Source organism: Daktulosphaira vitifoliae, unplaced genomic scaffold, assembly GCF_025091365.1.
Source record: "Daktulosphaira vitifoliae isolate Bord-2020 unplaced genomic scaffold, ASM2509136v1 Scaffold_1, whole genome shotgun sequence".
In the NCBI taxonomy this organism is placed as follows: domain Eukaryota; kingdom Metazoa; phylum Arthropoda; class Insecta; order Hemiptera; family Phylloxeridae; genus Daktulosphaira; species Daktulosphaira vitifoliae.
Window position 1 is genome coordinate 11437918 of NW_026099572.1, and position 106812 is coordinate 11544729.

At 26.8% G+C, this 106812-nt stretch overlaps 8 protein-coding genes across 12 annotated transcripts; 4 read left to right on the forward strand and 4 right to left on the reverse strand.

The window, feature by feature from the left end:
• Nucleotides 1-10155: 10155 nt before the first annotated feature.
• Nucleotides 10156-13577, reverse strand: LOC126893992 (multiple inositol polyphosphate phosphatase 1-like). 2 transcript variants are annotated; one of them, XM_050664605.1, is made up of 7 exons: nt 13298-13577; nt 12644-12816; nt 11852-11980; nt 11646-11784; nt 11492-11592; nt 10805-10914; nt 10156-10736 (listed from the first exon to the last, which is right to left on the reverse strand). In XM_050664605.1, the coding sequence occupies exons 1-7, from the start codon at nt 13449-13451 to the stop codon at nt 10301-10303; spliced, it is 1242 nt and encodes a 413-aa protein (XP_050520562.1). In that variant the 5' UTR covers nt 13452-13577; the 3' UTR covers nt 10156-10300. The 2 variants fall into 2 exon arrangements, with proteins under 2 accessions (XP_050520562.1, XP_050520561.1); XM_050664604.1 differs by having other exon boundaries at nt 10166-10736; nt 12644-12933; nt 13298-13575.
• Nucleotides 13578-17509: 3932 nt separating this feature from the next.
• Nucleotides 17510-21116, reverse strand: LOC126893991 (multiple inositol polyphosphate phosphatase 1-like). Its single transcript, XM_050664603.1, has 7 exons — nt 20914-21116; nt 19243-19520; nt 19039-19167; nt 18817-18970; nt 18659-18759; nt 18343-18452; nt 17510-18257 (listed from the first exon to the last, which is right to left on the reverse strand). Exons 1-7 carry the CDS (start codon nt 21071-21073, stop codon nt 17810-17812), a joined length of 1380 nt encoding a protein of 459 aa, XP_050520560.1. The 5' UTR covers nt 21074-21116; the 3' UTR covers nt 17510-17809.
• A 6446-nt stretch (nt 21117-27562) lies between these two features.
• Nucleotides 27563-58482, forward strand: LOC126893987 (serine-rich adhesin for platelets). The gene is made up of 9 exons (XM_050664595.1): nt 27563-27835; nt 36967-37508; nt 38119-38535; nt 39905-40005; nt 55400-57066; nt 57130-57258; nt 57321-57435; nt 57515-57655; nt 58046-58482. Exons 2-9 carry the CDS (start codon nt 36991-36993, stop codon nt 58201-58203), a joined length of 3246 nt encoding a protein of 1081 aa, XP_050520552.1. The 5' UTR covers nt 27563-27835; nt 36967-36990; the 3' UTR covers nt 58204-58482.
• Nucleotides 58483-58497: 15 nt separating this feature from the next.
• On the reverse strand, nt 58498-60678 carry LOC126893989 (elongation factor Tu-like). Of its 3 annotated transcripts, none has more exons than XM_050664600.1 (5): nt 60472-60678; nt 60070-60146; nt 59559-59887; nt 58828-59477; nt 58498-58777 (listed from the first exon to the last, which is right to left on the reverse strand). In XM_050664600.1, the coding sequence occupies exons 1-5, from the start codon at nt 60540-60542 to the stop codon at nt 58519-58521; spliced, it is 1386 nt and encodes a 461-aa protein (XP_050520557.1). In that variant the 5' UTR covers nt 60543-60678; the 3' UTR covers nt 58498-58518. The 3 variants fall into 3 exon arrangements, with proteins under 3 accessions (XP_050520557.1, XP_050520558.1, XP_050520559.1); XM_050664601.1 differs by having other exon boundaries at nt 60070-60211; nt 60472-60676; XM_050664602.1 differs by having other exon boundaries at nt 58498-58759; nt 60472-60673.
• Nucleotides 60679-65467: 4789 nt separating this feature from the next.
• LOC126893996 (uncharacterized) lies at nt 65468-70919 on the reverse strand. 2 transcript variants are annotated; one of them, XM_050664615.1, is made up of 8 exons: nt 70605-70919; nt 70366-70541; nt 67926-68062; nt 67370-67585; nt 67138-67305; nt 66956-67078; nt 66164-66269; nt 65471-65829 (listed from the first exon to the last, which is right to left on the reverse strand). In XM_050664615.1, exons 1-8 carry the CDS (start codon nt 70730-70732, stop codon nt 65795-65797), a joined length of 1089 nt encoding a protein of 362 aa, XP_050520572.1. In that variant the 5' UTR covers nt 70733-70919; the 3' UTR covers nt 65471-65794. The 2 variants fall into 2 exon arrangements, with proteins under 2 accessions (XP_050520571.1, XP_050520572.1); XM_050664614.1 differs by lacking the exons at nt 70366-70541; nt 70605-70919 and adding an exon at nt 68176-69128 and having other exon boundaries at nt 65468-65829.
• Nucleotides 70920-75977: 5058 nt separating this feature from the next.
• LOC126894001 (ejaculatory bulb-specific protein 3-like) lies at nt 75978-77274 on the forward strand. The gene is made up of 2 exons (XM_050664620.1): nt 75978-76341; nt 76815-77274. The coding sequence occupies exons 1-2, from the start codon at nt 76101-76103 to the stop codon at nt 77024-77026; spliced, it is 453 nt and encodes a 150-aa protein (XP_050520577.1). The 5' UTR covers nt 75978-76100; the 3' UTR covers nt 77027-77274.
• A 14004-nt stretch (nt 77275-91278) lies between these two features.
• On the forward strand, nt 91279-94652 carry LOC126893999 (trimeric intracellular cation channel type 1B.1). The gene is made up of 6 exons (XM_050664617.1): nt 91279-91658; nt 91722-91878; nt 92926-93021; nt 93125-93301; nt 93359-93479; nt 93798-94652. Exons 1-6 carry the CDS (start codon nt 91538-91540, stop codon nt 93948-93950), a joined length of 825 nt encoding a protein of 274 aa, XP_050520574.1. The 5' UTR covers nt 91279-91537; the 3' UTR covers nt 93951-94652.
• A 3083-nt stretch (nt 94653-97735) lies between these two features.
• LOC126893995 (uncharacterized) lies at nt 97736-106001 on the forward strand. The gene is made up of 6 exons (XM_050664613.1): nt 97736-97914; nt 99549-99917; nt 102356-102597; nt 103402-103501; nt 103571-103675; nt 105758-106001. Exons 1-6 carry the CDS (start codon nt 97765-97767, stop codon nt 105965-105967), a joined length of 1176 nt encoding a protein of 391 aa, XP_050520570.1. The 5' UTR covers nt 97736-97764; the 3' UTR covers nt 105968-106001.
• The last annotated feature ends 811 nt before the right edge of the window (nt 106002-106812 follow it).

Below are 106812 nucleotides of genomic sequence, written 5' to 3' on the forward strand. Positions count from 1 at the left end.
AAAAAAAAAAAAAAAAAAAATACTTAATAAAAGTTTAAACAATTTTGAAAATATTATTCAGTTAGCAAGTATAATTTATTCACTCCAGATATTTTTTGTCATAACATCTCTTGTTTAAATATAAATAGAAAAATACTTCAAAATTATTGTAGAAAAAAATAATATAACGTCATTACAATCAAATATTAAAAATAACATTTTCGTTTGATGATATATAATTGTGTAATTTATTATCACGTCTGTACTATTTTTTTTTATAGTTTTGTTTTGATTTTGCATAATTAACTTAAAGCTGGCATAAAAATCAATAAAAGTTAAAAGCTCAAAAATAAATTTATATGTTGTGGTATTTTCTAAATACCTTTATTAAGGCGTGCCACATAAAAATTGTGTTTGTTAATTCTATCAACACTTAAAGTAGGAAAAGAATCCGTTAAAATAAAAATAAAAATCAACCATAATTAGACAATAAAGTTCAAGATAAATAAACTGATTTATAACTGATTGTAATTAATCTGATGAGATACTTAAAATAAATAAATATCCTAATATTATTGATATATGAGAATCTCTAAGAAACCTAATACAAGCATAAGCGTAAATCATAGGAGGGCTTAATCACCTCAAATATTGCCGTTGCACTCCTCTATTTCTTTTTTTATTATATGACATTTATATAAAAATAATTTAGGGGAGGTAAAAATCAATTTATTCTCTGCAAATTTTTTTATAAATTTAAGTCTACTATTACAAGACTAATTAATTTTAACAGGAAAAAGATGAAAGCTTATATAACTATATTTAACTCAAAGAGCCCTTATAAATTATTACAAAAAAAAACTTTCGAATTAATAATTTTAAAATAATTATATGAAAATAGCAATAATTAATAGCAAATATAAATTTGTATAATTATGATTCAATAGTTAATTATTAATATTTCATTATATATTTAACGTATGGTAAAGTTAAACATGTCAACATTTTATTATGTAAAAATCTTTCAAAAAAAAAAAATTTTTATTCTCTAATATAATTATTATATTAGATAATAAATTAACCAGTTTAAAAATTAACTTAGTTTACAGGTTTATGTTGTTATAACCCTGACAGCGGTACAACCCATGAGAATGTTAACCAAGTTTTCTTTTGCTATAAATATTATAAAAATTAGAAATTTGTATTGAAATGAGGACATCAAAATTTATCAAAAAGCAGCTTTTAAATTGAAAGGGCACCGTTAAATTCACTTTGAAATTCCTTATGGTTAAGTTGTACCACTGGACCCTTTAGACTACCTAAATGAATATTTTTACTGAAAGAGATTCTGTTAAATTTTACAAATATGTTATTTTAGCAAATGATGTCATAAATGTGTTGTCGAAAAAAAATTTTTAAGCCATAATACTAAGATACCAATGATTCATGTTTTAACAAACTATACAGGTTGTTTTATACAGATTGCATGGATTACGACAGTTGTTGTACAATTACTCATTGAGTTATAAGCATTTTAATACTATGAGTGAGTATGGAACGCTAACGTAATGTACATAAATCTTTACAGGCAATACTAGCCCACACTACATACCGATTCAATGTATTAAAATGCAATTAATTCATTGAGTACTTTGTCCTAAAATTATCATTAAATTTTTTTGTAATATTAGAGCTAAAAAGAACCATTTTTAATTTTGAAGAAACAAAAATAAATACAATTTTCAGCGTGCTTAGATAAAATAACAATATCAGTCATAATCAATATAAAATAACATTATCAACATTTTCATTTAGGAGTCTATTTATATTTTTCAGGAGTGTAGCCCTTTCTGTACCACACTGAGACCGAAATAAATCACTAAATATTTTTAGAATTTCATGCAATACACATCAAAATGTGTATTATCATAACACATAAAAATAGGACCAACAAAAAATATCTAGTTAATAACATTTTTTTTTTGTCCTTAACATTATATTTTTGTTTTTATCTAATAATACTAAAAACGAATCACGTTTTTCTATTGTTCAAGATTTACAAAGTTGTGTGTTATTTTAATTTGACAATTTAATTAGATGTTTAAATAAAATTTTTTATTATAACTATGTTCAATTCAATAAATTATAAATAAATAAACTTTAAGTCAAATAAGTTAGTGAAGTAAATGCAATTAATATAACTAACACTATTTTTAGGTTTCTAAGGGTAGCTGTCAGGCAGTTTTATTGTCACTTAAAAAATAAATTAATGATATACGGTTTTTTTTTAATGATTCTACATTTTTAGAAATAAAAATCTTGTTAAAGCATGCAAATAATTTTTGATTGATTATTATTTATTTATTATAAAAATAAAATTATTTTTCAGACTAAAAAAATTATAACAGTATTTCTATGCTCTCGTTACACACAAAAATTGAAAAAATTAAATTTTTTCAACTTAAATTGTGAAAAATTTACTATTTTAAAATTAAAAAGAATACTGCGTCCTTTACACATATGTCAAATTAAATCTTATGTTACATACTATAAATTAAAAAAACAACATTTATCCTGTCGACTTGTCTTCTCCGTGCAAATGGCTACCGTATTTAAAAACATGCTATTTTTGTATTCACATTTTTTTTTGTTTATTTTTAAATATCTTACAAGAGTTAGCCATAGCAATAAGTCCACCAATTTTTATAAAAGTTACATAAATCTAACTTACAATAAATATAAATTTAAACTTATTTTGATTACTTTTCTACCTCAAAGTTAAGAAAAATAATGAGTGATCAGAAACTTATGTAATTACTATTAACAGTAAATTTATAAGGAAAACTCAAAATTTCGATAAAAACGTTTTATTGTAATAAATCATATAAATAGAAATCTTAATAAGCATTGCTATGCTATTCTTGGTGTTTAAATATATTTAATGAGGTGCAACAAAAGAAAATTTTCATATTAATAGAAGGTTGTCAGAACTTACAAGAATAATAAAAGCATGATCTGAATATTCTTTAATTTTCCTTATATTGTGCTGTTTGGATAATTATTCATATTGATATACTGCACATAATGCATTATGCTTGTTACGTATTTTTTAAATTAAAATATATTTATTGATTATTCATACATAACACACTAATCAAACATAAATATTTGTTATATTAATTAGAGCGATTTCGTTATTACTTAGTTAATTAGCAAAACTGTAGTAGCAGATTTGAAATAGGCGCAAAAATGGGTTTAGAAAAGTATATTTTAATCTCTTATGAAAAATCCTTGTAGACCTTTATTCATAAGTAAGAAATAATTTTTTTTTGAAAAGCATCAAGCCTTTCAACTTTTATACATGTTTGCCATTAAAGTAATATCTACTTAATAATTTTTTATGATTTCTCCATAACAATTACAATACTAAATTATTAAATATCAATTTCATACTCTATTTAATTACTATGATAAAAATTTATTTATAAATATACTTTTAAATCTAAGAACTAACTCAGGATATAAATAAGGAAATTTGCTTTTTGAATAATCCACCAATTTTTTTTAATTTAACACGATCTACAGATTTGCTACGAAGCGCTTCTTATGATAGTGATTTTAATCACTGTCAGATATCATCTATACTTGTCCCATTTAAGCTACATCCTTACTGTGCCTCGACTCCACTGATCTATCGGTTTTTTAGTTAATACATTATAAACCAATGGGTTGTGGGCCTAAAATTGAACTATTTTTTTTGTAAAATTTCGCATAAAATAGCTATTTTATAAAGTGATTATACAAAAAATTTCTTCTATTAACTTAAAATCAAACAATTTTTAGCATTTAAAAATAATAAAAATGATTTGTGTATAAAAACTCAATTTTTGTTTTGCTACATATATTATTACGTATCGTGTTTTTTTTTCTAAGAGATAATTCAAATGAAAACATGTTTTATTATTTTATTTTTATATTATTCATCATTGTCAAATAATATATTTTACTGAATAATAATTTGATTTTACTACTAAATTAATAAATGAATAATATATGTTGAACGATAATTCTATTCTTTAGCATGAAATTATTCGTCCGTGAAATAGTTTTAAGTAATCACAGTAATTTAAATATCATGTATGAATCGAACAAATATAAAAATTACAATTTGATATATCAATATATAAAATTGTATGTTTTACGTTCGAATAATATAAGATAGTACAAATTTTATTTACAAAGAAAAAACCATCTCTAGCTATATAAAAATTTTTACTTTATATTCATTTGTTAATTGTTATTTTATGTATACTTTATAGACGTAATAAGAAAAATTGTTCATTAGATATATTTAATACTACTTAATAGATGCTCATATACTGAAGAATTTTGAATTAATTGCTTAACATAATAATTTTGTCATAAATAAGATCCGAACATAAATGATTTTAAAAATCGTCTAAAATTGCCCTACAAAAATGCATGAAAAAAGTTTAAAAACAATCTTTAATTTTTCTAAGAGCATATTATGCTCATGATGCTTATATATTTAAAATACAGTGTTTTAAACACAATTTTTCGATAAGCACAATTGAAACAATATTTTTGTAAAGAAATTAAATTCCCTTTTCCTAGCTACTTCTACTACTTTACTTTTCATTCCTCGTCCATTCTTATTCTTACACCATTCTTTGTACTATACTTCCTTGGGTATATTATTTTATATCCTTCGCCTTTTTTCCTTGATTTCTCTGATTTCCACTTAGTTTCCTGTACACAACAAAAGTTAACTTTTCTTCTCTTCAATACTTCTATTAATTCTCTACTTCTACCAGTTAATGTTCCAACATTCCAAGTACCTATTCTTACTTGTATCTATATTTTTTCCTCCCTCATACACAAGTCCAACCCAACCTCATAAGTTGCCTTTTAAGACTGTCAGAGGGACCGTGGAAGTATTCTTAGTCACTATCTACAGGGAAAATATAAAAACAAAGGTAATTTTTATAAATTTCAAAATTTTTTTTTTTTAGATTATGCCTAAGGATATTTTTAAACATAACATAACATAAGTCAATTATACTTTTATATTTACGTAATTTCAATAAAAAAAAATTGATAATGATTATCAAACAAAATAAAAATGATGGTTACTCTTTTTAATATTTTTGTTCAAATTGTATTTTTATCTTATAGTAATATATGTGTTTTTTTTTTTTATAAAATTTAGTTTGTATATCGTTGTAATAAAATATTGTAAATGATTGAACAAAGGAAGTATAAATTTTTTTTAAAACGTTGTTATTTTATTTTATGAATTTTATGTATTTAAATTTATTTTAAAACGCAAATAAATTTTCTATGTAGAATATATCAGAATTTAACAATCAGCAAATATGTTTTATTTTTCAATTTTCTTTAAGGGAAAAACACATTAATTTAAAAAAAAACAATGCGTATTTTGTCAATTACTATAAATATGTAAATGAACTACGTAAAAAACTATAAAAATATATCAATAAGGAAATAATAAAACCAATTTAAAATATTTTTAATGTACATCTGGTGATTTTTATTTTTATAATTTGGCTATTGTAAGAATATTAAATTTATATTGAGATTACCATTGAGATATACAATTTGTGAATATAGTGAAAATTATTTTAGGAGATACGATGACTATATTCTATATATATTTTATAGATTTTAAAATACGAGTTAAAGTATACAGAATATAAGTAGAAATTAATTGTTCGTGTAAAGCAGCTGGATAAGGAACCATTGTTGTTAATTTGGATACTCTTTTATTTGTATTTTTTTTCTCATTTCTACAAAAAAAGCTATAACAAATTTAGTGTATTTTATGTTTTCCAGACTCATTAAAATTGAAAATAAAACTGTCTTGTGATCTATGGTATAAACATTTTACGGGAAATGTCTTGTTATTATTTATTTTTTAACTAATTTATATTTATTAAAGGACAGAACACTTCTCTCACATATTGGAGGAGCAAAACTTTGGTTTTAATTTTATTATTTTAGGTTCTGTCATTATCACCATAGTACCAGCTATATTTATTTTTACTACACTCTATTAAAATGAATTATTCATAATATCAGTAAAATTGTGTGATTTATTATTTTGAAGAGAAAAATACTGTTGTATATTAAGAATATGTGTGTTATGGATGTAAAATAATTCAAAAATTAAACTGAACATTATATTATTAAATATAGAATCATTTTTCTCAATAAATAGTTTATTATTACCGTGAATGTGATTAAGCAAATATTTTTGATGATACTACAAATGTAGAATAATAACACATTCAAAGTATTATAAATTTTAATTTGAAAAATTTTTAAGGAACACATTTCATGGAAACATTTAAAAATTAAAAACTATTATTAGTTAAGATAGTTTTAAATTAAAAAATATGAAGGTGTTACCTCTTTTAACCTTACCAAGATCAAATAATAAAAACCCAGCACAAGGGTGTCGCGGCACAGTGGTGACGTGGCATAGTTGGATCAAGTAATTAAAATCACTATCAAAAAAAAAAAAAAAAACGCTTCGATGCAAATCTTTAGATAGTATTTAATTTTAAAAGAAATTAAACTTATTAAAATTTTTTTACTTTTTTAATGTTGAAAAAGTAATTTTTAAATCTGAGTTAGCTTAAATTTTGTTATACTGCGAAAGCAACGAACAGGTCCCGAATTGGTAACACTTGTGTCTTTTACGCTTACGGTACGAGGTTCAAATTCGTCTGCGGCAATTAATATTTTGCATTTTTTTTTGAGTTAGAATAAAATTTTCAAATCATTTGATATTTATCTCATTTAGATTCAATAACTTCAATAAATATAAATGATCCTATCACTATAGTCTCCCCTCGTGAGAAGAAATTTATATTCATGTTACTATTATTTTATTATGTGGTTCTTTTTGTGGCTACGATTTATTTTGCCAACACTCACTAGACCTACTTTTTTCAACGATACGACAAATGATTACAATTCGTATTTACTCTAAGTTATTACTCTTAAAAATCGAAAAAATATTCCTTATTCAAATAAAAAGTAGCTTAACCAGATTTTTCCATACAAACAGTTAAAATCTATAATTTCTAATATTCTTAAAGTATTTACTGTCGAATTAGATTTGATATGATAAAAATATTCAACTACAAAAGTAAATAATTTTACTTTGTAATTTATTTTATAAATTTTATAATGTAGTATTTTTTAACTCTATTTGTGTGTGCTACTGCTAGTCTATAATATTCCAAATTTTTTTGTAACATGTTGCTATATAAATAATAAATTTAAAAAAAAAATGTTTTTAGTTTCACCTAAATTTAACGATGGATTTTTACAATTATAATCAAATTTTATAACACGCTCAATTGAGTCAATCTTTTTAACAACTTTTTTTTTATTGGTTTTTTTAGATATATAATCATTAAAATTAATTAAATTCTGAATATTTCCATTCTAAAATCTTTCTAAACACCAAAAGTTAATTAGAAATGATTACTATGATTTTTATTTAAGTGATCTATTACGATAAAAATGTAAAAAAATCGAACTTTTCTGATAAATGTACTGTAAATAATAATTATAAAATTTCCTGATTGTATATTAATCTTAACAATTTCATTTTTTTCTATTTAGTAATGTCAATTTCAAACTTGCAAGTTGAGCTAAAAGTTATAGTAATAAATTAATTTTTTTATTAAAACTTTTACTATTNTTATAGTAATAAATTATTTTTTTTATTAAAACTTTTTCTATTAAGGACAAAAAAAAGTAGGTTCAAAATGATTACTTTTAACATATTAAAAATCAAAATCAATAATAATTTGAAAACAATTAATTTTAAAAATAATATAATATATAATTAAAAGAATTACTAATCTGGGTGTAATTAAGGAAATAGAAGTTGATGTTGCTTTTGTAATTATCCATCAATTTTTTAGAATTAAACACCATCTACAGATTTGCATCGAAGCGTTACTTATGATAGTGATTTTAATCACTGTCAGATTAAATTTATAGTGGACCCAACTATGCAACGTTTCCACTATGCCACGACCCCACTAAGCTGGGGTTTTTTTATATTATTATATAATAAAATAATATTGTTGACAAAATACTTGCATGCTTTGATTTTCAAAGAAAATGTTTAAAAAATAGCGAAATATTAATTATATTATAAGAGTTGTTAGTTATATCTGTTGCATTCTACATATGTATAGGAATATTTTTGTTTAAATTTTGAGGACAATAATATTAAAAGTAAACTTTAAGAAATTAGTAAATTTAGCAAAAAAAAAATCTCGGAAAATTTTTAATTTTAGTTACTTCCAATTGAATAGAGTAAAAAGTACTATAGTAAGATTGTATTCTAAAGAGGTTGGTAATAAAATTGTAAGCCCGTTTGATCTTAACAAAAAAAATTTAACATAATGGAAGATAACGGGTTTAAAGTGTAAACATATCAAACAGGATATTATTGATCTTCTTCTTCTTTTCTAAATGCTAAGCCTTGTCATATCTTAGCTAAATCCTGAGAAATTAAGTGAAGTGGTTTCCCGTTTCCTTCTGCACTGGGAACGTGGTGCTTTTTGGCCACCGTAGAAGCGCACGCATGGTCACCCATCTGTCCATCTTTGGCGGTAGGCGCAGCTTAACACTAAAGTTTTGTCAACAACTAGTGTGACAACCGCCCCTTACCACGCCCCAGATATACAATACGATGATAAAAACGAAAATTTTAAGAATTGTAATAAATTTATTTATTTCTAAAGTTCAAATATTTTTTTCTTTTTAAACTAGAGAGCTGTTTTAGTAGTGATAAATAATAATACATTTATGTTTAAATTTGTAAAGAACTTCTAATTTGTTAAAAACACATATAATTTATTGTAGTAATAATAAACAAATTAATTAATTTTGTTTTATTTTTTTTTTAATCGTTTTCCATTCTTGTTTGAACAAATGTTTAAAATATTTATAAGGTACCATAATACTACGTTTTTAGTATTCAATATTGTTTTTTTAACAATTTTCTATAATTTTAACAAAAATTAAAAAAATATGTACATCTGATAATTAATGAATAAAGTATTCATCATCGAAATATGTTTCACTATTAAGGTTTAAATAAGTATTTTTATCTTAAAATAACATTATTGAAATTTTACAGTAATAATATTTTTTGTAGTTTGAATAGATATAGTATTAATTTTTTTTAATGTAAATCAATTTAAAATTATTTATGATGTTATATTACTTTGTAACAACCATCGTTTTCAAGTTACAATGTAGTATTAATAATGTAAAATGTCTAATTAAATCATAAATATATATGTTATTCGTTTAGGTTCAATTAATACTTTAAAGAAGTATTAAAGCTTAAGCATTTTTTTAGTATAAAATAATATTTGTTATACTAATATATCCTTTAGTCGTTTTTAATAACTATTGATCAATCTGGATAGTCTTTGAATTAAGACGTGCAGTTAGAGCTAAAAAAATAAAAATAAAATAAACACACCATGGTTAAATTAATATCTTCTTAGCATTGTATCGAAACTAAAACTAAGATGTTCAAAACACTGACCAAACAATAAATTTCATTTTTATTACCAATTCTCAAGGTGAATAAACTCAATAATAAAGTAGTAGCAATTAATGTTTTAAATTTACCGAAACTTTAAAGAAATTTCCATTTAATTCTGAAAGTTATGTTAATTTTTTTAAGGTCTTGAATAACCATTTACACCATTTTTATATATTAAACCAGTAGAAGATATTAATTGTTATTTATCAAAGATTTAACTTATAAATTGTACAATTTTAATAACTATTATAGAGCGTTCTTGACAAACATATAATAAAACCTTCTGATGTTATTCAATTATCTTTAAATTACAAAGCCAGATTATTTTCATATTTTTGTGATATTAAATGCTATGAAAAATAACAAAAAGTCTTAGTAAAACTTTTCTTCAGATTTTAATTTTTCAGAAAATTTGTTAATGTTCTGGAGGTGATTTTAAGAAATCAAAAATGGAAAACTCTATTTAGGAAATTACAAATGATAACATTTATATAATTTTAACATTATATAACACTCATTTTATTAAAAATATTCGATAAAATATAAAATAATATTAAAAGAAATTGTTAAAAGAAAATTATTTGTAAAACTTTTTAAAACATGTTTTATATTCATTAAAGAATAGAATAATCAGTAAAAAACTTGAGTTGCTTAATTATTGACAAACAGTTTTGGTTTGTTAATGATTGAAAATTATTTCATAAATGTTATATAAACACATAGTAGAAGTAAATAAAATTCTATATAACTGAAATTTGCAGAATTCGATTGAGAATCTTCAAATGTACATTTTTTGTCAGAAGTAATCGGAACTAAGTGTTGTTCAAGATCTTTCCATAGGCAGTCATAACATCCATGGTCACCTCCAATTTTGACAGGTTTTTCATTTTCATAAAAAGATACTTTGTAATTACCATCATCACATTTATAAAGGGCAACTATCATATTTGAAGCAAAGGAATCTATGGAAGAAGTTCTGAACTTTCTATTTTTCATTTTATCGAAATTATCAGCAGTTATTGGTTCAGTGTCCTTAAACAATCCTAACCGAGAAATTAAGCTTAATAAATTTGAGGAATGTCCAAAATAAAACACTCCTCTTGGCCCTTCTGATCTTTCAACTTTTTTCCTTCACAAAAATATATATATATATTAATTTATTTTGAATATTATAATCTTATTATTTAAAAATCGTACTTAAAGTTCTCAATCATATCCTTAACTAGTGGACAACCGAATCTTTCATTATATGAATTACCATAACTGTTAAAGTAATAACGATGTAAGTCATCAAGATATTCAAGAACCTAAAATAAAATAACTTAAACCATTTGTATTATACTATAATTTATATAAGATGTTCCACAAAAAATGACCAGTCATTTAATCCGGGTAAAATTATTATACATGTATAAAAATGTTAAAAACAAAATATTTTCAATTTTAATAAACTGAATAAACTTTTTTTAAGCATAGAAACATAAAAAAAAATTAATAATTGTTCTTTGTATGAGAACAAAAAAAAGATAACATTAAATTCTTCATTCAAATTAAAAGAAAAAAAATTTAGAATTATTTTAATAATAATGAATACCGAATTACCCACAAAAAGTGTATCTAATTTAAATAAATTTTATTTTTTCTTAGGAATGGTTTAATTTAAATTTATACTTATGACTTCTTCCCAAATTTCGTGAAAATGCGAAATTAAGATTATTTTATCTGTTATTTACTAAATAAAATTTCAGGAGTAGTAATTTTTAAATTTCTACACGAGGTAAAATCATTTTTCTCTATACAAATTATAAAAGTTTCAAAATTATTTTTTTGTGAAATAGGTATCAGTTTTTTAATATAGCCATAATATGTGTTTTAAAATACCACCTCTAGATCCTTCTCAGAAAAAAATGCACACCAAGCTGGAAGAGATGCGAGATGCCACGTTTTTTCATATTGGCATGCGTCATGCATAACCAATACTTTTTCTATATAATAAAAAAAAATTATTTAGGAAATTGGAAAAAAAAAATCAAGTCACCAATATCTAGATCACTATATTTCATTTTTTGAGCTACACTTTGAACAACTGACTGTACGTGCGAGCTCTTTTTAAATTTTTGTACTTGATCTTCCCACCTTACCGTATCATTAGGTTTACTTGATATTCCTATTGAAAACTTATAAGACGAAGAGTCCAATCAAAATATATTATTTAATTAACAGTAATTTATTAATATAACTCACGTCTAATCTAGGATCATTATTTTCATAAGTTGGTATTTCATCAATATCCTTGACAACTATATCATCAAATAAAGCATTTAGAAAATATTTGGCGGTATAAACACAACGTGCTTTCTTAGTTGATAGTATCTAATAAAATCATTATTATCAATTAATAAAAAATATTTACACTATTTAATATATTAAAGATTTAAATATTTTAATAAATATAAAATATTTAATAAAATAAAAAAATTAATGTTTTAAAAAAACCTAAAGTATAACTAAAAATAAATTAATGATTAATAAAGTTTCGGTAAAAAAAATATTATCAAATAATAAACCTAGGTTACTGAATTCAGAATGATCGGTTTATCATAAGTAACTCCATTACTTTCAAAATGAATATAATATTGACAAAACTTGTCAGCAAATAATTACTTTTTAAAAACATCCCTTATAATTTAAAGGAGTATAAACTATACTTTTTAAGTAGCATCATATATTTTTAAATGGCTTATAAAATAGATTTATTGTTTGATCCATGGAAGTTTTTATATTAAATACTGTATTTGAATCGTTAGACAACAAAATATTTCGACATTTATCTTATGAATAAGCTAACACAAGTAAAATAATAAACCTGAATTATTTATAAAAATATAAAATCAGTTTTTTGAGGTAAATAGGCTACTTTATTTATATGTATTTAGTTATAATAAACTCGATGTATTATTTCAGAAATAAATGTAATATAATAAATAATATTATAATTAAAATAATTGTAAATTAAAAAAAAAACAATTATAATACTTGAAAATTACTGGAGTCATATGATGTATTAAATAACTCGATAAACGTTTTTCTAACTCTTTTACCAAGTGATTTTAAGTCATCTTTTCCTTGACTGTTTAATTCTTTTGCTTCAAATTCATCCAATGTTGGTTGCCATTTATTAAGAGCATCTTTATCTTCTTGACACATGTCTGTTGAATTTATATAACTTTTATACTGAGTTAGAGAGTTCATTTTTAGTATAACAGGTAATACAGGATGTCGAGTACCATGTCTTGAGAAAACCCATAACTGAATTGGTTTGCATCCTAAATCATACAAATCCCAAATAATTTTGAATGCCTACATCATAAATATTACAGCAGGTGGTAAAACTTGATAAATTTAATAGAAATGAATCTTTTGTGATTTATTTATTTAACCATTTTATTTCTTTACGAATGAACTGTAATATAAATATATATTTTGTGTTGTTTTGGATAATTTCACTTAGCTGAAGTTAACGCGAACAAAATTTCAGTTTTTAGACAGTTAGAAAAAGTTTTCAATTTGTTAAGCCTTGATTTTATTATAAAAGGATTAAACCAAATAGAATATATTAATACATGTTACTAATCAATTATTATAAATGAATATTGTAGATAAAAATTTATTAGACTAAAATAACATTACCTTCTGGTATCTCGATCATTGAGTCATTTGGATATGGACTCATTGAGCCAAATATTGGCTTTGGTGGATTTTTCATGGTTTGATAACATGGTTGTTGACCTTTTACATAAATCAAAAATTGTAGTAAGACTTTTGTTAAATAAATTATCCTCATCTTAGAATTTAAGATAATAATAATTTTTAGCAAAATTTTATTTTATTTCACTCTATTTAAATGTTAAATTCATAATAATTACTTAAATGAAGTATAACAATATATTGAATATAATACTTTGTGAAACTATATACTTCCAAATAGGTAAGAATTAATTTTAAAATAAACACTTTTGATAGAGTGCTCTTCAAATATACTTATTTAGCAAAAAAGTTTTCAGATAAATTTTTATCTGAACAGGACGTGCCTAGATAAAATTCTACAATTTATCTTTGCAAATAAATAGGACAGAATAAAAATACAAAATATCTAAATAAGATCAAAAAAATATGTAAATATCGCCAATTGGTGAATTTTAACTGATTGTTATAGTAGCACTTCAATTTAAGATACCACAATGGATTATTTTTTCAACTTAAGTAATACTTTATATAAAATTTATGCTGTAAGGTAAATCAAAAATAGTTTTATTCTTTCAAAAAAATTTTTGTCTTTAGTTTAATTATCTTTAAAATTTTGAAGACACGATAAAAAAAACACCTATTAATAAAAATTTATAAAAAAATTAATTAAAAATGTTTATTTTTTTCATTAAAAAAAGGACAAAAAAAAATTATATTTTTTCCTATTTTTAATTATAAATACCTAATAATTTATTGGAAAAAATTGGAATTGACAATGAAATTTAGTTGTCTATGTTTACTCGATCTATACTAGAAAAAATAAATTTTTTTTTTAGAAACAAAAGAATAAAAACAATTTTCTTTCTTAACTTCTATTAAAAAATGTAATGCTCTTAGTATATATTTCATTCTTATTGTATACATAATATTAAACTTTCAACATATTTTAGATCCTTTAAAACCATAAAATTTTTGTATTTCTGAAAACTTAAATTTTTTAAGTGAATTTTTTGCATATATGAAAGCTTCAAACTCATGCTGAATTGATAGCTGATACTTTTTTATTCTAACTAGCCCATAAATTAGTAATAATTGAATTAAACATATATTAATTATGTTGGATCTTTTGATTTTAACTAATTCTAAAAGTTTTAAAAAAGAATATTTTGAATATAGTTTTAAATGACTATCCACTAAGAATTTATTAGTAGTTTGATGGTGCTAGGGTGTAATTATAGTCAACTCCAGTAATTTCTAAGAAAAAATCAATAAATTGTTTTTAGTTTTAATGCGAAGCTGAGAAGGTATTAATTTTACTATGATGCTAAAATTAATAATTTTACTAAAATTACTTATTTTCGACATTTTTAAAATTTTTTTTACTTAAAGCTGCCAGAACGTTTTTAAACGAATCAATATAAATTTTTTTATAGATACCTTAGGTGGTTACCTATCATTTGCTATATTTCTGTCAACATTCGACTCTTTACCAGCCCATAGGAAGGGTTTCAAAATCGAAACTTTTTCACAAAAAATTAACTTTTATATTTAGTTTTTGAAAATGATCCGGAAAGACTGACATTTTTATACATACCTTGAATTAAAGCTTATGTAATATATTTTATTTTGAAAAAAATGGACCTCTGCACTTGTCTTGATGGTGAATACGGACATCAAAGTAAAAGAAAAACGTACGATTTCGTGAAAAAATTCTCAATTTCATATTTTATATTTTTAAATTTATATTGCTTTAACTTTTGAAAAAATGTGTGGATCATTATTATTATTTTTTTATAAATAATTTTTATATGCCCCTTTCATCTGACACACTTATTTTTTAAATCAGATCATACCCCTTTATACAAGGGGGATCAATATTTAAAACATGCGTGTTAAAACTAGGACATTTTAAATTTAATTTTTGAAAGTGTTCCGGAAATACTGACACTTTTATATATATATCTTAAATTAAAACTTATGTTATATATTTTAATTTAGAAAAATAAAATTTGACCTCTGGAGTTGCCTTCATGGTGAAAACGATTACCGTATTCAAAAATATACTATTTTTGTGTTAAAATTCTATTGGGCGATAGTGGCCCACAAGAGGTGCTGCCGCACTGTGACGTGATGTTTATACGTTAAATTATTGTATTGTATGTGAAAATTCGTTTTCATAGAAGTGTTTTAATTGAGTATTAATTAAACATTACTGAAATTTCATTGATTTTGTTTGAAAATACAAATTTTTTTTACTTAAAATTGCCATAACGTTTTTAAAAATAACCAAATCAATATAATTTTAATCTGTGGCTTGGTGCAAGAAGGGCCAATGTCACGTTTTGTCGAAATTGAGATTATCAGGTCAATCTCATTTTTTAATTTTTGTTCTTCTGTTGATAAAACGGTCAATGTATTCGAATAAATGTGACCAACTTAGCGTAAAGATTGGCCATTTTGATTTTAACGAGGAGTTAGTGTTGTTATTTTGAAAATAAGGCTTATCAATACAATATATCAAATGAACATTTGTGACATTGGCCCTTCTTGCACCAAGCCACAGATATGCCTTTTTCATTCGACGTACTTTATCTTAATCAGGATATTAATAAGGAACTAGCAGATCATGTAGCTTTTGGAATAATTCACCAATTTTTTAAAATTAAACACTATCTAAAAATTTGCTTCGAAGCGTTTTTTTTTATAGTGATTTTAATTACTGTCAGATATCATTATATTTGATCCAACTATGCCACGTCACCACTGTGCCGTGACCGCCCTGTGCTAGGCTTTTTTTAAACATTAATTTTATGATACATTTTTTAAAAATTAATCTTTTGTTTTACTTGTAGCACAGTTGATATAAACCAACTAACATGCAATAAATATGTCTTAGGAATATTCTGGAGCGGCTAGTTGAACTTATCTTCTTCGTTCTTTTCTTGCTTGTGATAGATGTTACAACCTTTTTAGAAATACAAAAGGTTCTTCTCTTTTTTGCAATTGAGATGTCTTTTGTAGCCTGAGAAGAAGCAGTAAGGATCAAAATGCTTTTAGGCTCTTCACATTTAGCTACTTTTAGTTTTTTTTTAACTTTATTAAGGTATACGTATAGTATACAACAACAGTATAATGCACTTATTTTATTTTAACACTTGAGAATTAATAATTTATTTTATTACACTAATTATAAAACAAATGTCAAATTAATCATCCTGCAAAAAGAATATGCTAATAATTTGGAACAGTACTATTATTCTGTTGAAAATAAATTAGCTATTTTAAAATGTGGGATTTAATTTTTTATAAATTAAATCTAAAATTTATATATATATTTAAAATAAATCAATAAATTAAAGATTTAAATTTTTTTAAAACAGTTGTAAAATTTTACATGATTTTATTCTTATCACACTAAACTATATGATGATAGTAAAAAGAAAAAATAATCTGGAACTGTTAAATTCTAGCTCTCAATACAGGGGATACTTAAACGGCACACTGATCCTGGGATTGATACGTCACTAATAATGAAAAATAAATATTTATTTAAATCAAAAGTTTACAAAAGCATAATGAACTTTAATTTCACATTAAATGAATAAATTGATTATATTTTAATTGGATAAGATAAATCGATGAAAAATTTTATGTTTGATAGGTTATGATGTAATGATAGAATATTCTAGAAAATATTTTCTTAATAATGGGAATATTGTTAATAATATTCTTCTGTAGATTATTATGAAATAATATAATATTTTGAAATAAATAAAACTAAGTCATTTTTTAGAATATTTGATCAAACTTAAAAATTATTTGGAGTAATGAAAATTTATAATCTTCTACTAAAGTTTTAGTCGCATGATAACAAAATATACAAAATTATCTAAAAAACATTAAAAAAATTGAATCTATAGCTTCTTAATGATTTTTTATTTCAATTGCTTCTCAATGTTTCCTTTTTGCTCAAAAACTAAAAAAGTAACTTACCCAAATAATGATTTAATGTTTATTTAGTTGAAAAACTCCTAGTCAATAAAATTTAATCTATAATATTGTTGAATCAATTTATCTGAAGCTAAATAGAGCAAATTTAAACATTTTTTACTTGTTAATCAATTCAGGACCAATTTACAATAATATAAAAGACAATAAAAACAATATTTAATATTATATTACTTAATAAATGCGGTAATGACTTAGTGCATTTTTTTAAATTGCCTACTTATTTAAAATATCAATAAATTTTCAACTCATTGAAAACTAAATTTACATTATTTAATTAAAAAAATATTTTGAAGTATTTAAATTCTAAATTATTAGCAGGTGTACAACTTTATTTTTGTTTCGTTTTCAAAGAATTTGTTTTCATGATGACGTCAACCATGTGTGATGTTTGTCAATTATATGATAAAATCGATCATTCAAAAAAAAAAAATTGGTTTTTGTTTTTCAATCATTAAATCTATTCATAACAGTTACGTAGATGCATAGAAAAAGTAAATAAAGTGATTTATAACAGATATTAGAAGAACTGGATTGTTCATTTTCAAATAAACATTTTTTGTCAGAAATAATCGAGTTAAATTGATTTTCGATTTTTTTCCAAGGGCAATCATAACATCCTTCCTCGTCTCCAAATTTCACGGGTTTTTCATTTATGTAAAATGATACTTTGTAATCTCCATCTTCGCATTTGTATAAGGCAACCATTAAATTTGAAGCAAATGTATCTATAAAAGAAGCTCTGAACTTTCTGTTTTTCATTTTATCGAAATTGTCAGCAGTTATTGGTTCAGTGTCGTTAAATAATCCTAACCGAGTAATTAAGCTTAATAAATTTGAGGAATGTCCAAAATAAAACACTCCTTTTGGCCCTTCTGATCTTTCAATTTTTTTCCTTCATAAATTAATAAAAAAATGTATTCACAATATGTTAATTAAACAATTCAAATAAAAATGTCTGTACATGTAAAACAACATACTTAAAACTCGTAATCATATCCTTTACTAATGGACAGCCGAGCCATTCATTGTCTTGATTTCCATAAGCATTATTATAGTAGCGCTTTAAATCATCCAAATATTCAAGAGTCTAAACCCAACAAAATTATTTTAATCATCTTTTTTTGTACCTCTATTATTATAGAATTTTATTTTATTTGTTTGATTATAGGTTTTTTTTTTAACAAGTGATTGCTATTAGTACTCTTATTTATATTTTGTTTAAATTTTAACCAAAATCTTTCTCCAAAACTTAAAATGTATCAATATCATTTATATTATTTAAAAAAATTTTACTTGAAGATCATTTTGTGAAAATACTGCACACCAAGCTGGACGAGTTTCAAGATGCCACGTTTTCTCATATTTACATGAATCAAGCATAGTCAATATGTCATCTATATCAATGGAAATAATTACATCTATGATTAAAAAATAAGTAATTTAAATTTCACCGATAACTAAATATTCATTTTCTTTATCATCATTTTTTATTTTTTGAATTACATTTCGTATCACTTCTCTTATATTGAAACTGTTTTTAAATTGATTCACTTGAGATGACCAATCAGTGTAATTATCGTGTTTAAGAGATCTCCCTATTGTCAACTAAATCGATATAGAATCAAGTAAATTATAAAGTTCTAAGATATATAAATAAAATAATTTCCACTCACGTCTAATCTTGTATCATTTGGTTTACGGATAGGTATATCATCAAAATCCTTAATAACTGTGGTATTAAACAGACCATTTATAAAATGTTTGGCACTATACAAACAGCGTGATTTAGGGGAAGAAAGTACCTGATGAAACAATGTACAATTTTATGAATCAATATTTTTAAAATGAAGTACATTTTTAACATGTCTAACTCGTACTTGATAGTCATAAGATTTATTAAATAACTCGATAAATGTTTTTCTGATTCTCTTTCCAAATCTATACATATCTAGGATTCCCTGATCATTAAGCTCATGTGCGTCTTCTTCAGTCAAATTTGTGGGTTTCCAATTGTTAATTGCAATTTTGTCTTCTTCACACATGTTTGTCTTTGAAATATTGTACTTCAAAAGAGACGATATTTTTGATATGATAGATGCACTAGGATGTCTAGTACCATGTCTAGAGAGTAACCACAATTGAGCAGTCTGACATTCTAAATCATAAATATTTTTTAAAATAAATTTTATGAAATTACCATGTATACTTAATTTTCTAAAAAATATTATTAGCCAGCTAAAAATGAACAGACAAATTTGCTATATACTTATTAATGAATTAAATTTTATGTAGCTAAAATAAAATATATAAATATATATATATATTTTGTTTTTATTAATTATCTCAAAAAAATTTAATACTTTTTAAATGCATTAACCTAATATGTTAATATTACTTTTATTTGACTCTCTAAATTGTATTTTTTTATTATTAAAATCGTTTTATTAATAATTAAAATAATATTAATAACAAATAATTGAAGAAAAAGAATATTTTTTTTTCAAACTTGGTATAACTATGAATAAAAAACCCAGCACAGGGTGGTCGTGGCACAGTGGTGACGTGGCATAGTTGGATCAAGTATAATAATATCTGACAGTGATTAAAATCACTATAAAAAAAAAAAACACTTCGATGCAAATCTTTAGATAGTGTTTAATTTCAAAAAATTGGTGAATTATTCCAAAAGCTACATGATCTGCTAGTTCCTTATTAATATCCTGATTAAGATAAAGTACGTCAAATAAAAAGGGGATATATATATTATTTCTCATAAAAAAATTGTTTTGATCCATACACTTTTCAATAAGTTATACCATTATAAATTTAAAAATGTAAAAAATAAAATCAAGAATTTTCACCCAAAAATAGTATTCGGTGTCCATTTTCACCGTGAATAAAGTCCAAAATTTTATTTTTAATATTAAAGTATATTACATTAGCTTTAATTTAAGTTATATATAAAAGTGTCAGTATTCGGAACACTTTCAAAAGTTAAGTTAAGTGAAAATTTTTTTGTTAAAAGTTGTTATTTTGAATCCCACTCTGTGGGCAGGTAAAGGGTCAAATTTATAAAAATAATATACCAAGTGATATGTAATGTATCTATATTAAAAAAAATTATATTGATTTGTTCATTTTTGAAAAAGTTATGGCAGTTTTTAGTAAAAAAAATTTCGAAAATTTCGAAAATTAGTAATTTTTAAATTTGTAATTTTTTGGGGATTTCTCCCGTTTACGGGGAACGAGGGATTTTTTTTTTCAATTTTTGAGAGTAATGTCTTCGACTAGATACGATTTGTGAACTTTTGACATATTATTGAAAGAAATCGATTCTGTGAGAGATGAGAAAAAGTGGTAACAGACACAGAAAAAAAAATAAGTAAAAAAACAAAAAAAAAACGTCATAGTAACATCTTTTCAGCTTTGCATCGAAGCTAAAAAGCGTTTACGTATGTTTTTTAACAAATCATATTATTCATATAAAATTATTTGTCTTGTCATCTTAATAGATGATAGAATATTTTTGTAGTAAAAAATTACATTACTTTCCGGTATTTGTATGCTTTCTATTGAATCTAGTGGATAAGGACTTATTGAACCAAATAAAGTCTGGGGTGGATATTTGGTTGTTTGATAACACAATATGTCGGGTTCTCCTTTTGTTAAAGTCACTAAAAGCAGTACCGTTCTAATCGAAAACATCATCTTAATCGTTCACGACTTAAACTATAGTGAAAAATAGTATAAATTAACTGAAATAGCTCGTATTTATTTAAAAAAGTTAAATTCACGATAATATACGAGATAAGAATTTGATATTTCGTCACATTATTGTGTAATTTTAATGGATAAAATAAAATATTTAGAATAAACACTTTTGATTGAGTGCTTTACAAATGTGTTCATTGTGCAGTCATTTTTGTCTATTGCTATATCAACAAATTTACTTCTTTAATTTACAAATATTTATTCAATTAATCATTTTTCTAATATCGAATAAGTTTTTACTTAATTTATAATTTTTTGTTAAAAAAGTATTAATTTAATAACATTTAAGCATAATCCCTGTATAGTCTATCCTTAGGAATTATTAAAACATTTTAACTAGTGATGGGAAATATCGAATAGTAACTTTCNATTAAAACATTTTAACTAGTGATGGAAAATATCGAATAGTAACTTTCGTTATTATTTACCATGATCGGTTTCTCTTTCATGGTTACATTAGAAATTATTGGTAATTATTTTTAAAAGTTTTTTCATTTAATACTTTTAGATACTAAAGTTTAAATAAAAGCTTCCTTAAAAAATCTTTATGAAACTATCTACTATTATTATTAGTGATGGGAAATATCGAATAGTAACTATCGAACTATTCGATAGTGATTCAAAAACTATTCCAATAGTAAAAATATGCAATACTTACACAATATATTCGAATAGTTTAGAAAACATATAATAGTCTATTCGAATAGTTTTTAAAATATTTGATAGAATATGATAATAATAAAATATTCGGTGTTATAAACACAATTCGATTAGTTAATCGATAGTTTTAAATATTTGAAAATGCCCATCACTAATTTTTTTTATTATTAATTGAATCCTATTTATAATCGTAGTATCCTGAATAAACAGTTTTAAACAATCCTATTTAGATCGTTAGTGTTATTAAAACAGCAAAACTATAAATCTGACTATAATTTTACATAAGATCAATATTTTAGAAAATTTAACTTTACATATTTTTTTTATGAAACATTTTGTTGTAAAATGATTATTTCAAAAATTAAGAATGATTTATATTCAAAAAATGAAATTTAGCAAATTATTTTTTATTTTATTTTTTTGAGCAAGTAAAAATAATTTTAGAACATTTTGTAATACCATTTTAGAAGAAAATATTAAAATCTATTATTTATATTTTATACATTGTTATGCTAAGTGTGTTAGTTTTAAAAATAATAATCTAAAAATGAAAAATTACCTTTTTGAGCGAATTTTAAATCTCGATCCGGAACTGAAGGGGATAAGTTATCAAAACCAAATTTTACACAAATATCTATCATATAATAAAAAACAAAATTGGCGGGTATGGAAATCGATCAATGAAAGTTAATAAAATAAGAGCCACCCTAATATATACCTGCGACTCATACCAGTTCATTTTTTGAAATGCTATAACTTTTAAAATACTGGTCAAAAAATTGTTATTGATTAGTCATTTTATTAATAATATTATTATCTAACCTATAAGTTAGTTAATTATGTATATTGCCATTAGAAAAAATAAAGTTGATACACTTACAACGTATAAGGGATGAACCTAAAACGAATTTAATAATGAATTGACCCATATTTATCAGATTTTACCAACGACTCACTAACTAAAAATAAATAAAATGGTACTTTTTACTATTATTCATTGTACAATAATTTATTTTAAGTATTTGTTAATTATCTTCCTATTATAATTAAATGTACTTAAAAAATTTTTAGATAGAACTAATCAAATATTTTTTGAAACCATTCGCTAGTCAACTCGAATATTTTTGAAAACTATTCGATAGTTTATTCAAATAGTTTATGTTAAAAACACGCTATTCAATTGTATAAAAACAATTCGAATAGTTATTCGATAGTTTAAAATATTCGAAAATTCCCGTCACTAGTTTTAACACAATAATAGAAAATCGTGTCGCAAAAACAATAGAAATTATTATATGTGACTAGATCTGCATTAATTTATCGATTTACATTAATCAAAATATAAAATAATATCTACTCCGCTGTTAAATACAATAAATTTTTGTAGTAATTTATATATATTTATTAAAAATGAATTTTAAAATTTATTAAACAGTTTACTAACATTTAATAACTAATCCTTTAAAAGTTAAATAATGTAAACAAAATTACTCAATTATTTATTATTTTTAGTATACTCTATGATTTAATTTGATAAAGTTTTAAGTTGTTCACTGTTATAATACGTGTAAAAATTTTTAATTGAAAATGATGTAAATCTTTTAATAATTAATATAAATAAATATTTTCATGTAACAAAACAAATCATGTAAAAAAAGGATTTAGTTTCATTTTAAAAATCGTTCATTAAATACAAAAGTATTCTTGCGCGTATAGAAAATTATCGTTTTCATGTTATTAATATTCTTATTTATGAATAACATATTTATTTGTTTTATAGCCTGGCTCTGCACCGTATTTTTCTAAGCCTCTCATCACATCTAAATCATTAGTGAACGACGGTTTAGTGGTAAGGTTTGTCTCTAAAACGCCTCGGAAAAACGGGTATTCAATTCCCGTACTGTACTTCTTTCTTTTACATGATTTTCAGTGTACACTTTGGATGACCTAACGCCAATCCTCGGTGGCCGTGTCAGATCTTACTATCACTGTAGTGGCCCAGTTAATGTAGGAACCACTCAGTGTCGCCAACGTAGTTTATTTAGTGCGCGAACACAGCTAATACTATAATTCGTCTAAGTAGTTTTCCAATTATAGAAGAATAAAAATTATAGAAATTCTATTCTTTGTTTATTTCATTGTATTTATTTTTATAGTTACTCATAGATTGGTCATACTAATTTGTTTGTTGAATTAATCGAGCTTCGCCAAATTCACCAACAAACAAAAAATCTGTTCTCTTACTATTATTTTATCGATATATCTTACGACTAAACTAATTTGAGATGGATAGACATATCTCATGTTTCATCAAATATTATTTTGTAAAAATTATAATTATCTTTATTTTTTTTGTTATTGTTTATAATTTCTTTGACATATAGCTCAAGTAATTAATTTTGAATATTTTTACTTATTTAAGTAGCTTTTACAAATGTGTTATTTAGTATTTAAGGTTAATATCTTCGTATTTAATTCAAAATTTCAAAAGTTCTCATTAATTACCTTTATTTTTAAATTTGTGCTTTAAAATAAAACATTTTGTGTTCCAAAAATGTTGTGTTTTCTATTACTGAAATAAGTCTTTCTCGATTTCATTTAATTTCTGGCACTCGCTTTGTATTCAATATATTTTGTGCTTATTTGTTCTATCACAAATTAAAAAAAAAAAAAAATTAGCCATTTGAACAATTTTTTATGATATCTATTATTTCCATATCTTTTTAAATCCCACTTTTCACCTTGAAATTTGGCAAACTTTGTTAAAGGTTATTTTACAAATTTTTATAATTCCACATTTCTTTGGGTGCCCCTTTTTTGTACGCTAAATAAAGGACAATATTTACAAAAAAACCTTTTTAAACGGTAAGATAAATATATGTACTAATGTGCGTCCATCATTGTGTTTAGAAAAGGGGAATACATCATTTTCAAGTGGTACCCTGAAAATTGAAAGTTTGAAGTTTTGAAGAAGTTTACGTTTCGTATAATTGTTTCTTAACAATATATCATTTGTATGGAGTTTTAAACATATGACTCGATCACGTTGTTACTAAATTATCATAATATATATTGAAATGATTGCAAAATAAAAATTCTATTTTAAACTGAAGTACATTTTTGTCATACAAAAGATTTTATATAATCAAAAACAATATTATTATGTATATATATATATATATATATATATATATATTACACGCCACAATATAACTATATACAATAGTTCAAATCCAAATCAACTATATACATACGATTTTATCTACTAATGTCTGTGTTATTACATTAAACATCTTATAGAAAACTAATTGATTCGATTTACTGTTTTTAATAACAATAATAATAGCAGTAATAATAATAATGATGTTTTCGCCCGACTAAAACCTGTATGCGACCTATTTCCAATGCAACAGCAGACTGAATCATTGAATGTAGCTACAAAAATATGTTTATAGTGATAAGTGCAACAAAACTTGAATATGGTACTAGAGGGGCCAGTCATTCAAAAAGATAAACGTAGAAGAGGTAGAAAGAATGGATTAGCCGAATAGGTTATTCGAATTCAGGACGATATTAACATAATGATGCATATTTGCTCGTAGGTATCCAACTGCAATCCTGTCAAGTGTCTTTCCTTCGGGCTGTAACCACAAGGAATTCCGGTTGTGGAGCAACTGGTATCATACAGAGTTCATCGAAAATTTGATTATTTTATAGTAAAATGGTGGAAATTTACTGTCACATAAGAAGTAACAAATGATACTAAAGAATTCTGCAGGTTTTTCTCTCCACAGTTAAAAATAAATTTACACATTCACAAACATTTCGTTTATACTTGTTCAATGGTGTCCATACGTTTTTCATACACTAAGCAACTAAAATATTTTCTAATCTTATTTTCGAATTGCATAAAAAAATTTGTGTTTGGCAACTTTTTTTAAAATGCTGATTACTCAACCCTTTTTTTTAAATCCTATCTACCTCTTAAAACTATTTTTATAGATTTTAGGGAAATACATTTAGTAAAACATGAAATATGTAGAAAAAATATAATTGTAATTTTCCGACGTTAAACCCAAAGGCGTAATTTGAATAAAATGTTCAAACTAATTTCTTCCTTCCCTTTTATTTTCAATATTTCTATATAATATTCATAATTTTTAAACCCTTTCTAGAACTTCCAGTATTGCGCTTACAACTAACAATACTCTTGAGTTTTATTCCCTCAATCATAAATCTAACATTTAATTGATATTATTGAAGTGATTGTCTCTACATAACAATCAAACAGCAACTTTAATTTATAACTAGTAATAACAGTTACTATTGAAATCGCTAAATTATCGAAATTCATTTTAAAATAATGATCCTTTATACGCTGTATTGTTGTTCATTTTAAAATAGAACGTTAAGATGCAATTTCCCTGGATTCATATTCATAATGTAATTCAAAGAAAGATTTATATAATCAAATTTTCAGTTTTTTATTTTTACGTTTATTGTTTTAACTTGTAGGAGAACAGAAATATCAAATTTTTCATCAATTAAGTATATTTTTTATCCGTTAAAATTTTTTAAATTGAGTAATTTGATAAAAAATCTCCTTTATTATTTTACGATTATAATATCACATTATATTGTAAATAAAAACTATATATATATATTATATGTATACAGAATAATCTAAATTGGTGAGACACTAATTTTCTCAGAAACTATTGAGAATTTAAAATTTTTGTGGCTAGAAAAAATATAAAATTCAAAAAACTCCAATAATATGTAGTTAAATAATTTTATAACTTTTAAGGTTAAATACCTTAAATTTAATATTCATAAATGAGAACTCCTATTATTATTACTATTAAACATTCCTAATTTTGTTAAAAATTACAAAAATACCGAAAACTTATACTGAAAATATTAATTTTTATATTAAAATTTTGATATTTAGAATAAATGTACATCCCTTAAACTCCTCGAATATTGAAGACTAAAATTTCATAATTTCATGATTCATTAATAATTTTTTTTGGATTAGATAAGGTTTTAAAAAAGTATTTCTATGGTATTCAGGAAAATATGCCAATGGTGTTTTCGCAATAAACCCTTTTTTTATTTTAGGGTAATAGTGATTTGCGAGCGGGTATAATTATAATTTTAATGATTTAAAAAGCGTAGTGAATTATTTAAATTAATCCCTTTAATTTTCAACATCTCTTACATCTGCACGATAATTTTTAGTTTTTACAAATATATTTTTAATATATATTATAACTAGCATTCGGGACTTAATATATTTATAAAATTTATTTTAGTCGTCCCCAGTACATCAATGATGATATTCGTTTGTATTTGTCTTAATACTAATAAATGTATAATAATGAGGGTTTTAGTTTGGCGGGTGGTCGTGGGGAGATGATCACTCCCCCTAAAACAAAAAAGTTCCTGTGGTATTGTATAAACGTATGATAAAATTTCATGGAGTTTGATGTCTCGAAAGTAGTCCAAACAAATATTATAAATGCATAAAGTTCCCACCCTAATTATAACCTTTTGAACACAATGACGTGTCTGGAAAATCAGATATTTTAACGCATTATTGTAGTAGGTAATGACCAATGTTATTTTTTATTGAGCGGAAGGAGAAGAAAAAGAAGACCGGTCCGTTGTTGGTTACTAATGGTAGGGTATGCGGGGGAGGCGGTTGTTGTGCGGCGACCCGATTCTGTTGCGCCCGTACAACACCGTTGCTGGTCGACGGTTACTGGGTCTGGTTACTGGTTAGTCAGCATCTCGACCGTCGTGCGTGTAACACGTGCAACCGCTACTAAATCAATTACGGTATAGTAACGTTCGATACAGTGACAATGATCAACTGAAACTTCTCAATTATGGATACGAAATTCAATATTAGTGTCTAATTTATAAAATCATTTAAATTCAGTTTTGTGTTTGATAAATCTTAAACATTATGTGTTGCGTTCAGTGTGTCTTCTGTCAGGACTGCTATATTCTACCACTTCGGCTGCCCGTCGATTAGTGAGTAATAATAACGATTATTAATAATATATTGTCATTAGTTATTATTTTTATGGTAATGTCGATTCGATGTTATTTATCGTCTTTGTAACAAAAGAATTTAGATTTTATTTTTTAATCGTTAAATCTATTTATCTCTGGGTTCATTGGCCAATGTTCGCTGAATATTATTCTGCCGTCGACCTTGCGGGCTAATGTTTCCAGTATACTAGTAAATAAGATGCATCAAACGCATTTAATCATTGGCGCACCACTTACCTTTTCACGTGTACATGATCATAATAACGAAATAATCCATTATCAAATTTCATGTATTCTTCAGGAGAGAATGTCGAGAAGTATTTATTTTTCATACAATAGAAACAACAGTAATCATATACAATTATCATTGTGTGCGCGAATCTTGTTTTTATAGCGACCGGATTAAAATAAAAAGTGACCATAAAGAGAAGCGTCAGGTTTGTTTGATCGAAAGCTCGTATGCCATGTACTTTCACTTAAAAAAATGCGAACAGATTTAAGTTTTGCTGTGTCGCTTTAGATTAGCGCTGTTCAATGTTTAATTTATTGAGTTATCGACCGATATAGAATAATCGTTTTTAGCTATTTATTGTGGACGTCTAAGTTGTTGATTTCCAATGCTATTTTATTCACAAAAAAATGAGGCTAGTAAACATGTAGAGTTCTAATAAATATGACGGACACAGTGAATGTATCATTTGATCTCGTAAAATATGTATTTGAGGTAACCTACTGAAAAATATGTGATTTTTTTCGTAAATTTTAATACTTTGAAAATATTTGATAAAAACCATACTATACTTACGCGTTTTATGGTTTTGAGTGATTAGACAACAATATACTAGTGTTATTTTGTTATTTATAAAATAAATTATTACCAACTTATTTTATTTTATGTCTTTATTTTTAGCTTCTATCGTAGCTGAAAAGGTATTGGTTTTGTGATGGTGTGCGCCTTTTTTATGTCTGTCCATAAAAATTGTCAGTTTTTCCGGTCTATGCGCAAAAAGAACCCGATTGTTATTCAGATGAACCTAATATCACCGAATTCTTTCAATATTAGAAATTTTAAAAATGTATCAAAATTATACTATTGTAAAAAAATTCATTTCCAATATATTATTTCTGTATTTGATAATTTCTATAACTTATTAAAAAAACATTGATCCTAATAAAATTTAAATAGAATGTACTAGAGCTTTCTATGGGTATACTATTTGTGAAAATCCAAAGATAAACCTAAGTACACGAAGTACTTGAAAGAGACACCCATGCATGTAAAAGATATTCCGGAAGTCCGAAATTTTTAACCTATATAAAATTTAAGTTTTTGAAGTGTACTATTTTTATTTAAAATATCGTTCCAAGATTTTTTAATATGAGAAATCGACTGCAGGTTGACGTTTATAATCAATGAGCTATTTGTCAGTTAAATTCGTGGATTATTCAAACTGCTCAAACATTTCGCCTGAAAAAGTTTATGCTAAGCAGTTTTATGTGTGAAATTTTAAGCTACTACATTGACCAAATTGATTTTTTATTGACATGAATAAGTAAAATTACAGATTCAATTCTATTAAATATAGTTTTGTTAGAAGAATTAAGGACATAAAATGAAATGAAATCGTAGTTGAGCAGGAACGTAAAGTAAACACGTGTAGGTGGTGAAGGTAATGACCGTGCGTTACATTTGATAAAAAATCGCTTTTACAGTCGCAGTCAGATCTTTTCGGCGTAACCCTAAGGCAAACATGCATCCGGGTCAGCTTTACCATATTATTAAGTTATGCGTTTCTTGTACTCTATTGTGTGAACGGAGTGCAGCGTTATATTTGTGTTAATGTGTTACTTTAAAGATAGTCTAGTATAAATATATTAGTAAAATATAATCATACCTCTTAATAGGTGGTTCCTTAATCACTCCACATGTACATATTGAGATGTACGTGTAACTATGATAAATTTATCATTGTTTTTTACACATATATAATACAATAGTTAAGAAGCGATTTCTACATCATCTGGCAAAATGTAATCAAATTATAATTTTAGTAATTTTTTGTAACAATAGTTCGAGGTTAAAAACTCATTAAAATTGAGTAACATTTTTGAAAAATATAGAATAACACTTATTATTTATTTATATACAAGTTGTTGAAATTGTTGAAGCATTACAAAAAAAAAAAAAAATAAACAACTGTTAATTTTGGTGGATGTTTGAGATACAATGGAATAAAATGTAATCTAGTGTATCTAGCCAAAACTGTAAATTTTAAGTTTTGAAAATAAATATAACTGTGCTAAAATTGTACGTGTACTGCGAAGTATCTGTATAATTTTGGCTATACAAGTAATTAGTTATTGATTACATGAGACGTAATTAAACGCACAATGCGATTACAAATTGTATAGATATGCGTCTAGATAATGTACTTATACTTTACATTTCATTGTCAATCCGTGTAGTTAAATACCCACATTTCAAACGATTTAATATTTTCATACTCAACATGGAACTAAATAATATTGTGTGTAAGTTTATAAAAATAATTATTTCATTGATTGTAATTAACTATAATAACATAATTACAAATTATTATTAAATTTATTATACTTAGTTACTTCATCAATTTTGACAATTCGAACCCTAAATATACAACGACCATGGTGATAAAATAACAATTCATAACATTAATAGTTATGACTATTAATGAATAATTTTCTAAAAATTTTAATTAAATAAAACGCTAAAATCTGATCCATGGAATCAAGTTTGTACTATTGATTGATCTGTGAGATTGAGTGATATCCAGTACTGTGTATATACTTAAAATCTATGATTTCTACACTACTCATTTAATATTATAATCGTAAAAGTTATAATATACTGTATATATTAACATGCATAATATGTTTACAAAATACTTGGAGACTTCAACAGCCCTCTATGATAATGTATAGTAAAAGAAATTTCTAATCAATCAGTCAATGTTATTTTGAAAATTCTGTAATTAAACATTAAAATATATTTTAACTACTTTCACTTAGGGTGAAAGGTGTCGATAATACTGCCAAGTGATTGATTATCAGGGGTCAAATTATAGTTCAAATTTTTTATTTTAATTAAATCGAAACAAAATATATAATATAAAAAATAATTATTCATCCTCAAAAGTTAAAATGTAATAGAAATTCTAATGACATTAAGCTATAATTTTATAAGGCCGCAATAATGTTGAGTTTGATACATTGCTTAAAAATTATATTATTAATTTTATTATAATACAGATATATTAGATCAGATATTATGAAGTTTTGAAATATTAGATCATCAGTAATAGTATTAAATTTACTTTTTTTTTATGATCTAAAATCACAAATCGAATGGTAAATTCGTAGTTTTTAATTTAATTCCCCCTTTCAAAAATACACCAGTTGCTTAATTACTCTTGAAAACTTTTCGTTCGCGAAAAAAATCGTATATTTTTGAAAAATAAATAAGTGGTGAAATTAAAAATAAGATATTACTGATCGAAGAAATTTAATAATATTTTTTGTAAAACCTGTACCTTGTTACGAAATTTTACAGAGTAAATCAATGTGCATAATCATTCTAAAAGTTTCAGCAATTTTTTTTTAATTAGTTCTATACTTGTAAATTGGTTAGCCAGGACCTAATTAACTAAAAGAAACATTACACTTTTAATAAAATGTAAAATTTATGTAATATGATTGGTGAAAAACTTCCTTATTAAATATATAGTTGTATAATATATGCTACTACTATTTAGCATGACAAAATGTAATTAATTGTGTATAGACTTTTCTTTAACTTTCTCGATTATAAAAAATCCAGAATTTATTGAATTTTGAATAAAAAAATTTATTTTATAATTAAGAGAATTTTTGGTGATTACATGAAGTATAATAATAAGATAATTTAAATATTTGTTACATAAATAAATTAAAACTGATTACTAGGAATAAACTAAACAAAAAAATTTGACTAATGTGCTGGTTTCAATATAAGATATTGCAACATAATATAAATATATTATATTTTTAGACGTATAGTTTAGATTTTAATTAAAGGAGTACGGCTCCATTGTACTTATCTGTTTATTTACAAATTTAAGGTTTGTGTTATCATTTTTTTGGGATTTTAGGTTCTCGAAATAAAATACTTACTATTTAAATTTTTTGATAGAGATCCTACGAATTTTTCTTTGATGTGTGTTTAGCTTATAAATCCTATAGGCCAATTTTGTCAATGAGCTCTTTGATTTATACTAATAATGTAAAAAAAATTGGTTAGTCAATCAAAAGAAAGGAAACTTAGAAGTAGTAATAGCTGCACTCAAAAAAACTTGTTACAAACACGTGGTGTATTTATTTAAATATATAATTAATTTGGAATAACTTAAAAGTTATCTGTCACATTTTCTCCGTGTGTTAGTGTATTACATATAAAATTTAGCTAATATATAGTAGGTAATAAAGCAGATTGATTCATAGTTATAATAAAGCGAATGCGAATAAACCAGAAACGCGTTTTAGAGTGTTGTTTTTATTAAAACCATCCGCAATGAACGGTACATTTGACTATAGCCATAATTATTGTTAATACTTATTCACCAACAACTATCTCAGGACAGCCCAAATTCACAGTGTATTACATGTATCTAGAATGTTTTAGCGTGAGAACGTTTATAGCTATATTACAAATAATTCACAATGTTAAAATTATTTAAACTTATTAATAATCATGTTATAATAATCAGTTAAGCTATAAATAGAGCCCATATTTGCAAATAGCAAATATGGGTTACTAATACTGAAGCATGCGTGCAATGCGTGATAAAAAAACAATAAAATAGCGTATGTTTTTTTGTTAAATTTAAAAGAGGTTTACAAATGTGTTTGAGTAAATTTTTATTTGTATCAGAATAATACAAAATTTTATTCAACCAAAGTATACAATCACTTAAAAATATAGTCTTAACATGGAAAAATGATTATATATAATTATTTTATTTTTGGCTACATTAAGAAATATACAAAAAATTTAATAAACATTAAGATTATTTTAATTTTACATAAAAATAGTGAAATCTTTGACATGAAGTGTCAAAAATTTCTTTACAAAAATAATTATTTAATTGCTAGATATTAAAAATTTCCATACATCGTATTTGTTAATAACTTCCATTACACATGTGAATATTCACACATTTTTTTAAGTGTGAATTTATTTAGACAGTATAATGAATTCCTGAAGTACATATAATTTTCTTAATAATCACTCAAAAATCTTGAGTTAATATTATTTTCTATAAGATTTAACCTTTAACAAACTTATTTTTCATTTTGGGTGCTTATGTAGAAAAAAATATTCAAGAAAGGGCTAAGGAAATTCTTTGATAATAATATTTTTTTATTATTATTATTTTTTTTTTTGCTCAAAATCCATCTGAAAGTAACATAGTTGATAAAAATGTGGTGGTCGTACAAGTTTGAGTTAGATGGAGTTTATGCCTTTTAAGTCTCTATATACACACCCCTTGTTTCATTTAAATAAATATTATCGTGATTTTTATTATTATATCTTCTTGTTTTTGTTTACTCTTATAACACTATGTCAAATGATATCCAATCTTTAATAAACCAAAGTAATATAGTATTATATATTTTTTTTTTGGTTAATTAATTTTTAAACTCAACATATTAACTTATACATTTAATAAACCAACCATAAAAAGACTATGTAATTTTTTTATATTATTTGACATCATTTCTGCTGTTCTAAATAATTATTAATCGATAAACTTCGATCATGACTAAGCTAGTACTTTAATGGTTTAAATTATTTTAAAAAATAACATCATACATCACAAAGTAAATAGATAAAATTTTATTATGAATTGAATATTGTTTCAATAACAATATTTTAGTAAAATTCACCATCGAAGTATTTATTAAAAAAAATTGTTAATATCAAATTAAAGTGGATAAATTTTATTCTGCTTTAGATATCTACTTAAAAAATAATTAACATCGATAATCTGAAATATATGTGCTTAACTATAAAAATATAATTAACTTTTTTACTAGAGTTCGAAATAGAAATCAAAGTATTCTACATTTATTTGTAACGTTGGAAATTAAAATTTTATTTGTACAATAACGTGTTGTCAGCAGATGTTGTTTTCGTCGAAATGAGTATTATAATTTAATATTCTCAAACAAGTTAGCTTTATCGTCATACACATTCATAAATCGCATTTGTTTTATTTAGATTATGTGTAGGGAAGTTTATAATAACCGCTCTTCATGCTGAACTAGTCAGATAATTATTCTATTAAACACTCGAGTATATACAAAAATAAACTGCTCCATTGACGTTTTAATTATAGAATAATAAGCCTTTTAAAGGCGAAAGCTGAAAGTCGAAATTAGCATAGCCCTCTAATTTTGTCGCAAAATTCCAACAATTATGAAAATTACGTATAATTTATAAAAAAAAATTTTAAGAAAAGAAGAAATTAAATTAAATTACCCAAACATTTTGTGTCAAATTTCGTTTACATATCCCTTTGATTGTTATCTTTTAATCTATATTATGTTAATACGGTTAGGTTTAGTATGGTCTACGATTTTTTAAATATTTAAAGAATTTTAAAGCTATACTTTTGTTTCTTACTGAATTATTATTCTTACAATAATAATCCATTTTACTGGTCATTACCTCTGTAAAGAATATCATTGATAATAATATTATATATTGCTACCATACAGTCCTATGACAAAGTTGTATAAATTTGGAGCCCTTTCAAAGTACCTCAAACAAAATTTATAAATGCATATAATTCCTAGCCACAATGATAATTATAAATTAATGTTAATGTTTGCCACTAGTGTTGGGACCAAAATTTATTTTCTGAGAAAGTTTTATTTTTAATATTTTTTTTGCTAATTAATTTAAAGAACTAACAAAAATATCACTTCGAGAGAAAAAGTTGACGGCTTACTAAATTATCATGAAAAGCTTTTCATTTCAAAGGAAGTGTAAAACAGGATTTTTTTCTTGTTAAGCTACTATCACTTTTGTTTTTTTATACATTGATTTAGATTGTTTTTTAATACTGTTTAGATTTATATTTTCGCAAGTATAGTTTAATTATATCGAATTAGTCTTGCCCATTTTTAATATTATTCTCTTTACATTTTATAATTATCCAAGCGTGTGTGTGTGCATAGTTAACAACCGTGAAAATATACAGTTAAAAATCCTAATGAATAGAATCTTGAACAAAAAACCGCTTTAAGTAATAGCTAATAACTTGATCACATAACATATAATTTTTGAATGCATTGATCCTTTTCAATAATTTCTTTATGTAAATATCTGACATATTAATAACACACAAAATCTTAAAAACCCTTAAATCAACATATAATGTAATTAATAAGGGCAATAATTAATTACATTTAAAAATTGATTTGTTTAACCATTTTTTGATGCCCAAAAGAAAAGGGAAATCAACATAAATTTTTGGATTAATTTCTTGCACAACAAAAAAAATGAGTATCATGCTATCTTTTTTTTTGTACTGACATTAATCATCGGATACAAATATATTGGTTCCGTTATATGGATTCCATTTTCCATTGGGTTATGCATTTCTCTATTTCTTCGAAATTGATCTATATTACATTATCAAAAATGTACATTACTCTGTTGTTTTTAACAATAAAATAAATTGAAGGAATTTGTAGTTGGTATTAGTTATTTGTATTATATTGTAGTATGATTTTATATTAAAATTAATAACTAGTTCAGTTTATATTTGAATTTCATTGTTTTCTTTATTAAATTATCTACTGGTAGAGAGGGTGTGATATGTGTAAAACGAAATTATTTTTTGAAGCATGAGAACGTAGTGTGACTATTTACCTTGCTTAGATACGAATGAAAAAAATGTCAATTGTTGTTATATGACTCGGCTAAAAATAAATAGAGAAATTAACTTTTTGACGAAGAACATTTAAATTTTACTCTGCGCGTGTTGTTGAGATAAAACACGAGAGCCTAGTTGGTGAATACCTTGGAATTTTAATGATTTACCTATTAATTCCAATTGTTCATAAACGGTCATAAAAAATATATTTTTTCCACCTAACTCTTTGTTATAATTTAAATCGGATTTTCTGTGCGTTAACTAATTAGTTCTTTTAGAAAAGCAATAAAATTGATGGTTTTGTTTACAGATTTTACCAAACACAATAAATATTACATTATACATGTGAATGTATTTTATGTATATTACTTACGATTCTTTGGTCGCTTTTTTAATAAAATAGCAAATAACTTTTACTGATATCATTAATGATTAATATTTATTATTAGCAGAAGTGTGTCATTACTGTTCCGTCCGGTTAACTAAACCTAATTAGAAAATTAAGTCGCCCGTAAAATAAATATGCACAAATATAAATATATATATATATTGTGTTTAAAGATCTATCCAAAATACTCGTATGCTTAAATTATGTCTTGAATGCATTTTTTTTTTAAATTTAAACTCTATTTTCGTTGTAGTTTTCTCGTATAAATATATATTTTCTCTGGACGATTTTATACATATCTACAATTAGAACTGGTAAAGAAATTATAAATTGTAAGAACTATTAAGGGCTATTAGACAAGCACACAAACCTAGATATGCATGTCATTGGTCTCAGCAAACAATAACCGAACATAATTTACTGTTATTAAAATTGCAATTATTACATGTTAACGTTTGATTTTTACTATCATGTACTTTCACTATAATTATTATTTCACACTTTTAATCGCTACGTTTAATGTGTTCACTATGCAAACGCTTAAAATATTAGAGTATGTAATTATTATACTTTTATTATTTGTAAACAAAAAGCATAGAACCGTTTCTTCGGCGGTCGACCTATAAAAACAGTACATCGAGATATCTCGAACATATATATATATATATCACATAACATACATATCTCGGACTTGGATTAATATCTGCAAATAAACGCCCATGTATAGCTTATTCTAACGGTATAACCGGTTGGTTTGTTTGCAGGACTGCCAGCTGCTTAGGTGAATCATGGCCACTGCCACGGGCGCCAAGGATTTCGTCACTGTTGTCAAAGTGGATGGTGTCCGTTCATCGCGAGCCGACGATACTTTTGTCACTGTTTTATCAATTGGCGAAAACGCCCAGGAAACGTACCAGGAATTGCAACAGCCAACAGCCGAAGAAGTATTAGTTTATCGCCTACCCGGCGAGCGGCTTGGATTCGGGTTGCAGTTTGACGGGGTGGAAACTTGCAATCGGTTATTCGTACAGTCCTGCGCTGATGGTAGTCCGGCATCACGAACCCAGGCATCTTGGGGTGCACTCGCCCCCGGAGATGAAATTATACGGATCAATGATCGTCCCGTCAACCGTATGAGTCGCGACGATTGTGTCCGATGTCTCAAAGAGTCCGGCTTGGTCGTCAAGCTTCATATGGTCGACGGCAGATTTGCAGTCAAAGCTCCCCCGCCTGTACCCCCTCGAAAACAGAAGAAACCCGAACCAGCCCCTATAGCTTCGTCCATCTACACAAACGCTGTAGAGAGGTTTGTTGATATTATTCTGTTTTTATTGCTATTACTGCTATTTTGATCACGAATCTAGTAAAAATTGATAAGTTTCAACAAGGTACTCAATTGGCGCCAAATAATAATTAATGCCTTTGTAATTAGTCGGTATTCATACGGAACCTGTTTAGAAAAATGATAATTTATTTTTACAATAGATGACCACTTCTCGTTACGATCCACGAACAATGAGTATTGTTTTCAATTTGATTATTGCAAAGCTACCATTTAGAGTTTTTTTTTTACAAATATTGCTTAAATATTTACACGCTTAGTTAATTTGCAGTAAAAGTTTTTTAATATGATGAAACTATATCTGATGCACGTGTTTAATTATGGAGGAAATATTTGAGAAAACAATTCAAATCAAGTAACTGACCTAGTCGAGTACTAATACAAAATCGTTAGTATGCGCCAACTGAATACTTTAATTTTGTCCTCATTTTATTTTAATATTGGTCTGGAGCTAGATTTTGAGTTATTTATTGTGTCAACAATTTTAATAAAAGTAAAAATTATTGAATTTTAATTTATTATTTTGGTACCTTTATGATATTAACACAGGAATAACATACTGCATACATTTTAGGTTTGTTTACCATGGAGAATCCGAGTCGGATGATACAAATAGCAGTGTGTCTACCGTGGTGTCCAAATGTCCAACATACAAGATGCCAGATAACGACCCATCCAAAAACTGTGTTTTGGACAGAGTGCTTGAACCTTTCATGCAGTTGGAACGGGAATTCTCGTCAAGCGCAGCTATCGGTGACGATGTGGGTCTCTATGAAAAGTTGGTGGCTGTTGCTGAGGAAAACCATCGAATGCCTCCCAAACCTCTGCCCCGCAAAGAAGTTCGCCCAAAGAAAAAACCACCCCCACCACCTCCACCTTTACCTACAGAACCGCCACCTCCTTCTTATAGACTGCCACCCGAACTTGTTGATTATGTTCACAAAAATGAACAAGAACAAAATGTTTGCGACACCGAAATTATGAAGTTTGTGTAAGCGCACACTGTAAATTATTAATCTTTGTAACGCATTGACATTTAAAATTAATTAATATTTATGAATGATAAAATCGAAATATCCTTTTATATTGTTGGATAATTATTACATCATAAATAATTTAAAAATTATATTGTGGGCGAACTTGACATAAAGCGTCATGAAAAAAAAATTAGTACTTCAGTTATTAATATTTGTAAAATATAATATTCTTATAACTAATTCACTCACAAGTGATTTAATTTAAAAGATTATGTTCTTTATAATATTTGATGCATTTTAAAAATATGACATTCTCAAAATTCATCATTCATTTTTTATTTGAATTATAAGTCTTGTTAAAATGGCATTGCTTCCACAGAATACCTGTTCAATCGGGGTACTACTAGGCAATGCAGAGGGCCGTCTTTTGGTGGGTGTCAACTTGGTCATTTTCCCCAAACTCATTTTTAATATAAAATGGAGCTGGTCAATTCGCACTTTTGCTGGCCGTGTCATACTTAGAGCGAACCCATTTCTTGTTAATAGCCTATTTATAATAATATATCAAATACAAAGAAAGAATATCACAAAATATTCTGCTTATTTGTTGACAAAAATTCTAATTTTTATTATTTAAAGAATAAAAATGGCTAAGTCAGTATAATAAATGTTTGTTACTAAAAAAAAATACTTAATATTCTTATTAGAAATACGTTCCAAAAGTATTTAAAATACATTTATCTAAAAGTATTCAAAAACAAATTTAAATAGTATTTAATATTTGAATAATTTAACAAGCCTGCGTGTATATTACACTGAACTTACATAGTAATCCAATAAAATGACTTAAAAATAAGTAGTTAAAAAAATAGAACCTAGCTCTGGAAGTTTTTATATTAGACACGTGAATTATTAAAAACGCATGGAAACGTTGCACCACTTGTAAAAAAAATGTTCTTTTTGAAAAATAAATATTGTTTGTGTAATGTAGTACTCTTTTATATGACTTCTTCAGTGTCCTTAATAAATCTTCTTATTTTCAAAATAATTATTCAAATAATATATCTAATCAAAATAATTAACATTATAAAGAGCTCATTATATTTATTAAAAAAACTTCTTTTGTAATATTGGGCATGAACTTTTATAATAGTAGTTAATGTTAATTGCTAAGAAGTGCCCCTTAAAACTGCAATTACTCATGCAGTATTTTATATTTGTTTGCATACTCGTCAATAATGAGGCACATTAAATTTAATTTAAATTCTATTAATATTTAGTGTTTTATAAAATTATTATTATTAGTAAAAGTAATTGATAGTTGTACTATTATTATTTATTTATTTATTGGATTTAATTTTCATAAACTTAATTTATCTTTAGCAAACCAGAACCTGCAACCCGGATAACATGCCAAAACTCAATCGATAACGTATCTAAAGAAATTATAGATAACGCTGAAAAACATTTTCAACTGAAAAAAGGTAAATAAATTTTCTAATGATTTTTATATGGTGAAAATTAGAATTAAGGTATTTACCTGCACCTTTCAAATTTATAAATGGTACCTTGAGTCCAGATAATCGAATTAGACGTTTAAGATAAGAGTCATATTATGCTAAAAGACTTAATATTGTTAGACTTTAATCCGGTTAATTTATTTCTATGTGATCTTCTAAATTAATTAGTTTTGATATTACTGACCAACAGTCTATTTGTTTACCAAGAATCATTTTCACTTCAGTTTATATTCGGTAGGAGACTAATGAAGCTCATGATTATATAATTGTATACTAAAAATCCGTTTTAAATATTGAGTCATTTTTTTATTCGAGTTAATTCAAATGTTGCCCACTAAATGGATTCCGACTACAGGTATGTAATGAAAATTCTGATTATTATTTATAAAAGCTAAGAAATAACAAAAATGTGTTTTATCTACCTATACTTTACTCAATACCCCTCCCTCTACACGTTGGCGTAAGCACCAGATTATTGCAATTTTCAATAGACGGAGGAAAGTTATTGAAACCACAAACAATGAGTAGAACTTTTTTCCAGTTTTAGTTTTATATCATTGTAAAGTTATAGAAAGTAGTATAACATTTTGAAAAGTATATAGATCATTGAAACTAAGTGACTGGGGGTAAATTTTTTATTTTGTTTTAACCATATTCTGAAGAATCAGTGTCCAATAAAATTATATTTATATTATATTATATTAATGTAAAAGTTTTGATTGAAAATTAAATTTTAAATTTATTTACAAACGACTGAGAAAAAATAATCCGAGAAAAATTAAACAATTTTTATTTAATATACATATAAAGTGTTTAAATTCATTGTAGAATTGACTGTTTTATCATTTACTAAATAAAAAGAATTTTTTTTTTGTTTGATTAAAAAGCTAAATCAATACATCGGATACAAGAAAAAAATAATTGTTCGGAGTCATTAATTATGTTTAAGAAATCATAAATTTTGGATATATCGTTTGTTTTTTTATTTCATTATGTATAGGGTGTTATGTAGTAAGTAAGGAAACTGGTTTTAATTGTTCTCATTTTTTGTAATAATTGATCTGTTTCCTTACTTTTTGAATACTAAGTCTCCCATCATGTTCTAAAGTCTTAAATAACTTTTGGTCCAGGTATTTATATTTAATAATTCAAAATGTATTTATGCATTAGTTCATTTCCTATCCATTCCGTTGCGCTGGGCTATGTTGGTTTTCCTGTTCTCTCTGGCACAAACAATAGCTCTCAGAGGAGACGTAATACATGATTAAAGTTTTTATCGAGTCATAAAAATTCTTTGTAAAAAATGGCTATAATAATATTATTTAAAAAACTAAAAATTAAAAACAAATTATTAATTTTTTTCCGTATTAAAGACAAATCATAAAAATTACTCTTATGATTTATAAAAAATAAATAAATAACTCAACATTTTTGCCAACTGAATATTTCTTGTTTACCCTTTTTTTTTTTTTGCCTATTGTGACAGATAATTTTTATTTATTATTTTTCAAGGTATAGTGTTAAAATGCAAATTATCACAATTATTTACATTTAAATAATGTAAATTATTACAATTCTGTAGATTAATATTGAGCTATTGAATATGTCGTATGTTGTGTTTGGAAACTTCTTTTGAACAATACCATTTTGTTTCCCTTAAATTCAATTAGTTTTACTATGAGGAAGGTTATATGCTATGTCATGTAATTTTTTACTAATAACCGACAATTGTCAATTAGCAATAAGATTTGTTTTTCAATTCGCTTGTCCTTGATTTTGTGTATAATAGTCAAAACTTCTATTATTCATTATGCGACTGTATCCTAATTCGGATTTGGGTGACGTATTTGCGATTCTAATAGAAGAAAAAATTATAGCCAAGTAAATATTTTTTCAAATGCAACGGAATGTCAGTTCGAGATAAGAACAGTAAAATGTGCTTGAAGGTTCAAAGGTTTATCATTTCTAACGGTCGTCGCCTGTAGCAGACCGGGTTGTCGTTTCGTTTCCTCGTGTTGTTTATGGTTTTCAGTTTTCTTTTTCTTCTGACTGTTGAATTTATATGTCCCCATATAATATACGTTATTATAAAATCGTACGGACTTTAGCAAGTCGAATTCCTCGAGTCGCGCACACTATCTGCGTGCAATACTTGCAGTTGCGCATTGTTCACGTGATGCTAAAAAGCAACCGCACTGTTAACGGGCTTCGCGGTACATTTTTTACTGCTAAGTATTATTGCTCACCGTACCAAGTCATTTGTGTCTAATTAAAGAAAAATGAAAATACATTTCGCCCCGGCTGTTACCATTGCGCCGTCGGTGGGTTTCGTGTTCGTTAAAATGCCACGTGGACAAGATTACCACTGACATTATCTCATTACGTAGCTCATAATATATTATTGTGTGCGGCCGTCACGCCAGTTCAATAATTAAGTGCATTTTGAACGTCAGCCAGGTAAAAAATTAAAAGTACAAATACACGATGAAAATAGCGTCATTTTTCTTATAACAATCTTTACCGTAGTAATGATATTATTAGTTTACAAACTGGTGTGCCTCACGCGAGTGTGTGTCGTGTGCGAGGAATTATCCTATTTATGGGCATGGTAAAAAATAAAAATTCTAAACTCTTGACCCGATTCCATATAGCAACCGAACGAACGTTTGCCGGTGTATTGTACAGCCGACAGTTTTTTAAAATTGTCAGTCTCCTGACTTGTAGATCAAGGTCAGAGCTCAAGTGTTCTACTGTTACACGTTCTTCCCGAGTAAAATGCGTTGCTCGCCAAGGGGAGACAAATTGTGGGTGGGCCGGTACAATGCAAATACGTGTAACAATATCGCCAAGCCATGTGGTCTGTACGTTAAAACTTTAAGGGTTAAAAAAAAAAAAATAACAGTTGGTTGTCGACAATACGGCTGACCTCCAACTGGTACATAACATTATGTGTACACACGTAGTTGCTGTTGACGTTTACAACAGTATCATAATACAAACTTCTTACATAGACCAAAGTCCTCGCCGAATGCCTTGGTGCAAAGACTCTTATCGCATAAACTGTACCTCTTGTTAAATTTATACGCCCATAAACAGTAACTAATAATTACTCAAGTTTTATGACAAAATGAACTCGAATGGTCTGAGCACATAAAAAATCTAAATATTATGTTCTGCGTCATTAAGTAATCGGTGTGTTTTTTTACTCTTTGGTACGTTACGAGAAAGGGTTAATAAGTTGAAGAAAATACCTGTAAAAAAAAAAAGAGAAAAATGTCAACATATTTTCTCGGATATTATTATGTAAAAAAAACAATTTGTGATCTAAAGTTTATTACGAACTATACATGCGAGAATGTTACATGTAAATATTAACTCATTGATATGGTCAAAAAAAAAGAGACAACCGATTTCAACAGTGTTTCTTAGGCTTTCTCACAACTCTTTCGTAGTAAAATTTATCAACTATTGTATACAACAATATGTAATTAAAAAACATGACGCGCATAAACGTTAATTTATATCAGTAAGTAACAAAAAATGGTTAATAATTTTTTATTGTCAACAAATTTCAAATTGAATTTTGAATGATAATGACAAATAATGAGGGAGGCCCCTCTAAAAATTTCGATTGGACGTTTCTTGTTTGGAATTGTAAATCTTTCTGATCTTAGTCTTTACACTGATTTATTAGATTGTTTTTTTTTTCATTGTTTAGCATCGTGACTTATGGTTTATAAATATACTATAATGAGTTAAGTTTTCGAATTCATAGAATCTTTGAAACAACCCGTGAATTTTCTTTCTTTTCTGAAATAATTAAATTTGACAAATTGAACGATATTGTATTGTGACAAACAAAACTTAATCTAATCTACAACGCCAATAAGTATTAATTATTAATGGATTGGTCGAAGGTCAGTGAGTATAGTTTGAAAATTTTCTCTGATCACACTTTGGGTCTTCACACGTATAAAAACGATTTATTATAATTTATCGCAGTCTATTTCTCGCGTTGTACGATGGGAACTTCGATTTCTTAGGTATTCGGCTGACAATGATACATTTCGAATTCATTCCTCTAGGCCACTTATTCTTGGTAAAAAATGAATTGATAATTATTATAGATTTAAACAAATTATATTGAAGCCTACATCGTGTCGTTACGTGCCCTATGGTTGAACGCGTGGAATTCGTTTTCCTCGGTTTCCTTGGCAAAATGATGTAATAGTAACAATAATTGTTGTGTGCAGATTTATCATGACTCACCGACTATAGGAGAGTACATAAGTCTTGTCACCAGTTACGATTCGATCCAGTACGACGTTTTTATCTTATTTATTTTTTGCATCATTGTCAGAACTCATGGAACCAATAGCAGTTAATTTGTTTTCTACAAGTCTATAGCGCAAATTTAGCGTGACCACCACAATAAAAATATTTTATTATTTTTGTCGGCTAACAATGACCGTTGACCGGTTTATTTTTATGCAACGCCAATGAAATAGTATTTATTAATAGCTTAGACGCGAAGCTGAGATGGAATTTTTTATTTTAATTGAATTTTCCTATCGCCATTATCATCCTCACATATTTTTGTCGCGTTTTTACACAGACGGACCAACTTTAATTTCATTAGTCGATCCGTTTTTACAGATTAATGAGATATTTGGTCGACTGACCATTTAAAAAAAGAAAGGGAGACGAGGATTTGTCTCAATATCCTCTATACCCTTTTTAAGATTTCAGCTCAAGGGTTTATAATTATACATATGTACATGGTTTATGAATTCGCTAATAACAGAAAATTATACGATTTCGTGTCTAACGACAACGCGAATGTTTTTTATACGATTCCCGTTGTGCAACCAACAGAAATACATACGACCGATGCAATAAAATTATGTATTTTCCTATTACAGTTTTTACTGTAACGCCACAATCGTGTAGTGTCTAGATGAGGTTGTTAAAGTTTCTAAAGTACCAAGTTATTTTGTACGTCGTGTTTAAGCTGTCAGCACTTGCAGAGACAAGCAAATGAAGCATAGCTTTTCTAACATCAATGTGTTTACAGACAAACATCAAATCTGTCTACCTACCAATCGGCATTAGAAAATCATTATAAATACTAATATTCGATGACAATCTAAATTTAATGTAAAAGTGAGATACCAATGATTAACCGGTTTTCATGTGATCATTTTGTACACCTTCTCTGGCGCGCACGCCCTTTCGATTTCGATTCCTTTCTGTGTAGATGGGCGTTTGCTTGTTTTTTGGCTGTCTGTTTATTATTTACGACTTACGTTAACAAATTCAGAGTAAAATTATTGTTTGATGGGCCAATGATGTTATAGGCAAAAGTGATGGTATTGATATACAGTTGTCTGAAAGTGTAGGTATTGGCTGACACATTAGGGGTAACGCCAGTTAAATCAGAACGAATCGGTGGGCACACATAAATGTCAGTCGATTGTAATAATATTATTGTAGATGGTGTAGAGAAAGAAATCAAACTCCGAAACTGCGCGTGGGATCGTTTGCATCATGATTGTTATCGTAATTTAATTTATATTATGTGGGATTAAAATATGAAAAGAAGAGCATTTTACCCGATCAATAAAGTAGAACCGAGTACGGCCAACGATGGTTAGCAATTTTTATTATTGTACTCAAAGGACGTTGTTGCAAAAAATCACGACAAATTACATTCCAACGATCGATTTTTTATCAAGCGTGACGAAAACGGGTTGCATTCGTTTTTGCATATGACAATATGCAGTATTAAATGGCATAATGATTAGTTTCCTTGTGATAGGAAACACTAATTTTTTTTACTGTTCAAAATGAATAGGCTAAATGTCGTCGGACGCGCTGTTTTGTATCTGTCGTTAGCGTCGATTGCACAACTATTTCGAATATCAAAGGTTAATACCTCGCTGATCGAATGTCATGCTAAAACTATATCAGTATATTACATAATGTAATTGAGTTAAAAGAGTAGTCATTTTTATGTCGGGGCATTAAAATTAGGGTTAGAGGACCACGAGTCTTTTGGATATTATGTTACATGACAAGCTAAACCTAGAGATATAACAATATTCTACGTAAAGAAATTATTTCTCCTGTGATCAGTGCAATTACATTTGTCGCACTACTTTAAAATACTTATATTTGTATGTAATCGAAACCAACATTATGCACCACACAATAGCTGTAGAATAATTTCTTACATTATGTTATTTATATATGGATTTCGAAGTGATTGCACCATCTACTTTGTAGTATTTCTTCATAGGCTACAAATCGTTAATAATGCATTGTTCGATAGAATCATTTTTAACGTAATGTCACACTAAGATTGGTTTTTTATTCATATGATCAAGGCTTAATTTTAAAGTAGCTCTTCAGTTTGTATATTTACACTTTCTTTTAACGTGTACCGAAATATTATCAACACTCATAACTTTACTTAAAATTTAGGAGAGTGATTCCAATTTTGTGACGGACCTTTGCTCTTTTAGTCCCTCCCATTTTAGCTTAAGTTTATTTATTGACATCATAGAAATTACAGCCAACACTGAAATAGTAGTTGTGCGTTTTATGAACTATGCATAGATAATGAAATGATTATCATAATTCATCGCCATATTGTCTGGGTTGTCACTTTTAATTGTTGTCTGTCTCCATTAAATCAATTGGATGTTTCCTTTTATTAGCCGTGTAAATCGTACGCTTATGTTCAGTATCTTTGTGGTAATAAAATAGATACAATGTGTCTTTTTCTCCTTAGATTTTGTTAATATGTACACGATCTTACACATGGTTAAGTTAAAAATTAACTAAAAGACTTTTCGTGTTTGACTAGTTTGACTATTAAATTCAAATTTAATTCATTAAATGTGCACGAAAAAAGAATACTTTCACGCGTTTATTTTAGATTAAATATTGGTACTTCTTAGGAGCTTGTTGTTGTGATATTCTCAGTTAAATATTATCATCTATAAGTTAATATTTTTCTTTTATAATAAACTCAAACGGTACATGTATCGTTTTTTGTGCATTATTGTTTTTTTTCTACATTACAAAATATTAATGTTGTGGATTGAAATCGACAAACGTTGAACCCGTTCGCATAGGATTACCAGCCAGAATCTCCCTCTTCTATACCGATCACCGGCCCAGCTGCACTCTTAAACATAACACTAGTGCACACAAGTCAGCGTAGGCAAACTCAGTTTTACCATTGGCACCGACATCTTCGCATCCGCGATTCTCTTCCGTCCGGTCAATGTTAATGCGTTTTTTTTTTTAACAATATTGTGTTTTCCGTTTTTTACCTGTGTTACTCAAGTTTATTCCATACATCGAGTTGACTGTGAGGATAAATTGCTCATAAGGATTTCAATTTTATTATGAGAGTCGATCTCACGGATTGTGCCTGCAGGTAAATAAAAACAATTAGGTTGACTTATTTTTTTGTGGTATTCTATTACATTGCAAGCTCATGTAAATCGTTCTTGTTTTTAAAAATCCGTTTGATTTTCAAATTGACGTTGTCTTCGCAATATAAATTAGGTTGTTGTTTTTATCCGGTAGCGGAAACATTGAATGTTATATGATACATATTCAAATGTGGTCTCGCATGCTTCACGGTGTGGAGCAAACAAAAATCCACTCGAGGAAATGTGTACATTTTTTAGAAATTTCTTGTTTTAATTACTACATGTCCGGGGAAAACAGGCGTCTCGTGGTCATTACGGCTAACGTAGTGGTTGCATTATTTTATTACATAAAACCGTAACGTTAATTATTGCTAACTATGACCGTTCACCATTATCGTATTTAATTAATTATTATAAAGCGGCGCCGTTTAATTGCAGTAGAGAGCTTTGTTGTGAAACCAATTTTCTCATGCCCGACGAGAGATTCGTCGAACACGCAAAATTTCATGTACTTTGTTGTTTTTAATGGGAAAAAAAATGTGACAAGTCGATCAACGGCAAAATAATTGTAATAATATCATATTATTCTCATCGGCCGCAACGGTGGGCGTCCCGGAACCGGTTGCTGCAGTTCGGGTCGTGATATGACGTTTTTTACCTATTGAGCGAAGAAGAAGCGTTTCAGGTTTGCCGTGCGCTTTTTTCCATCGACATTTAGAGCTGTACACAGTATAGGCCTTGTAATTGACGTGTGTCCGATAGTCCCCTCATTCTCGTATTCGCTCATAGATACTTCCCCTCCGCTTACGGAATCCGATCGGAGTTCCTCGTCTGTCCAATATAATATATTGCCACTTGAGCTCTATAACGTTGGACTTGCTGGACGGAATATCCGCATGTGTGCCGTTAAAGTTATTCCTATCGCATTATCGACGGTAACGCTCTTAGGGCGTGCGCTCGTGTAAACGGCAAAGGGAAGCGAGAGACAAAAATAAACCGTTCACAGAGTGCCGCAGCTGTGGGTGCACTCGTAGTGCTGTTTTAGAACGTGCCGGTACGTGAGTTCCCAGCGTATTATTTTTGTCAGCCACGTTGCTGTTAACACTATGATATTATTAAAATCCGTCCTAACAGACCGTACAAAGAGTGCCCGTACATGCATTCCACGGTCGCCGCGTGTAAAAAAATGTAGTGCAAAAAATGCCATCGCACACACGCAGGAATCGGCTCGTTATTTAACTTGTGGTTTTAATAAACCATCCGATCCGGTTCTCAAAGACCGAGCCATAAACGGTCATTTAATCCGGACCGTGTCAATAATTGTAAGAATTCAAAAGCGCGTTTTTCCGGATAACATACTAGTAGCTAATACACAGTGGCACTAGTATAATTTTATACTATTAAACTTAATTCGACTGCCACCGCAGTGCGTTTACTAATGTAACTAATGCGTGTAGTGTGTGTGTGTGTGTGTATACTTTAAGTGTAAAATATATGTATGTGTCGGCGGTAGAAGCTTATGTGTAGAAATTCTTAATTTCTATTCGGAAAGTCTGTTTTTGAGAGGCGTCATGTGCCGGCCAACGGTTGAATATTTTATAACGAGCAGGTTCCGAATTTAGCTCAGTTCTAAATTAGATTTAGGGAATTTGTAATAACGTTTTAGTTGGGGTAGAACTTAAATATTTCTGTTTTTGCTATTGTACTAGGTGTCGGTGGCATTGCTGTCTTTAAATAATATTTAATCAACTATTCTCGAAACAATACAATAGAGTCAGTTAAAACGCATTAATAGATACACGTTTTTGCTGAAAACTAAAATAATAATATATACATTAATATATATGTTGTCTGTTGTTTGTATTGAAAACTTTTGTTGTAATTTACAATTAGACGGCCGTAACGTGACAGTGAAACTCAAAAAAATATTATTACCAGTGTAGTCGGTGGCATTAACATTATGTTCGTTATGCACCGCCGTAAGCGTCCCTAAGGTCCTCTTCTAGTTTTAGATAGTCGAGCATTAAATTACAATTTGTCTTTGACGGGCCTTGAACCAAATAGTATTGCAAAAATAAAATAAAAAAACAAATGATATTCACGACATTCGTTTAATTAGTATGAATACGATCAACATGCAACACACACACACACACACACACACACACAATAAATCTTCTGGCCGACTTTATCCATTTATTTTCCGTGCTACACTATCGGTTTTCTATGACATACACGATACTCATTCGCCCACCCAAGTTTTGTAATTACACGAACGCGTACTCCGGTCGTTTTACAGCCGAGTAACATAATACAAGAAATTGGATGTCTCGCGGTTTACTTAAATACGTGATATACGTCCGAGTGGGTACAGACGGCCATGTGCGTGAATAATGCAATAGAAAAATTACATAAATACTCCTGTCTACGGGCCCGTTAGCTATACGCGAGTGTATTAGCATTGGCTTTCCTCATGGCTGGTGTTATTTTCCATCCATGTACGCCTATGTGTTTTAACACTAATTGAAAACTGTATTCGCTACCGTAAGCTCAATACATTACACCTACTAGATGAGGTCTGCGTAAGTAACTATGATTTTTATTATCCGGTCGTTTTGTACAATTCCAGCGGATTGGTATATTATGTTCAATACGCGCAAGTGTTTGTGACTCGTAGAGAGTCGACGGTCATCACAACATCATCTAGAAGTATTCATGTGTTTGGTATCAAAATAGTATGAATAACGATATTATTTTCGTGGGCCGTTTATCACGGGGCCAACGTTTTTTAATCGATGCACGTTCTTTACACTGACTGTCTTCAAAACGAAAACGCATTAACTGTTCAGATCAGACGAGTCGAGGTTTAGCTGTAAACAGCATTGTTTTTCGAACAACCGTATTTTTGTTTAGAAAATATTTCACGCCTAGATGGGCGTATGTTTGCATACTGTATGATTGATCTATTTTTGTTAGAAAACGTTAAATTAACGGTGTAAACCATCTCCAAGAAACATGCATAGCATACAATATGGTTTCACTTTTCGGACAATTCTATTTTAATTATCCGATCTCGAGCGCAGTGCACTTGTAGGTATTTTTAAAGTCTCTCGATCTCATTCACTTTTAAATAATATGTCATGTCTTAATTAAACATAAACAATGTCATTAGGTCAATAGGACAATGTGCAATTGTAATTATTAAAAAGTGTGACGTTTTAAGGTTCACAAAAATGCACGATTAAGATTCCTTGGGGTAATTAATCCAGTATGAATTGTATTACTCGATGATTTATCTAAAAGTTGGATTAACCTTTACTACCGGACATAATTTTTTTAGCCGGTTCGTTCGACGATATCGCAAGTGTTTTTTTATGAACTCGATGGCACATTGTCCACACCGTCGGTCTGTGAGCCTGAAGCGAAAACAGTTGACCGAAGAGCCACATTCCTCCGCCACCGCGGCAGAGTTGACTCGTCGACTCGTACGCTTAATCTGGTGGCTCAAGTCGCGATTGCTTTTCTGCGCATGCGTTTGACATGAACATTAGACCGCGATAAAAAAAAAAATTATTCAAAATTTCTTATGTGTCAATATCCATATGAAAAGTATGGCTCAAGAGGATTGCAAACATCTTAAACTCGGTGCAAAGTACTGCGTAACGTGTATCAGCACACGTATTCGTAATGGACTGTAATTTTTCCTAAAAAAAAAAAAAAAGTAACGCGAATTAAACGACCGCCGTTTAGATTTTTTATTTTATTTTTACTATTCATCTTTTTCCACGCATTTCTGCGACGAGTCACGGAGATGAAAACGCGCATTTTTCCTCGATCGCTGCTATAAGAGAGGCGAGTGACCTTCGAGTTTCGATCCGCGTGGTTTCAACCGGTTGGAACATCACCGGGAGGGGCCGTACCGATCAGCAATCATAGAGACCTCCCCCGCTCTTTAACTGCCGCCGAGTACGGAAAAATCTTCAAGAGACGACAACGACGACGGAGTCCGTGGTCCGGAAAGGTATGCGGTATCCGGTCACGGGAACAACACTTATTTTTTATCACATTATACGCACATGTGATATATGATCCTTGTGCTTAGACCGATAATAATAATAATGTTGAATAAGATTTTTGTTTTTTTAATCATTAACAAATAACGTTTTTTTTACCAGTCAAAAGTCTTAGGTACGAAAGTAGTTTCAATTCGTCTGTTAATAGTATTAACATTTTGATTGCTCTCTCACTGCGCATTATATCAATAGTACAATAATATTATATTAATATAACTATTATTTCTATGGTTATACAAATTCAACGGCGTGTTTAATATTTTTCATCTTGACAAGCGCCAGTAGAACGTTCACGTATTCTTTTGTTGTTCGGTCGTATGCGTAAAAGAGCGAAAGTACTGTGCGAAAACAAAAATTAATAACAATATCATGTATTCCGTGAACGTTTTGTATGTTTATATTGCACAACAGTCTGAAGGGAAGTTTAAAAAATCATGTACAGCGCAAGTATATTTTTAAATAGAGAAAAATTAAAGCGTAGGAGTTTAGATAGAATTTTTTCCTTTTGGTCGATTATTTAATAGTTATAATACTATCATCGACCTGACGGACAATAGTATACAGCAGACATTGACAAACGACTGTGAAATTAACGTTAATTAACACACAGCGGGAAATGTTAATAAACGTTTGCATGTAATTATAATCGAACAGCAACAATAAATGACCGTCAACATCGTAAATACTAATTATCTGTCAAACTTAGATTAACTTGTAATTTTTGTTAACACAACGCGACGACAGTCTATGCCAAAATATCGAAATGAATAGCTCTTCTGCCTTTGTATTGTCGCAACATGAAATACAAACGAGTTCTCATGAATTAATCTGTACGGAAGCTTATACGGGTGAGAGATTGTATATTTTTTTATCAGTGTCACATTTTCTGCTTAAGTCTACAAGATCGTTTAAGAGGATTTCGCCGGACCGTGACTGTGAAAAGGAAAAAACATAAAAATAATCATAGTAATGCCTCGACAACGGATAACTTAGTGCAATTTTGTATGGACTATGTGATTTGCCGTATAAATGACCTTAGTCGCTAATTTAACTCATGATAAATCTAAAATAACATACCTTTGTCATTGTTAGACAATCCATTGGTTGAAACCTGTTGTCTAAAATTATTATTTAAGTTTAAAATTTACTTAGTATATTTATCTTAAATTTAATTATGACTTAAATAACTAATAATAATTTAAGAAATCAAATACTAACAGTGACTAATATTTATTATTGGTCTCTGTTTTTATGCTTAGAATACAGTAAATAATATACTTTCCAAATTAAATAAATAACCAACTAATTACTAATTAATTCAGTAAGTCTAATCTTAAGTTAAAATGATAGAAAAATACATTATAATTCATTTCACTATTATATTTTATTGTTTTAAGTTTATTATCATCATATAATTCAGAATTTTTATGATCAGCGTACTTATCACAATAGATAACTAGCCTATTATTTTTTGAGTCCGTTATTTCATCAATAATTTAACATTTAATTTAAGTGTATTAATTAATACTCACTTTCAAGTTATAATTATAACATACTTATTAAATAAATAAATGTATTATATGTACTTCAAAAAATGTAGTCCGATAGAATAGACTTAAAAGAAATACTATTATTAAGCTTAACACAAAACTTAATTATTTCTATTGTTATGGCTGTATAATAATAAATGCATAGTCGTCTTCTTTTTCGAATAAAACGTCCAAGGTCTTTTTAAAATGATATAATACCATGAATTCTTTAAACATTTAGTACTCCCTAATAGATTTACTTTTATTAATAGGATACGAGGTGGTATAAGATAAACACAAAGTTTTTTAATCGAATTTGAAGACTTTATTTAGGGACTTGGAAGACAAGGATACTAATAATATTAAAAATATTATATGCTCCTGGAGGAGCATAATCCTCTCTAGAATGTATAAAGGTGACTCCTAAATTTAAGTAATAAATAAATTCAAAATAACAATAAGCGGGGCTTCTATATTTTCATCAATTAATTAAGGTATTAAAAATAAGTGTAAATCATTTTTCAGGCTGTGGCCAAAATATCTTCACCTCTTCAAGGTAAAACTTCAACACCTGGAATATATTAAAATAGACAAGTAGTTAATATAAATTTTATTGTAGTAATCTCAAGAATCCTGAAAATCGTCATGGAATAAACTAAAACTGACCCATCTGAGTATTTCAAATTGCATTGAGTCGAAATAGTTTATATGAGTTCTATGTGCTAACGGATTCTTACTTGTTTATATAATTTAACTTCTTCTAAGACTCAATATGGTATCTTCCTGTTCAAGAAACGTTATTAGTACCTCTTAATGCAAAGTAATACATTTCAAAGTTATGTTTAAAATAGTAAATTGGATTGTAAAAAGAATCAATATAGAAACAGCCGGACGAGTTCTATTAGAATGAAGACCGTGGTACCTGTTCATGGCTTCTTTTTTTTTTTTTATTAGTTTTGTCGTTTAATTTATGCGGATGATCATTCAAAATACGATCTGGAGAAAGGTGCTCTCCTCTATAGTTTTTTCATTACCATTATTACTATTATTACTTTCACGGGTAGCTAATTCAAAATATATGAGTATCTAAATTTTTGTCTAAAGTAATATTTTTTACCAGAATTTTCGCATTACATAGCGAAATTTGTAAATAATGGTTAACTAGAGAAATCTTTGACTTTAGATTGGAGTATAAATTCTATTCAATTAAAACTAAATCAATTGTAATAAAGCTGTGATGTAGTACTCGTATGTTAATGATATTACACAAAATCGTTTGTATCACCTTCACAAAATGTCAAAGTAGTAACGTTGTACCAACGACCATTAGGCGATTATTCACCTGTTAGCCATGGTACTCGCGAGGTCGTTCTTTTCTTGAGCTGTTACAACGTTCTTAAATAAAACTATTAAGACACGCTGCACAATAATAACATTAATCTTACTTAAATTTGCGTATATCATCTTATCTTGACTCTTGGGCCTATACTAAAGATTTTTTCCATTAATCGAAGTTCAAGTTAATGGTTACTTGTTATTGTAACCTTTGTTTGCTTTCTAATGTATATTGTATCAAATCAAAACTCATATATATTATAGAAATAGATCTACGTTGTTTAACATATCACCTCTATTTAAGTGTGACACGATCGGATATAACGACAGTTTTGCTCAATTATCCCATTATTTTTTCGTAATGTTTTTGTTTTAAAAAACAGTAACCTTGAAAGAAAAATTCGTTTGAATTACTTCAAAATGCACATTGCTTTAATCCGTTAGTTCAAAAACTTAGAATACCTGCAAATGATTATAATTTTCACAGATTATGGGTGAAAGTTTAGAAATATACCGACTTAATCCTTTGAAATATTTCATTGCAACTTTGCTTTTTATTAGTAAAAAAACAAATCCTGCTCATTATTCACTATCTCAGTGTTATATGTCTAACAAAAGTTAGTTTTAACGCATTCGTCCTTTTTGGAAATTCAATGCTTACAAGGTCTGTAATACTCTTTGTACGGAAAATAATTAATGATGACGAATTTTGACTAGCAATAATTAGTCGCACAAAATCTTTTAGACATTTGTCAGATTTATATCCCAACTCTATCGCTAATGATTGTAGGCGTCGAATGCCAAGTGGGTATCCTCTTCGTCTATATAACCCCATAAGATCTTCCAGCGTCAAAAACAAGTTAAAAAAGTGGCTAGTCATTATGTAGCACGTGGGCTTATAAAACCACAATTATAATTAACAATAATAATGGTAAAAACATTCGTATAGTAATATTATTATTTTTTTTAATTTTAGAAATTCAAAAGGAGAACACAATGGACGTTGCCACGGATTTGAATTCAACGTTTTGTAACTACGGGCCAGAAAGGTTTTATACCGGCAGATCGGAATCAATGAAGACTTCGTACCATGAACTGACAGAGTGTACAGAAGAGTCAAAAAGACATATGATGAATGGATTCAAATCATCCACGGATGAAACTTGTGGCAACAGTGTCCGTGACAAAATTGCGCTGTTCTCATCAAAGGCCGCAGCTGACAAAAAAGACTCGATTTCATCCTCATCGTCGGCTTACTCTTCGGGTTCACCCGATTCGTCTCCGCTAAGTACACCACCTGTATCGGCTCGGAGTACTTTGCCCCGTGATCTATCTGCTAACAGTCGTCCTCAGCAGCAATTGCAACGTCAAAAAAGTGATTTCCAGACACAAACTGTGGAAACAGCTACTTCCAAAGCGCCGTTGTCACGCGCTATTAGTTTCACTGACGCGCAGTATCATCGACAAACCCAAATTCTCGTAGAACCATATAGCAAATATTTCAGTACAATGAACACTTATGCAGAAATGGGACGGTCGTCTTTGAACACACTCATCGAACAACGGCGGCGTAGTATGTCTAAGCTGCGAGGATTGGTTATACCTGAAAAAGCCAACGTGTCTGATCGAGATCCAACCATACCTGACCTGCCGGAAATTAAAAGCGTAGACTCAGTCGATACCAGTGTTGTTAATACTTGTAAGCCCGTGCTCTGTCCACCCACCAAGACATATGTTAACCGACCGATAACGGGAACAGTAACGCGATATGTAAGCCCGGTGAAAACCATACAAACTACATTATCCCAACCAATAGCCACTATAGTTACAGTTGATGAACAACACTCGTCTTCGTCATCTTCCTTAAATTCCAGTCGGGAAGAGTTGAGAAACATAATTCAAGACGAACGACCACGACGAACCGATTCAATAACCGCATTATCCAAGTCCAAAGCAGCCGTATTTAAGGGCGATAGTGATGAAGATTCAGCGCTGAGTTCTAGTCGGTCTAGCATTTCACAGTACTCGCCGACGTCTTCACCTTCGCCTAACCGATGTATAATGACTGCGGATGAAAAGAGCAACAAACGCATATTAAAAGCGGAAAGTGTGGAAGCAATAAATCGGAAAAACGTGCTTTGCTCAGCCAGAAATAGTAGTGGTAAACCGGAACCCCCTATATCTCCTCCCTCCAAGCAGAATGCTATGTACCGACAATCTCAGCAACAAACAAACGAGCTTTTGTGGTCGTTCGATCCTGTTCGTCCCAGCAACAATAATAACAAGACTGATTATTATGCCTTAGAAGCTTCAGTCAATGATAAACAATCAAGAGTCAAGTCTAAATATACGCACAATCGCATGTCTTCAATGGAATCGACTACCAGTGAAGAGTCTTCTATGCAGTACGTGAGCACCGAACAATTCGGTAGTATAAGCTCTCTGGCATCATCTACCAGTCTAATTTCCCAACAAGAATTGCAGCAGCTCATTGAAGATGCTAATCAAACCCTAGAGGAATCTGCTGTCACGTCGACCCAATCTGTCGAAGTAATGGTGGTCATTCTTCATCGAGATAGCGCAACGAGTAGTGTAGGTATAACTTTAGCCGGCGGTGTTGATTACGAGACAAAGGAGATAACTGTAAGTTTACACAACAAACTAATTCTATACAGTGCTAATTGTTATGAATGTTGTATAATTTAGGTCTATAAAGTATTAGCCGGGAGTCCAGCCGATAGAGATGGACGCATTCGTAAAGGTGATCGAATACTATCTATAAACGGAAAAAGTATGAAAGGAATGACGCACCGAGAGTCACTGGTCACATTAAAAGTAATTGCCAAGTTAAAATTTATTTCACTATTAATTTTGCAATAAATTGTTTTAAATTATAGGCACCACGGTCAGAAGTAGTATTAGTTATATCCAGATGTAAATCAGACGCAAATTTTGAATCTAACGGATTGCCTCAGCTTACTGAAGTTCCAAATTCTCACGAAAATAAAATTGGTAGATAATTATTATTTATTTCAATATAGTACTACAAGTTATTATTACCTATACTAATAATTGTTTATTTATTTTAAAGAAACTTCTAGCAGTCGATCATTTGGACCATTAGTTAAAGTAATTTTGTCTAAAGATGGTTCTGGTTTAGGTTTTAGTTTAGAAGGAGGAAAAAATTCCCCGAATGGCGATCAACCACTTACAGTGAAAAAAATTTTCACAGGTAACATTTGATTGTTTTATTATTTTTATAAATTCTTACATCACAGTATCCCATGTTACATTTCATTCATTTATTTTTTAAATTAATAATTTTCTTGTTAGATGGAAGTATTTAAAATTTTTCAATATTTATTATTTTTACTTTTATAGATTTATTTATTTTATCTGAAAATTTATTTATCAATTAATTATGTAAAAAAAAAAAAATAATTAATTAATAAAAAAAAAAATAATTAATTAATCAAGCAAAAAAATAGGATTAAATAACTTACCCAGCGTTAAATCAAAAGGTTAGAGGTTGTTTTAGTTTAGTCGAAAAAATGACTTTACAAGAGCCATAAAAAATATTGTTTAGTAAGTTTATTAAAATTTAACAACTTTGTATTTTTAGGCGGATGTGCTGAACAATGTGGACAGATTTTTGCTGGTGATGAATTGATGTCTGTTAATGATATAGATGTTACTGGTATGTCCCGTACTGAAGCTTGGAACTTAATGAAGAGATTAGTAAATGGAACTGTGACATTAGGCATTCGCCATGTGATTTAAAATACACCTAACATTTTTTGTTTGTATTATTATAAAAATAAAATAATGATAATAAGTTATTTATTGGGTTTAGTTGTAAATAAATATCTATATGTAAATGTTAATGCAATCAAACAGTTGTTTTCTAATTAATATATAATAATACTTTCTTAAACTACAAACCCATTTTATATGAATGTTGTAAATAATGTTGTGTTTATGTTAATTATATGAGTTTTTATATTATTTTATTTAGTTTCATTTTATACACTGTGCCATTGTGATTATAACTGTTAAATAAAATTAATGCAAAAGTTTAATGTATTTATATTAGATTTATTGTGTAGAACCAGGACATGTCGTGTTTTCATAATTAATAACTAATCTTCCAAGATTTCCTTTAGGTATATTAACATTAGATAATTTTTGACTTATGATTCCAGTAGCTACTGTTTTTCCATTTTCTCTTATTGTAAATGTTTGACCTATATCCATAACCATTTTGTTTAACAATGTTAATCGAACTTCAGCATGTTCTCCAGGCATAATCATTGGAATTGATGGATCTAAGTCAATTCTAAAAATTATATGTAAGCTACAATTAAAAAAAAAAAAAATGATTTAAATAAGTAAAACAATAAGTACCTGCTAGTAATATTCCAAGTATGGCTAAATAATTGTTGTTGGTATTTTGAAGTAACTGGCTTTGATCGTCCACCTTCTCCCCGTTGAAGAAAGTATATTGTGGCTTTGAAGTGATTATTTATTGTCAAACTATTATTAGGACATACAATCATACCTTTACGAATATTTTTAGGTTTGACACCTCTTACCAGCAATCCTACATTATCTCCAGCCTTAGCAGAAGGTACAGATTGCTTAAATATATGAATATCACTAATTGATGTAGACATTATTTCATCAAATCCTAACAAATCAATTTTATCATTTTTCTTTAGAGTACCACGTTTTACAGTACCAATGACAACTGCGCCACGACCAGGTACTAACAAAGCATTGTCAATTGGTAATAAAAATGGAGATGTAAAATCACGTTGAGGTGTAGGAATAAAATTATCAACAGCATCCATAAGTTTCCTAATTGATATCTCTCCTAATTCAGATTGATCCCCTTGTAAAGCAAGATAAGCAGATCCAATGATACATGGAATCTTATCACCTTCAAAACCAAAATCTGTTAATAATTCCCTAATTTCTAGCTCTACAAGTTCAATAACTTCTTTATCTGTAATATCTGCTTTGTTAATGTAGACAATAATATGTTTAACACCAACCTATTAAAAATAGTGAAATTGTAAGAATAACAAAACATTAATGGCTATTTAAAGTAGTAATATACACATTGTTGTTATTACTTGTTTAATTAATAACAAATGTTCACGTGTTTGAGGCATTGAGCCATCTGTAGCTGCAACCACAAGAATAGCCCCATCCATTTGAGATGCTCCAACTATCATATTTTTGACAAAATCAGCATGTCCCGGACAATCCACATGAGCATATTTACGTTTTTTTGTTTCATACCCTACATGTGCTATATTAATAGTTATACCTCTAGCTTTTTCTTCAGGAGCTTTATCAATTTGATCATAATTTATAAATTTAGTTAAACCATCTTTTTCTAATACTTTAGTAATTGCAGCAGTCAAAGTAGTTTTTCCATGATCTACATGTCCAATTGTACCTGATCAAAAATAACTTTTAGCACAATAGAAAATTAAAAAAATAGCGAAGAAGGATTAAAAAGGTTCTATACCAAAAAACTAATATTTATATATATATGAAATTTCTATGGTGTTCATTTATTCAATATTTTAACAGTAACATACTTTTAACTATTAAAATATATTTAAAGATTTTACATACCGATATTGCACGTTGTTTTAGGAATTGAAGAGTACAATTTCAATGTTAATGAACATGGAATACCATCTTTAAAGAGTCTATTATAAAAAAATAACTTTTTACAGTAAGACAAATTTTTAGCAATAATTGTTTTAAACATTTCCTAAAAATAACAAAAAATTGAAAAATAAATTTAATTACTTATAAAAGTACTTAAAAATTAAAACATATAAATCGCCAAAAATTATAGTTAAGAGTAAACCTAAATGACTTGAACTACATAAATTTAGAAATGAATAACTATTATGTTGCTTTAACTATATTTCATTTATTATTAAAAGTGATAATAGTTATTATTTTGTGATAACTTCAAATATCTAAATTACACCGTTGTGATAAAAATATACTAGATAAATATATTACTTTTTTTTTCGATCTAACTTAAAAAAAGGGTTCCGGAGATTGCCACGAACTGATGATGCCCCGACATTCATTTACTCCGACACTGTAAAAAAATCCTCCGAATACATTTACTCCGACAACAATTACTACGAATACCTGGTTACAAAAATTTGGATGTTACTACGACGACGAATACTCCGAATAGGACTATTAATTGATTGCTCCGAATATCGATTATTCGCGAAATCGATTAAAAAATTATCAAATTTCGTAGTAGATGAATATCGTAGCAATATATTATCTGATGGAAAAATATACCCCTTATCGCTAATTAATAAATATTAATTGATATAATAAAATAGCGTTATAATTGATTACTGTCAATTAACGAATAATTATTACAATAAAAATCCCCGAAATGTATTCGACTTTTGATAAAATAGGTACATAAAGGTAACATAACTGGTGTGAGCCCTTAAATTTTTTTTTGGAGGGGAAAGAAGAGCGATTCCAATTTTCAGACGTAAAATCTTTTTTACCTCTCCTTATTAGTGCTTATTATAACATTGTAAGCACATTAATATTATAACATTCAATTAGTTTAGTTAAAAAATATAGAGGTACGTTTTTATGATGATAGTATTCGTTATTAAACAGATGCGTTTATAAAGATATTCGGTATCCCATTCTCTAAAACTGTCATTACAAATCAAACAAAAATATGATTTAATATTATTTCATTGTTCAAAGGTGGGTAACGAAATTAATTCAGTCCAGTTTGGATTTGACCGCAATCTGGAGAGACTTGAGGGGGCTTTGTCTCCTAAAATTCTGCCATAGACTATACCGAAAATGAATTAATTTGTATTTCTTGTTGTATAGAAATATTTTTTTAAATTAGGTAAAAAATTATGTAATTAGAGTTCCCAAATATTTTGTTGCAATACTCCTACGCTCTAGTCAAATTAAGTAAACACAAGGCAGTTATAAGTTAACAGTGGACAATAGTTTATGATTTATCATAAACTTACAAAAATCTTCTGCTAAGTAAATTGGTTTTAAACTTAACTAACTCGATTAAAAATATGCAGTCAATTCATTAAATAATGGTTCAATTTTTTTTCATTTGCATTATGATTATTTGAAGTTTTGTCAAATACACGTATAGAGTGAAATATTTTAATTTATAATCATGATTGATAATCAAACAATTATTCATTTTTTCTCATTAAATGGAAATCAAATATAATAATGTAATATTGAAACTGTACAACTTTTTTTATAAGACATATATATATATATAATTACATTTTTACAAAACATAATACATTACATTACGTGATTTTATTTTGAAAATTAATTTTTATTTTTTTTGGAATATGCTTTCATATTCTAAAAAGTACATATAAAATTAATTCAAATTTTTAAAAAAACTTCATTTTGTATTTATAAAACAATACATTTGTATTTGCAGGATACGCGTTAAGCTAACGAGATGAAAACATTGGCAAAATAATCATCTTTTCGCAGTGTCGGCCTGGCTCAGAAGGCCCTCATTAAATTTAAGATTTTTTTTCTCACTGGACCACTGAGAAAATTGTCCAACAAATTTAATTATTATTAAAAAAAGGAAAGGCTATTCAGATATTTTTTTCAAGGAAATATTAAACTGATTTCAATAAATGTATATTAGATTTTAAACAAAAAGAACTTTAAATAAATAATTTTTTACTCCTTAATATTTTTAACTTTTTTTTGAGCACCACTGGAGATTATAATGGTTTTACTTATAATTTAAAATTGATTATAAAACTCATGTCACAAAATTAAATTTTTTTAACGATGAGTTAATATATAATTTAATTTTAGATGACACACAGAATTTTTAAATAAGAAAAAATTAATTCTACTTATATATAACCAAAACTTACTAATTCTTTACTTACTAATTCTAAAAAATAAGTTACTGTTAGATAAAATTTTGTGGATCGACTGAAAAAACAGTTAACTAACAGTTTTTTGATTTGATGAAAATATTTTGTAATTATTGGATAATTAAAAAATAAAATTCTCAAAGATAAATATATATTCTAACAATAGAGAAAACTTTTTCAAAAATGTACATTTGTATTAAACACTATTAATTTTATGTTACTTAATGAATGACTATTATCATTCGAGTATTAATAACATATGTCAAATGTGAGAAATTGTACCAGAAAATAATAAGCAAAATGTATATTATTGTATAATAACTATAGTAGCAAATAAATGCTAATTGAATAGAACATTTTAATTAAAATTTTACAATATTATTAATAATAATACAATTAATTTAATAATGTAGTGTTTCTGTAGCCACGTGACCCTGACGTTGCAACATATACGATCAATGCGCCCTATTACTAACAATGCAATCGAAATATAATATAACTTTCGATGCATAATCAAACTATCGATAATGTCGGAGTTTTTACTATCTCATTTTTTTAATTTAATGTCTGAGTAAAATCCGTCATAATTTTGGTAACCTATGAATCAGATGGTCGGAGTACCAGGTGTTCGTAACAATTACTACTTTGTCAAATGTCGAAGTATGTAAATGTCGGAGCATCATCAGTTCGTGGCAAAGGTGCTCTCCCTTAAAAAAATTTATACTAAATTAACTAGAGTAAGATTAAAATTGTTAAATATATTATTATCAGGGCTCATTAATGTAGGTATTTATACATTTTGTTTGAGTAAATCAGAACGCGATTATGTTCAAATAAAAATATTTCTAAAAAAATTCAAAACTGAGCACTATTTTTCAGTTTTATATCCATAGAGGACACTAGGGGTTAGTTAGGGTTATACCTCACTACAGACAATTTTTTTTGTTTTTATTTTACATAGTTATGAGTTTTGCACTACATAAATTTTTAAGATGGTTCAATCAGAAGTTATAAATTTATGAACTCACGAGCCCTGAATATTATAATTTAATAATTTATGGTGGTGTTTGAAGTCTGGCGTCTTTGCGATAAAAGAATTCCAATTAGGCTGAAAGGTAAATTCTACAAGACCTTAGTGAGGCCAGCTATGATGTATGGTTCAGAGTGTTTGGCGATTTATAGAAGAAATTAGAGCAGAAAATGAGTGTAGCAGAGATGAGAATGCTTAGATGGATGAGTGGAGTGACTAGAGAAGATAGGACAAGGAACGAGCATTTAAGAGAGAGTATAGGTGTAGCGTCAAACGTAGATAAGTTGAAAGAAAATAAACTTAGATGGTTTGGTCATGTTATGAGGAAAGATGAATTGGAAGCTGTAAGAACAGTTATAGAAATGAATGTTGAAGGAAGAAGAGGTAGAGGAAGACCAAAAAAGGAATGGAGGGATATAATTGAATGCGATATGAGGACAGCTGATGTGAGCGTAGATGATGTAGGAGATCGTGTTAAGTGGAAGTTTAGAATAAGGGTGGCCGACCCCAAATAGTTGAGAAGGCGAAGAAGAATAATAATAAAAAGATTATTAATTTATGGTATTTTTATGTCAGAAATTTTACATATGCCATCCAAAATCTCGAATACTTTTAAATTTTTTCTGAAATCACCAAGTAAAAAGCTAGATATTACATTGTATAGGTACTCTCACCACTAAACTCATAATAATCATTCAATTTATGAATGACTACTATTATACTTATGTTTCCTAATAATGAACATTACTCTTTAAGGCTGAAAGTATGTGGCTTTTTTGAAAACGATTTTAAAACTTCTTTTTATCTTCATTTTCCTCATTTTGAAGAAATATATTATCAAACTAACAAAACAAATTCTCATATAAAAATGTTAAGTAGAGATGCTATCGCCACAATATTTTTTATAAAGTATTAACCATTATTTTCATGTATTTATATTTTAAATTGAAAAACGTGTTGTTTAAAATTGAATAGTTAAACTAATATGTATACTCCACAGTTCAATGAAACATTGTTATCTTAACATAATAACATTTAACATGAAGGTTTTTATAAATTAACTCGAAATAAAGCATTATTAAAACAAAATGTAAAAGTTTACTGTAGATTAAAAATTAATTTATAAGTTATCTAGAAGAATATTTATTTATTCAAAAAAAGTGGATTGAAAATAAGTGTTTTAGAGCTTTAATACATTTTAATCTATAATTTTTTTTAGAAATAACTGTACAGAAATTAATTTACTCAATTGATGCCACATCTAATCTTTGACTTAATAGTGCATGGAGGGAGTTCTTTAATAATAAATATTTTTACTACTCCATTTAAAATAATAATTCTTTAAATATAAATCATTATAAAATTATTTGTTTCACATTTCAGGCTATTCCAGTGTAAGAGATTCTTCTAGTTGAAATAGTATTTGTACTAGACGTTACTTAAAGTAATTAATTTATAATTGTTAAGATAACTTTGAATAATGATTGATAAAATAATTTAAGTTACTTCAAAAACAAAAGAAAGTTCAAGAGTATCACAAATAACACTTTCAGAAATCATAAAAAGTTTAATAACTATTTAATTTCTTTTCTTTTAGGTGAACCAAAACTAATAAAACATTTTATATCCAATAAAAAAAACCTAACAACAAATTTCTCTTCAAGATAGATAAATTTTTTGAGGTTTTTCAAAAATAACTTTTAATAATTAATCAAAGAAAAAATAAAAAATAGACCATATTAAAAATTAGATTTTTTTTCTTCTTCCACACCTTAATCTCAACTACTTGGGGTCGGCCATGAAAATTGAATTTTCTTCTCTTCAAAAATCACTTTAAAAAAAAATTATATCTGTTATAAATCGATTTTATTGATTATACATTTTTAGATTGTTAAATTTTGTTACATAGTTAATTAGATTAGTTTAATTTATTGTTGTTCTTTTGATTATCATAAAATTTCTGAATATTTTAGTTTTTATCAAAAGGTTAAGTCTTTTAAAATATAAACTACTAAGACTGTGTTTAATATTAAATATTAATGTATTATTAATAACAAGTATTTAACATAATTTTTCATATCATCACATTCATTGGTTTGTTATAATATAACTTCAAACATTATAAACAAAGTAAAAATAGATATTTATCAATAATTAAATTACAAATATAAATAATTTTCACTTAGAAATAAGTATGATATTTAACATATATTTTTTAGTTTTCCAGTGAAATATTAATAAAAGCTTAATTGCTAATCTATTGCTCAACACAGTGTATTATGTATCAGATAGTCAATTAATCTATACACCATAACATACAGGAATTCCCTGCTAGATTCATTAAAATAAATACATAGGATAAATAGAATTTTAAAATACTTTATGGTTTGGACAAACTTGAATTGATGTTTGTGCCTGTAATTTAAAAAGTTTTCCAATTAAAAAAAACAATATTAAAAAAATGTTAAATTACTACTTTAGTAATATAAGTATTTGACTTAAGTCAAGTTAAATTAAGTATTTGAATAGATTAAACAATTAAATTACTGTCTAGAAAAATAACACAACACTAAATATTTTAAGAGTTATAAATAGAATTTTTTAGAATTTTATTTAAAATTAAATTCAATAAATAAAAATATTGTTGTCATACCAATGATATTCAAGATTTTTAAATAAATAAAATAATATAATTTTCATTATTAACAAACAATGTGTACTTATAAAGATAAAAATAATCTATAATTACCTTTTAATTGACTAGAATTTTTAGAAATATTTTCTGGTTTTGACATAACATGTAAATTGGTAACATTTTCAGTAATATTTTCAATTTGAATTTTTAAATATGACAGCTAGAAAATATTTAAAAATTTTCATAAAATGACTAGATTTAATTATGTAATAAGTACTTTAATAATTAGATAAAGAAGCAAAAAATACTAACAAAATTAATTTACAAAATTATATGGTGTCATAATATAAAGATTATCATATTTTAAACCTATAAAATGAATAATATCAAAAGATAAAGATTTATAAGATAATATTAGAAAATTAATGGTAATTTGGCATAAAAGTATGTTTTGTAAGAATATTTTTCAGATCTAACTTCACTTACATTACAACTATTTATATGGCTCCAAAACATAAACTTTAAGAAAATTTGTAAAAAACAAAACATTTTAAGCTTGAATAATAAATGTCAAAAATTATCAACCTTTGGTTTGCACAATGAGAATAGAAAAGAGCTAAAGAGCTCATTTCAAAAATTGAATATAATAATATTCAATTATAATATAATAATAATAAGAAATATCCAAAGTTAGACTTATTTCATTGCAGGAGAACAGCTGACTTTCTGATTAAAGTAGCTATTATGGAAGACCAAATGGGATAGAATATTAGGGTTTAAGATGATAATGCCGAGTTAATATTATAGCAGTGAAATAAATTATGGCTAGATTTAATCTATCTTGTTTATTTTATTGATTTGTTATAAAGTCATTAAAAGAATAAAATGAAGAAAAATAAATATTACCTTTGAATCAACATCACTTGATAATTTGTTAATTTTGTCTTTTGAAGCTTGACATTCGCTTTCAATAGTTTTTACTTGGGATATTAATCTTTGACTATTTTCTTTTAATTTTTCTATTTCAACCTATAATTTTTTTTTTTTTAATATAAACTGTTTTACAAATAGAAAATGTTTCTTATTACTCTATTAGATTTTTGATCTCCTGATACCCAATCAAATTTACTTGTAAGTGTACTATTGACTGAAGTTAAGTTTACACTTAAGTTATTTAGTTGAGATGTAAATTTCTCTGACATATTATTTACAAAAGATTCATCATTCTTCACACCACTTAAATTGGACAGTGTATTCTAATTTCATTAAAAACAAAATTAATAAATATTTATAAAAATAATTACATATCATTGGTCATACATTTATTGCTGTGATGTTAAATTGCAATTTATTATAATTTGACTGCATTAATACAGATGACTCTTTAAGTGAGTTGACGTTATTACTGATGTCTTTAATTTCACTTCCAAAACTAGCAACTGTTTTTGATAAATCTCTCATGGCTCCTGGCGAGGTCAAAGGAATAGTTGGAATACGACCTTCAACTGAAGAAAGACCATCTTGCAATTTTTCAATCTAAATTTTAACCAATTATTAAAAATTAAAATAAATGGTATATAAAGTTATGGAGTTTTCTGGTCATATTTTAAGAAACAGGTATTCAATACCCAAACGAAAAATTAATATTAAGTTGAAATCATTAAAAGATGTTCCCTCATAATAAAATAACTCATATTTTCGAAAAAAGAAAAGGTCATATTTTATAATAAGTGTTCTACGATTCCAATCACTAATTTATGGTATATACTTAGTTGATAGCCACTATATTAGGCTTCTATTTTCCTCAGGTAATACCTACTAAAAATCAAAACGCTACCAAAAATAATATATATTTATAAGAGTGAGTAATATATACCCGTTGAGTTAAATTATCCATTTTGTCTTTGAATTCTATTACATGCTGTCTAATGACAGTTTGATTTTGTTGAAGTTGTTTGGACATTGCATGACATTTTTGTAAATCATCAGGAACACCTAGATTTCCAGCAGCCACTATAAACAATTACGGAATAAAATAAAATTAAGCCACAAAAATTGTAAATTATTTTATAAATATAATTTTTGTAAACTTTTATTAATTTTTATTAACTAATTATTTTCCAGACCTTCATCTAATTGGGATTGTAAGTGGAGTTGGATTTTACGAATGTCAAGAAATGTGTAAGTTACGAACATAACCCAAAGAATGCAACCAAATGTAAGGGACATCCGGAAGGCGCTGCACCAAGTATTTGAAATGAAACTAGATTTTCGCCTTCGAGTTATTTGTCGACGTAATTTTATAGGCGTAGGAGCTCTCGAAGACGAACAAGAATCAGACTCGGAAGAATACATTAGCCTGCGACTTTTGTTGTTGTTTCCAATGATTGTGCCAGTAAGAGCATCTAATTCTTTACGTTTTCTCATTTTTTTGCCGCCAATGGCAGATCTTCGACACACGTCACTGCTCATTAGTACGATATATTTATTATAAACATATTAATTTATTTATTCCATAAATTGAGTACATTTACACAATAGATAACAATAGCTTGTTCTAAAATTGTATTCACGCTAAATAATATATCAAATATTTTCTCAAGGCTAAAAGTTAGGCTAGGTTCACATCACACGTACACTGTTAAGGGACGGTCGACGCAGGAGCATTACGAAAGTCTAATCAATACAGATACGATGGCGCACTTAGTTTAGTACTATACGTTAACAGTATCATAAAAAATAAAAACAGAGATCAATTCACATTCAATACTAAAGAAGTTCGTTGTAAAATTTGTTAAATTTAATGCCACATAAAATACATTATTCTAACAAGTCGCTGGTCATGAATTACATAAATCACATTACAAATTGATATTAAATAAGTTATTAACATAAGATATGTAGTTGTGTGCATGTGTTTTATGTCGTGCTGTGGAGCATACGGCAGATAGTATATTTCTTTGCATATCAAGATCGAAAATATTAAATAAAATATACACTGATAATAATGATTTCATCAATAAATTTTATATGTTAATTACATTACATTAAAAAAAAATTGAATGTCATATTCTCCATAGATCAGAGTAAATTTTGTTAAAGGTACGTTTTTTCAACTAAAGATGTCATAAAATAATATTATATAAATTCCCCCAAGGTTAGAACATTAATCAAAAAAGGTCTGTGATTAAATTATTTAAACATATTGACATGATGTTTCGTAATTAACGTTATAAAATTAAAATTGAATGTGATTATTTAGGAAAACGAAAATTTCCCTTTTTGCTTTAAATTTGTATTGCATTTTATAGATTTTTCTGTATTTATCAGCAACAATAATTAGTTTTTAAAACTAATTCATTGTTAAAAGTTTTGGATAGAATTTTTAATATCATAATATCTGTATATAAATAACCTAGACAATAAGACAACTCACAAAATATTATATCCAAACTTGTGCTGCCCACAATATCTACATTAAGGTAATTTCAAATCTAAATTATTATTAGTTTTGAATTTAATAAGAAAATGTATTTTTTACCTTTATTTAAATTTTTCCTTAATGTCACTTCATTTCGTAAAAAATTTGAATTTGCATCAATCTCAGTACCTAATTAACCTATGATTATCATATTTCAATAAAATTTACTTATATTTACTATAACTTTATTACAAATACAAGTTGAATTTTACTGACTTTTAAAATCCAATAAATATTAAGAACATTAATTAATGTGTTTTTCAAGATTTCATTATTTTAAATTCAAATATAAGACACAAGAAATAATTAATAGATGAATACTAATTAGGTCAACATTTTTTTATCATTATATAACAGTGAGAAAATAGGATATGGTGCAAAGTGTTTTAATAATCCATCTAACTTTATAATTATAACTATGATTTGGAAGATTAATTTAAACAACTTGAACATTTGCAATCTTATTAATTGAATTCAAATTTAAATATATACGCATACAAAATTACATTTAAAAAAAAAAATACATTCATAATCACATTCAATAAAATTTTTTTATAAAATAGATTAAACATAAAATTATAGATTAATGTTATCTTTATTAATATAAAATTTATACTTGACTATTATATTTAGTCTTTCTAGTCATAGTAGATGTTTTTACTAAAAATTCAGCAAAATGTTTAGTATTAATTCTAATTTTATAAATTTATACAAAGCAGAACATTTTTTATTAATTTACAGTAGTACTACATAATACATTTAAATAGAATTTAGTTGGGTTTTAAGTATTAAATGAAATATATTAATAAAAATAATAGTAATTGTTATTAATTACTTGTAACTATTGTATGATTAAACTTATCAAGTTCATTCTGTAAAGCACTAATATACCAACTCATTGCTAGTAACCAGACAATTAATGCAGATAGAACAAAAAATACACAAATAGTGCGGGTTTGAAGGTGGCATGTATCAAAATTCACATGCTCGACTAATTTATCCCGATGGTGTCTGTAACAGTAAATTAATTTCAGTTAAAAATTGTACATTAAGTTTTTAAGCTTGTTTGATTACTTTCTGTATTTTTTCTTTCTTGGTAAATTGAACATCTTAGGAGATGGAATGTAAACTGAAGAACTACTTTCTGATTCTGACATATTCAACAACTCATATTTTTTACTTATTTCACTTGGTTGATCCATTAGTAAATAACATTATTTAGCGATTATATATAGTTTTTAAATTGGATTCAGTAATATTACTAGCATATTTCATTCACATACGTGTGTGAATTTAATATATTAACAAGTGTCAAGTACCCATTTTTTTATTTGCAAATATTTAGGAGAATTTAAAAACACTTGTACTCTACAATAACAATTTGTAAGTGATAAGGAATTCAAGATAATTGTTATCAAAATTATAATGATAACCCCTTAATATATTCTAATTTTTAGATTTTAGTTTATTTATATTGAAAGATTTTTATGCGAAATCGTCATACATTAATGTAATCTTCTTAATATTTACTTCCGGAGGCACCTGTCACTTTACCTTGGCTCCTTAAATAAGCCACTAACTGTGTGTTCTTTAAATTCGAATAGTTCTTTTTTACGTATTAAGTCTATCTTTTTTTTATACTAGTTCGTATCAAAGTCCCTGAACTGAAATAAGACGAGAAAATAAATTATATTATTTACTCTGGAATACTTTAATTTAAAATACGTTAGAGAAATAAAAATAGAAAGCAATTGTTTACTATTTATACATTTTGTCCATGACTTGGATAAGAATATACTGAAATCTCTATGAGGACGCACCTATAAATTAATAGACTGTATTAGAAGTAAATAGTTATTACGTTATGATAAATAAATCAAACAATTCACTTTGTTTATGTATCTGTAAATAAGGTTACATAAATCAAATATACTATACGTTCAGGAATATATTAAGTCACTCAAAAATGAATTATATAAATATAATACTTTTGTGAGACTTGAATGTTTCAAAACACATTTACGAATTGGCCTATAAAAGATTTTCTTAAAATAACAATCTAAAGTTTTTATGTTGATTAAACAATATCTAGAAATAACGATAAAAAATTAATTGTTAATTGATTTCAGACATCGTTTGAATGACCTTCGGGTTTAACTACAACCGACCAACGAGGTTATGTCTTTGTAGACAACAAAGCTATAGATTTTTACAAAAAGTATCTTACCGAGAGAAACTATGATATTTAAAATACTATTGCCTTCAACATTTAAATTCTGAGAAAAATATATATACTATTTAAAAATGTAAAACAATCATATTGACTAAACAATTATGCAGAATCAATGTGTAATGTAAAATTTGTTATTCATTATCAACAAGCTTTAACTTGTTTTTTTAAATTATTTTATTATATTCCGAAATACTGGTTTATTCGTGCCATTTTTGGTGATCACATTACTAAAAAATTTGATCATCATAACAAAAGTATTTTTAAGAATGGTTTGGTTTTAAATTACAATAGAATTAAATAGTCTTTTAGATCATGATAATGTAGCTCAAAATATTTATCAATGAATTTATCTGTATAATATTTTAAGACATTTTAGATCATTAACTATCATATCCTAGTAATAATTCTTCTTGAGCTTTTACGATCCTTGAATGACGTTCGCTGCCTCTACTACATTCTTCCATCTATCTCTATCCAGGCTATTTGCTATTGTTAGTCCCTGTGGGCACTCATTTAGATCATCGTTGACTTTGTCTGTCGAGCGCTGATCTTTTCCTACTGTCTTCCTTTCCTGTGCTTTCTTTAAACTCACTAACGTTCTTTAGACTCACTAACAGTATCTGTCATTACTATACTGATCTTCACTTTAATTTTGCAACGAAGAAATAATTTCATTGTCATCTAATACAACATGATAACCAAGATAATTGCTTGGGGGGACTAAAGAATTTTTGTTTGTTAATCATACACTCTTACTAGGGTTATAGTCCCTTTAGCCCACCAAGTTTACACCACTGATTTAGGATTGTTCTAGTAAATTTCTACACACTTGATAGCGTCATCAATGTCATAGTCATAAAATTCAGAAATATTATCAAACAAATCAACAAAATCATTGAGATAAATTTGATCATTATCTTATTCGTCATTAAATTCTTTAGAAGCAATCCATAGTTTTTTAAATGCATCCATGCATTTTTTTCAAAAAATTCTCAAGTATACAGGTTGTACTAATGTATATTCATAATGCATACTCCATCCACGCTGAACACCCGCTCTATGTATTAAAATGCTTTTAACTTAATGAGTATTCTTTTTAAAGTAGTCATTGATCTATTAACATTTTTTGTAAAAAAAATCTAAAAACGGATATTTTAAAATTAAAATATCCTTTATATAATATAATATAAAAATTAAAAATTTTTTCTTATTGGAGAACAGTAATAAAAAATATGCATTAAAAAAAAAAAATTCCTACTTGAAAAAATGTTGATTTGGTATACAACCTTCCGAAAAATATTTCTAGAATTATCTCACGATAATATAGGCATTAAAAAATAACATAACTGCAAGGCCCCGAATTCAGCAAATATTACAGAATTAGAAATGCATCAAAAGGCATGAATTTGAAGGTATTAGTGATTTTTATTTGGTTATGTTAATGCGCATAGGGTTTTTCTTAATTTTTATGTGGTAGAAACGATAGTATATAATAGAGGAAATTTAAATAACTCATAAAATATTAATTAAATGATTTTAACGTCACTTAAAAGCTTTTTTATTAGAATTGCAGTGACCAAATCACTGTATGAACCAGCTTAAAAAAATGATTTTTTAAGGAATTATTATTTTGAGATGGCATTGATTAATTACATTTTTATCGAGAATTTTATAAGCTGTAAGTACTTATATTAAGAAAATGAATTGTTTAAATATTATTTAAAATATTAAGAATATTTTAAACTAATTTATTTAAGGTCATTAATATTTTATGAAATTTGTAATGTGTAAATTTAATAGTAACAATATTGCATACCCCCAATAATCTAAGGCGCCAAATGACTTTTAGAGACTGACTAAATTACTTTTATAGATATCAGTCTGGAAAAAAATGTCTAAAAAAATTTTTTATAGTAGACATTTTAGCTTAAATAGGATAGCAAATGTTTTAAATATATTTTTTAAAGAAAAGTTGCAACTTTTATTTTTGATTTACACTAAGAAAGATATACCTCATTTTTAAATAATTATAACTATATATCTTAAAAACCCAACCCAGCACAGTAGGGACGTGGCATAGTTGGGTTCAGTATATATTTAATCTNACAAGCGACAGTAGGGACGTGGCATAGTTGGGTTCAGTATATATTTAATCTGACAGTGACTAAAATTGCTATTATAAAAAACGCTTCAGTGAAAATCTGTAGATAGTGTTTAATTTTCAAAAATTGGTGGATTATTTCAAAAAAAATATGATCTCCTATTTCCTTATTTTTATCCTGATTACAAGTTTTATGATTTATAAGTGTAATAAATTAATAAATATTTATTATAGCAATTAAATATAGTATAAAATTGATTTTTAATAATTTAGTATTGTAATCTTTACAATTTTATTATAAAATAGTCATTACTTTTATGGCAAACGTATGTATTGACGTATATTATAACGTATATTGAAGGTATTAATGCAATACTTAAAAAAAAAATGATTGGTTTTTTATAAATAAATTTACTAGTCTACTAGGAATTTTCATCCAAAATAAATATATTTTTCTAAACATATTTTTTCGCCGATTTCAAATCTGCAAGCAGAGTTTCACTTGTGGCCTAATAATAAAAAAATCCTTCTAATTAGTATAACAAATATTTATGTTTGTTTATTAGGTTACGTATGAATAATCAATAAATATATTACAATAAAAAATAAGTTGAAAAATTTCTTCTTTCAAAATGCATTTTTAAATTTGAAACACCCCCGTATAAAGGGAAATGTAAAGTATGTTGAATGAAAGAGATATTTATAGTATTTATCATAAAAAATTGTATTGATCTATACATTTTTCAAAAATTTATAGAAATATAAAATAAAATATGTAAAATATAAAATCGAGAATTTTAACATAAAAATAACATTCGGTATCCATTTTCACCGTGAAGACAAAATAAAGACTGAAAAAATTTTTTTTCATAATAAAGTATATTAAATTAACTTTAATTTAAAGTATATTTATAAAAGTTTATAAATATATCCAAATATATATATATATTTATTATATAAATATAATAAATATATCTAATAATATATATATATATATATATATATATTAATTATATAAATATAATAAAGAGTATCCGGAACACTTTCAAAAGTTAAGTTGGAAAAATTATTTTTTGGTGGAAAATTTGTCATTTTAAATCCCCCTCGTGGGCAAGTAAAGGATCAGATTTACAAATAAAAATTTACCAAATGATAGGTAAATACTTTATATATCTATTTAAAAAAAATGATATTGATCCATACATTTTTAAAATAGTTATAACAATTAAAAGTAAAAAAAAATGAAAATATGTCGGAAATTAGCAATTTTTTAATTTGTAATTTTTTTAGAGATTTCCCCCATTTACGGGGAACGAAGGAGTTTTTTTCAATTTTTAAGGGTAATGTCTTTGACTAGATACGATTTGTAATCTTTTGACGTATTGTTGAAAAAAATCGGTCCAGTGAGAGCTAAAAAAAGTGGCAACAGACACAAAAAAAAACACATCACGGTAAAATTAATACTTTCTCAGCTTTGCATCGAAGCTAAAATGTCATTTTTCAATCTTAAATGATATCTGGTGAATATTCTAATGTAATAATGAATTTATATTGATTTCCGTTTAATTTATCCTACTCATCCTAATGTCTAATTTGTTAATATTTAATTGTTAAAAATTATGAATCAATGAGATGTAAGAGCCGAACAAGCTTAACAAAAGTTTTGATTTAATAAAACTAGAGGTGGTATTATCATTTTATATAAGGTTGGACCAACCTTGTATTAAAATAATATCATATTTATTGGCTGTTTTCTATTTCGTAAATTGCAAACCTCATGTATTTTTTTCAAAGTCAATTCATCAAATCAATAAAAAAGCAATAAAAAGGTTTGATAAAAATAAATTAAATTAAACGTCATGAAAAATGGCAATTCGATTTAAATTATTTGTTGAGAATAATTAATAAGTTTGGACTGACGTTTTTTATTATGCGTATAATTGTGTAGCATGTAGTGTAGTAATAATTATTCAGTACTATAGCCTCTGCAAAAACCAGTCAGCTACGCCGAGTTTGTCTTGGTCTCCCACCCGTGTTGAATAGTTTTTATTATATTATATTTTTCTACTATTGACAACAGGCTCAAGAGAAATAGTATATAAAGCGGCGAAAATGATCAGGATGGGCTACATAACCGCTGACTACGCTCTTTTCGACTTGCCGTCTCGTACCTTGTACTTAGATCAACTTATCGTTGACTCCTTATTTTTTAATATTTATTGTTCGCTTATTAATAATGGCTAGCTTAAGTTTGTGCGCCATTGTTGTAATGAGCCTGGCCATCTGCTCGGCTATGCCAAACCCTCAAGATGCTGGACAACAAGCAGAGAAACCAGGGCAAGCCCCGGCTACTTACACTAATAAATATGACAATTTCGACGTAGATAAAGTATTAAACAACGGTCGTATTCTTACAAGCTATATCAAGTGCTTGATGGAAGAAGGACCATGCACCAACGAAGGACGAGAATTGATAAGTAAGTAATCATCAGGTAGTAATGATAAGAATTCTATTAAGTTATTTAGAGAGTCAATAGTAATATCGATCGAACAACCCTAGGCAAGACATAATCGTATGTATGCAAAAAACGCGTGAAAATAAACAAAATACGTAATCCTTAGAACATAATGTAGAGCATGATAATTATATTTGTTTTGTTTATGTTATCGATTATACGGGCGAAGAATTAATAATTTTCACTTTTACTTATAAGGATTTAATATGCAAACACCTTGTATGGATTGTATGTGATGTTAGATAATACTTTCACCTTCTATGTTGTAATATACATTTTTTTAATTTACTTATTTGATTGACTGTTCTCGGGACAATATGTTTTTATTCCACCTATTAATTAGGAATTCAATGAATAATGATCTAAACACATTTTTATTGCATTGGATTAAGTACTAATTTATTAGTTATTCTTGCATAATATATTATTTACAGAATACTTGCCAGACGCATTAAAGACAAACTGTATTAAGTGTACCAAAGTTCAAAAAGACACGTCTGAAAAAGTATTGAAATTCATGATGAGTAATCGTAGCGCAGACTTTGAACGCTTATCCGCCAAATATGACCCAACCGGAGAATACAAAAAGAACTTATTGAAATTAGAAAAAGAAAGAGACGAACAACTCAAAAAACAGACACAATAAAATTTATAAATATTTTCATTGTAAATTTTTTTTGTTTTTATTTTTTTCTATATTTTATCTTCCGTGCTATTGTTTCACTAGCATACTGTTAATGACTAAGTTGGAATGTTTCTACTAAAAATATTCTATTAGAATAATTAATACTTATGCATTAATATTTATGATAAACTATGTACTATTGTAAGATTTTCGATACTTATAACTTTTTAATGTATTTTTTATAATAAAAATATTTAAACTTATAAAAACTGTTCCTATATATTTAAAATTCCTCTTAACTCTATTATATTAAATAGTTTAAAAGTTCGTTTTAAAAATTTATTTGCTAAGAACAAATATATTACTATTTGTTTGTTTATTTAACGTATTAACACAATACAGTAATTGGACATTAATTATCTAAAAGAATTTTCCAAAATTATACAGTATGTAAAAGTGGCGAATGAGCCGAATTTGATAATATAAAACACTGATCTTTTATTTTAGAATGTTTGTTCTCAGTGGTAAAATAGTTTGAATCACCACCGTGTTTCCAATACATTAGTATGTTTCATTATAATGCAATTGTTTTAATAAAAAATAAAAAATCTTAAAATGAGGTTTAAAAATCAATAACATGTTATATGACAAAAAATTGATTTACAGTAATTCATTAATTTTTGAAATCCTGAGAAAAATTAAATAAGCGTGTCAATAAAAACATAAGTTCCTTCAAAAGTTTATACTTATTACAAATAGTTAAACAAATTTTACATTTCTCCTCCCTACTTTTCCCTTTATTTATATACTTATTTATTTAGTATATTTTCCCTTTTTTCATTCTAAAGCACATAGTCCGTTTTACATGTTATAAGGTTTGACACTGAATATTTTTCTGGGATTAACTCAATTTATATTTTTTATTCCATAACACTTTATTAATGTCAAATGTTTTTTTCTTTCCTTGATTTATCATAAAGTTCTCCATGAAAAAAATTATTTTGGTAAAATTATGAATTTGAATGAAAATATTTTGTATTGTAAATCAATAATAAACAACTATAAATGATATATAATTTATTAAAATGATTACGACATTTGTATTATTTCTGTAAGTATCAAAAACTATTATTATTCGTACACCAATGAACTTAGTAGAAACTACACGTTTTTGTCAAGAACACATTAATATTCTATAAATAATTATAATATCTGTAATTAAATTGTTAACAAATATATAATAATAATAATGAGAATTTCATATCGTTATTTCCGTTGAAATTATACTATTTTTCCGAAGGTTATTGTAACTTATCTTGTGTAATTAGTTGCACTGTATTGTTTTTTATTTACTTTTTATTAAATACAGGACATTATTATAAACCTCACAATTGTTAGTAATTTAATTAATATTTTAATATTATAAAATTAGCATAGAATACAGTTTTTCATATTTAAATGGTTTTAATTTCATTAATTAATTTATTCTGAATGACATAAGCAGTAGTACTTTTATGTTTTCCGCCTTTAAGCATTGACTTCTCAATTTTTCTCACTACCTTAATGACTCATACATAAATGTATATATTTTTCAATAATAATGTATTATATTATTATTATTAGGGGTCGAGCTCAATCGGTATTGTACTTTTGTGCATAGTTAACGAGTTCAATTCTATTGAGCTGGACTTTGTAGGATTCTCGTTGATTTTGGGACGCTAAACATAAACATAAAAAATAATAATTAAGAATAGTATTTTATTTTTTTTATACTTTGGAAATAAGCACATATTCAAAAAAGAAAAATAATTCAACACCATTAAGTAAAAATTAAAAAATATATTTTGTTAATTTTTTTATGAGACTAGAAATGTTTTTATTTTAAAAAGCTATTCTCATTTTAAACAAAAATTAATTATTCTCTGAAATTATGAAATTTTGTTATATTTTTTAACTAGGCTTATATGATAACAATTAGGGGTTGATAGCCAAATGGGACTTGGGAAATTTTTCGGGAGTGCCTTCGACCTTGTCGTAATTTATTTCATAACTGAAACCTTCTCGTTTGCTTATATATAATCAAAAATAATAAATAATTCAATAACATTTCCTTGTCATACTTAATTTAAATAATTATAGCGAAAATAATCCACAAGCGATTTTTTTTTTTAAGCTTGGGGTACATGGTGAAATTGCCTCAACTAATATATTGCGATAAGTCATAAATTGCTTATTCGCCCCTGAGCGCAACTAGTGAAAAATGATTGGAAGCACTATAGTTGAAATATAATCGAGTATATGTTTTTTGTGAAATATGAGAACTAATTTCAATGGAAGTATGTGCTACATCAAAATGTACTCAAAAATAATATTTTGTAATAAGTTATAACTTATAATATCTCATAATATGCTTCATGGTAATCTTGAATAAAAGTTACCTATTTAGTCTGGCATATTGCGAAGTCTTTTGAGTTCTAATTCCATCGTTATGTAAATACGATAAAATAAATCGTTTTTTATCCCAAACGTTACCTCTGACAAATAAACCCTTGCAACAGTCAGCGGTGCATAAAAAGAATTAAAAAAGATGGCTCCTTTTTCATAGTTATTACACCATAAATAGTAAATGCGTATCACTACTACATCTTGTTAATCCAGTTTTCTACTTGATTGTTAAATGATTTCAACAGGTATATGTTTTTTGTTTTTTTTTCAGGGGAAAACCAACAAACTTAGATTTATTTTTTTGAGATTAAACCTGTTTTTAAGTGAAAGGAGGTGGGTTAAACTAAAAAAAAAAAATGTACAGAACGATGCATAAAGAGAGAAAAAAGTTTATTTAACCGTTTTTTATTGTTAAGAGTTATTAAATTGTCTATACACTAAGTATATACATGAATTAAGTATAAGTATTTTTTTTTTTTAATAATTTCAAATTATTAATTTCGAAGCATATTTGTGAGTTAAATGTGTTGGGACTTTTATTTTAATGATTTTAAATTATAATTATAAATCTAGTATACGTCAATTTAATATGATATATAAGATCATATTTTTGTATACAATTGATAAGTAGATATGACATACAGATAAAAATGTATAAGAATAAAAATCTTGAGGTAATTTGTTTGAAAATTTATTATTTACCTATAGATATAGGTGTACTCAGGATTTATCAATCAATTTTACTTAAAATGTTGGTTCAACACACTTAAAGAGGGGCTTTAGCCCTTTTAGCCTCTCCCGTTATGCCATTACGTATAAATCTTATTGATTATTTTTGATACTCTAAAAAGTAGTTTGCTTGTGGTTATTTTATTTTTAGTACATACAATACGCCAATAAGTAAGGAAAATATTGAAGACACTGAAGTTCAGATATTAATACCGTACTATTTTTTTGGTAGACTATAATGATCCATAAAGAACATTATTTTTAAAGATTTGCCATAATACAAACAATTTTTCATTTAGTTTTAAATGTGGTGGCTATAAAATTCGATTTTTACGTAATTTAAAGGTATTTTTTCAGTTGCATTTGTATAAATTAACAGTTATGTGTTTTTATGCTACTCTTGGAAATTTCCTTTTCTGGTTTGTAGATAAATTAAATTACGGTGTATGGTTTAATATAGCTTGTTGGATTTTGAGTTATTTAATAGTACCTTTGTTGGTCGTTTAAAATATTTAATTTTCAATCTTGTTTGGCGTTTTTTTTTTGTTATTAAGTTTTGCTTTGTGTATGTGTGTGTTTTTACTTATATATTTAGCTGTTTCAATAAACAGGGCCTAGCAATAAGGGAATCGCTAGACCCAAAGTATAATGGTCCGGATTACATTTTGATGGTTTAGTTGGGTTATTATTTAATATAAAAAAATAATTTGAGGACCATTTTGGGTTTTGTACTGAGATCCAAATACTTAATGTTAGGGGACCTGCTAATAAACAAAAGATAAACAATTTCAGTATGTCCGTCTTGATTTTATTATTTACTCAATTACTAATACAACAATATATTTGCTAGTCATGATTATTATGAGAGTTTTTTTTTAATAATTATGTTTCATTAAACAAATTAACTCTTTTATATTAAATGGCGAATTTTGACAATCATACGCACTAATTAATTAATTTTAAATGTTGATTTTCAATTTTAAACTTCCTGACACGTTCAGAATATGCTCTGTCCTTATATAAATTTATTAATGTCAAAAATTAAAAAAAAAAAAAATAGAAAATACTATAATATATGATAAGAATTGATCACCTGTAGTTAATTTTATTTTAAATAAAAAATATATTTAAATGTGGTGTTTACTCTATAAGAGTAAATATCAGGTAGAAATACAGCATATTAACTTAAAACGTTCATTAGGTAGTATACGACTCAAGCATAAACAATTTCCTTGGTAAATAACAAAACTAATTAATTAGTTTGTTATTAATATTTATTAAATTTAATGAACCAACTAGAGTATAATGATACTAGTGATATCAAAAATAATTTAACTTGGTCAGTGTTTTAAAATAAGATTAATACGTAATGTGCGTCATAACCTATATACCTCAACTAGTCTTTAATAGTAATAGCTCACTAAATATTAATAGCACGGTTAATTTTTTTTGCTGTATACAGCAAAAAAAAAATTTAATTATTCTTAATTAGTTACGAATAATTAAAATTTTACGACCTTGGTGAATAACATAAAATCCTTTGCTATGTTCCCTCCAATTTGTACTATTTTTAGACGTATTGATTTATTGGAACACATAATTGGTAATTATAAATAATTATTTGTGAAAGCTTTGTCTATTACTTCAGTAAATTTAAAGTTTAAAGTGTGTGCACGTTTTCTAGTTTATGTTTATATAACTGGACAATATTCTATCATTAGATCATATGGTTCAGTTCAATGACTCACAAAGTTAATCTAAAATAGCTAATCATCAACATTTTTTAAAATTATTATATTTATGTAATTTTATCTTTTTTTTTGCATATATATTCCTATTTTTGCGATGATGTGACATTTTTTGTTTTATTTAATAAAAAATAGTGAGTACTATTAGAACATTATGTGAGCGGAAATACAAATAAGATTTTATTTAATAAAACCTGAGTTTTATTCTAAGATATTAAAAATATAGTATAATGCTTTATAAATAAAAAAAACTAGTTAACTAATTAGAAAATTACTTCAACAAAACTGAAGGACTAAAACTATAGTCGATGCAATATAATAAACGATATTAAAACTATATCAAATTAGACAATAGGATTAAAGTTATGAACTGCTCTTTTTTTTAAACTTCTTATTTTTATAAAAACTACTAAGAGCAGTAACTAAGTGTTATGCTTTTTAGTGTTGAAAAGGGTTTTGAAAAAATATTATTTTTTGTTTATGTTGTTTTTAAGCTCATAGTGTGTTTAAAGGTTACTAAATTTCTATAATAACCAGTATATTCTATATAAGTACTATAAAAATACACGAAATGAACATTCTTACCACCTGCTTTATGTTTATTTGATGTTATGACATCATTAAGTAATTTAGTACTCTAACTACATGACATAACGTTTAATTCAACTGGGCACATATCTACAGAGGTCAAGGACTTTATTTTGTTGAAAAACATATACAAAGGAGCATCTAGATTTCATAATTTCAATAGTACAACTAAATAATATCTTTTGACGATTGAAATATAAGATAAAACAGTACTAGTCATCAGAGTCGGCATAGGTGAGGGTGCAATTTGAAGGGTCTAAAGGTAGCTTAGCCCTTCTAATTCTGATGCATCCTCCTGAAAAATTATAAAAATAACATATAAATTTATGTAGAAATATTTTTAAAGAACGGAAAAAATAATTAGATTCCCAAACATATTGTTCAAATTGCGCCTATGTGTAGATACAATAGATTCCTTACATAATTAAATTTTTTTCTAATTATAAATACAATATTCTAAATTTCTGAGAAGATGATTCTCTAGCTGGTAGGACTAAATCTTATAGTAGCTCACTAATTGTGTAAGTGAGAGTAAGTTGTAATACAAATATTTTACTTGATGACTTATTTTAAATTGTAAAGTTATTTCAATTTTATAAATTGACTTAACTAGAAAAGTTAGAAAGAAATCACTTACTTGTTTAGCCTTAATATTAATAAATATATAAATTTAATTCTTTACATTTTTAAAAGCAGTCATAGAGTTTTCGAGTGTTCAAGCATACCTATTTATACCTATAGGCTGTATATAAGATTTTGGCATGAAAGGCTACATAAATTTTGGCTCTACTAATTTTTTTTTTTTTGAATCACATATTAAATAATATATGAGAAAAAAAAGTCAACATTTTTTTTTCATCACAATTTTTTTATTCAAAGTTTTTTTCGAACTTATCATAATAGTCTTAAAATAAAAATACGAAATATCATATAGATCATAACTATTAATATTAGAACAAAAATTATTTTCGATCTACCATATATTAACAATATTTTATGGTTTTGATTTTTACTATTAAGATTCGTTTTTGAATTTTTGTGTGGCTATTACCCTTCAAACTATCCCCTAAATACAGCCTGGCTTTCGAAAACAATTATATATGCTAATTTAAATTTGTGCTTCAACTAGCTTTAAAAAAGTTCTAACACTCCAAAATTACTTAGTCATTTTGCTTCGATGTAAAGCTGAGAAGTTATTAATTTTATCATGATGTCTTTTTTTGTGTCTGTTGCCACTTTTTTTTAGCTCTCACTGGACCGATTTTTTTCAACAATATGTTGTATTTAAATATGGAACAATCTTTTTGTTCCAACTTATAGTTTTAGTAGTTCAATAATAACGCAAAATGTAGTTAATAAAGATATAATCAATCAAAATAAAACATATAAAATATTGATACACTTAAAACCGGATAAATAAATAATAAACAAAATAAAAACTTAATGTCACAAACGTACCACACAGAAAGAGATTACCTTCGGTACTCCCGAGGTCTTCTCTTTCTCCTCTCTTCAATTCATTCCATTTCATCTTATATACTAACATATTTTGTTTTTCTTTTTATAAAATTCATATACATAGTACAAATACGTCAAAAGATCACAAATCGTATCTACTCTCTTCCACAATATTTCAGAGTACTTGTGTCTTGCACTTCGTCTACACCTCGTACTCTGTTATTTTCCTCATCAAAGTTAATAAAAAAAAACCAGCACAGGGGGGTCGCGGCACAGTGGTGACGTGACATAGTTGGATCAAGTATAATGATCTCTGACAGTGATTAAAATCACTATCATAAAAAACGTTTTATGCAAATCTTTAGATAGTGTATAATTTTAAAAAATTGGTGATTTTAATCACTGTCAGATATCATTATACTTATTCCAACTATGCCGCGATCCCCCTGTGGTGGGTTTTTTTTTATTAACTTTGATGTCTGTTTTCTAGAAGACAAAATAAAGTCCTAAATTTTTTTTTTTTCATAATAAAGTGCATTACATTAGCTTTTATTTACGATATGTATAAAAGTATGAGACTTTCCGGAACACTTTTAAAAGTTATGTTAAATAATTTAATTTAATGAAAAATCTGTCATTTTAAATCTCCCCCTGTTACAGGTTACAGGTTAAGCAGTTACAGGGTCAGATTTATAAAAAAAGTACACTAAATGATAGGTAAAGACATCAAGCATCTATATAATAAAAATTATATTGATTTGTTCATTTTTGAAAAAGTTATAGAAGTTTTAAGTATAAAATAGTTATTACTTTTATGGCAAACGTATGTATTGATGTATATTGAAGGTATTGTCATAATACAATAAGAGGACCAGTGGAATGTAATGTGTACGAAGATGAAGATGAGGATGTGGTGCCTACTGTCTAGGTATTCACGTGCGTGTTGTCGTACAGGAGTCACCGTGCTCGGCTGACACTCCAGGTTAGCTGTCGGTGTCGAAAGGCTGTTGTTATAGGAAGGGAATAAGGGTAACACCTAGGTATGAGGTTTTTTATGATAGTGATTTTAATCACTGTCAGAGATCATTTTACTTGATCCAACTATGCCACGTCACCACTGTGCCACGACTCGGCTGTGCTGGATTTTTTTTTACTATGTTTTAGCTTTGATGCGAAGCTGATGTGTTTATTTATTTATTTTTGTGTCTGGTACCACTTTTCATAGTTCTCACCAAACCGATTTCTTTCAATGATATGTCAAAAGATCACAAATCGTATCTAGCCGAAGACAGTACCCTCGAAAATTGAAATAATTTGCTCGTTCTCCGTAAATGGGGGAAATTTTCAAAAAAATTACTAAATTAAAAATTGCTAATTTTTGACATTTTTTCAATTTTTAGCTTCGATACGAAGCTGAGAAGGTATTAATTTTACCATGATGTGTTTTTTTTTTGTGTCTGTCACTATTTGTTTTCATCTTTCACTGGATCAGTTTTTTTCAAGGATACGTCAAAAGATCACAAATTGTATCTAGTTGAAGAAATTACCCTTAAAAATTGAAAAAATTTCCCTCGTTTTCCGTAAATTGGTTTTTAATTTTGACATTTTTTTCACTTTTTTTTTTTTAAATTGCCATAACTTATTGATAAATAAGCAAATAAAAATATTATTTTTTTATATTGAAACCTTAGATATTTCCCTCTCATTTGGTATCATTTTTGTGAAAATCTAACACTTAACCTGCTCACAGGGGGGGATTAAACATAGGAAATTTTTTAGAAAAACAACATTTTTTAACTTAACCTTTGAAAATGTTCCGGAAATACTGAATCCTTTAAACATATATCAAATTAAATCTTATATCATGTATTATGAAATGAAAAAAAAAAATTGTCCCGACAACTTAGCTTCTATATGCAAATAGCTACTATGTTTAAAAAACATTCTATTATTGTGTTAATATTTTTGATTTTCGATTTTATATTTTCAAGTTTAAATTACTATAACTTTTCAAAAAATATTTGTATCAACACAATTTTTTTTTGTATAAAAACTTTAGTTTACTTCTTTTATTTGACATACTTTATTTTAAAATTAGACCATTTTCCTTTATACATGGTTTAAAACTTGAAACATACGTATAAAAAGTAGAACTTTATCACCTTAATTTTTGAAAATGTTTCGGAAATACTTCGAGCTTCTAATATATGTCAATTTAAAGCTTACATTTGTTCCGACACCTTTTCTTTTGTATGCAAATACCCGCCGAATTTAACGAAAGATGTAATTTTTATGTAAAAATTATTATTTAACGTGAAATATTTTAATAATTAAAACTGTCATAAATTGTTGAAAAATTAACAATATAAAATAATTTTTTTTTATATTGAAACCTTATATATTTTCCTTATATTTGATATTAATTTTTTGAAAATCTGACCCTTTACTGCCTAAAGGGGGGATTCAAAATAGCTACTACTTCTGTACAAAAATTTAACTTTTCAACTTCAGTTTTGAAAATGTTCCAGAATTACTCTGAGCTTGAAACATATGTTAAAATAAAGCTAATGTTATGTAATATAAATTAAAAAAAAAAATTTGTCCCGACAACTTATCATCTATGTACAAATGATTGCTGTAGTTATAAAACATGCTATTTTTGTGTTAAAATTCTTGGTATTGTATTTTAATTTATTTAAATACCTTATAAGGGGTACACTGATTTTCATGAATATTATATAAAATTAATTGACATAGAATATAATGTTAAACTTATTTCAATTTTTTTTTCTTTAAAACGAAAAAATTAATTTTAACATTTTATCAAAAAACGAATGCGACGAACGTTTGCCGATTCAGTAAAAATCATTCCCTGTGGCAATGATTTTTTGGCAATTTTTCCATAAATCTTTTTGAGTTAGAATTTTTATTTTCAACAATTCACCAATTTCTTAAAATTAAACACTATCTATATATTTGCATCGAAATGTGTCTTATGATAGTGATTTTAAACACTATCAGATATCATCTATATGTGTGCCAACTATGCCACGTCCATATTGCCCCACAACTCCACTGTACTACCGTTTTTTTACTTAAAATTGCTATAACTTTTTCGAAAATGACTAAATCATATAATTTTTTTTATGGATGTATAATGTCTTTACCTATCATTTGATATATTTTTTTTGTAAATCTGACCATTTACCTGCCCACAGGGGGACATTTAAAAGGACTTTGTTATTTATTAATTTTTTAACTCTATTTGTGTGTTCTTTTGTCATTCTACAGGGTGTTCAGTAAGTCAGGAAACGGGTTTCTATTGTTCTCATTGTTTGTAACAATGTATAATATTCCAAATTTTTTCGAAACTTGATACTCAATAAATTATATTGTTGTAACACAAAACAAAACATATATGGAAATGGAGATAGAGCAGTGTGTACGACGATGATGTCTGCTGCCCGAGTTTTAATATGCGTGTGAAAATGAAGCAGGTATCGTGCTCGGCTGACACTCCGGGTTAACTGAGAATACTGATGAATGACACAAAGCACTGGAATCTACTAACCCCGATGACCAGGACTTTTGGGTTTAAATAGTAATTTATCAGTTCCTAAAAGTGGATGTGCTGTATGTATTTTATCATAATAATAATTTACAATAATGGTGACGTGACACCTTCACAATATCTTCTTTTTTTCCTTGCTTTAATTCCAACTACTTTAGGTCGGCACCCTTATCCTAAAATTCCACTTGACAAGATGACCCAAATCATTTACGCTCACATCAGCCGTCCTCATATAGCATTCAATTATATCCCACCATCTCTTTTTTGGTCTTCTTTTATTTCTTTTTCCTCCAACATTCATTTCTATAACTGTTCTTACAGCTACCGATTCATCTCTCCTCATAAAATGACTATTTAAGTCTATTTTCTCTCATCTTATCCACGATTGACGCTGCACCTAATTTTTTTATACTTCATTGCTAACTGAATTACGTTACCTCCGGCGCCACAAAACGGGTCCATCGCTATATTGTAACCTTCACACCTTTTTGCAATATGTTTGCTCAAAATTTCAGGTCACACGGAAAAAAATGATTCTAAAATAATAGTTAACATTAAAAAAATATAAGATTAATAAAGAGTATTAATTAAATTACCATAGTCCAATGGAATTCCATTATCAAATTTTTCAAATTAGAAGTGTCTTTTATTCCATAAGTGCTTTAGAATATCATGAGAGCTAATTTTATTGGAGCTATTACTGTCCTAGTTATATATAATTTGAGAAGTGTTACTGGTAAATGACGAATTTGGTGTAAGTGATTGAATTGATTCAGTTGAGTGACTTATTTGAGTCGAAATGTTGTTCTCGCACACCTCTGTAGCGTTTTGGAGCTGACAGAGAGTAACATTGTCGATAAAATCATTGTTCGGTAGGGGGGGGCTGTGATATATTCAAAAAAACAATGTTCAAGTTAGTTTCAATGGAATTTTCAGGTGTATAATTCTCCAAAATGTTTTCTTTAGTTTCAGCAGTCGTAATTTGTGTGGATGTCTCTGTAAACTTTTGATCTGATAAAATATTTGTCAAAATAGGTGTAGCATTGTTGTCTGTTGTCGAAATCGATGTACTAATTGGTTTAGTTTTCGACTTCATAGTTTTGTTTTGCTTAGAAAGTTGATCGTCCAAAAATATAAGAAATATTAAAACTAAAATACTACTAAAAGTAAGATCTTGAATAATTAAAATAGGAATAAAAAAATAAACAAGCACCATAGACGAAAAAATAGGAAAAGTGTCCACCGTGTCAATGAAATTCACTCGATAAAAAAAAAGAATGTAAAAAAAATATAAATTTAAACAATATGAATAATATAACAAAGACTTCTAGACTGGTTGGCTCCCACAAGAACTTTTATGTTCTTTGTTCGCTGATTAGACTGAAAGTCCCAATGAATTTATAGTTTACTAGATTTTTTATACTAATTTTTTCCCGATTTTTTAGCCAACGACAAATAACGTTGCTAAAACAATTTTTTTCATTACTTCAAAGATAAATATATTGATTCATGATCGATTGTTTTCAGCCAATATCTATTTTATATTCTTCGAATGATACATGACGTGTCAGAATAAAAAGAAATTGTAACATAGTGACTGATTAAGTTATTATCGAAAGAATGTTATAAAAAAAAAATCTTGGTTTCATAGTAATAGTTTACAAGATATAATTATTTTTTTAGTAATTGACAGTAACTTTATTCGATGAATACATTAGTATGGTTTGTAACTTTATATTAATTACATTTTATATTCAAAATAACACATTTTATTAAACAAATTTAATAATTGTTGGCCAATTGTCAAAAATGTTTTGTTATATTAATTGGCTTAAATAAAAAGTAATCAAGACCTTTTTTTTTTGCTTAAATAGAATAAATAATAATGTCTCAATCGGCATCGTTTGGTGAACTTTTGCTAAAATATTTTTTTGTGATAAATTAGTATGCATATATTTAAAACTCTTTAAATCTTACTTTTTTCTCTAAGTATAACTTAAAAATTTCAAGTGTTGAGTGTATACATTTATAAATGAAATGGATTAGATTTTTTTTTCGTGATAACGACGTTGATCATGTATTTCATAATTCCGATTCAAATAGTCAGAGATATTATGTTTATTGCACTGATAGTTGTGTCGCTACAGAATTTTTTGGAGATGATACTTTCAAAGAAGAAAAAACTTTACTTAAACCGGAAAATCTATTATGAATACTCACTTGGATTTGACTACACATCCTATTAATTTGGAGATACTTATTTTGACAAATAATTCAATTTTAAAAGAATTACTTAAAAAAGATAAATTTGCGCTAACTACAATTATCGAAACCAAAAATGAGCCCTTTAAAATTTCTACAGAAAAAATTACATTAATAGATAATTAATTGAACTTGGACAAAACATCGTTGAAAAATATTCTTTAAATCCCGTCGTCTAAAATTTACTAGAAAATAATATTACAACACATTACACGAACATTTCATTACTGAATAACGAAATTTAATCTATTAAAAAACTGAACTCAGTAATTGCTATACAAATTGAAAAACAGCCCACTAACATACTATAGATACTTCTGTATTAGCTAATAGTTCTTTTAACACGAACATATCACAAAACAATTTTTCAACTCAACCATTTAAAATAATTCCGGGAAATATTAACACATCAACTCAAGAAAACAACACTTTAATAAATAATTAAAAAAAATTTAATAGAAAACCGTCTAAAAAATGAACAAATTATTAAAACATCAAAAGCCTCGGAATAGACTAAAGAGAATAGAACATTACAACGTTAAAATACGAATAACAAAAAAATTGCTACTAAAACTTGTCCTCATGATATTAAAAATCATTTATGGGATAAGAGGTATTTATTGTTCTCTAAATTCGACCAAGGAATCATGATGGGCAGTGGTATTAAAATAATTATTTAAGCAAAATTTAGTATTTTACTATTAACGATAACGTTTATTTCTAAAGAATCATTTTATTCCGTTTGTCCCGAGATCTTAAGCACACGTATAGCGTTGAGATGTCTCGGTCTAGACGTCACTTTGGATCCGTTTTGTGTTGCTGGTGGTTTTTTATTATAAACTTTCACTTTAAAGGACGAAATAAAATAGGATCAAAATCATTACTTTTAACATATTAAAAATCAAAATCAATAATAATTTGAAAACAATTCAATATAACAATTATATAATATAAAATTTCATATTATATTTTTGAATCTAAGAATTACTAATCTGGATATAATTAAGGAAATAGTTGATGTTGCTTTTGTAATTATCCGCCAATTTCTTTGAATTAAACACTATTTACAAATTTGCATCGAAGCGTTCCTTATGATAGTGATTTTAATCACTGTTTCATTAAATCTATACTGGACCCAACTGTGTCAGGTTCCCACTGTGCCGCGATCCTACTATGATGGGCTTTGTTTATTTAAGATTATTAAAAAAAAGGTGAGATTGAAAAGAAGTGTAGAACGTTTTTGGAATATCTCCTATGAAAGTAGCACTTATGACATTCCTTGGGAATTTTGAGAGATTAAAAACAAGATGTGTTGAAGACTAAACCGAAATACCCCTTGTTAACCGTTTCTAGGTGATAGTAAAGCCATATACATTTCGAACATTACTGAATTCTTAACAGTATAATGGTTATTTAATGTTATCACCATAAATTGATATTAGTACAGTTATGATAAGCCTTTGATAAGAATATAAACAGTACCGGTAGCATAACATATCAATTATAGAGGTGGTTTGTGAAATTATAAATAAAGTAATAGTAAAATCTTATTAGAACATACACCGATGATTTTGTCGTAGAGTTATTTTTAAACATCGTTTCGACTCATGTCTGGGTAACATGCTATTATTATCTTGAACTACTATCGGCTGCTCATCTTCAGCTATCATTACTTTTTAATTGTTAAATTCGTTTTTCGTCTTATTGACTACAAGTAGAATTAAAAAAATAATGGATGCTGAATCATTCCTTGAGTTTGCTAGTCAAGTAACAAAATGGAAAATGTATCCTTATTTTGATATTGCACACAGTGCATTGTGTGCCCTTCACGTACGTGATGATCTTGGACCAGGTGAATATAAATAAAATTTGCTTTATTAAGACAATATTTAAAAAAAATAGTTTAATTTTTTAGGAGCTTTAACGTTTTCACGTAAACATCCTATTTCTTGTTGGTTATCGACAATGCTTGTTGTATTTGCTGGTGGCATGTTAAGTGCAGCGTTGCTTGGGGAACCTCCATTAGAACCATTAAAAAATACTCAACAGTTATTAATCGCCACAGCAGTTTGGTAATTTTTGAAGAAATATGTATTTGTTCTATAATTATTCTCCAAGTTTGATATTAACTTTGGCATGGTAAATTTGTATACATAAAATGATTTGAGTATTTTCATCTTGTATTAATTTCACCATTATAAATATTGTAAGTTCAATTAATAGAAGTATATTTATTAAGTGTATAAATTATCTACCCATTTCATGAATTTCCCTTGATGTATGCAAAAGCTAAGATACTATTCTAATTTTGACCTTAATACAACAAAATGTAATATGAAAATTCAATAGATTTTATTATATAAATCTATTGGTATAGTCCTAAAATTGATATGTCAATTTTAACAATATTTTTATTGTTTATCTATTGGAAAAGATATGTGTCTAAGACTAATGTATTTAGAAGGCTTTTAATCTACATATAACTACAAATTTAGTAACATTCTACTCTATTTGTTAAATTTTTGTTATTGTAACATTGCTATGTAAAGGCTACTTAAAATGTAGTGAAATGCTGAATTTTCATTACAAATAGTATGCTATTCCTGATCTCTGAATATATCTAATCAAAAATATCTTTCTCTATAATTCCTACAAATATGAAAAATTCTTAAAAAAACTTTTCTTCTGATTCGTGAAGTCTTAGATTACAACTACAGAATTAATTAAATAAAAAAATATAACTAGTTATATAATGCCTAAATTATTTTTATAAATACTACGAAACAAAACTATCAAAAAGATTATTTAATGAAGTAAGGTGTATTGTATTCATGAATATAGTAAAAGTTAAATTACCAAAACTTTTGGTGCTTAATTATTTTTTGTAAACTTTAAATATGAAATATTTATTTATTTTATTTATCTATGTTTTGAATATTTGTACAATACATTTCTTTATCTAAATTTTATGAAATAAATCTAATACTTTTTAATCTTTGATTATACTTATTTTCTGATTATACTGATTATACAATTGTATATTTTAATTGTAAAATAGCTTTCAAAATCATTTTTATTCTATTATTTATCTGAATTTCAATATTCATTTTTTTTTTCAGGTATTTAGTATTTTACACTCCATTTGACATTGGATATAGTTTAACCAAATTTCTTCCTGTGAAATTAGTTTTTTCAGTTATGAAAGAAATTTACCGGTATGTATTCTATAATTAAATTATAAACACATTTTCTATATTATCCAAAAATACATGGTCTTAGTTAATATAAGTTAAGTAATATTGTTTTTTTTTTTGATAGCTGTAAAAAAGTACACGATGGAGTGTTGCATGCTGCTAAACTGTATCCCAATGCTTATATTATAATGATTATTATTGGAACTTTAAAAGGAAATGGGGCATCTTTTACAAAACTTATTGAAAGATTACTACGTGGAGTATGGACACCTACTTCAATTGAAACTTTGCAACCTAGTTTGTAAGTATTTTATTTTTTAAATTTTATACCGTTATGTGAATAACATTTTTTTTTCAGTACTACAAAAGCATGTATTATTGCATCTGTTGTCTTTGTACTTGATATTAAAAGTGATTTGATATCCGCTCCACATGCATTTGTATATGTATTTGTTATTGGTTTTTTTATTTACTTTAAGGTATGTTATAATTTTAACTAATTAAAAATAATTAAAATTTTATGTATTATTATTATTTATGACTGACGCTTGATAAAATATTTTGATTTGTTAAATATGCAGAGTTGATTTTATAGAATTCTATAAGATGAATGATTTCATTGAGTTAATTTCTTTAAATAGTATTTTGACTGGATTATATTTATAAGAATTTTATTTTTGTTTTATTCTAAGTTAAAAAAAATTTATATTAAATAATTAAAAAAAAAAAACATAACATTGTTATGATAACCTAGAAAATTATTTGTTTATGTATAATTAAATAAAATTGGTTTTTAGGTATTTTCTTCTATGATTCTTGGTATTAATGAACCAATGATGCCATTTGAAAATTTAATATGTGCAATATTTTTTGGAGGCATATTTGATTATTGTACAAAGGCTATCAAAGGTAACAAAGATGATAAAATAGATTCAAAGAAGAAGGATTAATTTCAAGCACATATTCTGTTTTAATAATTTATTATTTATTTATACACATTGTCATTTAATATAAATGTTCTAGTCATTATAATAATATTCCAAAACAAGATTTATGAATATATTTAAAATGTAAATAATGATATTACTAGAATTTAATGACAATAATAATTGAATTATTAGTAACAAAAATTTTCTTAAATGTTTAAACTTTATTAATATATTCTTTATATATTTAAATATACTGAAAATAAATATAATGTGGAAGTAATTTTCATAGGGTAATAAATTTATTTATTTTTATTAAAGTATGAAGCATTTTGAGACAAAAAAGTATTAAATTAAAAGAATAATTGAGGGGTTGAGCGCAACAGTTGCCTATGCCACCAAACAATTGATGTGTGTAATACATCTTATTAAATTCTACATTCTTAAGTATATAAAATTTATTATTACAACAACATAAATAGTGTTGCTATATAGTGTAAAATTAAAAAAACAAAAATAGGCTGTTTCATTACAATATTTTTAATTCTAAACAAAATTATCTCATCAACTCAGTTTTTAACATTATGAGGGTTAGACCACTGTTGCGCTCAATCTCTCAACTAGGAAAAGATGTATCATAGTGAATTGTACATTTTATTTTTATTTGATTAAAATATTTTGTATAATTTATGAGTTATAATAAAACTTATATATCCGTATGGATTGTGTAATTACAATTCAATTCAATGTATTAAAAATTTATTTTTACAAAACTGTATTTAGTTAGTTCGAAGCGAAGCTGAGGACTTTACTATGATGTGTTTTTTTTTATTTTTTGTGTCTGTTACCACTTTTTTCCAGCTCTCACAAAACCAATTTCTCTCAACTATACGTCAAAAGATCACAAATCGAACCTAGTCGAATACATTACCTGCAAAAATTGAAAAAAATTCCCTCCGTTTTTTTTTTAATCGGACTATTTCCCTTTATATAGAGGTGGTTCAAAATTTAAAAATGCGTATAGAAAGTAGAACTTTTTAAACTTATTTTTAATTAAAATATAATTAACAATTATTCATACGTAACCTAATATTCAATATTTGTTATATTAATTAGAAGGATTGTTATTGATCAGGCCATATGCGAAACTCTACTTGCAGATTTGAAATCGTTGCAAAAATGGGATTAGAAAAGTATAATTTGGTCTCTGATGAAAATTCCATTTAGACCAGTAAATTTATTTATAAATAACAAATAATTTTTTTTTTAAATATTGCATTGAGACCTTTAACTTTTATATACGTTTACCATAAAAGAATAACTACTTTATAACTTTTTATAATTACGCGTACAAATTAATATATAAATTTATACTTATTTTGCCTTTTTAAAGTTAAGAATAGCTATTTTAAATATTTGAAAACTTAAAAATTTTTATAAAAAGTAGAACTTTTTTAACTTAACTTTTGGAAATGTTCCGGGAAATCTGCATATTTTAAAGATATGTTAAAATGAAACTTATTTTTTGTACTAGAAGTTCTAAAGTCGAAGTAGAACAATAAATAGGAAATAATTTTGCTTTTGGAATAATCCACCACTTTCTTAGAATTAAACACTATCTACAGATTTGCACCGAAGCGTTTCTTATGATAGTGATTTTAATCACTGTCAGATGTCATTTATACTTTCCACATCCATGCTGTGCCACGACCCCACTGTGCTACCGTTGTTTTTATATTAATATCATTATCTGATTGATTTGGTTGATATACCATAGTCTAATATTTACAATAATGGTAATTTAACGGTATTCTTACCCACAGGGGGATACGTAAAGATCACGGGCTTAATATCCTCGTGAACTCTAGTTAATTCAGTGGGGGTGGCAACACGTACCCTTGCTCTTAGCCTGTCATGACTTTGGTTAGTTGGGACCGGTAGGCCTAGGCATGCTTCCTTGCTAACACCGAATAGGCCCCCTTAACCCAGCAATATCAAGTGAAAGGGTTACTAACTTGTCACAGGGTAGTTAGCCGAAAGGTAAAGTGACCATTGGGATTCTCTATGGCACCTGACGCACCATAGAGTATACAGCCTTATCACAGATCGAGCTTTGATGTGATGGACCTTTATTTAACGAATTTGGGACGAACAGTGGTCCTACGGATAACCTGTTGGAACAAAGACGTGAACTGGCGACTCTTCGCAGAAGAATCGTCGAACTCTAAAGTTTCAATGCGAACAACGGGACACTTGATGAACCGTCTAGCAAAGAGATAGCAACGTCAACAAATGCATACCAGGAGTCGCGATATATTAATTGGGAGCAGTAGTTGACAAAATCGAGGGACTAAAATTTAGACCTGAGAAACTCAGTCTAAAATGTATATCAAGACCCCCGGTTTACTGCTGGGTGATATTAATAGTATGACTAGACATCAAATAAGCAATTTAATTGGTCTACTAACAGGACATGGTCACTTGCTTAAACATCTTAATGCAATAGGGGTATCAGAATCACCATTGTGCAGGAAGTGTGGAGTAGAAGAGGAAGACTCATTTCACATAATGTCCTGACTAAGATCAAACTTCTTGAGTAAACCTTTTCATGAAAAAAAAAAGATTTTAAAAACTTAAGACCCAGAGATATACTTAATTTCGCCAAAAAGATAGGACTATTTAGTCATTCATAGGAGGTGATATGATGGTCCACCTTTATAAAATGATAGGTATAATGTAATAACATTTCGGTGATAACCCTTAGGTGTTAAACCGAATCAAGATAATTTGGATGGAAATGGAAATGGAAATTTAAAATGGACCAATCGGCCTGAGTATATGGGCATTATGTCCATCTCATTAATAACTAAAACTAATACTAACGGTATTCTTGAAAATAAAAAAAATAGTGAAAACATTTAAAATTTCAATTTTGAATATAATCTTCTTTATATATATATAATGTTACTGTTAACTTAATTTAATATTTTTTTACTCTTCATTGCCCAGCTTTGCTTTAAATATTTTATGTATAGTATACATGATTTTATTTGATAACTATACATTTTATTGTTATTACTTAACTCACATATAATGTTTTCTGTTTCTATAAGTCTCATTTTTTTCATGAAATTATAATCTGTTCTATTTTATACCAAAAACGAAATTAGTTGAAAGTAAAATTTGAAGTAGAACTTAAAAATTATTTTTCATGATGTACCTAACACGTATGTTATAAGTCTGTAAATTATTTGTAAATATTAATAATCCATAGAGTTCGAATGTTATATTTGAATATAAGTTTTGAAGACCTATAATTATAAGAACACAACAATAATGTGTTTGCGTCTATTACAACATGTTAATAAGATATTATTAAATTGTTTTCATTTATAATGATGTGCCAGGAACTTATTCAAAGAGATATGTATATACAAATCTTAAATTTTTAATGTGTTTTAAACAATTAGCTGCTAGTTTAAAACTGATATGATATAAAGTTTGTTTTATAATTATAAATTTCATCATACAATAAAAAAAGTAAAATTTAAAGTATATTATCATAAAAACTTTTTTTTAAAGAAAATATTTTTTATTGACCAAGTATTTTAAAGTTTTACTAATTTGTTTTCATGCCAAAACTTTAGCACAAAATGTTAAAGAGTTTATTAATAAATGATGTTCTAATTATTTAACTTCGGGTATTACACAGTTAAAATACCAGGTTTCATTATTTATTTAGCTAAGGAAACTTAATAAAAATATTAAAAAAACAAGTTCTTTTTTATTCTAGCCATTGATTCAGTAACTAAATAATCATACATTATCTTTTGGCATAATGACTATATCCAAAAAATTTGAAAATATTGTTTTAAATCGACCAACATACAAATTATTAATGTCAATTGCATTTGCTATAAAAACCGATCATGTATATGATGTTTATGTTCACCACGTGGCTTTTATGGGTGCAATAAATTGGTTTCTGGTAAGTACAAAATAAAAGTACTCTAAGTTGTAATAAATTTTCAAAAACTTTTGCAATGTATATATCGCCAACATCAACAAAAAGAGCCATAACTACATATTTATTTTCATAATTATCAGACATTCTAATACAAAATATTTTTTCCCATATTTCTCCGTAACATCAGTATAATTTTTTCACTAATTAAGTCAAAAATCACAAATAAAACGAACAATTTTAAATGACTATCCTAAAATATATTTTATTATTCGTAATTTTGGGTCGATTATAGTGTATTTGACTGAAAAATATTTATATTAATTCTTATTATTAAGATATTTGAGATATTTTGACAGGCATCATTATAGTAGGCAATATTATTTAATGGTTAAAAATATCAAAAAGGTTACCAAGCAACGAATCAACTAACCAATTACAACCTTCTCAAAACGGCTCTTTTTAAAACCATGAGACATGGAAGCTGCAGCATTATCTTTACATTTGCACTTCTTAAAATTGGAGTATTAGTGGATTTAAAAGTTAATTTCATACTCATTTTCTCCAAGAAAATAATGTAGATGCAAATTGTGTACAAAAAAACACATATTAAACATAGCTCAGCTGAAAACCCTCTAAGGGAAACGAAAAAAGTGCAGTACGATAATGATGATGATTCTGCATAGACCTTCACGTACGTTTGATCGTACAGCAGTGACCGTGCTCGGCTGACACTACAGATTGGCTGTGGGTGTCGAAAGGCTGCTATTATAGGTAGAGAATAAGGGTAATACCTAAGTATGAGGTGTAGACGAAGTAAAAGACACAAATACTAGGCGTAAAAGGTAAGGAATATAACAAAGTACCGGATACAGACGAAGTGCAAGACACAAGTATTCTAAAATGTAGAAGACGAGAATAGGTAAGAGTGTCAAAAGGAATGAACAAAGACTTGACTTTCAAGTAACGAGACTGATGAATAACACTTAACATAAGGCTACGTATTTAAGTACACTGGCCGTGATGGCCAGGTATTTTGGATTTAAATAGTTTTTGGATTTTTGCTAATTTCACAATTATTTTTTTTTTGTCAATGCATCATTCGTTAGTGGCAGATGCGCTGCCTGTGTTTTATTTTATAATATTTTTTACAATAATAGTGGCGTGACACCATCACAAAATGCAGGATTATACCGTATAAATTTATAGAGGTTAACTTTCATTACAATTAATAAAATATATATGTTTATATTTATTTATGAATAATATAAAATTATAAAATATATAACAAATTTTGTGAGAATAAAATACATTGGCTTTAATGACTATATATCTAGTAATATGGTGTTTGTAACAATTGACCTGTTTCCTTACTTACTGAACACTACGTATACCATAATACATTATAATTTAAAAACAAGAGCTAACTAGTCTCTAATAACATTAGATTTGTTTCTTTTTTATTAAAATTAGTTAAATCAATTAATTTTAAGCAAGAAAATTGTTCATTGTTGATCAGTGTAATTCAATACAATTACATAAAATTAAGTGTTTCAATTGTAATAATTGGTTTTCATAAGTTAATACATTTTGTTTATGATGAATTTATGCGTGAGTTTTAAGTAAATATTTAATATTTGCTTTCATTATGATTTTAGTTGTTTTTTTGTTCGTTCATCACGTTGATAAATTATAAACACTTATCGAATAATACAATTTTGGAGTTAATGGTTTATGGTACTTTTGGATTACAACAATTTATACTAATAACATTATTATTGTTAAAAAAAAAATCAGTCATAGCAACATATACTTCTATTCAGACAACGTTTGTACGATGGTCATTAAAAATAGAAAATGATCCATATTATTCATATAAGAAAAATTTGAAATTTATTTCATATTCAATTATAGTGTTTATGATAAATTGGAGTTTTATTATATTTGGACCACTAGTGTCAGTTTTTTTTGATAAAAATAATTTACCTATAAATCATCATTCACATTGGATAATGTATTGGCCTTATGTAAGTATAATTATCGAGTACAATACTGTTAATGTATTTCATTTTAGAAATATGTGAGGTCGTTGTTTTAATAATTTTAATTAAGAGAATTAATATTTTCAAAAAACAATACCTATTTTTAAATATTTATTCTACATTTGAAACACATATCTCTAAGATCATTTTAAGTTTTAAGTGGACCCTACTTACTTTATGTAGTTTTTATAACTTAAATTATGTATTCTCTTAATATTGAAAGAACATTTTCGAGTGTTTCATAAAAAAATTGAAATATGTAAAATATGGTTTTATTCTATTGAGCTTAAAATTAATTTATAGATATTTCTAGGAGACCCAGTCTGAGTTGATACATAAAAAATATTAATGCTCATTTATATAATTAATAGATTTAACATTTCATACTTATTCAAATATTATTATTAAATAATGATTCTATGAAAAGTTCTCTCATAATAAATTGAAGTGATTTGTTAGATCATAAGAGTTTTTTCTATAATATACGTTTTGAATATTCGAGAGGTGTACATATTGATGCATACACTGTTACACTATTACAAACGTATTACATTAAAAACCCTTATTAATATTACTAATATAATTATTTAACATCCCCCAATAAGAGATCAAAAATGGTATTACTTTAAATTTTAATTCTTTAGCATCGAAGTTGAGTGAATTTGTGAACATTAATTAAATGATAAAATTTAAAACATTAAAAGTAATCTTAGGTAAAATTGCGAACTTTTTTGTATTGCATATAAATTGTAGTATATGATAGTAATAAACAATATTTATTTTTTAATTTTTATTTAAGCTAGACAAAGTATTAAAAAGTAAACATAATTTATATAATACTTAATTATTAAGCAAAAATAGTGAGATTAGAATTCTATTTAAAGATTAATAAACTGAAATAAAATGAAAAATAAAAGCATATTCTACCCCATTGATGGATAGGGTAAGAATTCATTTAATATTGAGTAAGCTTTAACGATAAAAAACTATTTTGCCTGGTGTTATTTACTCCAAATTACAAAATAATCATAAATTTGATTAAATTTAGTAATTTTGCAATTGAATATCATAATATTTAATTATAATGAATAAAACAAAGTTGGCCACTTAAAAACACAGTTTTTTTTTCAAAAAATAATGTTTTTCAATAAATATAACAATTAGAAAAAAAATGAAGTAAAAATTATTAGATTGATTATTCAAATTTAATAAAAAAAAGTACAAAATTCATTTATTTTAAAATATGTATAAAATGTATTCTATTTAAGCTACGTTGAACATTTACCCCAAATAAAATTTTTCTATTAAATTAAATGACAAAAATTATGCGTGAAAATAAAATTGTCAATATTCAATATTAATTAACATACAATCAAAATTCAATTCTTATAAAATTATTAATAGAATAGTTCCTTAAAGGGTCAATTATAACACAAAAGTTTGACAAAGTTTTATAATCTTTATATTGTATTCAATTTATCTCAATGATTTTATAACGGTTGAAAACATGTAAAAATGGTCTAAAATTTATCGACCATTGATTTATATCTATAAAACAAAATCAATAATTTCAATATTGGATTCTTACTCCGTATGGACTTTTACCCCGGTTTTTTGAACTTAAAGTTAATCTAGTAATTTGTTTTTTTGTTTTGATATCGCTAAAAGTATTAAAATTAAGAGACGAAGAAAGAATATATCATATGAAAATATTCATTTTATAATCAGATTAGTGGGGGTGGTGTGTTACAATAGATCATTCAGTCGCCACCTAAAGGGAACTTAAACAATGACACAAATCTTGCTCTCTTACTGGTTTCCTCAGCCATAATGACGTTGCGTCAGGCGACAGTCGGTGTAAAAATCTTTTAAATTATTGTAAGGTAGAGTTAACTCTAAATAGTCGGTATAGAGGCTAAGAAGATAATGATAATTCATCTTAGTGATACAAGAATGAATATTCTTTAGTAAATAATTACAAGAGAATATATTCTTAAAAAAAAATGAAATAAAATATTTCTTTAAGAATATTTAAGTTAACTTGAAAATTATTTTAAGTAATAAATATTCTTATAATTATTCTCAAGAATATTTCTAACAATATTCTTGAAAAAAATTATTACGTTAATTTTACATTACTAATCCAACTATTATAAGTTAATTCATCATAATAAATGTCTGTTATAAATTTGTAGTACAATAAATCTTTAATTGTTCGATAACTAGATGAGTTATTCTATAAAGAAAGAAGTCTAATAATTAAAATCGAATAAATATTAAGTTTGAATAATCTTAAAATATTTAATTTTCTATTGGTATCACCATGACCTAAAATACCAAGTGCTTTAAAGCGCCTAGTGTACAATGTCTCACTTGATTTTCAATATTGAAAAATTATACTAACGATATTAATTTATTTTCAGACAAGTTATGTGAATAATTATTTAGTGTTTTTTATAATTTATCTTCTACAAGCGACGTCCTGTTGTTATTTTTTAATAGCTACTGTTGCGTATAATGTGTACTTAGTAATATTTTTGTCAGAAATTAGACATCAATTTAAGCTACTTGAAATTGGATTAGAAACGGCGTTTTTTGATAGAAAAAGTATGCTGTTTCAAGATTCTTTCGTTAATTGTATTCGTCATCATCAAGAATTATTGAAGTAATTTTAATATTACCTTGAATAATCATGTTGAATAGATTCTACCAAGTATAGGCTATTGTGTGACGTAGTAGATTATTATTATTTTGATTGTTCAGTTGCATTATATGGTGTTGGTTCTCGGATGAGTTTTTACATGGGAGTTTTAACAGTAACACATATATTCATGGGCGCCCGCAGGAAATTTATCAGGGGGGCCAAAAAAAATTAAATACCAAAAAGTAACATTAAATAAAGTGTTTATTAACTGAAAATTGCAATATATATATATATAATTATTATATATATTCATGAGTCATTACTAAATAAACAATAATGTAACGGCATAGGACTATAAAACCCATTAAGTCAATAAAAATAAATACATCTAGAAATCCGGTTAGATTTTTTTGTTTTATAAATAAAATTTTCAGATTATACAAATTAAAATCAGATTGGTTATAATTTTTAAAAATGTATTTCCAAAGTCCAGGAAGGGGCAAACGCACCCTCTTGCCCCCCCTGCGGGCGCCCATGCATATATTGCCCTCTTAATAACTTCTTCGGCCACAATGAGATTACATCAGGTCAACGTCGGTGTAAAAATCTTTTCAAATTGTAAGTAGAGTCGATCCCAAATAGTAGTCATAGAGACTAAGAAGATTATGAGATTTTACAATGTTTAACATGTTAATTTGTTTCAATATTAATTTTGTGTATATACACTGTATTTCGTATGAATTTTTATTTTAAAATTGAAATTTTAATTTATATATTAAATCAATTTGACAAAGTAATAATATATTATTTTTTAATATTGTGTAGAACGTTTGATGAATTCAAAAATTATTACAAATATGTACTATTTGGGCAACTTGTGTGTATACAATATGCAACTTCTATTCTATTGTACTGTATACTTAAAGTTCGTTTATGACTTTTTATTAGTAATCTTTTCTATTATTAATATTGAGTAATAGTATTAATTATTTAGGTAGACGCTTCTTTTGGTTTTGCAATTAAATGTATTGGCATATTAACGTATTGGATAATTATATTTTGCCATCAATGTGACTTGGGAGACGATATGATAAATGTGGTAATTTAAATAATACAAATTATTTATAGGGTTCGTCGATGATATTTTTTGAATTTCTGTATCGTATAACTTACTGTAATATAATATAAGTACGTTTGGTGTTTCTCGTATGGCTTTTTAATTATAATTTGTTGAAAAACACTACATATATAATATATAAAGATGAAGTGTATTCTACACAATTATAATTATATCGAGAAACATTAAGACACTAAATATTTACACTGATATCACAAAACTACACTCTGTGTATGAATGTGTTGAAACTTTCATGATTTGTCATATTATTTGAAAAGCTTGAGGATTTATCCATGTTTGCAGTTGGTTGCTGACGTTTCGGACTCATTGCAGAGTCCATCTTCGGAGCAAAAGTTACTGCTCGGTGGCTGAAACTATACTGGCGGCTTATCTTGTTATCAGTCTGTTTTTATACGTTGGTTGTTTATCATATCGGTCATTTACCGTATCGGTTGATTATCATATCTGTTTATGACTCATGTTGTTTACGGTATCTTGTTTTTGCTGATGTTTTTGTTGATGACTTTATTTTTGATTATTGTTGTTGTTTTTGACATTCTTGGCATTTTGGTCTTCCTTTTCTCTGGACATTTTTCGATTTCTATTGCCTCTTTATACATTCGTTTGTCAAAATGAGCTTCTTTGTTTAGTATTTTAACTTTATTGAATTGGATGTCATGTCCTTTGTTTTTTTCACAATAAATGGGACTATTACACATAATGGCAACAAGAACCGTCAGAATAGCTGATGAAAACCACGCGAACGAAGAAAAAACATACCTACGACAAGTACTCAAGAACAATGGATACACAATCAAAAATATCAAAAATGTCCAGAGAATTTCATCAGAGAAGACGGATGGAAAATAAACAAAACATGGTTACCCATCATACACGAGACAAGAAGAAAATCAACTAACAACACTGAAAACAGTTCAATACAAGAAAAAGTTACTATCAAAGTAATGGAAAACTGTCGGTGCAGAAAAGGAAGACCAAAATGCCAAGAATGTCAAAAACAACAACAATAATCAAAAATAAAGTCGTCAACAAAAACATCAGCAAAAACAAGATACCGTAAACTACATGAGTCATAAACAGATATGATAACCAACCGATACGGTAAATGACCGATATGATAAACAACCAACGTATAAAAACAGACTGATAACAAGATAAGCCGCCAGTATAGTTTCAGCCACCGAGCAGTAACTATTGCTCCGAAGATGGACTCTGCAATGAGTCCGAAACGTCAGCAACCAACTGCAAACATGGATAAATCCTCAAGCTTTTCAAATAATACACTCTGTGTAGCCAAACTGTTGGATTACAGTGTTCACTGTATACTGTAGACTATTTTTGACTGACAGGATTATGTTTGCTTATATACAAACGTCAGTACTTCTAGGATTTGTTTGTGCTTATGACATGCTTGTAGAATATTCTTGAATATTTACGCATGTGTGTATTTCATATTGCTACATATCTTTCGTGGAGATTCTCGAATATTCTTCTTGTGGTCACTAAATAGGTACTAAGTTATTTTTTTTTGAACCACCTTATGTGTTCCGAGAGAGTAAAAATTTTGCAGGACTCGATAGTCATAGAAAGATGATCAATACATATAAAGTTAGAGCTGATAACATTATCTGCATCCCATAATGGTTTATTTATTTTAAAGTTATAAACCTTTTAAAAAATGTAAAAGTTTTGTTTTTTTAGCACTAGCAAGATTGATTACTGAATCCACCTTTTATAAGTTTTAAACAAGTAATGACTGTAATGTAAAACTAACTAAAAGATTATCAAACAACTTATAATATAAGTTGATTAATACGTAAATATTCTTTAAAAATCTGAACATTAATTTTCCGAAATGGTAATGTATGAAAAGTTTTTTGTTATACAATATGGAAATCAAAATAACAATAGATTTTGATTTCTTTGACGACCTCTATATATATTACTAAAATTTTTCTTCGTGTTATTTATCACATTTATGACAACAGGTCTTTACAACATGAATTTAATAAAATTTGTTTTATTTCTAAATATTTTTTTTAGCATAGAATAATTGCAAACAAATTATACAATGAAGAGTGGTATAGTATGCCTATCCACAATAAAAAATTGGTTATTATTATGTTCTTAAGAACACAAAGAGAACTGGAACTTAATTCAGCTGTAATATCGCAAGCAGTAGCCTCAAAAGCTATACTGCTAAAAATGTTAAATACTATTTATAAGTTTTTCAATGTGCTTTTAAAAGCTTAATGTGTTCTGTCTATAATTTTGTATGATATACAATTATAAAAAGGATTATAATAAATAAATTTAAAAGAAAATTGTATTTTTCATTAATAATAGTTATTAAGTCAAATGATTTACTAATTTATTTACTAAATGATTTGGCTTTGTTATCATTATTAAAATGTTCTATTTACATTACATAGTTTATTAATATTATTTCTTTTTAATATTAATTAAATTGTGTTAAAAAAAACACTATTATCCAATTCTATTTATTATACATAATATAATATAAACTAAGAATTTATTTTTTACTTATGTTACACAATTAATATTATTTTGATATATTTGTTCTTATTCATTGTCCAAAAAAATACACTAATAGTATAATATTATTTCTATTAAAATTAAGATTAAATAAATAATTAAAAAATATCTATACATGTATAATAATTAATATGTATATTGCAAGCGGGCTTTTGTATTAGTAATTCGGCCTGTAACAACAACGTGGTTTGCCACTTGCATAACGACTAGCTAGAGTAGCAAGGGTCGCCACCACCTAGGCGAGGTGTCACACCTATCAGATATGATTACCGGACCATAGGTGGAATTTAATTTTAAGTTAATTAAAAGTATTATCTAAGTTAATATGTCGTTATATGTATAAATTACTATAATGCCTAATGGTTTATAGAACACAATTATGACAATCAAAGTTGTATGTGGTTGATATGTAAAACATACCGTAGCCCGTGTCTAGATTAAGGAATAGGAATGAAATACACGCGAGTAATTAAGTTACTCGCGCAATAAAATAAATATTACAGTTGAAATTAATAAGGAAATTTAATTTAATTGTTAAAAAA

Bases quoted from the DNA above. Each gene is read 5' to 3' on its own strand.
- LOC126893992 (XM_050664604.1), bottom strand. From the start codon at position 13,451: ATGAGGATAATTTATTTAACAAAAGTCTTACTACAATTTTTGATTTAT. The intron at 11,981-12,643 runs GTATTATAATTG...TGATTTTATTAG, and splicing joins ATGACTCCAGTAATTTTCAA to ATACTATCAACTAAGAAAGC. The intron at 11,785-11,851 runs GTGAGTTATATT...TCGTCTTATAAG, and splicing joins ATAATGATCCTAGATTAGAC to TTTTCAATAGGAATATCAAG.
- LOC126893991 (XM_050664603.1), bottom strand. From the start codon at position 21,073: ATGATGTTTTCGATTAGAACGGTACTGCTTTTAGTGACTTTAACAAAA. The intron at 19,521-20,913 runs GTAATGTAATTT...TTTATGATTTAG, and splicing joins AAGCATACAAATACCGGAAA to AATGTCAGACTGCTCAATTG. The intron at 18,760-18,816 runs GTGAAATTTAAA...CCATTGATATAG, and splicing joins AAATGAATATTTAGTTATCG to ATGACATATTGACTATGCTT.
- LOC126893987 (XM_050664595.1), top strand. From the start codon at position 36,991: ATGGCCACTGCCACGGGCGCCAAGGATTTCGTCACTGTTGTCAAAGTG. The intron at 40,006-55,399 runs GTAAATAAATTT...TTTTAATTTTAG, and splicing joins ACATTTTCAACTGAAAAAAG to AAATTCAAAAGGAGAACACA. The intron at 57,656-58,045 runs GTAACATTTGAT...TTGTATTTTTAG, and splicing joins AGTGAAAAAAATTTTCACAG to GCGGATGTGCTGAACAATGT.
- LOC126893989 (XM_050664600.1), bottom strand. From the start codon at position 60,542: ATGAATGTCGGGGCATCATCAGTTCGTGGCAATCTCCGGAACCCTTTT. The intron at 59,888-60,069 runs GTATGTAAAATC...ATTTTTGATCAG, and splicing joins TAAAACAACGTGCAATATCG to GTACAATTGGACATGTAGAT. The intron at 59,478-59,558 runs GTAATAACAACA...TATTTTTAATAG, and splicing joins ATTTGTTATTAATTAAACAA to GTTGGTGTTAAACATATTAT.
- LOC126893996 (XM_050664614.1), bottom strand. From the start codon at position 68,521: ATGAGCAGTGACGTGTGTCGAAGATCTGCCATTGGCGGCAAAAAAATG. The intron at 68,063-68,175 runs GTCTGGAAAATA...AATTGTTTATAG, and splicing joins ACAATCCCAATTAGATGAAG to TGGCTGCTGGAAATCTAGGT. The intron at 67,306-67,369 runs GTATGACCAATG...TAATGAAATTAG, and splicing joins TTAACATCACAGCAATAAAT to AATACACTGTCCAATTTAAG.
- LOC126894001 (XM_050664620.1), top strand. From the start codon at position 76,101: ATGGCTAGCTTAAGTTTGTGCGCCATTGTTGTAATGAGCCTGGCCATC. The intron at 76,342-76,814 runs GTAAGTAATCAT...TATTATTTACAG, and splicing joins CGAAGGACGAGAATTGATAA to AATACTTGCCAGACGCATTA.
- LOC126893999 (XM_050664617.1), top strand. From the start codon at position 91,538: ATGGATGCTGAATCATTCCTTGAGTTTGCTAGTCAAGTAACAAAATGG. The intron at 93,022-93,124 runs GTATGTATTCTA...TTTTTTTGATAG, and splicing joins GTTATGAAAGAAATTTACCG to CTGTAAAAAAGTACACGATG. The intron at 93,302-93,358 runs GTAAGTATTTTA...TTTTTTTTTCAG, and splicing joins GAAACTTTGCAACCTAGTTT to TACTACAAAAGCATGTATTA.
- LOC126893995 (XM_050664613.1), top strand. From the start codon at position 97,765: ATGACTATATCCAAAAAATTTGAAAATATTGTTTTAAATCGACCAACA. The intron at 97,915-99,548 runs GTAAGTACAAAA...TTATGATTTTAG, and splicing joins GTGCAATAAATTGGTTTCTG to TTGTTTTTTTGTTCGTTCAT. The intron at 103,502-103,570 runs GTTCGTTTATGA...TTAATTATTTAG, and splicing joins TATTGTACTGTATACTTAAA to GTAGACGCTTCTTTTGGTTT.